The sequence below is a fragment of the Arvicanthis niloticus genome, chromosome 28 (assembly GCF_011762505.2).
Source record: "Arvicanthis niloticus isolate mArvNil1 chromosome 28, mArvNil1.pat.X, whole genome shotgun sequence".
Classification (NCBI taxonomy): Eukaryota; Metazoa; Chordata; class Mammalia; order Rodentia; family Muridae; genus Arvicanthis; species Arvicanthis niloticus.
Window position 1 is genome coordinate 5,917,873 of NC_133436.1, and position 144,179 is coordinate 6,062,051.

Consider the following 144,179-nt stretch of genomic DNA (forward strand, 5'->3'; position numbering starts at 1 on the left):
TACAATTAGGTAATTGATTATCTAGGAAGGGGTGTGGATCAAATCTGACTTTTAACGCATAACAATAAGCAGAGAAAGGGAATGTTACAGCATCAATGGCTTGCTTATTGGTATTTAAATTCCTATTTAAATTGAAAACTGTGTTCTCCTAGGATGCTGTTCAGCAAAGAATAGAGACTTCCTTTGACTAAAATAAGAAAGGAAGGAAGTATTACAGCAGAGAGCATTTCCCTTGCTGTGCACCGCAGAGGATTTTCTTAGCAGCAATATGGAGAAGGGATTTTTTAAAGCATGCTATCTTGGTCTCCTCTCCTGTTGCTGTGATAAAGCACCTTAAGGGAGAATGGGCTTCTGGGTCATAGCCCATCAATGCAGCCAAGTCAAGATGCTGGGAACCTGAAGCAGCTAATTACACTACATTCATAACCGAGAGTAGAGAACAAGATATTAATGCTCGTGTTCAGTTCACTCTCTCCTTTTTATTTAGGTCACAGAATAGTGCCACACACATTCAGGTCGGGTCTTCCTACCTCTCTTAACCCCTATGTCCCCCATGGGTTTGCATATTGGGATGCTTGGTCACCAGGGAGTGCAACTGTTCAAGAAGATTAGAAGGAAGGGGAGGTATGACCTTATGTGGGTAGGTGTGACCTTGTTAGAGCAAATGTGTCATTAGATGTGGGCCTTGAGGGTTTCAAGGGTTCATACCAGGCTCAGTCTGTGTCTGTGTCTGTGTCTGTGTCTGTGTCTGTGTCTGTGTCTGTCTGTCTGTCTGTCTCTCTCTCTCTCTCTGCTCACAGATCAGAATGTAACTCTTAGCTACAACTTCCAGGACCATGCTCCCTGCCATGATGGTAATGGACTAAGCCTCTAAAACTGTAAGCAAGCCCCCAATTAAATGTCTTATAGGAGTTGCTTTGATCATGGTGTCTCTACAGCAATAGAACAATGACTAAGACACTAACCTAATATTGGGATTGACTTAACAGGTAATTCTGCACAGTGTCAAGTTAGCATAACTAACTATCTCAACTGCACCCCTTGTTAACTTGACACTCAAACACACCAATTTTAGATAATAAATCCCTTGTCTTTACAGGTACATGACTATGCTATAATACAAAATAAAACCAGTCCTACTTTAAAGGTCCCCATGTTCACAAATAGTTCCAGGGTTTCAAAAGACCAAGGTCTCTCAACTGTGAGCTTTTATAAAATAAAAAACAAACAAAAAATTATTTACACACTTCTACCATATAATGGCACAGAGTAAATACTCTTATTCCAAAAAGAAAGAATGATCTCACTAAACCAAAACCAACATGGAGGATACAAAATCCTTCAGCTCCATGTCTGACATCTTGGGCTCATGCTGAAATTGGCAGGGCTCCAACAGCTTGGTAAGCTCCACTCTTCAAACTCTTCTACCATACAGTGTACTCAGCTTCTCTTCTAAGCTGACATTGCTCATGTCTGTGGCCCTCCTTGGGGGTAGACCCTGGTCCTGGCATCTTTAATACTCTTGAGGTTTCCATGGGTAGAGTGAAAAAATTATAAAGACCATTTTATGAAATATGTAAACTTTTTCTTTGCCCTTAGACCTGGGCAGAAAAAGTGCAGGTTCCAGAACATGGAACTGAAAATAAGATTTCAGGCCTTCACTGCCCTGGAACACATTCCGGGTGGCGGACATTATCCCTGAATCAGAGGACACTTACTGGATTACTAAATTCCTCAAGCCTCAGGCAGTAGGCCCCACCTGTAGGTGGGAAAAGCCCAAGGCAGGAAGACACATTCCTGACCACAGAGAAAGATGCAAGCCATCTAGGTGGGGCTATAGCCGGAAGAAGTGAAAAATAGTTTACCTGAAATAGTTGGTAATGATCGTTTAGGGTAAGTTCCTCTGAAATGTTCCACTGTTCTGGGTTACTCCCCCTCCCCCTTGGTCTTTCCAGTGTTACAACCTGTTGGTGTTCAAACTTTGTAAAGCAACCAATCATGTGTAACCACGTGAAAATACAACCAATCATGTGTAAATGCACAAAAATTCCTCCCTTTCCCTATAAAAGAAACCCCTCAGCTTGCTGGCCTTTTGTCAAAATTCTGTTCCTGCGTGGACAAGCAGTTTTGATCTTGGCTAGTCAACTCCCCAATAAACCTCGGCCGATTGCATCCAGGTATGGTTTCTTGTGATTCTTGGGTGGCCGTGATTTCTTGAAACTTGAGGAAGGGTCTCCCGAGTCTGGGGGGTCTTCACATGCAGCTGAGGTTTTAACTTCACAGATTTACACAATGACTCTCAAGACCCCTCCACAGTGTCCAGCCCCATCTGTTCTCTATGACCCCTAAAATTTTAACTTTAATACCTTTAAAACAGTATCATGAGAACAATGCTACCAAGTCCTGCTATCAGCTTAAGATGTGGCCCAGCCCCTTGAACCACTTCTAAACTTGTTTCTAGGAACTGACCTCAAGAAACCACTTTCATGAAGCAGGGTGCCTTGGATTCTCCTTTGTGGTGCTAATTCATTAATAGTCACAGTCGCTTTGTTGTCTATGCTCTACTTGATTAAAACTTTCAGCATGACCCCCCCCCCCATCATCCCTTCATCACACAAATCGGTCTGATATCTCTTAGTTCATCTTCATCCAAGTTCTCAAGGTAGAGGCAGAATGAAGCCAGAATCTTGCCCAAAATACCACATAGGTGATCTGTAGCCCATTTCCTAACAGAGTTCTTAGTCCTCTCTGAAACCTCATGGCCCACTCCTGTACTGTCCTCTTTTGCATTAACATTGCTGTCTTTCAAACCCCTACTGGAATGGCTTGCTAAGCTCTGCTTCCAGCATTAAATAGATTGTCTAGGCTGAAGCGCCAACTCTTCCACATGCCTCCCATGAAAGAATTCCAAAGGACTAAATGACGTACAGTCAGGTTTTTTACATTGATGGTCCTGCTTCTTGGTACCAATTTAAATCTTAATTTCATTTCCTGTTTCTATGATAAAATACCCTGACCAAAAAAACCTTGAGGGAGAGAGAGTTTCTGGATTAAAATCCATCACTGCAGTCAACTTGAGGTGGGAGGAACTTGGGGCAGTTAGTCATATTACATTCACAGTTGAGAGCAAAAAGCAATGAATTAAAGCATTCTAGCACTCAGCTTACTCTGCCCTTATTCAGTCCGTCCCCAAACCCAAATTCAGGGTAGGTTTTCCCACCTCAATGAACCTAATCAATAAAATTCTTTATAGGCGTGCCAATGCCCAACCTAATTTTGACATGGAGAATGCCTTTATAGGTGATTCTACATTGTGTTAAGTCAACAGTCAAACTAAACCACTCACAAACCATGCATGGTGTAAGGAGCAGGTCCTTAACAGAGCTGACTCCATATTGTAATAGGAAAGAAAACAGGTCTGGACAAGTCCAGAAAACAAGTTTGGACATGTTTTAAAGTATGATAATAACCAAAAGTCCACCTGCAATGAAGTCATAGCCCACAGATAACCAGACACATCTGGTTATCTGCCGTGTACGTCAGAAGTAACCTCAATTCAAGCATAAAAAGGAGCCCGTGGCCGGAGCACTTCATCACACTGGTAGCTATGGTTACCTAGCGTGATCCTCCATCCAGGCCTCCTCTGCAGCAGAGAGACCAAGCACTCTGCAGCATGGATCATCAAAGCAGCAGCCGAGAGACTGAGCACTCTGTACCCGATCATCAAGGAGACAGCTGAGAGACCGAAGCCTCCAACTGAAGACCCCCAAACTCAGGAGACCTTTACTCAAGTCTCAGGGAGTCACGGCCACCCACAAACTCAAAAGACACTGTACCTGGATATAATCAGCAGAGGTTTATTAGAGAAGAGAGCTGGCAGCCAATGGTCAAATTGCTCACCCATGCAGGAGTTGAGTTTGACCCCGCCAGTCAGTCTGAGAAGGGTTTTTAAAAGGGGGAAACCACAAACCTGGAGAGTGAGGAGGGGGGTGAAAGGTTGCTAAGGAAATATAACAATAAAAATAGCGGAGAATTCCAGAGGAATGCAACCTAAGTGAATCAAGGTTATGTGGAAAGCACTCTGCACACCCACTCTTCACAAAAATGTGGTCCTGCCATGTCACTTGTTCAACTATTTCTCAGTTGTTGCCCTGTCGCTCTGCCCAACTATTTCTCAGTTGTTGCCCTGTCACTTTGCCCTGTCATCGTGGCTATTAGCTTCCCAGCCCCACCTAGATGACTTGCATCTTTTTTGTGGTCAGGAATGTGTCTTCCTGCTTTGGGCCTTCCCCTCCCACAGGTGGGTTTTCTTCCCTGAGGCTTGAGGGATGTTGCTCTTCCCTGAATGTATCCTGGGGCAGTGAAGGCCTGAAATCTTACATTCAGTTCTGCTTTCTGGAACCTGCATTCTTTTGCTCAGGTCTAGGGATAAAGAAAAAGCCTGGTTCATTTGGGATTGACGGTTTGATCAGGCCATACTTGCTTTCCGCCTCCATGTTCTTCTATTTGCAGATGCTGAACTCACCTAAGCAGGCACTAGACCTCCCCTCAACTGCGAGCTACATCTCTCATCTAAAATTCAACACATGACTCAGAAAGTCCATCCCCAGCTCTTTATAAAAGTCAGGAGCCAAGAACCTAGGATAGTACCACAGTGTTAATTATAAGCAGAAAAAGAAGCTGGGAGAAACAGCAGATAGTTGAATCAGTTACTCCTCCAGACCCACTGACTCCAGAAGCCACAGAAGAGTCCTGCTTAACATCCATGTCATGGGGGCTCTTCTGAACCTTGTCACAGAAAAATTCTCAGCATCACCACCACACTCTTCTTTCTCCTCACTCTGTCTGCTCTCAGGCATTGTGCGTAGTACAATCTCTCAAGACTTTATGCCCTATTGTATGTTCTACAACAAAGCATCATTATTCGCAATTTACGAAGAGCAAAGAAGCTTCAAGACAGAAGTGATCACTCCTTCCCATCACCAGTGAGGCAAGGGTGGACTCTGGGGAAAGACTGTTGTTCCTCCTTGCCTCTGTTTAAATCCTAACTCAATCACAATAACATGCTTCTTCAATCATATACGCTATTTTATCTCTGGCTCTTTCTCTGTCCATATCACTTGCCTGTCTGATCTCAAATGAGCTTATTCCTACTGATGATCCGCTAATTTCTGTGCCTTGTTCTTGTCTACACCTCTGTAGCACAAACACTGTTGCTTTTGAGTGCTGGAGTCTTCTGCTGCCCAGCTCTCCAAATCAATCACCAAGTTTGTCCAAGCTTTCCTTTGTACTTCTGTTTTTTTTTGCATTTACACCCAGATTTCCTTCCCAAACCCCAGTTCTTATTACCCATGCCAATCACTTCCACCGGGAGTAACCTGACAGGTTTTCTCAAGTGTTGGATCATTCCCTCCATCTTTGCTAGAAGTTCCAATGGTGATGAGATGGCTTTTCTGTCTCTGCCTCCTGACTAACTGCCATCACCACAAAGCTGTCATTCAAGGGCTTGCATGTAGGAGTACATCCTTTCTTCACATTCCTTAACTCCAAGCCCAGACAAGAAATCACTACAGATGATGCAAGCTGGGAACCATACTGCATAAAGTCCTTCCCTGGTTGGTTGTATGAGACCACTCATCCCAGCTCGACACATGAAGACCACAGATGGATGAAGACCACCATCCAAAACTTCTTCGAAAATGTAGGCTGGGTGAGCTATTTGTTCATTCACAGTGTCTTCTAACATAATAGAACTAATACTCACACCCTGGGAACTTAGAAGGGCGCATGTTTGAGCAGAGTGAGCCTTGATTCTGCGAGCCCTTGAGTATAAGCCTGAAGTCTTAAGTTAAATATAAAGATTCAAGGCAAATTCACAAAACTATGACATAAGCCTCTCATGGAGAAACACGAATGATGAGCTTCACTGTCTGCATTGATCATTTGACCATATCCCCTCTTCTCCAAACCCCCTGTTCTAGTTTCCCCCAAGACTAATAAACCAGTACACAAAGGATACTTCTTAGTCATACATTGTCTAGAAATGGCTGATGACCATAGACAGACAATAAGACCCTGAAGTTCAGGGAGAAGGCTGCTTGGTTTTCTACAGTTCCTTCCAAATCCTGCTGTTATAGCCAACGGATGATTTAAAAATAAATGGCAGACCTTCACATTTTTCATATAAATTTTATCGCATTATTTTGCATTTAAAAATCTCTCAGTGTCCTTCCCAGGGTGGAATCCTTAGCTGCACTGAGTTTGGATTTGACTCTTGTTAGGGATATGTGCATTTTAATTGGGATTAATACTTCCAGTAGTCATCCATTTACAGGACTGTGCTTATGATTCAATCTAATCACTTATAAACAGATTGAAGAATGTCCAAATTTCTTAAAATGGCCAAGAAACCTCTCTGATAATGGCTTTTAAAAATCTTATGAGTGCATATTTGTATGTAGATGTAGGGTATATATGAGTGCAAGGCAGGCAGAGGCCAGAGGAGGGCATCAGATCCCTGGAGCAGGAGTTAAGGATGGGTATGAGCTTCCTTCTGTGAGTCCTGGGATCCGAACTCAGGACTTTGGTGAGAGCATTACCCACTCTTAAGTGTTGGACCTTCTCAGATATATACACTGAATCCAAAGAGATTTCACACAGGGTTCAATTCCCTGGTAAGAACTGCCACTCTCTCATTTTTTTTTTCCCTCCACATCACAGAAGCCCACATCAGTTACTTCCTTTGAAGATCGCGGGGTTTTTGTAAATGCGTTATTGCATCAAGACTTACAAGAAGCACAAAGTACTTTTGGAATCTGAGCCAAAGAAAAACAGTGAGATGAACAAGAACGACAGCAGCGCACATGCCAAAGTGGCCAGGGGCACGCCCACAAGGCCTCCACTGTAGTCAGAGAACTATAGGCAACTCGGGAAAGCTGGGAGCAGGAGAGGTGGTCCTCTTCAGGGAAGAGCACACCAATTGTTTGTCCAGTGCCAGACTGTCCGCACTGAAAACATATAGAAGACATACACACTAGTAACATCCAGACCAAGCAGGTTATATTTAGGAATATATGTATAGACAGACATATATACATGCAGTAACAATTAATAAAAAGAGAGGCCCTGGACTTGAGGGAGAGGGGATAGAGGTAAGCTTAGAGAAATGAAAAGGAAGGGAAACCTTGTAATGATATGATAACTTATATGATAATCTCAGAGGACGGTTCCCCTTGGTCCATTCCTCTGCATTGACCAAACCATCCTGTTTGATGAGCTGTGAAAGACAATGTTTAGATTCTGTAGACACTTGGGATCAAACATAGTGTCTTCCTTTAACTAGAACAGGACCTTTTAGAATGCAGTAGAGTGAATCTTGGGCTCACACAATTATATTTAACTGATGGAGAGGATGCCACAGACGATAAGATCAAACACTGGCACTGTGTTCTTGTTTCCCCGTGGATAGGACCAGTCTCCTTCATCTGGTAATCACTTTGAGGGGACTAGGGAGATAGATATCTCCAAGGACAGCAGTTTGTGCCTTCCAGTGAGGAGGGTCACTCACACGTGCAGGCCAAGAACAAGACCTCAATTTTTGGAACTTGGCTCTTGGTTGGACCAGAAAACTACAAAGGATACTTCAGTCTCAAACTTTCTCTAAGACTCAGTCGCTTCAGCTCTCCGACTCCTGACAGCTTAAATAAAATCCGTTTAATATCTGAAGTCTACAGAAACTTTTCTTCTTCTTACTTTGAAAAATGAAAGGCTTTTCTCCGAGAGGAGAAATACCTAAAATGACCCAAATGTTCGCAAAGGAGAGTAGCCGTCCGCACGCCCCTCTGCCATGTCTGGGGCCACACTGATCCTCCGCCTTTCTTCTCTCTTCCAGATCCTTGTATGCTTTGAAGAACTAAGGGCTTTGCAGAGGGTTTGATTGATTCAAGGCACCAAATGGAGGGTACTCTCCCGATATAACCATCTGCTAAGCCGGCAGATTCCCCCAGGCAGCTGCTCGTAGCAAATGCGACATAACACCTCCAGGCAAATTGTGTGACCTAAATGGCAGCAGACTAGCTGTTCTTGAACCATTCTGTACCATGAAGGTTTTAATCTTGGAAGCCAAAAAAAATATAGCTCCTGGATCGCTTCAATATAAGACCATTTTCCTATTTGTCAAATACAAGGGGTGGCCATCCTTTGATAAAAACCCACTCTTTCCTTCTGGAAAGAGTATGCCATGCCCACAGTGCACTATTGCTTTCCTTTACCCCTTGCTGCTGCTCAATACGATCTATCCGAACAGGTATATAACAGAATTTCTTTGACCCGCTATACACACATCTCCACTTATATGATATAAAAAGAAAACGCTCTGTATTTTTTGCACCCTTCCCGTGTTTGTCTTTAAATATTTTAAAAATCCATTCTTAGAACAATCTAGCGATGAGCAATACCGAGCCTCTGTGAGGGAAAAGATATTTTATGGAGCCAGTCATCTGGCTAGCGTGCTAATGAATGCCTTCTGCAGGCTTCCTCAGACAGAGTGCTGGTTCAGACAGCAGATGCACACAAACACAGCTCAAAGGTCAGAAAATGGCAAGAAAAGCCCCTGAATATACACACGCAGATTGCTTATTGCTAAATGTCTCCTTCCCACTCCACACCCCACCCCACCCCCGTCCTCCTCAGCCAGGTGGAGCAAAAATCTAATGCAAGCAGTTCCAATTGAGAAGCTTGCCAGCCAGGATGTTTTAAAATGTTGCTGAACGATTAAACACAAATCCTTAAATGGAGAGAGCTGGTTTTTTATTAAATATCCCAGAGCAGCGCTGTCTTCCCACACTTGTGCCCATGTCTGGCTGCTGGCTGATAAACGTGGTGGCTTTAAGATATGACTTATTAGCATGTCTGTATATTCCTACCTCACGCAGTCACCAAGGGGCGATTGCTATCTCTTAATTGAATTCTGTGCTGGCAACTGTGTCTTTGTGTGCTTGCCATTACAATTTCAAGGACGGTAACTTCATTTCCTATTTACAATAATAATGATAAAAATATAAAGTATATTTATGAACTCTAGTGTGTTGGTGTGTGTGTGCGTGTACATGCATGCGTGAGTGTGTGTGTGTGTGTGTGTGTGTGTGTGTGTGTGTAGGGTCACTTGAAGCCACTATATATTACAGAAAGACACAATTTAATAAGCTATATAGAAACACACAACTCCAACCACTTGCCAATTTTCTGGCTGTAGCTGGCGAACCTACAGTATAGAAGCAGACATTTTTCTTTTTTTACTTATTATACAATAATATAATCCAATATGATGGACAGAATTCTCAATGCTAAGAATCTGCTAGTTTATAGGCCTGTCTTTCCCCTTAGCTTATGAGAGTCAGCCACAGCAACCCAGTCAGTCCTCTACAGATTTCAGAGTCCTAGTGTCTAAATCAGGCTTCATTTGTACTGAAGATCCAAGGAGGAAGAAGCCTGGCTCAGGTCAGCATGACACCTGGCAACTATGTTGAGCACAGTGAGGCTTGGGACTGGGGATGCCACCCAGCCAGGGTTTTATCTACCTCAGTGACCATCAGATTCCTGTGTCCTCTTCTAGCAAAGCAATAATATCTAAGATTCAAACTATCCCATAAAGAAAAGCTAAGTAAAACACATAGGGCCACGTCAGGTGACTGTTTGGTAGGAAACACATCATACAGTAAATAATCCAGATACTCCCCAGATGTTTGATACAGCCAATAACTCTGCCAGTGCCCGGAAGACGGGTTTCCTGGTCATTGAAGACAGTGGGCTACCTGCTCAAACACTGCAGAGGTGTGGGGGTGGGGAGGGGTCTTGGCACCAGAACCCCCATACTCTGACATATGTATAAGGAGGCTCTACTTCTGGGTAGACCCTTTCCCTTCAGAACCCCTAATGGCAGAGGTCAGGTATGTTGTAGCTCTTGTTGCAAAATATGCCATGAGTATATCCCTGAGCTTCTACTGCTTTGGGATTTGTGAATTAAAACTGAAACACAGGTCTGGTAGGATGGCTCAGTGGGTAAAGGTGCTTGCTGCCAAGCCTGAGGAACTGAGTTCTATCCCGGGGATCTCCACAGTTGAAGAAAAATATAATTCTCTCAAGAGATCCTCCTGTCCACCATATGTGTGCCCTACCGTGCATTCATGCACACACATACACAGACAAATGTAATAAAACCTGCTCTGAAAAGAGGATGCTGAAGGATTAAAAAAAAAATCATAAGGATAATTAGTGGAACTCATGAACATATTGCTTAAGGAGTCTAATTTGTCTGTGATGGGTCCCGGCTTGCATTAGCTGCTGCTTCTGTGCCTGGCTCAACACTGGTCCCATGGCTCTCTGTTCTGCAGAGGGGAAGAGCTCTGGGAGTCTGTGCAGAGCTGAGACTACAATAAGCCATGTGCTCCTCCTCCAGTAAAGTGCTTAAGAGAGAATCCTTTGCAGAATCTCTGACTTCCTCGGGACACAAAGCAACTGAAAATCCCAGCCCACTGTGGTAGATAATACTTTAAGGTATTATGGGAAATGCAACCTGTTTTTTTCTCAAGTCAATACAAATAGAAGTTACAGTCCATTTCGTAATACATTGGCTTTTTCAAACTAGAGAAATGAGGAAGATGTCCCTTCTGACAAAAAAAAATAAAAAGAGAGTTTATAGGCAAGTCCACTGAGTGCTGGGGTGGGGTGGTAAGGAAGACGGGCCTATGAAAATAACATTAGAAATGGAAAGTGGGTTTGCCTGGAATTGAAAGAAAACAGATTACATCTGAAGTGCTGAGAGAATGACAGAGTTTATGGAAAGACATCTCCAATGACTTGTTTGTCCTGGAATTTAAAAACTGAACAAGCGAGCAACAGGGGTCAGACATTCTCAGCCTGTGAAGCTATAAGTGGAATGACACGGGGCTGCAGAGAGCTTGGGTGTGTTGGGGTGTGCCAGTGAGGTGGTTTGTCTGAGGTGTTGAGACAGACAAAGAGAATGAGCCACCTTGGAAACAGAGTGAGCCACGTGATGCACAGGAGAGTAACAGGGAAACTCAGAAACTTAATCTAGGCCCTTGTGGTTACTATGAAGCCACCCACCCAAACCTGACTAACGGGTTATTTTTCTGCTGGTGAAATGGACGATTCAAGCCAGATTAGATTAGATTAAATGCAGCGTTATTGGGAAGCTGCTCTCAGGTAAATTCTCTGGCCCCAGAGACGGAGGTCAGGGAAATCACCATGGGGGTGGGGAGGAAGAAAAAGAGAAAAAGGGTGCATGCACAAGTAGAGGAAAGGGAGGAGTGGGGGGGTTGGGGATGGAGAGAGAGAGAGAGAGAGAGAGAGAGAGAGAGAGAGAGAGAGAGAATTGACTTACAGACAATTCGTCTAGGCTCCACCCAACAGCTACCTAGCAACATCTTACATCATCATCTGCTGTGAAGTTTTTGCACTGAAACTTTCAAAAACATACTCCAGCTTTTGGTAGCTGTGAAATTTTAACCAACTAGGCAAGATAGAAGGTAAATGCTTAGTCTTTTTCCCCTTTCCCCCTGTTCCCTCCTCCTTCTTCCTTTTCTCTTTGCGTATGTGTGTGTGTGATGCCTGTAAACAATGTGCTCACCTATACAGACACGTGTTGAGGTCAGATGATGATATCAAGACATCTTCCTTGATTGCTTCTCCATCATATGTTTTGAGACAGGGTCTCTCAACTGAACCTGGAGTTTGCCTGTTCCTCTAGACTGCCTGGCCAATGAGCTGCTGAAACCTGCCTGTCTCTGTCCCTCAGTTCTGGGGTTACAGGCATGGGCTGCCACATTGGCTTTTAACATAGTTTCTGAAAATCCAAACTAACTTTTTTGCATGTGGAATCATCTCCCTACCTCTCCCCCACGTGCTCTTTTAAAATTTATTAAAATTGGGATTATAGAAGCAGTTCAACAGGGCTGTCCAAATGAAATGACCAATCTTCCACATAGGACTGCACGCCTCTCTTCCATGTCTAGTTGGTTTTGGGGGACAGAAATGAGAAAATTATAGTGAGGGGAAGATCAAGTGAGGGTTCTGTTCTTTGATCAGAAGTCAGACTTTATCCAACAAAGAAAGAAACACAGTCGTTTCCTCTCTGTTCCTTGCCAGTTGCTGCTGTGGGAAAACCCTTCAAACAACACAGAGCGGAGATCAGAAAGCTCTCAACCAACAAGGCTCTGTCACTGTGAGGATGGTGGCTGTCACTGTAAATGAGAAGAGGAAACATTGTTGTTCACTGATACAGCCTCCACCTCCATCCTTTTCCTGATTTGACACAAGTAACTATAATTCTGTACAGAAGTCAGCAGATAGCTTTTTCCATCTGCTCGAACCACCTTAACATGGCATCCCTGAAGACCAAAAGAGAGTTAACATTAGAATGAACCTGGACCTTCTTTATCAGTTCTCAGCTTCACTTAATTCAAAAGCTTGACTACCTTGCAGGTTGACATCTACTATAGATCTTAGATAGTACTTTTAATGTTGAGGAGTAAAGAACAAGGCAGCATCCCCTGGATAGCCCACACCACTCCAGAGACTAAGGAAGAAGGCGCCTTTATCATGTTCAAAACAGTAAACCCATAAAGTGCTACAGGACCCAGGGAAGGCAGGGTCTGGCCAACATGATCTTACAGTGATAGCCATGTAAACCATCAGACAAACAAAATCCCTGTATTTTAAAACCATAAATAAATGATCTATATATACAAACAGTCATAGATATGCACATGTGCAACTATACACACATACACATATATCCATATATACTATGTATTTTCCATTTTCTCTTTATTAATTCACAGCCACATATCTCCCGTTTACTCCTCCCAGATCCACCCGTATCTCCCTCCTCCCCAACTTTGTGTCCTCTTTTGTTTTTTTCTTTTTTTAAGTTAGTAACCCAGTTTGTGCTGTCCATTTACTTCCGGATGAAGGGCCATTCACTGGAGTATGGACAACCTACCTGTGCCATAGCCTCAAATAAAACTGACATTCATTCCCTGAGATACCATCAGCTAGCTAACTGTCATGGTTCCTCAGTTACAGACTGGGGCTCATGAACTCCCATGCTGGCATGTATCCATGCACCTAGTATGTGTGTCATGTGCATATATGCACATACCTATGCACCTGTGCAAAGTTGTTCCTCTGTGTGTTTAAAAGTCTGAACTCCAAGTGGAACCTACAGAGACTATAAAATTACCTCCTATTGTGTCGACAGATTCCTTTGTAGGCCACCTGAGAAATGAACACCATTGACAAATGACAGCCCCTCACCTTCTTCACTTAGAAAGACAAGCAGCCACAGTCTTTAACAATTGTTACCCTTTGCTCTATCCCTTTAAATAACAAAGCTATAGCATCTTCTCCGTTAAACAGAAAAGGCTAAGTTACCAAAAGTATAAATGTAGCAAAGATGTTACTATTGTTATAGTCGTAGTAACACAGAGCAGCTGCAGGAGCCACCGCTTCCATCCTGAGCAGAACCTTCACAGTGAGCTCTCCTAGAGCCCTGGTTTTGAACCTGTAGGTAGCAACCCCTTTGAGATCAAATGATCTTCTCACAGGGATCACATAGCAGATATCCAGGATATCAGATAGTTACATTATGATTCATAACAGTAGCAAAATTATAATTATGAAGTATCAACAAAAATAATTTTATGGTCCGGGGGTCGCCACAACATGAGGAGCTGTATTAATGGGTTACAGCCTTTGGAAGGTGGGAAAAAAAACTGCCTTAGCAGAAGCCCCAGGCTAGGAATTGGCTTCTCTCCACCAATCTGTGACTGTGGAAGACACTCGTGTGCTGGCTAGGCACACATGTTTGGTTCTGGGTCTGTAACCCCCTAGCAAAGCTCACTTTCTCCTTCATTGAATTTCTGCCCCCCAACCCCCCCCCATGGATTGTTTCCTTCCCTGCAGAGTAATTGTATACCTGCTAGTGGTACTGGCAACACTATATTAAAAGTCAGATTTATGTCAACACCCACAGATCAACTATCAGATGTTGCTATTAACATTGACATCAAAATCATTAAGAAGTTTCCATCATGTAAATTAATTATGAGAATTGTATTGGCATGAATACATAATGACATTATTCATGCAAATAATTAAAAATATGCCTCCTGAAAACAAATTACAATAATGGAATAAAATGTCATTATTACAGCTCTCCCATGATCCATTAGACTTGGCTAGAGCCACGCAGGGCTTCCAGATTATCATCATCCTAGAGACGGAATGGGAAATGCTGTGTACTCCCATATGGAGACTGGGGACATGCAGGTGGTGGGCAGGGCACAGGGATACCCAGTCGTGTTCTTTGTACCTCTTCCTTCTTGTATCAGCATCAACACAGTCACTGTTGAAGGGAAGAGAGTTATTTTATTATTGCCAGTCTGAAGTCTCAAGGGACCTCTCATATTAAAAGTCTGCAGAAAAGGAATAATTAACCCTCATCCTCACAGGGGATCCCCAAGCATCCTATGCAAAAAGTAATTACCACCCATCAGTGTGCAAACAGGGTTTGATGGGGTCTCACAGATGTCTGCAAACTTTCCCTGAGGAAAAAAAAAAGTAAAGATGGCGTTTAGGTTCCTCTGGTCGGGGCAGAGGTCACATTTAACCCTGTCACACAAAACTGGGTAACAATGTGGACCTCAGAACACTTAGCTCAGTGCTAGTGGAGGGCTCTGTGACAGGGCGGATGAGGCACAGGACAGGAAACGGGCAGCTAGCAGGTCAGTTGAATCCTCTGCACCTCTTAAAGCTGAATCCTCTCAAAGAGGCTCTGCTGCGGAACTGTGGGGTACCAAGTTCACTCTGAACGCAGAGGAAGCTCAGGAGTGTGGTGCGTAGCGGGACTGAGGACTGGGGACTGGGGGTGGAAAATGGATTCGTCACCTGCATCAAAGTCGCGATGGCCAACGGGGCAGAGTGGGGATGAGTGAGCCCGTGGTAAGAAGCCTGCTTTTCTAGTACAGTAGAAAACTGCTGGTGGTGCTTGCTCAGCGGGGCTTCCAAGCCTCATCTCAGCCACCTCGTTAGTACAGCCTGTGCTCAGTCTGATCTGGCTCCTACCTTCGGCCTGCGTTCAGACTATATCTCATAGAAGTTCATTAATCCATGGTATGTTGTAAACATTGTTCTCAAAGAAGCCGAAAATTTTTTGAAAAGCATCTCACACGTATTTCAGTTTAGAAATATTTTGTTTAAAAAGAAACAGCCCTGTCTCATTCATATATATATATATATATATATATATATATATATATAACAATTCAAATAAATACCTGCCATTAACTCAGTGTTGAATCCTTGCCTATCACGCACTAGATCCCAGTTTCATCATTAACACTGAAAAGTAATTGAGTGCCAGCAATCAATGCTACCCATTGAAAAATGCTTTGCACATTTTAGCCTTCAAATTCCTCATCTCCAGGTCCACAACTGTTATGTAAACCAACCAGCCTGTCTATAGTTGAAGGAACTATTGGGTATGTTCTTGAGCGGATTCATCTCCTGAGACTGCCCATGGCTATATTTCCCAAACGTAAAGAAATAAAAGATCAGTCAGACACACTGATAAATGTTCTGAATCCAAGCATTCTGGGAACTGAAGGCAGGAAGATGACACATTTAAAGCCAGACTACTACTCTACAGAGCGAATTTGAGACCAGCCTGAGCTACGGGTAAGAATCTGTCCAAAAAAGAAACAACAACAACAACAATGAAAAAGAAAGATCAAATTGTTTTCACAACTAAAAACTTATTCACAACTTATTTCACCACAGTGGCACAAATGTTTCAGTAAGGAAATTCTGGAACACTGGCAAAACTAGAATGACTCGCTTACTTTACAAAGACTGTTTTCCCCAAGAACTGATCTCCAGTCAAAAAATATCAAAACTCCCATGAAAAGAACGGATAGCCCTTCTAAAATGTGAAGATTCCTTTCTACATATGGATTTAAGCAAACCAGTTGTCGGGTTATAGAGAAACTCCCTGAACAAAACAGGTATGTGTGTTTGTCCCCTCTTCGTGTGCAGTATTCTAGTCAGAGAAATAAATAAATTAAAAAAAAAAAAACCTAAAGGACTTAGCATTGTGTCCTGCCCTAGTGGAAACCATGGGGATAGTAACCCTGATTGCTAAGGGTGAAGGTCAGATTTTCCTGAAAAAGGAAAGGAAAGGAAAGGAAAGGAAAGGAAAGGAAAGGAAAGGAAAGGAAAGGAAAGGAAAGGAAAGGAAAGAAAAGAAAAGAAAGGAAAAGAAAGGAAAAGAAAATGTCCTCCATCTGCTTCCAGCCTTGTCTCCCGTCTGTCTGCCAGTCCCAGAGCTGGTGATAACTGTGGAAAAGAGGCTGCGTTACAACTCCCTGGGCTGTAGAGGATAGAGACAGGAACCCTGGAGCTCACCACACAGGAAGATGGATAAAAAATCAGAGGAGATGGCTCAGCTGTGAGCTGGATCTGCTGGGCTTTGGGTAGAAGGTATCAAGGAGGCCATTCTACCTAAGGCTTGGACCAGGGATAGAGTGAAACCAGACACTGATCTGGCTCCTGTTTTGACTTTCATGGATATAAAAACGAGGTGGGCTTGGGCTTTCTAACGATCACAGGAAGACCCAAAACCCAGTAGCTAAAGTGGAGTTGGCCTGGAATTTGAGTGACTTTCCTCTAATTAGCTGAGCCATTGAATGTCAAAGTCTCACACAGCAGACCTTCATTGACAGCACTGAGTATGGAACTGAGCATGGCGCTCAAACAGAGCCACAACAGCTAAGTCTCCGTCTGTGTGACCAAGCTGTACAGGCCAGTTAACTAATAACCGTTAATTCATCCTTGGTCATTTTCCTAAAAGTTGGATGGCTTCTGCCCTGGGTCCCTGGGTCCCTGCTAATTGGCATGTGGCCTCCAATGGGATGTGGTGTCCCGACAGAAGAAGCCTACCAGACTTCACAGTTCTGATCTCTCAACTCTGCCTCTTATAAACATATCCGCTCTTCCCAAACCTAGGAATACATGTTCGCACTGGCCCCCCCGACTGAGTACACTTCAAGATATCCTCTCCTCCCTCCACGAATATAGCAAATACTGGATGGAGTAAAAGCAGATGCTTTCCTCAGGGTGCCAAATCCCTCTGATAAAAATAATTTTAGAGATAAGAGATAGCCAGGTTCCTACCAGCAGAATTAGTAAGTATTGCATCGGCTCTGACTTGCTTCTGGGTTCTTTCTGCTTGGTAGACATTTTCAAAGGAGGTGAGTAAAACTGGCACAGTTTCCCTTGCAAACTAAGAAAAGCATGATGGTGATAGCAGACCCTCTGTTATTGTCCCAGCCCCACCCTTCCTCAGTACAGTAGATCTTTCCAGATTATTCTTAGCCCTTTCATCCAGGCAGATGCAGACCCGGAATTTGGTTATTTCATCATGAACCTGCTATGAACATCTCTGACCTCTGTCAATCTCTAGTGTTTACCTAAAACCTTCTATAGACCACCAAAGTCCCTTCATTCTTCTGATGAGACAATATGACTATTTGTGACATACCCATCATGGAACAACCTTATGATGCTTCTTAGTGTCTACTGTAAGCACGTCCTCAACCTATGGGTTGCAATCCCTTTGGGAGTTGAATGATGCCTTTCACAAGGGTCACCTAAGACCATCAGAATACACGGATATTTACATTATGGTTCATAACAGTAGCAAAATTACAGTTATGAAGTAGCCACAAAAAATAACTTTATGCTTGGGAGTCAGCACAACATGAGGAACTGTATTAATGGGTGTCAGCATTAGGAGGGTTGAGAACTATTGCCCTAAGATGTCCACACACACCATTATTACCAAAAAAGAAGATCACTAGTTGTCAAAATATTTCACATGAGGAAATATCTCAAGGTATGAGATATTAGCCAGAGTGTCACATTATAAAACAGAAAGGACACGAGTTATATGGAGGACTCAAATGGCGAAGTCGGGAGCAACTGGATTTGCATCACCAGAATTTGTGCTTTACTAAGTGTGACTGGAATCTGAGAGTAGAGAAAGGTATCACCAAATTGTTTCCTCTAACCTGGCACTACGGCTGTAGCTCGCCTACAAGAATAGTCACACAGTAGTTGGGAAGTTGTCCTTGGCCAGTCTAGTATAGAACACTAGACTGGTAATCTCTGGAGAGCCACTGGCCCCTGTGATGCCTGTGATGGGAGTCAATAGTATACATGCACAGATATTCATATGTGAACACAATTGTGTGTGTGTGTGTGTGTGTGTGTGTGCACATGTGTGCATGTTTAAATCCAAAGAAGGACTGGTGGAGCCCAGGTTCATTTCTCTGAGAGAAAACAGTGGGGTCATGGATTAGAATGTTTATCTGCAGTAAAACCTACTGTCCTGTACAAAATACCCAGTCTTTGAAGGGAGTGTAGTTAGAGTTAATTCAACGATGGCTATAAGGCCTGAGCTGGTTATCACAGCACTATGGCATGTGATGATCATCTTGCCTGTTGTGCGGCCACTGTTCTCCGTACTACCTCTTGATTTCTACACTGATGGGGGAAGCCCCATCCCACATCTGATGGGTGCAGCCTCCCTCGAAGACACCATTTGTCCCTAACTGGTCTCATTACTTCTTGTCTCATGTTTGGCTTTTCTACTTGACCGGCGTGGCCCGATTTTCTCCAGATACATTTGGTGCCAAAGCTTTGCCCAACTTATTTTCCAGATCCCAAGAGCTTCCCTTTGCCTTCGTCCTCAAATTCTAGAAATCCTCCATGAAGACCCTCTAAATCCTCCTCTTCCACAAAGACCCTCTTGATGGATAATGCTCATTGTTGAATTGACTGAATTTAGAGTCACCTAGGAGATACACTGTCTGTAAGGTCATTTTCAGAGCCATTTAACTAAGTGGGGAAGCCCACCCAGTAGCTATAACTCATTGAAGTTGTGTTGATGATGTTGTGCAAAAAACCCAAAGGCCAATCCACTCTAGTTAAGCCCCTCCCAGGCAATGGCTACATGTCTCAATGACAAAACAGCTAGTGTGTTCGAATATTAAAGCTTGAATTGTCTTTACTGTCCTTGTGAATGGCTGACTTAGGTATTGTGATCTCTGCTCCTTGCATAGATTGCAGGTGATCAGGAATTAAGAAGTTCATTTCAAATCATTGGTGTTTCATGAGGGTTAGGGTTCTGGACTCAGTGGAAAGGAGAAAATGGGAAGGGGAAGCTCTCCTTCCTTTGCATCCTGACCACAGATGTAATGTGACCAGCTACAACAGCCTCATCTGTGATGTGTGGTAACCTCTCAGTCCAAGAGCCAAAATGAATGTTCCTTCAATTGACTTTGTCAGGTATTTATGTCACAGAGGAAGTAAATATTAATAATATATATCTTCAATACAGCCTGGATCACAGCTTGGAACTTGAATATGCCCAAAGGCCCATGTGTGAGAGGCTGGATGCCAAAGGTGATGCTGTTGGGAGGTGATGGGACCTGGGTCGCCTTTTAACCTCTTTGGGGGGAATGGCACCTCAAACCCTGTCCCCAACACACACACACACACACACACACACACACACACACACACACACACCTCATGTTTCCACCGTGTGCTTACCACAGGCCTAAAAATAAGTAGGCTACGCAACTATAGGCTTGAAACTTCCAGAACTCTGACCCAACATAAACGATCCCTTCTTATAATTTGCTTCTCAGTAACTTTGTCACAGAGACAGGAAGTGACTAACATACCTCCCGATCTGTGGTGGAAAGACAGCATGTCCACTTCACACAGTCCCCTTGGGCTGTGTCAAGGTAACAGGAACCAAGCCAAGTTCTCGATGGTGGGAGTCAATCTCAATAATGGTTGCTCCAGCTCACCTGCTAATCAATACAACTCAGGGCCACATTTCCTATTTATTCTCTTTTCTATTTCCTGGAGTCCTCCTGCTCAAATGTGTGACTCAGTTGGCTTCTGCCTGGCATTGTTCCCAGGCTCCTCTGCAACTCCGTTTGCTTCTTCCCAGAATGTTGTGTTCCCCCAAGGAGCAGGATCCTGACTGAGTCTCTTACCTTCTCATACACAAACCGGAGTGGGTGCTCCAAGAATATCTATTAAGTTGTTTAGAGGGAGAAAAAGAGTTGGAATAAATAAATAATTTTAGAGACACAGATCTTGCACATTTTACAGGAAAAAACACTACCAGGTAAATAAGGCATGTCCCTCGTTGTTGACGGAGAAGGTGCATAGGCAACACAAGAAGAGAGCGGTGTTATTTATTTTCATGTAGCATCTTTTATTCAAAGCATCGGCCGGCGTTTGCTGAGAGAGTTAGCTGCACCAAGGGCATATGGCTCAATGAGGTGCTGGAGTCACATTTTATAATGGAGGTGAGGCTCTCCTGAGATGTCTTCTTACCAGGCTGAGACCCAGCAAATGAACGGTAGGTAAGAAAGCAGCCATGCGAGAAATTCACAGTATAAAACAAGCTGCAAGGTTTGGCCAGACAACATGATCAGTGCAACAACAAGGAGAACTCCTGTAACTCTGTCCCAGCATGAAGCCACGGCTACAGGAAGATCTAGGTTGTGCCTGAGTGAGATCTAGCTCAGCCAGCCAGGGCTCCCCATATGAACGCCTCATCTCTGGAATACCAGGGGATGTAAACCACTTTAAGCAGTGTTGCTATTGTTCTGTAAGAAATCAAGGGGGAGTTTATTCTGGGGGTAACAACTACACATCACCCACAGAAGATAACTTGAGACCTTTTCTGGCCTTACGGAAGGCTGAGCTGGGGACTCTACTCTCATTTCCCACTGCTGGAATCAGTCATTAGGAAATAGTTTTCTAGTCATCCATGTCCCCTTTTTCCTGGAAATCCTAGTCAGCTAAGCCACCAGAAGCGAGGAGGTTGGAGAACCAAGGGACCTTTTCTGAATATTTGTTTGCAGCAGGGTGAGATTTATGCATGAGATGCAAATGATTATGTGTTATTTACACATCTGAGGAAAAACAAATCTTGAATGTAAATGTTTAGAGGGCATATTATTTTTAAATACAAATGTTGCAAAAATTATTAGAGCATTTAGAACTCCCAGCCTGTTCAAAAGATTTCTAAGTCTTTAAAAAGGAATTATATCAAAATTATAGAAACTACGACAAATAAACAAAAAGGGTTTTTTCTTTTTCTTTTATTCTTTCTTTTTTCTTTTTTGGTTTGGTTTTAAACCTTAAAAGTCTAGCAGGTTATATATTTATATATCCTTCAGAAAAAAAATAGTTAAATTTTAGTTTATCATAGAACTGGTCCATTTATAAAAAAAAAACCCTTTGATATTAATTAAGCATCAAATTTGAGACATTCATCTCCTTATTTACCAAGCCCCTCACTATTTCCATAGGAGTCTAGGTGAGTGGAACCTCTTGTTATTTAGACAGCATGATCCCAGAGTGTATTTTCAAGTATTGTTTCTACAGTCTGTTACTAGATAGCTTGATCTGAATTTTTTAAAAAAGAAAGAAACATCATGAAAAACAGGACAATCTACTACTTTCATTTGCTCGATCATTCTTCCATCCACCAATCTCAGAAATTATGCTAAAGACCCAACTGTCAGGGGGTGGAGTACATCCAGGGACCACCCACAAACAGTAAAACAAGTTTCTCATGAACTGTACATCTGCCTCTGTTCCCAGTGTTTGCATAGACTGTCTCATTTCTCTCTCAAAAGAATCATAGTTGTGGTTGTTTTCAGGTGAGGAAACCCAGGCTTCAGAAGTTAGGAAAATTTCCCAGCCTGCACAGCTGGACCGTGGTAGAGCCTAGGGTTGGTTCAAACATGACTCCATGTGAATATCTTCAGTTAACATCTAAAGGCAAAACATCTAATTCCAAAATGCTGCCTTGGTGCCAGGGAAAGAACTCAGCCTACTAGATTTCAGGAAAGTCCTCATGATGAAAGAGTGGCCAGACACTATGGCTCGTATGTTGTGCATTAGGGTTAACATCCCTAATCTGAAAATATGGAGTCCACGATGCCCCCAAATCTGACACTTTTTGAACATCATACTGCAGTTGGAAACACTCCACCACAACTTTGTGTAACAGGTCACTTCCCAAGCTCAGACTTTTCAGAACACCACAGGATTTCACGGTTGGGTTTCAGCCCTGCCGTCAAGATTCATGGTTTAATTTGTTCTGCTCTAACCATTGAGAGCACCGATGCCTTTTGTGTGCTCATCTTCCATCGTCTTCTGTAATGGAGCATCTGCTCACGTTTTGGCTCAGTATTAAATTGGGTGGTTTTCTCATCATTGAATGTGGAGTATTCTTAATATATTCTAGGTATGAATCTTTTATCGGATGTAAGCTGTGTTCAGCTTGTCTCCTTTCTCTCCTAACAGTATCTTCTGAAGATAAAGTATTGGGCTTGTGTCATTTGTTTCCATCGCTCATGAATTTCTACCCGTTGTTGCTTCATGTTGCGTATTTTGAAAATGACTATTACTTATATATTGATCTTGGTCTTATTGCTTGTTTGAATGAGAGGATGAAGCCAGTCCCCATTACCTATCTGGAAGCCACATTCCGAACTACACTTTAGAAGGCGTAATACTGACATTACTAAAATGCACATTTGGTATATGTATTGCTGAATTTTCATAAAATTTTACTATTATAATTTTTTGCCTCTCAAAACGTACTTAAAGAACAATATCATTGTGTAGGAATCAGAAAAAAAAGGTAGAGTTGAAAATGGCTTTTATCGATGGGCAGTGGTGGCGCACACCTTTGACCCCAGCACTTGGGAGGCAGAGGCAGGCGGATTTCTGAGTTTGAGGCCAGCCTGGTCTACAGAGTGAGTTCCAGGACAGCCAGGGCTACACAGAGAAACCCTGTCTCGAAAAACCAAAATAAATAAATAAATAAATAAATAAATAAATAGTTTTTATCATGTTACACCAAAAACAAACAAACAAGCCATGTAGAATAAATAATCTTTCTGAGCAGAGGCCTTCTGTCTGGAAAGAATGGGAACACTCGGCTCGCTGAAACTGACAGGTTAAAGACTCAAGGATCCCATACAAGCCTGGGCTCTACTCAGCTGCTAGCTTCTAGTTGGCTCATGCTTCCATGACTGTTTTTTTCTTCTTACTTTCATCATTCAACAGACATGGAATAAAAAAGATGCTGTGGGGTGAAAGGTCTGGATGCTTACAAGATACGAAAGCTTGAAACATGCGAAGGCTTGGGCAGATTTTCATCTCTCGTTAGCATTGTGTGCTGAAAATCTTAGACGTCTTGTTCTGTGTGTACTCTCTTATTAAAAGGACGAATGTGAGAGACTACTAGATCAACCTTTGCTTCATTTTTGCTTCTTTTTCTAAAGAGCTGGCCATATCCCCTGGCCACTCTGCACAAACACCGCACACCCTGGGCACAGGCAAGTGCATCTGAACTTCAGTCTGCACACCAGCTCTTGTCTTGTCAAAGCAACATCATCATCTGTGCCCAACTCTCTCCTCCAACAGCACCATAGGCTCTCTGTGTTAACCCACTCAACTTCTTGACTGCAGTTCTGTCTTTACCGGCTGTGTGTGTTTGTGTGTGTGTGTGCACGCATGCACGAGTGCACATGTAAACAGTATACACAAAGGATGAATACTGGTGTCAGGTTGTAGCTTTGGTGAGTTAGCACCACCATGGTAAATTACCAGGGAGCTCACACCAGGGAGCTCAAAACAACAGGAAGTATCCTCCCCTGTACACAAAGCCTGATACCTAGAGACCTGAGCAAGACCACTTCCTTCTGGGACTTCTGACAGAGGATCCACTTCCTTGTTTGGCCTGTAAGTTCTGGGCAAGGCCAGTTACCCTTGGTGCCCTTTGCTTTCAAAGCCTCCCTCCACCTGCTGCTTTTATCTTTGTATTTATAGATACTTCCCTTTCTCTATGAGGATGCTAGGAGTCGGATTCAGGGCCCACCTTGACTCTAGGACGATCTCACCTTGAGATTCTTGACTCCTCACAATCCTTAACATTCTTTAGCTCCTCAGAGATCTTATTTTCAAATGAGTTCCCATTCTTAGGTCCCTATGGTTAAGACTTCAATCTACCTATCAGGGGCACATACTACAACCCGCTATAGTTGCTTCTATAAGAAGTCATGTATTATGTGTTTCTAAGCTTCAGCCTTGAAGGTACATAATGAGATCACGTCACTGGGTAATGATCACTCCAAGGCTTTTGTACATTGTCAAGTGTGCCATAGCTTCACCCATTTGAACACTGACTGGCCCTTGCATTGAGTTTGATGTTGGTAGGTATGGATGATACTGTGGCCTCAGTCCCATACATATAGTCTGACAGTCTGGATTTTTGAAGACACATTGCTTTGTTTGGGAGACAGGAGCATGCTGCATGCTAACGTAAGTGAGGCTGGGAGATGGCTCATGGGTAATCGTGTTTGCTGCAGTCATGAAGACCTGAATTCATATCTTCCAATACCAATGTAAAAGCTGAGCATGTAACTCCAGAACATGTAACTCCAGAACATGTAACTCTAGAGTCAGAGAGAGTTGGAAACAAGAGAATTGCTGGGACTTGTTGACCAGCATTGCTAGCCCTCCAAAACGGTAAGCTCCAGGGCCAGGGAGAGACCTTTTTTTCTATGTCCTCTGCATGTGGACACATATGCTACACACACACACACACACACACACACACACACACACACACACACATATATATACCATGCAAATGTATATTCACACAAACGTGTTATCTGAAATTTCTAAATATTTTTTAAAGAAAAAAAAATCATACCCCTTGTCACTGAAAGCCTGTGGCCGTGCAGACTTCCTTCACCCCAGATGGCTTTTCTGATTTCCAGGGTGTTGGGTCTAACAAGAGTTGCACATCACCAGCCTGTGGTGAAGCGCCAACAGCTTTGCAATGTCTTATGGACAGTGAAGGTTTTGCTGATCTGTGTCATGGGTGTTCTTTGTACGGCTTCTCTCTCCGGTGGTCTACATGTCATTCACTTGTAAATGGCCCTTGCCTGTTTGTAAAACTAAGCCCCTATCCTTCCTTTGAACTTAACCTCTGAGTTCCCTGGCATGATGTGGTTTCTCTCAGTTGTTCATCTGTCAGTTGACTGCATTTGCTGTCGGCTTTACAAAAGGTATCTTGTTTTTTTTACGTAGCCAAGCAGGCTTGTTGCTTCTTTTGTGGCTTCTGAATTCACGGTCATGCTTGCAAAAGCCCCATCCATACGATTTCTACTGTAACTTCTCTATTGTCCTGTTACACCCCCTATTTTTATACCATCAACTCATTTAGTAATGTACACATTATACAGGACAGAGACCAACCTGATTTTACCCTAGAGCAGCAGTCAGGGTTCTGGAGCCTCTTCTGGAATAGCATATCATTTCCCACTGAGTTTACACTCTGTTTTGTCAAGTTCCCACAATATGCTGGGCTCTACTGTCAGATTTAAACATGTTTCGGGTGACCTAGGCTCTCTGTATCCCAGAGCCATACCAGTTTGGTTTCCATGGCTTTAGAGTATGCTTCTGTGCTTTGTCTGGCTAGCACCTCTCAGCACATTCCTTTTATAAAGAGTCTCAAAATCATTCTTTTAAGATGGGGAATAATTTTCTTCATTGACTTTCAAAATTATGCTTGTGAATTTGAGGGGGCAGCTGAAACTTTAATGTCATTTAACTTTATATTAAAAACATTTTTTTCTGTTATTTCATTTCCTTAAGTTTTTGTTATCTATCAACGACAACCCAGTTTGTTTTGTGATTAACTGAATTTATAGATACTTTATGTTAATTGCCTCTACTGCTTAATGGAATGATTGTTTTACTTATTTTAATTCCTAGCTAGTTACTACTCGCTACAGAAAAGATATTGATTGGGACATGTGTCACAGTTAATTGCTTTACCAAATTCACTAACTAATTACAATAACTTTTAAAATTGGACTATTTTGAATTTTATAGATATATACTCACATCACCAGCAAAAAAAAAAAAAAAGAATAATTTTGTCTCTTCTTTACCAGCCTTTTAATTACTATTTTCTTTTCTTATCTTCTGAAATATCAGATAATTGTGACAGTAATTACCTTTGTCTTGTTCATAATTTTAGTGGGGATGAATTTAGCCTTTTACCACTTACAATAATGTCTTCTGGGTTTGCTGGTTTGTGATGAATTGTCTCTTACAAATTTAAATTATTTCTTCCTAATTCTGGTTTGCTTAGATGTGTTATTTTAAAGACCTCCTAAATTTTATCAAACATCCTTTTAAAATGTGTGAACATGGCATATTTCCCTCTTATAAATAGGTTGGTATAGTGAATTTTGTGGACTTGTTTCTAAAATTCGCTGCTTAAAAACTATATGTGACTTGAAGTACATGCATGGAGTGGTATATTAGTTGTTGCTTTTTAGCTCAGAATTTCTGCATTTATTAGTGTAGCCAGGATGGTTCCTGGCTTCGCTTTCTGGCACCCGGCATCATCTTTCACGGGAGAACTTCTGAGCTGCTTACCTCTGTTGCAGCCTCTCCTGAGGTCCTAATTCCCTCCCACCAGTGGGCAGTTAGTTGGTGGATGTGCCAGTGGCTGCCCTTTACCCTCCAATTCCAAGTCTACCATGAAGCCCAGCCGCTGTGGGCATCCACAGCTCTGTGTGGGCACACAGACAAGGCCGCTTTGTGCTCAGATGATGTCATGGTTATGAACGTGACAAGAAAACAAGTACCTAAGAACCCTGCCACTGCAATGTACTCCAGAGAAAGAGAACAGACCCAGATTCATCATCGGGGCCAAGGCCACTGCACAAAATGTGACTTTGAGGGTTCTGGGAAGAGCTGGGAACCAAGACAATGACACTGTGGGGTGAACACTTGTTTTGTAAAGGAAAAGGAACCCAACCCCAGTCCTCAACAGCAGACACCATGGGAACATGGTGGGAATTGTTCCTTCTCTCCACATCTACAGACCCACTGCCCACCTGCTTGGAAGCAAGCCAAAATACACAGAATACCCAAGATGGGAACTTGGACTCACCTGCCTTCTCAGCCTCCACTCTGGTCAGCATTGGCCCCTGGCAAGACTACTTAGAAAGCATTGAAGTGCAGTGTAAGCATGCAAGACTGCTTAGAAAGCATTGCGAGCATGCAAGACTGACCTTTGAGAATGTACTTTCAACCCTGATCTCTAGAACCTAAAGGCAAACACTGCCCACCTTCCCAGCCAATGGGTTTCTGGATTGTGAGAACTCAGGAAGTTTGCACACGGAGCTATCCTTGGTAAAAATCCCCAGAGCAAACTGAAGACAACCTTGTGACAGAGCAAGAGAATGAGGTCTAGGTAAGGCCCACACACCTCTGGCATGTCTGTAGTTGAGGTGAGTATATTGCCAGCTGCTTTATCCCTAGCAGGACCATGTGAACATTCACAATCTTCTGGACTTCAGCCCATTCCTAAAGCACCCAGAACACAGGCCTCTGTGTAGCATCTTCTGAACCCTGAGAAACCATATAAGAAGCCCAAACTCCATGAAACCAGTGACTGGTCTCAAATCAGAATCACAGAAATGGGCAGAGAACACTGGGACAAATCCGGTGCATGGACGGTGTCTAAAGTCAAGCCTGTAGCAAACAGACAGGGCACTGGGGAGGTGTCCTGTGTGTTAGAACTCTGTGTTCACTGAATTCCAAATCATCTGACACAAATGGACAGTGAACAACACCGCCATCCTACACAAGTACACAGATTCTTGCTGCTTGAACACATCACATACTAAGCTATTTTGCTTTAGTAGATAGTATCTATTTTTTTTTATCACTATATCAATGCATGCTTAGGAGAATACAAATTAAATAATTTTTGGAAAATAGTTTAAAATTCCCCATGATCCTACAGCTCTTACTACTGCCATGACTGCTCTGTGGGCACCTCTGGTTGGTGTTTCTCAGCCCACATAAACTCAGCTGTTTGTTCAGGAACTACACAGCACACACACACACACACATGCACATACACAACACGAACACACACAAATACACACATATATACACATGTGTACACACACATGCACACACATATACACATGCATACACATGCATACACACAGACCACAGACACACACATGCGCATACACACATAACACACAGACACACATATCCACACGTTCACACACGTACATACACACATGCACCCACACACACTCACACACAGAGACATGCACACACATACACACATGCATGCCTGTGTGCACTTGTGCATGCACACACACACACACACACACACACACACACATACACCACATTTTCTTCTTACTCCTTCAATCATAGTCCCAAGCCAATTTTTACATCAAATTTTTTTTCTGTGTGATCATATTTGACCATCATTTATGGCATTATAACTCACTTTACAGCTCTGCTACTCCAACCTTAGGTTTAGTTTTTCATTACACAAACACACACTGATTTTTTTTTTTGCAAATACATTTTGGGGATTTGTTTGTTCTCAGTAGTTATTGGTAATTAGCTAACTATTGGAGAACAAAACAGACCCCACATGCAGATAATGTTGAAAAGGAGAACCCATGATTCCACTGTGTGAAGATGGGCCCAGAACCACTAGATTATCTACAAGGGTTACTTTTCCAGAGGTGTGGTGGATGGCGCTGTGATTCCATGTCCTCAGTTTGTTTCTTCCCCCCTCCCTGTGGCCACACAGCACAGAGTTCATCCATCCTTAGGACAAGGATAAAGCACAAGACATAAAGTACTAGGTTGCTTCATTTCCAGGAAAACGGATGAAACTGGCCACCATCATGTTAAGTGAAACCAGGCAGACACAGAAAGATAAACAGCACACCTTCCCCCTCATATGTCCAGATTTAAAGTAAAAACCATGGGAGTATACAGGGAACCATCTGAGAAGAAAAGACCTCTCAGAAGGAGGGAAGGGAAGGAAGATAAGGCGTTGGCCATGGAGAAATAACTGAGACAAATTGTATCTGTGAGGAGTGGTGCGTCTCAGTGACTCCCATTGTTCACAGAGTCCATAGCACTGATGTTAACATGGAAGGCTGCCACTTAAGCACACAGTGTGGCGCCCCACGGTAGACATGATGGATGACATGGATGCCAAGGACACAGAAGCGCCGAGTCAAGGATAGCCACGTCCCAGGATAGCGACATACATCTCATCAAATGCTATAGAAGCCAATGCCACTTAAGGGAAGAATTGATTGCTTCCGGAATTTTCCGTATAGCTGCTATAAAAACCATGGAAAGGAAAACTTCAGTTATTGGGGCCATTTTTATCTTTTCAGAGATTTCCAGAGCTTTCGACTGCCTGTGTTTAAATAGACATATAAGCTATTGTTTTATAAGACAATGAGTTCATAAGCTATAATGTTCACTTTTCTGGTCATTATTTTGGTAATATTTGCCCCTGTTAGTAGACACAGACATAAGTAAGAAATCCTCGTGTTGTTAATTTTAACAATTACCACGTAGTGATAACCATTTGCTTATAAAGTTGACTCAGGCAGAGGAGGTTGAGACATGGCTGTCTCTTGTTTGAAGAGCATCTGTGTGAGCACTTAGCCAAATGTCTGGCTGAATTAAGTGTCAATCTACCATGTCTTGGGCTTCCTTTTGTGGGGACACTTTATTTCTGCTTCTATCCCGTTGCTCATTATTGATCTATATAGGGATTCATATTTTCTTGATTTTACTCTGATAGCTCTTATGTTTTTAGAAATGTACCCATCTTCCACTAGGCTTCCAATTCACTGAACTGTAAGCTTTCCAACTATCCCCCAGCCCTCTTCTGGATTTCAGCAGCGGCTTCCGCCACACCAGTGTTTTCATCTCTAATTGTATTAAACTGGGTCTTTTTTCTCTTTTGGTTAGTTTGGCTGAGCGTCTGTCAGTCTTGATTATTCTCCCAGAGAAGCTCCTCTTTGTTCCGCCAGGCCTTTGTACTGAGCTTTTAGCTTCCGTTTCATTAACTTCAGCTTTGATCGTTATTATTTATTTCCCTTCCCTCCATCTGAGATTGGCCAGATCATCAGAGTAAGCAAAGCAACCCATCGCCCGCAAACAAGCCTGCCATTTTCTCTGCTATGTGGAATGTGGAGAAGGACCTGAAAGTACAGGAAGACCCAGAGTGTGGAAGGGGAGAGGGAGAAAGAAGGAGAAGAGGAAAATTAAAGCGTTAATAGAAGGGTGACTGTAATCAATATATATCATATGCATGTATGAGAATACCTTAATAAAATCCATTACTTTGTTCATTAATATGTGCTAATAAAATAAATAATCTTGTTGGATATACCTACGTTTTCATTTATAATGTTCCTTGGTTATAATAATGCTATTTAAAATGAAACAACTTGTAACAGTGGATTTTTAAAAAAAGAATATAGACAGGACACAGGGCATGCACTTATCCTAAACATACAAGTCAAGGAGCTGACAACGAGGTACATGCCTGCTAATGACTCCCAAGACCAAAAACTACAGTGCTGGTGTGAAGCTTAATGGTAGAGTTGCCTGCCTGCTTGGTGTGGACCAGGCCCTCCATCACACAGCAACAGACCTAAAGAAACAGAGTTCCGCCCACTTAAAGACCCTCTGGTCTGCTCTTCCTTCGCCATCAGCTGTCACTTTTCAGGGACTACACTGCATTTCTGTTCACATGGCGGGGGTTCACTGTGACTGCTTCTGACTCTCTGAACTCGCCCAGTGATCTGCATTATAGAATATGGATTCCTCTACTTGGTTTATCTTGCCAGATTTTATGATCCTGAAATCAATTCGCTGTGGCTTGTAGCTACAATTTGCTCACTTTTATTGCAGTATGGATTCTAATGCCCAGACAAGTCTATTTAGATATCAATGATTATTTATTTCTTCATAAGTTTGAAGGACAGGAATTGACATGCCAAGGGCCAGACTACAAAGCAGGGAAGGGGATTTCCAGCTGTTCTACAAAAAAGGACACGCTCACTCTTCTCTTAATCTGCATCAATGTGTCTAAACCTCCTGAGTGGCCTCCAGCCAGTGTGGACTTCACCAATTAATCTGTGCTGATCTGAGAAACTATAAAGCATATTGTTTTCTATGCCATTCAAAGATATACTTTGATAAGAATCTGTTTAAATGCATCAGACATAAGAGGATTACTTATCATGAATACTTTCTTTGAATTCTAAATCTACAACAAACAATTACACAATTTCTCATCAGCTCACCATAGCTGATAATGTCGGCACTGTAAAATTCACCTCCTGATATTACATGGTGTGAAGAACATTAAGATCTGTTTATAAATGCACATGCCATAATGATACTTAACCCTCCTTTCAGACATTTGAGTTAGGACTTGTTGCTATGTATTGTTAAATGACAAGGACATCGGGGCACAAGAAGAAGACACGGTAAATTGCTGGAGACTACCTGTGGAGTTCAGAACCTAAAGTTGTCCTAGGCTCTGGCTCTGGCTCTGGCTCTGGCTCTGGCTTTGCTCCCAGCATCCATGATATCCATGCTTTCAAAAACTGCCAGTACTGGGTATCATAATTTCCTCTTTTTCAGAATAAAGGTTGATTAGGGCCTACCGGTTGTTTTTTCTATGATCTTGGACATTACCATTGTCCAGCAGATGAAAATTCACTAATAAAAAATATGGAGAATCCCAGAAGTTGGTCACTGCCAACTTGAGCAGGTTTCTTGAGTCTGTTCCTTGCCAAACTCCCTATAGATAAATTTCTATAGATAAATTCAAGAAACCTCTTTAAGTTTATTTCAAAGGCTTCATACTATAAACCTATGATGGTGTAATGAACAGAAATTCTAATCTATGTTGAGATGAAATTTTTTACATAAGACAATCTCCTTTAACTTAGTGGTGGAAATCATCCTTTGCTTTCTTCAAATATGTGTCTGCTTTCCCCTTGTTCACTGTAAATCTCTCTTAGTCATGTCCAGATAAAGCAGGAGGATTCATTCACTGCCCAGATATCTGAAAAAAAAAATCACTTCTTGATAGTATTTTTAAAAGAATTACTAAGTAACTAGTTAATTCCTCAGTAGAGTTCAGGCTCTGGCAATTGATAGAAGGATAAAAAAATCAGAGATTGATTCTTTTATTGGATTTACTGAAAATCCCAGATACATTACAAGAAGTCTGCACATGCCCCCAGTGTGCGTCAGCTGTTGACTCTCTGTTAAAAACAGCAAACTCAGCCAGCCTCTTTCAACAGTCTCCACCTAAATTGCTGTTTTAAAAAGCTGGAGCCTTTCCTGCTAAAGCCAATAGCTGTCACATGATTAATGTGCTTGTGTCTTATTAACTGCTCCATTACAGAAGCTGTCCAATTCACAGCCACCCTTTCTGCAGGGACCTTTCTGTAAAAACCTAGTTGAGATCATGCTGTTCTGACTGCGGGCTAGTGCACCTAACACCAAAACATCATAAAGAGCGAAGAATTACTGCTTCCAGTAATCCAGGCCATAAATCAAGCCTCTCAGGGACGTGGTGGGGTGAGGGGAGGAATCACAAGCCATTTTTTGTATTCACATTCAAAAGCCAGTCTGTAACAGCCTATCCAGAAAGTGTCAAGTGTGTGTTTGTATGTGTGTGTGTGTGTGTGTGTGTGTGTGTGTGTGTGTATGTATGTGTATGTGTGTGTATGGTATGCGTGCGTATGTGTGTATGTACATGTGTATTTGTGTGGGTATGTGTGTCTAAGTGTGTATTGTGTGTATGTGTGTGTCTGTGTATGTGTGCATGTGTACATATGTTTATTGTGTGTATGTGTATATGTGTGTATGTATGCATGTGTGTATTGTGCATGTATATGTATGTGTGTGTATGTGTGTATATGGTGTGTGTGTATGTGTGTGTCTGTGTGTGTATGTGTTCATGTGTACATATGTGTATTGTGTGTATGTGTATATGTGTGTATGTATACAAGTGTATGTATGTATATGTGTGTGCATGTGTGTATGTGTATATTTTGCATGTATATGTATGTGTATATGTGTGCATGTGTATGTATATATGTATGTATGTATGTGTGTATGTGTGTGATGGTGTGTATGTGTACATGTGTACATATGTGTATAGTATGTGTGTATGTATGCATGTGTACGTATGTGTGTATTGTGCATGTATATGTATGTGTATATATGTATATGAGTGTATGTGTATGTATGTGTGTATGTGTGTATATATGTGTATATGTGTATATTTGCATATGTGTATATGTGTGTATATGTGTGTATATATGAGTATATGTGTGTATATATGTGTATGTGTGTATATATGTGTATATGTGTGTATATATGTGTGTGTATATGTGTATATATGTGTGTGCATATGTGTATTATGTGTGTCTGTGTGTATATGTGTGTATATATGTGTATATGTGTGTATATATGTGTATATGTGTATATATATGTGTGTGTATATGTGTATATATGTGTGTGCATATGTGTATTATGTGTGTCTGTGTATATATGTGTGTATATATGTGTATATATGTGTATATGTGTATATATATGTGTGTGTGTATGTGTATATATGTGTGTGCATATGTGTATTATGTGTGTCTGTGTATATATGTGTGTATATATGTGTATATGTGTGTATATATGTGTATATGTGTATATATATGTGTGTGTATATGTGTATATATGTGTGTGCATATGTGTATTATGTGTGTCTGTGTATATATGTGTGTATATATGTGTATATATGTGTGTATATATATGTGTATTATGTGTGTCTGTGTATATATGTAATGTGTATGCATTGTGTATGTGTGTATGCATATGTGTATGTGTTTGTATATGTGTATATGCATGTGTGTGTGCATTGTGTGTGTGTGTGTGTGTGTGTGTGTGTGTGTGTGTGTGGTCAGTATGAGTGGCAGAGTTGGGGAGGACAAAAGACATCTCGGTCAAGTCTTTCAGAATGCTGTGATCTTATCAGGCCCTTCCTTGCTCTAACAGTATTTTAAGACTGTTAAAAACTGTCACCTTATCTGTGTGGTGGCATCACCCACGAGTGAGCTTATCTGAACCTAGCTGCCTGAGGAGAATGCAGTGTGTCACGACCTTGACTTCTTAGCACCTGACCTTAATATCTAATCAGCCGCACATGGCAGTGAAGTCACCCAGAGATGTCACATACACCCCTCTGGCGACTGGAGATTCAAAAGATGTTTATTTCATTCACCCTTCAGAGATATTTCCAGGCAACAGAGCTGGGCAGCCTCACCCTTCCCATCTACGCCCCATGCCCTTCAAGCGTTACCATGGAGTTTGAAGTCTTGGATACCCTTTCAATTGAAAATAATTTGTACCCCCTTTCAGTTGAAAATAATTTGTACCCCCTTGGGTCAGTGATAAAAATGATCTATGTTTGTCCTGCGACTCTGGGAGAGAGCCTTCAACTTGGACATGGAAAAACATTAACTCCTGGCAAGTGCAGTGTTTAAAACACAAAACATTCCCCTTCAGAAATGTCGAATACAAAGTCTCTAATACAGAGTAGATGTGCATAGCCATATATTATACAAATACTTCCACATATACACAACACACACACAACACAATCCTCACATAAATTCTGAACACTCACTCTTACCAAGCTTCTAAAGGAAGGCCTAAACATTTATTCTCCAAATCAAAGTGAGCCTTTAAATATGTGAGCTAATACAAAGAAATGTCAGTTATGAAAGTGTTATTATATCAAAGATGACAGAGAAGGATCTGGGATTTCTCCTTCAGCACTGACTTTGGACTCAAATTTACTCCTTTGACCATGGGACAGAAGTCACTGCTGGCTGGGCAGCTAGTCTCAACCTCAAGTCTAGTTGTTTTCATTCTGGTTTTTACATGGTCACCAGGCATGAGTATCCCAACATCCTGATCCTCCTGGGGCAGGAGAGAGGCCTGGCTGGTCTCCCCCCTGTGTTAATGTGCTCAGGTACCTGGTCTGTTGCAGCCAAACAGACCATGCAGGTTAATAATTCCCAAGAGCACCTGTTTCTGGTCTTTTTTAACCGTGTTGTTCCTCCATACAGGGCATGGGGACAGAAGAGCCCCACCCACCCTTGATCTTGTAGTCATTTGAGATCTAGGCGAGGGTCCTATGAGGCCTCATTTGCCTCCCCTTGCATGTTACTTTCACATACCACAGGGTTCTTCCTAGTGCCCCCAAGTATGTGTCTGTAGAAACAGCTCATCTCTGTGTGCGGTCTCAGTGTGTGGCTGGGGTTGTGATCTCCGCACAGGAGAGTATCTGACCTTGTTCTCTGATGTGATGGGAATCAGCAGGGACAGAAACAGGGACCTGTGGCCCATCACTGCCCAGTGCCCAAGGTGCACCTTAGCAGATGCCTGCACAGATTCTGTCCACTCCACTATGAAAGTCTCTCAGCAAGCTTCCAATGGCCCTGAGTCCAGGGTCCCTTCATGGGTCACACACAAATGAGTCTACACAAATGACCTACCAAAACAGACCTGCATAGCCATTTATTTATTCTTACTCTGAACTGACAAAAGTAATTGTATAGCTATGACAGTACACCGAGGCACACACAGAACGGTATGGTTTGAGCAAGCTAACAAGCATACCCGCTACTTATTTTTATGTAGTAAAACATTAGAAACTGGCTTTCTTTGCTAATTTAAAATGTGTACTGCAGTTTGATTAATTATCAGTACAGTGTTGTACAGTTGATCTCAAAAAGCTTTTGCGTATCTGAACCTCAGCCTCTGGGTGATTTCAACCCAACTGCCAGAACCTCAGGAGACATCTACACTGAAGAGTACTGGACCTTCTGACCACTGGCATGCCCCTCCTCCTTGAATTAATTTTTTTTAAAGAATTTATTTATTTATTTTATGTAAGTACACTGTAGCTGTCTTCAGACACCCATATGAGGGCATCAGATCTCATTATGGATGGTTGTGAGCCACCATGTGGTTGCCGGGATTTGAACTCATGACCTCTGGAAGAACAGTCAGTGCTCTTAACCACTGAGCCATCTCACCAGCCCCTCCTCCTTGAATTAATTAATTAGCTCTCCTGCCAAGGGCCCTGGGTCTTTATTCCCTGGATGTTGCCCTGCTGTGTGTTTGCACACCTGTATGTTTCCTCAACTGTGTGTTTGCACACCTGTGTGTTTCTGCACTGGTGTTCTGTACTTAGCAGCACTGTCTTTCTTCCGGTGTTCTCTCACCTTTCCTGCTCCTCTCATGGTCAGATCTGTGCTACCAAGCGCTAGTGCCGGCTAGAGACGGGTCATCACATACAGATGTTTCTCTTTGTTGCCAGGGTGTCTATCCAAAGTCTTCAGATGTAAGGAGGGAAGGGGGCTCTGTAACCTGGCCAGCACTTCCAGCTGCTTGGCACTCTTGCTCCAGGACAATGCATCACTCTGTCATTTGCTGAGCCCAGCTGCAGCTCTGGGCTAAATGAAGCTAAATAATGCCCTAGAGAGACAGCAGCCTCCTTCCCCCTACCCACCCCCAACTCTGTACAATGCCTCCTATCTAAGCAGTAAGAACTGCAAGCCCCCTACCTGTAGACCCCAGAAACAAGGGACATCAAAGTGAATCAGATATGTCCTTAAAGGGAAAACCTCTCAGAAAAGACACATACGCTCAAGAACACAAATGTCAGATTCCAGAAAGAGAGCCTTGTGTGTCAGTGGGAAAAGTCTGAGCTGCTCACAGCTAACTCAGACCGCAGAGAGAGCACCTCCACATGCTCAGGTGATGATGCAAGCATGCAGATATTAGCAGCAGACCCCACGGTTGTGGGGACTATACTTGCAGTGGTGTGTAAACTGCTCAGGGGAGCACAGTGTCCTGCTGTGACTTTATATTAATCTCTGCCCTCTGGATGGCCGTGGGGTGTCACATGCGCTATAATTAGATTTTAGAAATGTGTGCATGAAGGAAGTGGTGTAATTAAGGTAATCTATCAGACACCAAACCACATCCTTCAGAAAGGAACCCAAACATACACCCTGGCCGATTCCTCACGCTGTCCTTGAAGGGCAGAGACGACAGAGACTATTTTCCACATTGAAATCAACCCCCTGAAGTTGTGAGCCTAGGGAGCATGTCTTGGGAAAAAGACAGCAGGACCTTAGCCTCTGACTTTGCATTTACACTTTGGTCACAAATGGAGAGCTGTGTGATGCTTGGATACGGGGTGTTTAAAAGGTGAGAACAAGTGCCCCGGAGTTCCGGAAGCAGATTCGGGCCAGGCAAGTGAGCATCGAGCAAAGCTCTTCACAGTTTTTAGCACAGTCCACTGAAGAACTAGCTTTTCACCTCAAGACCCTGGTTTTCACCATCTATTTCTAAGAGAAAGAGGAAGAGCCTTGAAGAAGCCAACAGGAAGTACAGCCTGCTGCCCAAGGCAAACCCCATCCCACCCCACCCCATCCCAACCCACCCCAGGCCTGAGTTCTACTTCCTAAAGACAGCTATCTGGCTTCCACAGTGAAGACACAACCCTGGGTCCCAACTCCAGATGTCTCTCCTGTTAGCTATGGACCTGCAGTCAGTGCATGCTTCCTCCCCCTCCAAAGTTACCAGAGCCTCTTTACCACATCTCTGGGCTGGACGCCTCTCCCATCAACTGTGGGCTTGGCTATGGATCACTTTGGCCACTAGGGCTCTAACCACCAGCTCAGCTGAGATTTAAGACCTACACCCCGCAAGGCTACCACTCCTGCAGTTCTATAGGCTTCTTGTCATCCTGGGTACCCCCAGGATGTAGAATGAGGCTGGAGTCCCCATCACCTATCCAAGCTCTGCATGCCTATCTGAGGTCATCCAAGCAGACTGCAAAACCTAAATCAGCTCAGCCTTATGGGAGGTAGGTTAACTGTAGCTGTTTTCAGCCATTCCACCCTCATTAGTAGGGTTGTTAAAAGCAATTGATAACACACACATTTCCTAAGCCTCTGCTTCTCCAGTCCCCAAACTGAAACAATGAAAGTGTTTCCCTGGGAGGGTGGTTGTTAGTATAAAGGAAGGCCATCTCTTGCCATGCTGGGCAGGGTAGACCCTTGGATGCAGTCTACAGTATGCACTGTGATTGACAGAGGGCTTGCTTAATACACACGAGGTCCTGGGTTTAATCCACAGCCCTACGTAAACCAGGCAAGGTGGCAGGAACATGTCTGTCATTCCAGAACTCAGGCACAGAGGCAAGAGGAACAGAATCTCAGACGTATGGGGTCATTTCCTGCTTCCTGGTGAGTTCAAGACAATCTTGATCTACCTGAGATCCTGCCCTTAAAAAAACAAAAAATAGCCAGGCAGTGGTGGCGCACACCTATAATCCCATCATTTAGGAGGCAGAGGCAGGCGGATTTCTGAGTTCAAGGCCAGCCTGGTCTACAGAATGAGTTCCAGGACAGTCAGGGCTACACAGAGAAACCCTGTCTCGAAAAACAAAACAAAACAAAACAAAACAAAACAAAACAAAACAAGAAAACAAACAAAACAAAACAACAACAAAAAAAAACAAACCAATAAATAAATAAATAAATAAATAAATAAATAAATAAAGAGGATGGCTTGATAACACAAAAGTAAGCAACACTTCAAAGTTTCTGAGTTTTGAATACAACTGTTCGACACATAAGAAATATAAGCTTCGATATTTAAGATTTATTCAGACCAATTACAAACAACGACAAAGAACTAAATGTCAACCTTCCATCCTCTAAGTCCACTGAGACCAGAGTGATGGAGGGCTGTTGGGGTGAACACAGGATCCATTTCCTATACCCCAGCACTGGACATGGGCTGTGAGGAAGGGAGAGGGGTACTCAGGTACCCAGGCCTCTTATGTATCTCTAAAGACAGAGCAGGAGGTGGTCAGCAGCCCCTCCCCGTGATTTTCAGACAAGATGTGCTATAGGCAGAACCAACTGGAATACCTGGAGGATGGTTTATGAGCAGCCCTGATGGGAAGCTAGAAGGACATCTATTGTGATCTACATTGGAAGTCACGGATGAGGCAGCAGTTGCTGCCTGAGGATGGTGAGGCTCTAGGACCACTGTCTCCATCAGCCACAAGTCTTCTCTGCTCCATTCCACTGGTGAGGCCTGAACCATAGAGCACTGTCTAGGGAATAGAAAGCAAGAGAAAGAGAGACAAAAACTCAATGGCCACTGCCCCACTTGTAGCTGAGGTATGCATATGAGCTGAGGTGAAGGCTGCCTTCCTGAAGCCTAAATCAGAATGCTTCCTGTTCCTCCAAGCTAGTCAGCAGAGTACCACAGTCCCAGTGGAGAGAAAAAGGGTTGTAAACCAAGGTAGTCTGATAAGCAAAGTCATGGTAGGAGAGGGGGAGACACATGTGAGAGGCAGAGAGAATGCAGTCTACAGTATGCACTGTGATTGACAGAGGGCTTGCTTAATACACTCGAGGTCCTGGGTTTAATCCACAGCCCTACATTAAAATAAAATAAAATAAAATAAAATAAAATAGGCATCAGCAGAGAATTTAGGAATCAAGAGTATGGCCGGGCTTGGCCGCACTGGAGTCTCAGGCCAATGTGGATTTTCTTTTTGGCATTGCACAAAGCTGAGGAATCTTATTATTATAAAGGCTGCCAGTGAGGTCTCTTATTGTGCAGATAAGTGGGCTTCAAGCATGCTCTTCAGGCTGTGAGGTTGAAGCTCTTGCATGTGGGCCTGTAACTCCAGTCAGAATAACACTGGTTTTCATTTGGGGAGGTGCTTATAAAACCTAGGGAAAGTACAGTTCGCTGAAGGAGAGAGAGAGGAGCTGAGTGTAGGCCAGTGATGGGACACAGAAATGTGAGGAAGAGGTCCCGGGGGAGACCACATGTTGGGGGAAGGGCGCTCTCCCAATAATTAAGAGGAGAAGCCCAATTAGGGACAACCTAGAAGCAGTAGTTTACTAGAGAAGTATCAATGAGCCATTGAAAGAGCTTCAGGAGGACCCTCTGGAACAGTGGTTCTCATCCTGTGGGTCTCAGCCCCTCCAGGGACTGAGTAACCCTTTCACAGGGGTCACCCAAGACCACCAGAAAACACAGATGTTTACCCTACAATCCATAACAGTAGCAAAATTACAGTTATAAAGTAGAAACGAAAATAATTTTATGGTTGGGGGTCACCACAGCACGAGGAAACTGTGTTAAGGGATCACAGCGTTAGGATGGTTGAGAACCGTTGCTCTAGAAGGTTCCACATGGTTTTCCAGGAAAAGTCTCGTAAATGTGCCAAGGTGAGTGAGACTTGACACCTTCCTGGTTAGAGTAAAAAGAACTGAGCATGCTGGAGACAAAATAAATTTGCCTTTTGCAGGGACTCTTAGTTTAGAGTTCAGGGCAGGCTTTCTGGTCCACATGAGACAAAGTCAGATAGCCAGAAGAAAAAGTTGGGGTGCTCAGTGAGGCTGTACGCTTTAGCAGTGGGGTTCTCACGTTGTTGCCACAGTAACGTTTGTATGAGCTCAATACCTGGAAGAGGCGAGGAGGAAGGCATTCTAGCCAGCCAGAATTCTGTTAAATAGCACGGAAAGCACGGGCAGCCCCAACTGCTAACTGCAACTCTGTTCAATATATGTCATGTTAAAAAAAATAAATAAATTACAGAACGCTTTGTTTTCAGAATGGAGTGTGCTTCCAATGAGGAAGAAACAATTATCTAACGTTTGTGGATTTGCTCTCCTCCGTATTTGTGTATCACAGGGTCTTAAAGGGACTTCATGCAGAAAGCAAGCACATTGGCTAGGGAGACTGAAAAATCAGGACAGACTTCAGAGGAAGCTGGTCTGGAAGTTCTGCTGGCATACTCTGATCTTCTCCTGTCCTGTGGTTTGCAGGAGGACCTCGCTGGAACTGTCTTTTTGGATCCAGGGTCAGCAGAGAGGTGTTGCGCATGCGCCTCAGTGACCTATGGCGGTGAGGAGGAAGACGACCAGCTTGAGGAGTTAGTTGTATCTTCGGAGTGAAGCCTTACATTTCCTAAAGGCCACAATCTTTATGGAGAATGAAGGAGTAAAGGAAGCTACCCCGTGGGCTTTGTGTGACCCTAATAATGCTGGTCACCCATACCATGCTTCACAGAATTAAACAATAGAGAATGACAGCTGTGTGGTTCCCGTAAGAACAAAGCTGAGGACACACTCACTGAACCGTGCCCCCTGAGGGACAATCTCGGACACTCTCTTCTAAAAGCTCCTAGAGAACAGGTCAATACTTGCTTTCTGAACTAAAATCTGGGTCATACGTGAAGCATTTTCATTGATACAAGAAGTAGGAACCCACAATAGAGAAATGGCAAGAATGAATTAGTAACGCAAGGGAGGCTAGTGACTAAAATATAGTTTGAACAGCGAAAGCTGTATGGATATTGCAAACAGAAACCGAAGTCATAACACCTTCCTGTGAAATTTCACGTGTTTTCTAGTGAATCTCCCCGTTATTTTTAACCACACAAAGTGATTGTGTGCCTATCCGCAGCCCCTGAAGAAGACATTTTAAGTAGGACGCCATCATAATTGTGAACACAGCAGTGCCTTCTTGGTTTTCTGGGAGGAGCTGGGCCTCACAGCCGGGTGAGGGTGTCCTTCCTCCTCTACACAGAACAGGGACTTGATTCTCTGTGAGCTCAAAATATGAGCAATTCTTAAGCCGTGCTTACCAAAACTGCACCTTGTCAAAGAATGTACTTGAGCAGTAAGGAGACATGATCTTCATAAAACCTGGATGGCTCCAGATCTGATGTAAAGCACCGAGAAAGCAAAGAACACGAAAAAACAAACAAACAAACAAAAAAACCACACCAAACAAACAAAAACCCCAAAACTCCAACGAGTAGTTTAAAAAAAAAAAAAAACTGGATAAAAGGTAAAAGTCTACAGATAAACGAATTGAGAGAAAAGTGTTGTTGAAAATGTTTCACTTGGCCAACCCTGAGAAGCTCTAATACATTAAAAAGTTACATTCCATTATACTGGATCCACCACTGCTAACATTTACCTGTGAGGAAACCCTTTTATGCAGGGACTACTATCAATGGAAAGAATATTTTCCTAGGAATCATTAATTAGCCAAACAAAGGATGACTGATTTAAACAGGCCTATGCTTTTCTTTCTCAGAAAGCTTTCAAAAGGAAGGGATGTGTTTCTGAAACAATAATCCAGATTATATTGGTTCGTGCCATCCGCAGAAGCCAGCCACGCACTTTTTACAGCACTGGTTGTACTTGCTGCCTGCTGGATTCCAGTCTTCCGGAGGGGCCTTTGGCTCCAGTGGGAAGTCAAGCCCCCAACGCTTCCAGCAGGGGGCTCTGTCTCCCAGCACAGACTCTGAAGCACTAGAAGACAGTTCAAGGTTACGATGACTCCACAAATAACAAGTCAGAGACATCATCTGGCCACTAGGACCGTGCAGCATAAATGTGTGATCATGGCTCAGGAATATTGCTGTGAAGAAAGTCTGTGCTAAAATCTTATAATTAGGTCTTATCGTGAGTGCAATTTTATATCTAACCAAAGGGGTGGGGGTGGTAGTACACAAGGAACCAAAGAGTATTTTTTTTTTTATGAGCTAACCATCAAATGACAGGGTTCACATTAAAAATACTGAAAGATTTGATGGTTTCCCTAAACGGTTGACAACTCACAAAAGCCAACTTTCCATTAAAGAAAATAGTGAGGAAAAGAGAAGAAAGTAAAGTTGGAGGTAAGTGGAAATGAATTAGTTTCCTGAGATGACAGACTGAATTTTGCAAAAGCAAGTTCTACAATTGGGGGGATGGTGTTTGGAGGAAGCTGTATTCTGGTGGACCTACAAGCTAGATGAATTTTTCTTAAACACTTCATCCTCCACTCTGTCTCCCCTGCAAGGGACCAAATCAAAACGTTCTTTAAATACTTAATGATTTGAATTGTAATTAAATAAAAAATATTTGGTTCAAAGCTTAAGCGGTACCACTCTGAGCAAGAATGGTTAGAAAGAGAGTAAGTAGCCATGCCAGACCAAAGCTGCAGAACACAAAGTTGACACAGACTGCTTCTTGTTCTTTGCTTTATTTCAGGGGATGATGGCTTCCGGAAGGGACTGGCATTCCCACTGGGAGAGAGACTGCAGCCTCCCCCCAGCCCCCCACAGGTGCAAGTGGTTAATGAATGATGGCGTTTGCAAGAGAGTGGAACAACTTACTCCCATCCCAGCCCTAAAAGGCTTTATGCGTAATGCACAAAACTCAGGCGCACGATGCACGTCATGAGGGAGGCTGTCAGGCCTGTGCCGTTCCTTTATTGAAACACCATAACTCTGTCTATAAATAAAACAAATAGTCTACGCTCAAATTTCCACATGATCCTGTGTGGAAGATTCAAAGAATGTGAATTACTTTGTCCCCCATTAAATAATCAACATTATGAGAAGATGCCGCTCTCTCTTGGGTTGTATTAATTTTTCATATTCCTGGGGAATGTTGCTGGCAGAATGAGCCCCGGGTGCTTGCCGTGACCTGCCAGTAGAGGTCAAGGGTGGAGAGAACACTGTGAAATGTAAGTACTCAGTCTCCTAGGAGGGTAACATTCACTGGGGCTCATTCTCGGCCCCTCCCCTTCGCTGGGAATGTGATTTCAACAGAGGCCAGCAGAGGAACATCCACTCCTCCCGGCATACCTCGCCCAAGCAAGGCCACATGGGAGCTATTTCTAGCAGCTAATTATGAGGCACTGGGATAACAACCCTGGATAAAGGGAAGAGAGAGCTCATTTGAAGAGCATGCTTGCCACTTGCCAGCCCCTAGCTGGCCAAACCCAGCTTTGGGGGGTGGGGGAGGGGGGAGTGTGCAGTGGAAGGAGAGAGACTGACCAACGGGACTGGACCGAGCAGGAGTCTTTGAAGTTTACAGCACAGTGGTAGTAACTGTGAGCTCAAAGCAAGCAACTGTTCCGCAGTCAGTCCAGCCCAGACGTTTCAAGTAGAAAGTGCCCTAAGTACCAGCCCAAGAGAGAAACACACTGACAAAAATTTGAGGGCACACTTCACGTGATTACATGTAGGATCCATCATTCTTAGATCCAAGGCAGCGCAGTCACCCATCATGAGGCTTCAGGGTGCTGAGCTTGTGGGCAAATGATTCTTGGAATCAGGTCTATATACAGCTTGGAGAGGCCCAGAGGCAGGCAGATCTAAGCGACTAGATAGGTTTACACACTCCAGGTTCAGGGCACTTTGTTAAAAGCACAGAATAACGTGACCAAGGATCTTACATTCAGCCATGCTCAAACTCTGTCTCTCAGCATGAATTAGGATTTGTTTAAACATGTGGCTAAAGGCATTTGGGGGTTGTTAACCTCCTCCTCCTCCTTGAGCAAAGTAATTGTGCATTTAAATTTTAAGACTCTTACAAATAACCTATCTATGGTGACCCCATGCAGATCCCTTCAGGCATTTCCAGGCTCCTGGGAGCACTCTGCAGGGGTGTAGGGTTGACCATGAATTTTAGCTGTTTAACATAATTGAACTGGGGTACTCAGTGACACTTTGAACCCCTCCCCCATTTCCTCTCTTTCATGGGACTTGGAGCCTTGTTGGTGACTTAATGCCACCTCACAGCCCTAGACTCCTTTAGTTATTGTGGCTTCATCATTTCTGACTCAGAACCTTCACAGTGAACACCTGGGACACACAGCAAAAGAAGTCTCTGGATCAAGAAAGGAAGGGCAGAAGGGACAGGAAGAGGCCCCAGGGCCTTCTTTATAACCCAGACCAATTCTGTTTCCAAAAGTGATACTCAGAAGCCCCAAGCCTCAGGAGCAGACATTACCGCTCTTATTGCCATGCAGAAACGGAATTTCTTCTCAGGGCCCCGAGTCACAAGTCTCCGTGTGGCCATGGGAACTTCAAAGCATTTAAATTTCTTATGGATTTTACATGATTAAGTGTGTGCAGCCTACTGAATATTGCATATGAGAGTAAAGAAAAACACACTTCTGAGAAAGGCATCCATACTGGCTTTGGGGTACAATATTGAGAAATTGGTTAGGGCAGTAAATTCTTAAGTTTATAATCAGGGTTATGGTCACCACTGACATGAAAAAAATGCACAGCACTCTTTCTCCAAATTATGAGCATTTTAGTTAAGTTAACCTGAAAGACTGTAAATTATTTATTGTAAATATTACTGTGCCAGTTTTGTCTTTCAGACAAAAGGGTGAAGGGAAATAATCCAGTTACTTTTATCTTTGTTCCTCTGGGGCTGTCCTCTACTCTTTTTTTGTTTGTTTGTTTGTTTGTTTGTTTTTGTTTTTGTTTTTCGAGACAGGGTTTCTCTGTGTAGCTCTGGCTGTCCTGGAACTCACTCTGTAGACCAGGCTGGCCTCGAACTCAGAAATCCGCCTGCCTCTGCCTCCCAAGTGCTGGGATTAAAGGTGTGCGTCACCACCGCCCAGCTGTCCTCTACTCTTAAATACACTGTGTGCAAAGAGGGAAGGGATGTAGGATTGCAAAGGTCCCGAGCATGCCCAAACCACGCATCCCACTTTCAATCTGAGTACACTGTAAATATAGGATCAACAATTTTGTGAATCTCAACAATTTTAGAACAAAATATAAACACGACAAAGGCTTAGAAGAGGTTCCAATTATCTATGTGCCCCAAGGAAAAAAAAAGTGGCCACAAAAAGAAGACTAAAATAAACTTTAAAAACAAACAAACAAAAAAAAAAACAAAAACAAAAAACAGTTAACAGTTAACTGGCTAAGTGCCATAGAATTAGTGAAGTTAGTAAAATATCAAAAGTATTGTCTGAAGGGAAAAAAACCAAAACATATAAATTGGACTTGGGAAAGAAAAAAGTTAAAACTAGATAATTAGAAGTAGTTGGAAACCCTTCCTACGGTGCTTTCCTCTTACTTTAGCCACAACACAGATCAGTAGTAAAGCTGCCCTGTCCCAGGCAAGGACCTGTCTGTCATTAATGAAACAGGGGCCAAAGGATCGAATCGAATTACACCCACTTCACTCTAGAACATTCCAATAGCCTGAGAAAATCTTAAGGGAAACTACAAGTACTGGAAGACACGTGATTGGCGTGTTGCTTCACTTCCAAGTGACCAGCTTTGGGAAGAACACACACTACGAGGGACACAAGGGACGAGCTCTGGAAACAGACTCTTCAGGCTTTCAGCATCTAAATGCAGACTCGGCCGTGAGGAGTGCACCTGCTTGACTCTTTTCCTGCCTCTGGCTACTCACACAGCAAACACTGCATTTTCCAGATTCCGTACGTGACAACTCTCTACAAACAGACCTGTCTGGTTATGTGTTTAGAATGAATGTGGGAGCTAGTGGCTGCTGATCCCCCTCTGGGGACCATTCCTGAATGCCTGATGGTTTTATGCAAATGCACTTTGTTCAACACAATTCCAAAGGGTGGGGATGAAAGAGGTCCCACAGTAATAACTAGTGACTGGTGGTATTCTGCGGGTGTCCTTTGGCTTTGTAAATCAGCCATCAATCTAGAAAACTTCAACACATAACAAGCAACCCTGGGTTTGTAGAGTATCACCGTTCTGAGGCTGGGGGGGGGGGTTACTTAATCGAAACCCTTGATCAGAGTAGACTGGACTCAGCAACATCAAAGTGGATTGGTATCACTTTGGAAACTGGGGTTAACATGCCTGGCCTTAGAATAATACCCAACAACTGTTCTCTCAGTCTAGGGCTGGGGACCTCAGAGTCTGCTTTACGCTGTAGCAAGAGAATATATGGGTTGTTTGATTGTTTCTAAGATCTATTTATTTATTTTATATGAGTGTTTTTCCCAAGGGTATGTCTGTGTACCATGTTTGTACAGTGGTTTTAGATCTCCTAGAAATGTAGCTACAGATGGCTATGAGCTGCCATGTGGGTGCTGAGATTTAAACTCGGGTCCTCGGGAAGAGCAGCCAGTGCTCTTAGCCACTGAGCCATCTCTCCAGCCCAGAGCACGCAGTTTGGTAGCGTGTGGCTCAGCTTGGGACTTGATCTCCTAAAGTCAAATGGAACCCATATGGCGTCACAATTGTTGACATGCCAATGAGTCAGGGGTACCACTGTCCCCTAACTGCCCAGACGACATCACTGCTTTCTTCCAGGTCTTCACCTCCATCAACCACACATATGTGTCTGATCTACATCCTGACCGTGCTATTCCTATCGAAAATCCTTGGAAGATTCCAGCATTTCAGCTACAGGGGGAAATAGAACTAACCTTAAGGAAGCTTTACCAGCCTGTCCTCAGCTAAAAAACCAGGCTCCAACCTCATGCCTCCCTGTGCTGAACTTACTCCAAAGTCCAAGAACTTCTGCTCACGCCATGTCACAAACCCAGTGTCACCTCATAAAGTTGTGGACCGCCAGGCACTTCTTCCCCTCTGCTGTAAGTCCCCACCTTTCCTACCTTCTAAACATCACCACCCTGTCCCCTGGTATTAGGTGCAATTAATCTCACCTGTCTATCCTTCTCGAAGCCTTTTAATCCTATGGAGAGGCCATATGTAGAAGAGCTCCCATTACACAGAGTACAGCACGGTAACCTCATGGTCACTACATGTCCACTGGCAGGTAGACTGTGCTCTTTGATAGGGACAATTGCTTACTTTTCCCTGTGCTCAGTAGATCATGCACAGAAAGTACTTACTGGCACTTATTAGAGGAACAGAACGATGCTCACAGGCTCGCCGGTGTAATTAAGGCCAACGGTGCTCCCCTTCACAGCGTGAAGAGCAGACCTTTGTGTCATTCTGGGAGTCTGCAGCCCGCTCCGTGGAACGGTAGACCCAGATACACTACACGTCCCTTCAAAATGCCCGAGGGTGCAAGCTTCCCTTCTGCACATTGGGTAATGCATCAAAACAAGGAGTGCATCAGAGAATATCGTAGGAAATGTACAGCTTGTCGCTGTTATTATGTTCATTTTGTGCACCGGACAAAAGAACACATAAAAGCACCACTCATTTAGCAGCTGTCCTAGGTGGCTGCTCTAGCGCTGTGATCAAACATGGACCCAAACCAACTTAGAGGAAAAGGATTACTTGCCTTACAGTCCATCCCCAAACGAAGTCACAGCAAGAAGTCAAGCAGAAGTAGGGGCAAGAACCAAAGGAAGAGCTGCTGACTGGCTTGCTCCTCATGGTCAGCTCAGCTTGCTTTCTTATACAACCCAAGCTTGCCGCTGGGTTTGGAGGTCTTGACTGACCACCTGTCAGTCATTAAGAAAATGCCCCACAGACATATCTACAGGCCAGTCTAATGGAGGCAATTTCTGAAGGTTCCCTCTTTTCAGATGACTACTGCTTGTGTCAGGTTGGCCAAAACCTAACCAGCTCATAAGCCTTTCTTGGAAAATTAACAGTAGAGCCCCAGCTAGGAGCCAAAGCGTATGCAACTCTCACATAAATTTTAGTCCCACGATTCATCTGCCTGTGAGCTCTGCAAACTCAACTCCATGACAGAGAGTAGGGATGGAAGAGGGACTTCCATCCTGGCTGCTGGTGTAGAGTACGGTCCGAGCCATCTGTTTTCCACCAGAGGCAAGGGAGTAACAGCAACAGGTCATCTCACAGATTGGAAGCAAGTTTATGGCAGCTCGGTCATGTATGCTCTTGGGTCATGAAGCACGGCAAAGCCAAGAGCCGTAGCACTAAAGTCACCAAGGGCTGACCTCTGTGAAACTGCCTAGCCCAAACATGTATGGATCTTTCCTGAGATCTAGATTCCTTAGGAATTATACTTCCCAGAGTAAAGAAAATAAAACCTGCCAAATTATGCAGTGGACAGGACAGTCCTCGGGATATTTCCATGCATCTGAGAGAAGTTTCCCAAACTACATTTGGGTTTTTGGCATGCCCAGGAAAACAATGTGCATGCTGTCAGTGGATACATGAAAATCCTAAGCTGTGTTCAAAAGACTTTATAAACACTTGGTGTGCCAAATATTCTGTAGGGCATCAGAGGAGTGCTCTCATTGTGACTGTATTTCAGCCATCAACTGGGTCAGATAGATGATGGGTGGTTGGCACCGGTGATTTTGTTTAGAAGAGTGGAAATGTTTGGCAGATTTTTGAATACATGAATAATTGAATGGGGGAGGGGGCTGGTGAAACTGGGTCAGAACATTGCAGTCAGTGTGAACTCAGTTCTCTTTTAAGCTTAATAGCTTAATACAACACAGAGAGGCGGTACTAGTCAAACATACCTGCCTGTGTGTGAACATACTCACATGTACATATATCTCTTGTGTTAAGGTCTTTCTCAGATAATATGTAAATAACTGGGCCTAGTGCTTTGCCTATAATTCTAGTACTAGAGGAGCTGAGAAAGTGTAATTGAAGGATTGCTGTGAATTCTAGGGCAGCCTGAGCTATGTAGCAAGACTTGATTCAAAATATTAAAACAAATCGATCAATCAAACAAACAAACAAACAGATAAACATAGAAAACAGAAAGAAAGGGAGGGAGATGAGAAAGAGAAGGGAGAGAAAGGAAAATAGAGAAAGAAGGAGAGAGGAAGAAAGATAGGAAGAAAAGAAGGAAGAAAGGAAAGGGGAAGGAGACTTCAGGTTATTTGTATGCTCTGAACCTGGCTCCTGATTAATTTTGTGAATAGAGATGTTTTCCTCCTAGGGATGTTGGATATTAAAATCAATAATCACAGGACGGGGTTGGTAAGGCATCTACCTTCCAAGCATGAAGGCCTGTGTTTGATCCCCCACACCTACACAGAAACCAGGTACAGTGGTGGATACTTAATCCAGTGTTTGGGAAGACAGAGAGAGGTGGGTTTCTGGATTCCATGGATGACAGTCAGCCAGCCTATTTGACAAGCCAGCCTATTTGACAAGCTGCAGGCAAACGAGAGACCCTGTTTCAAAATTAAGGTAGATTGCACCTGAGGAATGATACAGAGGTTTCCTCTGCCCTTCACAAACACTACATGCTGACAACTGTAAACATTCATGAGCACATACATACACCAATAAGTTCATGAAAACCTCCATCTTGCAGAAAAGTTTTCCCTAGAGATAGACAATAAAATAACGCAGAACATACCTCTCAGTAGTCTAACAATGGCACACAGCATGCCACTGTGAACGACCCACCTCATGTGACCCACCTTCTGAACACGGTCCCACTTTCTGAGTGGGATGGGGACTCCCCATCTGTGGTAGAACCAGATCCTTCCAGTTACATGCACAGTCTGGCTCTGCAGGCTGTCCAACCTGACAACCTCCCCAAAGGCCCTCAGTCCTCTACCTGCCTTAGGGCTCTCAGCAATAGGTGTCCCGGCCATGCTAAATCCCAACAGGGTAGGTCACAAAGTTGCCCTCATTGGTCCCGCATGGGTAGGAGGAGACAATTCAGAGAGTTCTACTAAGTCTGCTCATCCTTAACAACCTGTTTGAAAATATAGAAAGTGGCCCAGCCAGGCTGGGACTATGGCGTTCACCCAAATTAGTATCTATCGTATGCCAGCCTATGTGTTGTCTCTCACAGTAACTATAGAGAGTGAACCATATAGACATATCAAGGAGAGAGGCCAGCTGCTACTTGCTTGTCATCTCGGGGTCTTGGTGCTTTGCTGCACCATTGGCTCGTAGTCAGAAGGAGGGACTGTTAACAATGGAGAGGGCAGGGGCAGACAGACTCCAGAACTTACTTCTCAACCTGCCAACTTGTATGAAGTCCTGTTTTCTGAGACCATGGTGGTTGTTCTTGGTTAGTAATTCATGTAATTTGACACAGTTGAAAGTCCCACATATAACCTACAAAAGGAGTGTGTGTGGAGTGTGGTGTGTGTGTGTGTGTGTGTGTGTGTGTGTGTGTGTGTGTGTTTGGGGGAGAGACAGAGAGAGAGAGGGGAGAGAGAGACACAGAGACAGAGACAGACAGAAAGACAGAGAGACAGACAGAAAGACAGAGAGAGACACAGAGACAGAGACAGACAGACAGACAGACAGACAGAGAGAGAAAGAGAGACAGAGAGAGAGAGAATGAATGAAAGAATGAATGAACGAATGAATGAATATCATGACTGGAAATAATCCTGAATGGGGATTCTGAGCCTGTGAACCTACACTAACATCAGGGTGATCCCAGAGCTCCCAGGAGAGTGAAGGACATTCATTCAGCAAACCAGGGCCCTCATGACTGTGTCTGTTGAGGAAAACAGTGGTGACTTTAGAAGATTTGATTTGGAAGGGGAAAAGAGAGAGAGAGAGAGAGAGAGAGAGAGAGAGAGAGAGAGAGAGAGAGAGAGAGCTGTTCCCACCCCCACCCCCACCCCCACCCCTGAAACTTCATCTCTCATAGCCTTTTGTTGTTTTAAAATTATATTCATTAACAAATCCCCTGGGAAAGCTCCTGTCGCCCAGCAGCGGCTTGAAGTCTCACTGTGGAATGCGTAGCCCTGATCCAAGATTTTGCACAATTCCAAGATCTCAAAAAGTTGAGAAATAAAGGAGTTCATGCAGCACAGTGTGGGCTTTGCAGGGACACAGCTCCAATGCAGCAGGCATCTACCATGAAAGAACCTAGTTCTTCTCAGCCCCGCCACGCCCACTAGCTACACAAGCCAGCCTCCAAGAAAGTGTGGATCCCATTCTTAACATCCTACCAGAACCCTGAGAGAGCCTTCTCTAAAGGCCTTTGTCGTTTTCTTCACTTTCCATACGTTTATAATCCCTGTGTATCAAACACGATGACAACTTGAAGAAAATCATAAATGTATTTATAAAACAATCCGTACATCCTTGCGGCTGAGCCTGTGCAAGGTGGATTTGTCTCCTTAGAGGTGACTGGGGGTCAAATTCTCATCCCCAGCTCACAGGGGGATGAATCAAAATGCAACCTCCAAGAGCCTAGCACTCCCATGGCTGTCTAGAAGCAAACTGCTGCTTTCTCTTGTCTCCTTTGCTTCTTCCTATACACTGCTGTCCCTCTGGCTGCAACCGGCAGAGAAGGATCCGACTCAGACTTCCACAGCTCAGCCTTGCTCACAGCCCTTTCAAGAGACTGCAGGGTCAGCTTGACTTCAGCACAGAGACGGGGACTCTAAAGTGTTGCTGCTCCAGTGTGAGTTGCTACAGGGCCTTGTGTGTCTATCAGTCTAAAGACTTATATTTGAAGGTTGATCTGTTTTAACTGATTGTCTGGGCAAAGATAAGTTTCCCTAGGCAAAGTCGGTGATGGCCACGGAAAAGATTGCTCCAACAATGAACAAATTTCTTCTAGGCTTTCCCATTTCCCCATTGTGTTTTCAAGCACTAGGTAAAGTCACCATTGGTGGCTAGCTGGGAGTTAAGCCATGTCTGTGTTATTGTATTAGTGCTGTGGTGGATGCTAATTGAGAGTGCCAAGTTTGGAGCTAACAACGCCCTGGGTTTAACCCACAATGGCCAGAATCCCCACACACATACATGAACCCCAGAGACATCATATAGAGGAAAGATCTTGGCTCAGTATCAAAGGCTGGGATTTTTGCCAGCCACGAAGGAATAATAGCACAGAAATCTGAGACCACATTTTTTGCACTTAACAAAGAAATAAAACTGACAAGCTCGTGACAAGCAATATGAGACATCTTGTCCCACAAGAATGGCTTTCCTTCATCTGTGTTTCCCAGTTTCCTATTGATCTTCCTGGCAGGACGCACCATGCCCATGAACACGTAACAAACATTCACTCATGGTGACAATATCTATCTGCCCGAGACAATACCCTGCCTGTCTGATGTCACTGGCATCATGCCACCCAAGTCACAAACACAAGCAGCAGGTGGGTACTTGGAACATCAAAAAGAGTGTGTGGGGCCTCAAGAAAGGCACCCTGTAAGGCCCGCCCCTCCTGCACCACAGCATAAGGAAGACATCTCAGGGGCTTTTCCAGACAAATCAGAGTTTCACTCAGCTAGGGCATTTAATTAGACTTTCAAAAGATAAATTATTTAAACAGGGTATTTCACACCGCAAAATTGCAGGCAAACCTGCAAGTCCTTTTAACTAAAAACATATTACTGGGTAGGGAACAAAAACTATTTTTGATTTTTAAAAATTACCCAATAACATAACAGTCCTGACAAGGATGGATCTTGTTTTTGATGGGTAATCCTGTTTGAGACTTGCAGGAACTCAGTTCAGAACACATACACACACACACACACACCCATGCCCCAATTATGCGTGTGAGCTAGACTCCGTTAGCACAAAAGCTTCCCTGTCTTTTCCAGGTAAATATAAAACATCCTGTTAGTGCTTTTAAACTCTTTGACCACACAACAAAAGCCCTAAGACCTCTCTCTCCAGCAGTGTTCTAATGAAATCTAACTGGGAAATGATAAGGAGATAGAAATCCATGGCCCCGAGACGTTGCCTTCTAATTGCCAATTTTACCCCTTGCACTGAGACATTAATCCTTGAAGAATAGAAAGCCAGCTTGCCAATAACCCAGCAGAGGAGGGCATGGGAGTGAAAGGGAGGAAGCCCACACAACCCTGGGTGGGAGAAACTGCCCTTGGCCCCTGTTGAGTCTGGCCACGGACATCCTGCCAGTCCGGGTGGCTCCTCCTTGCCTCTGGAAGCCAGCCCAGGCCAGTATTGGTATTCAAATTAGGCTGCCAATCTCTGTGGGCACCTCTCTCTGTAGACTGTCCATCCGTCCACGACTTGAAAAACAAACAAACAAACAAACAAAAAACCCCCTAAAAAACAAAACAAAACAAAAATCCAAAAAACAAAAAACAGATCTCTGATCCAGGGAGATCCAGCCAGACTTCAGACTGCCTAGAATCCATGGGTTTGTTCACAGGATGCCTTGAGGTTGGGGAGAGGGTGTTTTCTCTTCCCCAGCCTTTCGTTTTATTAAAACAAGAATAGCAAGAAGACAATGAATCTCCAGCAGAGACTTTAAAAAGAAGAGGAAGGGGGCTGTGCAGAGTCAAGCTAGTCATTCACGGCTGAGCACTGGTTTCTATGGGAACAAGGCTGGCTTTGTGCGGGAACTTCCCGCTCAGCTCCCCCGCCCGCCCTCAGTGGGACCAGTTCCAGCATCCCAGCATTGTGTTTGTGTGGTCAACTTTTCTTCTGTCTCTTCACTCCTCCTGCCCCAGCAACAACTCCCATCACCACAGACACAAGAAGAAAAGAGAACTCACAGCCTCTAGGCCGAATTAAGTCACCATACAAAGGTATCCAGGCAACCAGGAGCCAGCGGACTGCCGGACTGGACTGCCCGGGAGAGCTGGGCCCATCATCCCATCTCTTGCCTCATTTCTTATTCTGTCCCGAGCCACCCAGAACTTCAATTCCCTGACTCTTTTCATGCAATACCCACATCACACTCAGCTTTTAAATTAAGCTTCCAAGCGCATAAAAATGCGACGGATACACAGGATTCTGTTATTTAGAAGTGACAGTGAATGGCAAATGGTCAGTATCAACTTAAACTTTAAAGTTTCAGTCTTTGAAATGCTCGTGCACACATTCACCATGCATGAACACATGGGGGAAGGAAGGAGAGAGGCTTCCGGAAGTTTTTTGGCTTTGAAGAGGCAGGGAGGAGCTCAGTGTTCAAAGATTGTGTGGGTCAGGAAGGACAGGAAGTTCAACTTCTCTGTTTCACAAGGTGCCTTTAATTCGGCACTTTTTACTTTACTAATTTATTTTGATTTTTAAATTTTAAAAAGGAAATATTTATGAACATCCTACTCAGAAGCTGCCGTGGTAAATATCTCAGCACATTAATCCGCATCACTTAACTACCTCTCTGGACTTCATGAGAGAAAAATGTGTATTTCTGAATAGTGTTTATAAATCACAACTAAACTATTTAGGGCTACAGATATCACAAGTTTCAACACCATTTTTACCAAGTCCCGTGATGTTCATGGCATCTTTGAAATACTTTATAATTTCATATTTACTTAAGAGAACTGCAGTTCACTTTTCTTTTGCAAGATTAAAAAAATGTCTATTTTATTTCAATTCAAACTTGTTTAAAAGGAAAGAAAGTTTAACCCATTTATGTGTCACCAGATTGCAACCTTAGTTTTAAAGAGCATCATGGGATATATGCCATGAAACTCCGGAGTTATTAAAGATTGAGAGCCATTTCCACAATTGGCGAGTCAGAAAAAATGGCTTGCTCATACAAGTCGGAAACTATCTTTCAGTCTGTCTTTTCTTCATTTATTCATGAGTATCAAGCCGATGTAGAGTGAATCAGATGACACTTACTGGATTACATTCCTCAAGCCTCAGGGAATAGACCCCACCTGTGGGTGGAAAAGCCCAAGGCAGGAAGACACATTCCTGTCCACAGAGAAAGATGCAAGCCATCTAGGTGGGGCTATAGCCGGAAGAAGTGAAAAAATAGTTTACCTGAAATAGTTGATAATGATCATTTAGGGTAGGTTCCTCTGAAATGTTCCACTGTTCTGGGTTACTCCCCCCACCTTGGTCTTTCCAGTGTTACAACCTGTTGGTGTTCAAACTTTGTAAAGCAACCAATCATGTGTAACCACGTGAAAATACAACCAATCGTGTGTAACCGCGTGAAAATTCCTCCCTTTCCCTATAAAAGAAACCCCTCAGCTTGCTGGCCTTTTGTCAAAATTCTGTTCCTGCGTAGACGAGCTGTTTCAACCGTTGACTAGCCAACTCCCCAATAAACCTCGGCTGATTGCATCCAGGTATGGTTTCTTGTGATCTTTGGGTGGTCATGATTTCCTGAGACTTGAGGAAGGGTCTCCTGAGTCTGGGGGTCTTCACCACATCATCCCAGAGTTGAGAGACACGGCCAGTCTGTATACGTCATTTCCATTTCAGCACCTTGTTGATTTTTGTCTTCTTCCACAGAATTTGCTGGCGTCATTTAGCCCAGTGGGCTTCCCTTCCTAACACTGAGACCCTTTAATACATTTCCTCATGCTATGGCTGCCCCCAACCATAACATAAAGGCATATTTGTTGCTATTCTATAACTGTAAGTTTGCTGCTGTTATGCATTACAACGTAGATATCTGTGTTTCCAGGATGGTGTCAGGCGATTGTTGAGGGGTCACGACCCACAGGTTGAGAACCACTGGCTTAGACCTTAAGTTCTCAAAAACAGAATGAAAATTCTGTGCATGTTGTCATCTTCTCTCCCCTCCTCCCCCCTCCACTTGCCTCCCCTCCCCTTGTCCCTTTGTTCTACACCAACTTCCTCATGCTTTGCTGTGTTGTTACAGCCTTAAGTCTTCACGGTGGATGTTGTGAATCCTAATTCTGACTAGAATGGCAATGATTGGTAGAAGGTGACAGTCACTTCCCCATACAGGGCACAGACATAGAAGATAAGGGAGAGCTGCTAGTTATGGCAGCTATCCAGTTAGGGCTAGAGGAAAGGAAAGAGGAAAGATTCTCACACTTCCACATGTGACAAGAGTCTGGGGACCTCTCTTCAGAAGCCCAGGCTAAGCGCTTCCTTCTCTGCCTGGAGAAGCAGTTCCTTCCAGAAGTTTCTTAAATCTTAAGTCTCCTCCTCATGACTATGATAGAGACACTCCCTGAAGCAGCCTGGAGCTCCTGAGAGTGGGTCCAGTTTCGTCTCAGAAGAACCTGAGAACAGAGGAATCCAGTGTCAAGGGCACAGCCTCCAGAACCACTTAGATGGCAAGCCTGTAGGTAGGCACACCTATCTGAATTGTCTGGATTCGGTCAGCCTCTAGCCATGCCTGTGAGGAATTCTTCTGGGTAGACTAGCTGAAGTGGGGGGACCCACCCTCAATTGGGCAGCACCAGTCTTTGGGCTTGGATCCTGAACTGCATACAAAGCACTGGTGTTCATCTTTCTCTAGCTCGTGACTGTGACATCATGAATCCAGCTGCCTCGTGTCCCCGCTTCTGTGATTTCCCTAGCCCTAATATTCTGTGCCCTTGAACTGTGAGCTCAGATAAACTCTTCCTCCCGTGAGTTGCTTCTGTCAGGAACACAGAATGCACAGCATCAGAGAAAGTCTATGAGTCTGTAAAGAGTTTGGCTCCATGTTCGCAGGATTCACAACTGTGACAGAACCCCTTCTAAGACAACTTGAGAGTAGGCCTTTCCTTTGGCTCCTCAGTTCATGTCCTCAGTTTGTGCCCTGTTGCTTCTGGGCCTCCACAGGGTGAGACAGAAGAATATCAGGGAGGGAGGGAGGGAGGGAGGGAGGGAGGGAGGGAGGGAGGGAGGGAGGGAGGGAGGGTCTGACTCAGGAAAGCTGCTCTCTTCATGGTTGCCCGGAAGCAGAGAGAAAGGTGTCAGGGGACCATGGATAAGCTATATCCTTCAAAAGCATGCCTTCATGTTTCACTTCCTCTAACCAGGCTCTTTCTGCCCATTCATCTGTAAACTCATCAGTAAATTAACCCACTAATGACTTCAGGACCCTCGGGACCAAGTCACCTCTCAACAGTGCCACCAACTGGGGACTAAGCCTTTAATACCAGAGCTCTCCAGAGAGATACTTCTTATCACATTGACAAAGACCCAGTTTCAATATTTTCCCCTTTCAGTGCAACACATAGTCAGCCTTCCACTGAAGACCCCCCAAACTCGGGAGACCCTTCCTCAAGTCTCAGGAAATCACGATCACCCAAAAATCACAAGAAACCATACCTGGATGCAATTAGCAGAGGTTTATTGGGGAGAGTTGGCTAGTCAACGGTCAAAACTGCTCGTCCATGCAGGAACAGAATTTTGACAAAAGGCCAGCAAGCTGAGGGGCTTTTTTTTTTTTTTTTTTTTTAGCACGGAGTGGGGAAAGGAAGGAATTTTTGAGCGGTTACACATGATTGGTTGCATTTTTGCACAATTACACATGATTGGTTGCATTTTCGCACAGTTACACATGATTGGTTGTTTTACAAGTTTTGAACATCAGCAGGCTGTAACACTGGGAAAACTTCAAGGGGGCAGGGTAACCAAGAACAGTGGAAAGTTAGCTAGTTCTTGGAACCACCCAGATGACTTGCATCTTTCTCTGTGGTCAGGAATGTGTCTTCTTGCTTTGGGCCTTCCCCACCCTAAGGCTTGAGGAATGTTGCTCTTCCCTGAATGTATCCGGGGCAGTGGCAGTAAAGGCCTGAAATCTTACATCCACTTCTGAGTTCTGGAACCTGCACACTTTCTGCTCAGGTCTAAGGGCAAAGAAAAAGCCTGCATATATTTCACAAAATGGTCTTTATAATTTTTCCCTCTACACCACCACAGCACGTACCATGGCTCACCTCTGAGCACAGCTTTGCACAATAAAAGGCCTGATAGCTGTGTCCTAGATTGTCGTCTGTTGCTATGGTTAAATAAATAAATAAATAAATAGCCTAGTGCTGGTGGCACACACCTTTAATCCCAGCACTCGGGAGTGTCAGGCAAGCGGATCTCTGTGAGCTCGAGGCCAGCCTGGTGTACAGACAGAGTGAGTTCCAGGACAGCCAGGGCTATTACATAAAGAAACCCTGTCTCTAAATAAATAAATAAATAAATAAATGACTGACTGAAAGCTACTTGAGGAGCATTGAGGAGGAAAAGGTCTGTTTCATCTCACGAGTTATTGTCTATCATCACAGAAGGCAAGGCAGGAAGGAGCTCAAGCAGGAACCTGGAGGCAGGAACTGAAACAGAGACCATTTAGAGGAAAGCTGTATCCTGGCCTCTTCTAGCCAGAGAGGGAAACTCCCGCCAGCTCCTGTCATCCATGCCTTAGTCCCTCCTGACAGCAGCAGCTGTACTAGAACCTCTCAACTGGAAGTTCTCCTAGGCTCGACACCATCTCTGATCTGCTGTGAGAATCTATGGTTATGGGTCTTGTCAGAGAAGCCATCCATTTCCGACCTCCATGCTAAGTACTCAGTAATGGCACCTCTGGGTCTTCAGCTAGATAATGAAGACAACATATTTTCAGAGCAATTACAGATCAGAAGGTGAGTTGTAAAAAAAAAAAAAAAAAATCAAAACAGTGTTGACAGCTATAGCTTCAGATCTCAAAGACTGGCTTTTTCTAGTAGCATATGGGACTGTCCAGGGAGAAACAGGTATCTCCTGCAGAAAACCTGGCAGTTGCCACCTTATGTCAGATGTGTCACAAATATGATTTGCACAAAATGTTCCATTGGTGAAAATCAGACATTTTTATTGGCTCCTGCAAATCTATGTTACTGACAGAATATGCTCAGCGCACACACGCACACACACACACAAAGGGTTTTAAACAGGTGGCAAATAATAATCATGGCGGGGTGTCTGCCAACCATAGCAGGTTAGTTCATTAGATGAGGAGAGTGGACCCATGCATGATGTACTGAGATCTGGCCTCTCAGACCTCTGTATTCTGTCTGTTTTTGTCAGTTAGTTTGCATGCTTAATCAATCTCTTGATTATTTACTGTTTGTTTGGTTGTTTGTAATCTGCAGAGTAGGCTGTAACTCTACAAATCCTAGGTGGCTTCTGAATGCCATGGGGACATTCTTGAAAATGCCTTTATCTCGATCCCCCCACTCCAGATCCACCGCATCAGAGTACCTGGAAGAAGAGTCCAGTGGCAAGGGCACTCATAAACCAATTGTGCAGGTGAGTGATCCTGCAAGGCTCTGAGCTGAGGTTTTGTCTGGGTCAAGTCCAAGTTTAAATCCCATCCTGCCATATACCTAGGTAAGGTGCCACACCAAAGAAACCTCCAAGAACCAACGTTCCCTTCACACAGTGAGGATTCTAACACTGATCAGGACTGACTTGAAGACTACCTGCCATGAACATAACTGTACCAGGGCCTAGTACAGTCTTTGGCAGCCATTGCAAAATGTCTGCCAATCTATCCAAGGGGCTTTGTTACAGCCTTCATTGTTGGTTGCTTGCAAATCTATTTTTATGACTGACCTCAGAGTCTTTCCCCTGGGCTCACTGTTTCTATCCCTCTGTCTTACCCCACCCCCAGTCAATATGGTGGCTGTCTTTCTTCACACTTGACACAATCTATATGATTGAAGCCTATGAAGGTTGAGCACTGTGAGGAGCGGGTGCGCTTGAGCACCGCTTCTTGTCGGTTTGCTCACTGCGCGCTTTTCCCTAACTGAGCCACAACCGCAGAACTACTGTGCAGACTCACTGCCACGCAGGCTCGGGCTGTTTGAGGTGCACCAATGAGGCATGCCCACATGGCAGGTGCTGATTGGGACAGGCAGGGGTATAAAAAGGACGGCCGTTAAGGGGCTGGAACAGAAGGCATCTAGAGATAGGAGAGGACAGAAGGGCATCCAGAGAGAGGAGAGGACAAAAGGGCATCCAGAGAGAGGAGAGGACAGAAGGCCATCCAGAGAGAGGAGAGGACAGAAGGCCATCCAGAGAGAGGAGAGGACAGAAGGCCATCCAGAGAGAGGAGAGGACAGAAGGCCATCCAGAGAGAGGAGAGGACAGAAGGCCATCCAGAGAGAGGAGAGGACAGAAGGCCATCCAGAGAGAGGAGAGGACAGAAGGCCATCCAGAGAGAGGAGAGGACAGAAGGCCATCCAGAGAGAGGAGAGGACAGAAAGGCATCCAGAGAGAGAGAGAGAGAGAGAGAGAAGAGAGGGGTTTTGAGAAAGAGAATAGTTAAGGATCCTGAATAAACTGCGTTGAGAAGAACTCCGAGTTTCGTCATTCCTGTCTGCTGGTCGGATAGAAAAGCGACAGAACACTAGTGTCTCATTTCCTCGGCTGCCGTCTCCTCTATGTCTCCCATTCTCTCTCAGGTCCCTAAATCCAACACCTGCCTGCCACCACCACAGTTTGCCATGTTTTCAGACAGTTGGTGTCTTGGTGTCTCTTCTGATGACCTTATTTGTATAGGTTATTTTTTCATTGCTGATTTCGCCCCACCCCCACTGAAGTAGAAGCTGTGCCAACTGTGTGTGCTCGTGTCTAAGTCTCTGTCCTCAGTCCTGAAGAGTCGAGTGGGTGCTTAAGGAGCGTTGGCTGACTAAACAAACATGTGTACGAGGCAAATACTACTCATAGGTTCATAGAGTCAGTTTTTAGACTCATCACTAAAAAATCTACCAAGTCAAAAACCTAGAGTACAAACTCCAGGCACAGGAAATCCCTCCATAAATATCAAGAGAGATTCAGCCTGCCCAGCACTCAGCCAATCCTGTCTGCTGACAGGGACTCTGCATATGAGGGAACTACACAGACATCAGAGGATGCAGAGAACGTGGTCCTGCGTTTCCATCTTCCGCTTCAGCCTCTTTGTGACTTTGTCTTCTCTCTAAACATCATGGTATTAGAAACAGGCCTCATGCTAGAGAGTCCACAGAAGTCCCAGCAGCCCCTGCCACACTGGGGTTGCTTTAAAGGAGCTAGAACCTCGCGGAAGCAGTAGCTCTAGTTCTGAGTGGAGAAGAGAAATCAGGAACCCTGTGAGATAGACCTAAGCTTGGTGTGTTTAGTATTTGCAAAGAAGGAAAATGCTCTCTCTCTCTCTCTCTCTCTCTCTCTCTCTCCCCCCTCTCTCTCTCTGTGTGTGTGTGTGTCTGTCTGTCTGTCTGTCTCTGTCTATTTCTCTCTGTGTATGTCTCTGTCTTGTCTGTCTTTCTCTGTGTCTGTCTGCGTCTGTCTGTGTCTGTTTCTCTGTACATGTCTGTCAATGTCTCTCTGTCTGTCTCTCTCTCTGTGCCCCAGTCTGTCTCTCTGTCTCTCTGTGTGTGTCTCTCTCTGTATATTTCTCTCTGTGTATGTCTCTGTCTGTCTCTGACTTTGTCTCTCTGTCTCTCTCTCTGACTATCTATGTTTGTTTCTCTGTACCTGTCAGTGTCTCTATCCATCTCTCTGTGTGTGTCCTCTGTCTCCCCACCCCCTCTCTCTTTCTCCTCAGCTATATTTATATGCTTTAAGTAACTCTGACAAGCAACTAAAGCCCTTCAATATTACACTCCAATGTCATAATCACACTTCCAGGGGCTTGGCATACTGGGGTCACAGGAAGCCACAGCTTTGATGGTGGCTTGGTCTCTATTCAAGTGAACTGTCTTCAGCCCAGAAGCCCCATTCTTTACCATGCATGAGCTGTGTGCAACTTTATACCTTGCTGGGCTTTGGTGGTGGTGGCTGGTCAGTGGGCTGTACTTTGTTTTTAATGTTTCCTTTCTAAATTGACCTTTTGTCTGGTTAATTCTTGAGTTGCTTTTCTTTTCCTTAGGACACACCATCAAACAGTCAGTCATTTGGTTTTCTTCCTTCCTTCCTTCTTTCTTTCTTTCTTTTTTTGGAAAGAGTTCCTGTCTTTTCAACATACTGTTTACTTATCTTTTTTCTTTTATACTTTCTTTTTATGTTTTCCCTGGCTTATTATAAAACTTTCTTTCTCCTTTTGTCTTTGTTGGTGTCTTGTTTGGATGCATTTCAGGGGCTTCAAAAGAATAAATTTGAATGTTGCCTAGAATTCAGTATTAAATTATACCCAGAGTGGTTGAACTGTGAGCTTTTCAGTGTGAAGAATTTCCAAAATGGGCTTATACACATTACATGTTTAAAAAAAAATGAATGAACTGTATACGTAGTTCTGCTTCAAACAATAGAGACGAAATAGAAGGAGCTTCCGTTCCCCCACGAGAGAAGGCTCCTTTTCAAGGTTTAGTAGATCATTGTCTAAAGAAGAAATGCCAAAGAGAGTTGGGTAAGTTGGGTATGGACCTTAAATGTATACAACTGGTCATAGATATGTTCCTGTCCTTAATATACATGGCTGATCCTAACATACATGGCTGTCCCTAGGGTATATGGTTGAACCTAAAGGTTATCTCTGGCCTAACACATATAGCCAAACCTAGTGTATGTAGCCACCCCTAAGGCAAAGATAGGACATTAGGGCTTTGCTTCTGGTCTTAACGCTTACTGCTTTGTCTAATTGTATGAATGAGTTTATAAAAAAAAAAAAAAAAAATGAAGCCAACTGCTGCTGTGTAAACCACGGTATAGAGGAGAGGCTCATAAAAATCTCTAACTCTTCACCTCCTGGGTGCCAGTGCAGAAGACTATGAACTTTCCTGGAAGACAGACAAGCAAACGTTTAAAAATAACTCCCAAAGGAGGATTAAGAATAAGCAGTCACTAGATAGACTGTCCCCAGCTACGAGCAAGCAGACTCACTGTACCCCACAGAGCCAGCCTCTGCCTTTGGACCAGCCAAGTTCTCATGTCCTGTTAAACGTGTGTCGGAGAGCTCTTCCTTCCCATCAAGGCACCTGCCATGAGTGCCGAGTGACCCAACAAGGTGCCAAATGCCAACTGGGAACACTGCAAAGCCACGGCTCCTACCAGCCAGCAGTGACCTGCTGAGCCCAGAAAGAACAGCTTTGAGTATGAAACAGAGAGATTCCAAAAGGATGCTTCTGTCCTGGGCAAGAGAACTCACCCAGGTCCATTCAGACAGTTCCCAATTGAGCCCCTGCCACATCCCTGTAATTTTGTGTCATAGACAAGGCACACACTGAATCCGTCGTTTACCTGGAACAGCTTAATCAGTGCTATCTTAGGATGGGCTCCCAGCCTCTCCAATCAATAATAAAATACTGGACAATAAGATCCTCTCTCAAAAATAGAATAAAATAAAATAAAAATAGTTTAATTGCATTTTCTGAGATACCCAAGCCATTTAGGCTACAAAGAAAACTCATGAAATAGGTTTAAACTATGGCTTGAACTTGCAAATCAGCTAGGCTCGTGTGGTAATCTCTCAGATCAAAAAGAGGAACAATTTTAAACATGAGATGAAACGTCGTTTCTTGGAAAAGCATTATCTATTTATCTATTTATCTATCTATTTATTTATTTAATGTGCATTGATGTTTTGCCTGTATGCATGTCTGTGTGAGGGTGTCAGATCTCCTAGAACTGGAGCTACAGGCAGTTCTGAGTTGCCAGGTGGTTGCTGGGAGTTAAACCCAGGTCCTCTGAAAAGGGCAGCCAGTGCTCTCAACCACTGAGCTACCTCTTCAGCCCCTGAGAAAGGATTTTTAACTTTCAATATTTTGTTTGTGTTGTAGGAAAAACTGACTACTAATAGGCTCAATTTAAATAAAGCAAATTGTGCATCTAGCGCAGCTCAATTCGGATAGGGAGAGTTGAGCGCTGCCCTCTGTTTCCGGTCCCAGGATGGACGGCTCAAACTCATTATTTCATCATACAGCATATGAGGACAGCACATGCCAGGATGACTGTACACTGAAAAAGACAGAGGCTCAGAGACACTGATGATTTGCTCATAGCCACACAGCTATACAGTGGAGTAGCTAGGGCTTGCCTGGGGCCTCCCAGAGGCCATGTTATCTAAACTCTCAATCACTCAGAGATCACCCCAAGACCTCACAGAACCCTCAGAGTGAGGATACGACCATCTTTAAATAAACAGCTAACGCCATTCAATCAAATTCATAGAAAGTACTATGAAATCAGAAATGAGGGTGGATTAATTATTTTTAAGTTCTCTAGGTATTGTGATCCTAACCACTTGATCATAGAATTATTGCCTGTCCCCGTTCATTCAGTCCTAGTTGTTTTGTGAGCAGTAGACTGTCCTTGCTGGATCCTGGAGGCGGAATAGTCAAGGTCAAGAGTCTATGGGGCCTGGTTCCTCATGGAAGGCTGTCCCTGAGCTCCAGCCTCACAGAGAGGGAGAGGCTGGGCAGCTCAGCTCAGCTTGATAAAGCAACTTTCCCCTCACAGCTCATCACCTCCCAAAGTCTCTACCCACCACCCACCTCCCACCTCTACACCATCATCTTGGAGGTGTGGATTTTAACATATTCAGTTTTTGAGGGGATGTCTGCATTCAGCTGCGCCGTGATTCTATTTGTAGCAGCCTTTTCTGGTTTGGAAAGGGACAGAAATGCATCTTATTCAACCGTTTGGCTGAGGCCACCTGAAAGACATTTGCAGGTGGCCAGAACTTCCTGCGATCCAGGCCTCCAAGGGCCCATTGGAGGGTTTTAATGGCCACATAAATGCATATCACTCATGCCTGTGAGGGAAAGACTATAGTGGAGCTTCCTAGGACCTTCTCTTCAATTGCATAGGATTGCTTAGCTACCACACCCAGAGAGAGCTCAATCCATCAGACAAAATACAACACAGACACAAAGTTTGTTTTGAAATAGTATCGCACCCCTTCCTCACAAACTACTGCTAACATTAGGTTGTGTTTCTTTGATACCTGACAGGCGCCACTCTTCCAGAAAGGCCAGTTGTCTGGCAATAAAGAGCGATGGGGTATGGGACAATTATGTAACAGCTGCAGAGATATAACCTGGATGATTTAGTATCTTCTACCACCCTAGGATACAATAAAAGTGAGGTTTAAATATGTATCAATAAAGCTGAAAGATGGAGAGACACAGAGAAGATAGACTTCAGTGTCTTTTCTTGGCATAATGGTGGTCATGTGTCTTAAGGAAGACAAAGGATCTAAGGGGCGGGGGTAGGACAAGGAAGAAGAAAACAGGGAGGGAGGAGAAAAGGGAAAGAAGGATGAGAAGGAGGTAGATAGGAAGGGAGGGAAATGGGAAAAGGAGGGTGAGAGGAAGAGGAGAAAAGAAAACGCTTCATGGTAGGCAGGATTTGAAAACAGAGTGGCAAGAGCCAACAAGACCAAGTCTCTGTGTCCCCAGTTCACACTGGGAACTCAGGTGTCCTGCTTCCCAGCTCGGGGCCATAGCCTCAACCCTGCCTGTCTCCTGCTCTAACCTGTCTCCCTCCGGTCCGTCCTTGCACATGGACTGGGCTACCTCTGTGCTCCCGCTCATTTGTCTTAGTTTACACCTCAGGTAACTAATACAGTCTCTTCATTTTTTTTTCTCCAAATGAGGGATCATTTCTGCCCCACTTTGATTCCATTTGTCCCTCTTTTCTCTCATTTTCTCTGTGGTAATCAGGCTTGCTTTGCTCAGGCGCACCTCTTTTCTCTAAACACCTTTCTGGCTTTCTTTTCTCTCAGATGTCTTGTGATCAAGGCTTGTGGTCAAAATGCAGTGGCTAAGTGCAGGGTGATGTTTTCACCAGGGCTCGTACCCGATAATGACGGCAGCACGTCACAGAAGTCACAGCAGTAAATGAAGGCAAGACAGGCTCACTATCTCCTGTGGATGCCACCTGGGGAGGAAGAAGGGAAGAAAGGCAGAGACAAAGAATGTACTCTGATGACCTAATGTGACATGACTGCCGCCTCTCTAATCTACGCTTTTCCCCACTTCCTAAGAACAGATAGGTAAATTTCAAACTTCAGTAGGATAGTGTACTTGTTGGAAGGCATCTCTCCAACTGACCTTTGGCTTACTTGGGAATCTCCAGGTATAGGACCTGTCACCTAAGTCAGATCGAAATCAAGAAGCACAGAAAACTCTGGGGAGAGTTACGTGCAGCCTCACTAAGAACTTCAGAGGCCTCTGAAGGTGTTGGGAGTCCCACGGGCCAGATCAGCTTGGATGAACGTCACTGTTGCTCTGAACATGGGGCAACATTATATCAGTAGCTGTTCCCACTGAAGCCTGGTGGATAAGATACTATGTTTCCAAGAATTAGGCGGGGCTGAGCTTTTCTGACCAAAAGAGGAAAACTAAAGAGAAAACCACATCCTGTTCCTTAAAAATCTGGCAGTAGGGAGAGGTCCTTCCCTGATGTGGATGGATTTGAATAAAAGATTCTAGAAAAGATTTCCAGATGTTGTCTGGAACAGACTCAGATGCACTAAGCTTGCACTGGGCAGATATGGGGGGGGGGGGAGGGGCATCTACCATTGTTGTTACTCATGTCCACTCTTCCCCAGAGCCCCAGCCCTCCCTACTCAGCTCTGCAGGCCTCTTCTTCCTCCCTCTGGCTGTTGCTTGTGTCTTTCATTTAAGAAACTCACCCAGAACTGAGTTTCCTCTTTGTCCTTTCTCCATTTCCCTCCCTTTGAGAGTAGCACACATTATCATGGCCACTTAAAACCAGGGGTAAAAAGAATGGAAAAATTAAAGATTCCATACCAAATCAACAGCACAAGTTAAATACAGGGATCGGGAAGCCGATTAGTCACCATGCAACTCGCATGCTCTCCGTAAGGTTACTAATAATGTGTGTGGTTAAAAAAAAATGACAAATAGAACTAACTTGACTTATTAGCTGCCATGGGGGTTGTTCAGTACTGTATACATTTATTACATTATAAAATATCTTTACACACATACACATACCATCACCCATCAGTGACAGATTTTAAGCTACTGTAAGGCAAAGATAAAAATGTCTTAGGCTGCTCGCTTTTAAGATGCTGCGCCATTATCCCTGGGCTTTCTGGATGCCCATAGATGCTCAGGAAATACCTCCTCTGCATGTGGCTAATGAAATTTAACCCTGCTTGTCATCCTCTGTCTAAGCTGAGACTCACATAAAGAAAATTGGTGGTGGTCAGTTGAAAGAACAGTGTTAGGAAAGGGATAATATTCTTGTCACCCATGTCCAACGGGTAATTTGGGGGGTGGAGGAATTCTAGGACAGCAGAATATTATCGATGAATTAAGAGGGCCATACCAGTAAAATGACCAGGCAGCTTGTGCTTCAAAATGGAAGACTTGTAAAGAAAATCAGAGCCCTGATTATTACTAATACACCTCTTACAGAAATACATAGTCCACCAGAGGTAGGGGGGTCTCAGCCCAGCAGAGGGGCTGTGTCAGAATGGACTTGGGAGATCAATGATATGAAGACAACTCCATTTCCTGAAATAAAAGTCAATACTTTTGAAATTTAAATTTTATTTATAGTGAGAAATACAAAGGTAAGGATACTTTTATTAATAATGAAAAATACCACTGCAACTCCCCAAAAGTTGCTATATTATTCTGGGAGATTCGTGGTGCACACTAATGCATTAAGAGAAAATCCTCTACAAGTAAACTCTGCTTCAGTTAGCATTTCTGAATCTTTGTGCAGCCACTTGCATTTATTCATTGGTTGTTGGGGGTGACATGCTCTCTGCCATTCACTGTCAACTTGCAGATGGAAACAGTTATCTACTTACATATTCTAATTTTAGGAGCAGGAAGAGACCTGGTATGGGTGCTGGGAGCCAAACTCTGGTCCTTAGCAAGATTACTACATGCTCTAAGATACAGAACTACATCTCCAGCACCAGGACAAAGACTCTTAATTAAGCAAACAGGCTAGCCCTAAGCTTGTACCACGTATAAAGGAAGCAAGGAAGTCAAGATACAGCATCTCAGCATCTCACTGAACCTCCTTTCTAATTCATTCTTGTCCTAGGACTGCCAGGGAATGTACCACAATCAGAGCAACACCTAAATCACTATTTCACAAAGCTTCCAGTAAGGCTGTGGGATCACCAAGGACTTGGTGTGTCCCCATAAGACACTTCCTAAACCCTTCATCCTTATAAAACCAAGGCTTGCATGAGATCTAAAGTCCTCGTACTGATCAGTTAGAAAAAGACAGATCATCAGACTGGAAACTAAACAAGAAACTTCTCAAAGGAGGTTCTTTAAACAGCACATGAACATACACAATGCACATGAGATTTAGTTTCTCAAGAAATACACTAAAAACATAAGATATCACTGTATAGCTATCATAAGATATAAAATTAAAAATACTATACCAAAGATTGGTAGAGGTGTGGAGCAATTTAACCCTTAAGTAACTAACATGGATACTTATTCCACTTTGAAAACCTGTCAGGCAGTACCTGGTTAGCCCATCACCCAGATATGACACTTCATGCATGAATATAACTGTGCACTTCTGTGCATCCAGAGATCTATACAGGAATCTTCGAGCAGCTATTACTTGTGACAAATCAAAACTAGACTGCAACCCAAATATCTGTTAAGACAAAACTATGTGCCTAAGATTATGGCATTTCACAGAGTGAAATACTTCACAGCAGTGCACAGGAGACACAAGAGTATTCAGTGATATGAGTGAGTCTCCGAAACCATGAGAAAGACAACGGAGGAAACCACGAAGTCCTGTATGATTCTGCTTCTGTGAAGTTCATGAACACAGAAAGAAATCCACACTTTCAGAAGCAAGGACAGTCATCACCACAAGGCAGCGACAACTGCCAAGAGCCATACAGGCTAACACTCTGTGCTTCCAGGAAGGTTTGACTTATAGGTATGAGCTGTGATAAAACAGACTCACTACAAGAGCTCACTGCTGTCTTCTTTGAAATTTGTGTACCTTCCTGCGTGTCATGAATGAAGAAAGTTTTTAGACTATGCATCTAAGAATGGTAGTGCATACCTACAATCCCAGCACCCAAGAGAATGAGATAGTAGGATTTATTTTTTTGTTTGTTTTTTATTATGTATTTGGTTTTGGGGTTGGTTATTTTTGTTTTGTTTTGGTTGGTTGGTAGTTTTTTAGGGTTTTTTGTTTGTTTGTTTTATTTAGAATACCAATACTCCTCAAACTATTCCACAAAATAGAAACAGAAGAAACATTGCCAAACTCATTCTATAAGGCCACAGTCACCCAGATACCTAAACCATACAAAGACTCAACAAAGAAATAGAAATTCAGACCAGTATCCCTTATGAACATTGTTGCAAAAATATTCAATTAAATACTCAAACACTGAATCCAAAAACACATCAAAAGCATCATTTACCATGATCAAGTAGGCTTCATCTCAGGGTTGCAGGAGTGGTTCAATATACAAAAATTTATCAACATAATCCACCATATAAAGAAACTGAAAGAAAGAGAAAAAAACACACAATCATTTCACTAGATGCCAAAAATGCATCTGACAAAAATCCAACACCCCTTCATAATAAAAGTCTTGGAGAAAGCAGGGATACAAGGTGCATACCTGAATATAATAAAGGCAATAGCCAACATCAAATTAAATAGAGAGAAACTTAAAGCATTTGCATTAAAATTGGGGACAAGGCAAGGGTATCCACTCTCTATCTCTTCAATATGGTACTTGAAGTTCTAGTTAGAGCAGTAAGACAACTACAGGAGATCAAGGGGATATAAATTGGAAAGGAAGAAGTCAAAGTGAAACTATTCACAGAAGATATGATCATGTACATAAGTGATAAGATGTGATCATGTACATAAGTGATAAGATATGATCATGTACATAAGTGATCCCAAACATTCTACCTGAGAACTGGTACAGCTGTTAAACACCCTCAGCAACGTGTCTGGATACAAAATTAACCCAGAGTAATCAGTATCCCTCCTCTACACAAGTGATGAAATGGGCTGAGAAAAAAGTTAGGGAGAAAAATACCTTCACAATAGCCACGAATAATATAAAATACCTTGATATAACTCTAACCAAGCAAGTGAAAAACCTGCATGACAAGAACTTCAAGTCTCTGAAGAAAGAAACTGAGGAAGCTATCAGAAGATGGAACGATCTCCAATGCTCATGAATCAGTAGGCTTAACATAGTGAAAATGGCCATTTTACCAAAAGCAGTCTACAGATTCAGTATAATCCCCATGCAAATTCTAACACAACTCTTTACTGATCTTGAAAGGACAAATTTACCTGAATGAATACATAGGCTGTAATTAGCAAACAAAATTTTGAAGCAGTTATCACAAATATATTCCAAGATTCAAAGAAGCACATTAACAGTGAGTAATCGCAAAGGTTTACGAGGACGTGTTTTAAAAGGATAAATCCCTAGAGCAGTAGAGTAGTGGCTCAATGGTTAGCAACAAGAACGGCTTACTCCAGAGGACCTGAGTTCAGTTCTCAGCACCCACACAGGGCAGCTCACACCTGCCCGTAACTCCAACTCTAGAGCTGATATCCTCTTTTGGCCTTTACATGCACCTGCACAAATGCACACACGGACACACCGATATACACATAATTAACTTTTCAAAAAGAAAATTTCTAGAATTAAAGAATATAATGAAATTTTATAGTTAGTTTGATGAGAAATTGAGTGGATTTAGTTACTTGAAGACAAACAGAATCATTTGTTCTGAAAGACTTAAAGAAGAGACACTAAGCAAACATAAATAGAGCTCAGACAATTGTGTGTGTGTGTCTTTCTCACACACACACACACACTCAAGCACATACATGCACACACTATACCATATAAACACAAACACGGCACCACACACATACTACACCACATAAACACATGCACACACACACACTACACCACACATACTATACCACACATACACACACATGCACTCACACACACTCATACTCACATGGGATATGGGATATATAACTGAAGCCTCAGAAAGAAAAAAAAAAAAAACAGAACACAAACAGAAGAAATTAGTTGAAGAATTGATGCTTGAAAAACCACCAAATTTGTTAAGTTGTTTGACTACAGGACACACTGAGACTGAATAAAGCATTTTAACTAATGCAAACAGTCAGTCAGAGTTGAGGCCTCTCCACTAAGCACCCCAAACACTTGAGATGCAAAGAGGTTTAGGACCTACAAGCACAACAGTCAGTTTGCCTGAAACTCAATGTTTATATCTTAACCAAAATATTTTCTAATGCTTTTCGATTACTGGTGGCGACCATGATTTGAAAGTAGAACAGGCAGTTCAAACCTGTGCCGTTTTCTTGAGATACCATCTGCCATGAGGATTGCTCACCTGGATCTACAGTCCTGACTTTGCAAGGCCAGTATACCTCACTGTTATCCTGTAAAGAGTCTCCCTTCCTTTCTGTATTGTGGGATGTTGTCACCATTATCAGCTCCCTCATCTTGGCTGTGGGCTATTATATTTCTCTGTTTTTCTTTTGCCTGGGGTATAACTACTTATTTCTTAATAAAACTGTATAGCAATCTTTTCTCCATGACTATTTAAGATTCAACAAAGACAAGAGAACAAAACACACGAAGAATACTCTCAGGATCTCAATAACTAAATTGGGCAAGATAACTATTCTCTTTAAATCTTCAACACCATTTTTTCCCCTAATATGTGGATTTATGATTTGTCAGGACAATGTCTGCCATGCCTTCTGTCATAATGTGAAAAAGAAAAGTTAATATATACTGAAATAAAATCCTCTCAACTACAAGACAAGAATTAGAAACACTTGCACACAAAATGAAAAATAAGTTCGCGTGAGTTCCAACAATCCAATAAATATATTAGCTAACATTATTCAACTGAATTGAGTAAACATTTATCAAGAGTCTACCGTGTACCCACGCTATATCAAGTTAGGAACTCTAAGTGGTTCACTGTGTAGTATACCCTTCAAAATAATATGATTTCATCTATGTGTCTTTTTACATGTCATATAAGCCCAGCAATAAAAATACTGACATAATTTAAAATAATATTGGGAAAAGGCCGCAGACTACATAGTAATAGTTTTACAAAGTTGAGATACGATCTTTTCTGCCTCAACCAGCTGTAAGTTGTGTTTTTTTATGGATGGCTTCTCCGACGTCCGGGAGAAGCAGAGAACTGGCCCCGGCAATAAACCTTTACCTTTATCTATCAGGTTTTCTTAGGTTTTGTATTTTTCTTAACTTTCCCATAGTGTCCATACATGCCAGAGTTGGGAGCCCGTGATCCCTGTCTTTAAACAGCTAACAGTCTCTTAAGAAGAAAATAAGGCAGAGGTACCACAGTCATTGTTACAGAATAAAAATTAGGTGCAACAGTTAAATAAATGCTCAGTTTAGAGTCCAGCCTGCTTCAGTGGGAACCTGCTTAATCAATCAAGAAAAGCTTTGGAAAGAGTAGATGTATAGTCTTCCAAAAACCATCCATGTGCAAGATGCAAGGGAACACCGGCTGCCCCTGCGAGTGCACCAGCCTCTCTTTCAGGTTCCAGGGCTCCCTGGACAAATGACCACTGTTGATGCTGTGTTGTTAAGAAGAGACATCAAAGCATTCCAATGACTTCTGCCCCAGAAACTAACCTTGTGGTTCCCTTCCTGCCCATAGCTTTATTTTGAAAAGTAAACTCATGCATGTGTTCAAACTGCACTAAGTTGGGGATGATAGACAGGTCTGGGGTTTGTGGAAAAGGGAGTAAACACTACGATGTTAGTAACTAAAGGGAAGTGGGGGGCGAGGACTGAAAGCAGGAATCAGAATGTTTACTACCTTGGACCTGCCTGTGAAGGGCCAGATCTGAAGTTTGTTCTGACGAAGGTAGAACTCTGTGTGGAACAAGCTTAAGGAGCTGAAGCAGGGGGATGTGTTCAGATGTGGTAGAGCAGCGACAGGCTACAATGGTTTGTGTGAAAGAAACAGAGGAGCAACATCTTATGCAGGAAAGCATATGGAGAAGCATGAACCAGTTCGTTTACAGCATCACCCAGGCCCTGGATACCTCAACCACAGAGGTAGCACAGACACAGCTGCTAAATATCCATACTGCAGGGTCAAAGGCTTTTGAGGTAAGATCTCTACCACCCAGATGTTTATAGATATTGTTAAGCAATGGTAAAGCATCACACACAGAAGAGAATAGAATCTGGTGAAAGAGTTGAAGTTATTCAAGGAAGAGCTGAGTGGAACCTCTGGCAATGGACTGGTAGGGTGTGGGTCCTGTTCCAGCTCCAGCCGTCTCATGCCCTCTGTATTTAAAGGTTGGTGCTAACAGCACCAAGATGTTTAGATGGAATGTTTTTCTCACGGAAATGTTTTTTCACACTGTGTCGTGACTACATAAAAGCAGTCAGTGTGTGGCAGCTGTTTCCATAGTTGTTTGTGTCTTCGTGTTAATCCACACTTCATCCCTGGGTGTCAATTCTTTCATCTGGAAAGCTAGAAGATTGGACAAAAATCAGTAAAAATTCCCCTTCATACACATACACAACACTGATCCTAAAAATGTACCGGTGGCAAATCCCCCTTGAAGCTAGTCAGCTCAGCAGGGCTGACACAGGCTCTGCTTCAGGGCATGGTGTTACTACTTTTGGCTGCTGAGGACATCCTCTGTGCGGGCAGTATGTCAGAAAAGATGTGGGAGACACACTGGAATGGTGGCTACTGGTTACCTAAGAAACACTTTAAGCTGTAAGCAGTCAACTTAGAATCTACCCCCAGCAGACAGTGAACAGAGAGTCACTGCAGGTTTTCAGCAAAGTAGCAACATTGTCAGCTTGCCTCCCAGGAGTTCCCTCAGTGGGGTTTATCGGGATGACTGTTAGAGACAGTGATTCTAAAGACTCCTTAAAGGGCTGCTGGTTCTCAACCTTCCTAATGCTGGGACCCTTTAATACAGATCCTCATGTGTGGTGACCCCCAACCATAAAGTTTATTTTTCTTGCTACTTTATAACTATATTTTTGCTACTCTTATAAATCGCAACGTAAATATTTGTGTTTTCTGATGGTCTTCAGGGGTCGCGACCTATGGGTTGAGAACCACTGCCTTAGACAATCACAGCTCTTCAGACTACCAGAGTAAACTCTGGCATGGTTGAGAGGATACTACAGACATGAAGCCCAGCACTGTCAGAGTACCTGAGCGAGGGCTGGCAAGCAGGCTCCTGTCTACCTCCTTGTCCACTGGCCAATGTACCCTGCCCTCCATCTCTCAGTGTGTGGAGCCTTGATCTGCATATCTGAGCAAGACTCAGTACATTTAAATTCTCCTGATGGATAACAAATAACAATAGGTATTTCTTCACCCGGGTTCTTTTCTTGTCTTAAAAATAAACCGTGATCGACTAGTCACAGCTGCGCTTGCACAAAGATACAGCAGTCTCTGACTTCAAAAGCAAACAGCTGAGAAGGAAGAAAACAAACAAAATTGCAAGATCTGAGATTTCATCTGGCGTGAGAATAATTTTCTAAAAGCATTTCTTACCCTAAGCTGTTTCCTGTCTCTTTTGAAAACTTCCCCAGCCAGCCAGCACCTCTTGCTCGAAGGGCCCAGGGAGCCTTGAGGAGGAGGAGGGGCAGCCTCAGGAAGCTGCTGCATCCTCCAGAAAGCAAACAGCAATGCACTCTAATATTGGTCTAAGAAAAACAGTCAGGGGGAAAATGGCATAACTTATGGGAAAGTTGAGGCTTTAGCTACTTGAAGGTCACGGGCTTTATGGGGAAGGTCATCGGGTGTTACTTTTCAAAGGACAGGAGAGGAGACTCTCCTCTCTGCCATCTCTGGCTATAAAGCAATCAAACACTGAAAACAGTCAGTAAGTTCTTGGGACAGCTTTCTGAAGGGAATGTAAGCTTCACATTATCTGATATTTGGGTTGTGTGGGCTCAAACAGAGTGTTCGGAGGTCGTAATCCAGGCACGGAACCGGAGGTGCAGATCTAATTGGTGCCAAGCTTTTCTGTCCATCAGGCAGCCTGGGAGGCAGAGGAAAGACGATCACAGCTTGGACTTCTTAAACTCCCAACAAGAACGAGAGCCTCAGTCTGGTCATCAGGTGGGAGTCAGCTGGGAATAAGTGGTCAAAATAAGGACCAGGATTGCATCCTGGCGCATGACCTCACAGGGCTACTGCAGATGGTGGGGAAAGAAGTCTTCAAAGAGCACCCTACTGGCAGCAGTCCTTGCCGCTTCTAGGGCTTCCTTCTGACAGGGAGCCCAACCTCTGGGGGCTCCAACAGGACTTTATATGGACTCTTGCCTGATGCCAACAAAATGACTTCTCTCAATAACAGCTCTCAGTTCTCTAGTATGGACCCACCTACTCCCATAACAACACACCCATACACACACACACACACACACACACACGCACACGCACACACATGTACACATATCACATGTACACACCACACATATATGCACACACACCACACACAAGCACAGGCATGCACATACATGCATACACACGCATATGTACATGTACACACATGAACACATGTGCACATGCATACACACGCATGCACATGTACGCATGAGTGCATGCACACACACACCACACACATATGCACACACATAGGCACATACATGCACATGTACGCACACCACACATACACACACACACACGCATGCACTCACACATGCACACATATCACATGCACACACATCATATACACACACCACACATATATGCACACACCACACACACACACACAGGCATGCACATACACACATGCACACACACGCATATGTACATGAACACACATGCACATACATGCACATACACACACACACACATACACACACACACACACACTTACTTCTGAACCAGGAAAGCTCTGGATGGATAGCATCTGTGTGGATGGCTCCTTCGTTGCTGTCCTTTTGTTATATAGTTTCTCTGAAGCCTCAAGTGTGGGAAGGGACCTGCTGTATACTAAGCCCAGCTACTCCCCCATATCTAAGGCACCATAAAGGTGTGGGCTACATGGCATCAGAAAGACCCCAAAGACAGAGTTCTCCTTACCAAGAGAGTGCTTCACTCCATCTGGGACAGCTGAGGCCTGAAGAAAACTTCATGCCCCTCCCCCAACCCCCATGGAAGCACACTTGACCCTTCTTGAAGGCAGCTCAAAAAAATAAGAAATTCCTTTGGAATGTCTGCAGCCTTTGACACAGAAATTCTACCTTTTCAAGTGGTGGGATTCTAGTTATAGTCTGCAGCCAGCTTTCACAAACTCCCGAGAGCCACCCACAGGTGGCCTCTGCCCGGGTCCATGGTCATAGCTTTCCCACAGGTGTCCACACTTGCCCCGGTAGAAGACAAACCCCAGAGAAGCAGCACAACCCCTTCCCAGCCCCGGAGCTCTATGTCCAAACTCCTCAGTGTGCTCATTGCACAACATTAGAGGTTAAGAGAAAAGGATTGCCTTTAAAACAAGAGCAACCTAGGTCAATGGTTCTTGACCTTCCTAATGCTGTGAAAATACAGCACCTCATGTTGTGGTGACCTCCAACCATAAAATTATTTTTGTTGCTATTTCATACCTGTAATTTTGCTACAGTTATGAATCGCAATATGGTCTTAGGTGACGCACTATCCAGTGGTCTTAGGCGACCCCTGCGAACGGGCCCTTTGACCCCAAGGAGATCACAACCCACAGGTTAAAAACCAGTGATCTAAATGTTTAAGAGGAAAGAGTAATTAAACGAATCGTTGTCTATGTTGTGAAATACTATACGGCCTTCAAGATCACACTAGGAATATAATCATAAAAACATTTTTAGAAAAAGTAAAACCGGATTACCAAACAGTGTCCAGATATATCACATGGTTATTACACAAGGGCGAGTCTGCCAGGGAAGAGATGAGCCGGGACTTTCAAAGGGGAAAATGGGAAGTTGTCTCAGTATTTGCTAGTTCTTTTGTAGCCTACATCACTTCTATAACAAGAAAACCTTACAGATTTGTCACAAAAGGACATGCTCACCTGTGCCCCTCGAAAACATAAGCTCTTAACGATACTTCCTCTATGGTGGCAGTGTGCTGGACTTGGCAGAGGACGGACTGGTAGGAAGGTACAGATACACAAAAGCCAACCTCCCAGCTTCCAGAAGGCTCTAACAGAAGTTACATACAATCCAGGGAACATTCAACAAACAAGAGGAATGTCTGCGTTAGTTACTTATAGCTCTGACGTAAGCAATGTAAACAGAGAGGGCTTATTGCAAGCCCAGTGTGAGGGGTCAGTCCTTCATGGTAGAGAAGTGTGGTGTCAGGAGTTTAAACTCCCCATCTGCAGGACTGCTGAACACCCTGAAGAGATCACGGAGACACCCAGCAATAGGGGTTTCCAGTCCTCTGAGGTTGTTCAGTTCCCTCAGGCAAGGCTATAGTGCAGCCAGATTGGAGAAAGCCTCACATACTCTGATGCTGTGTCACTGAGAGGAGGTGGGTCTGCCATTGAGTTCACTACACTCATTTTCCACAGAGACCAGAAGCCTCAGGAGACCTGGGATTACCAACACCCCACAGTGTGTTCTGAATTATCCTGAGACCATCTTTTGGCTACGAGAGGGATTTCCAACCCCTCTTCCATCACCACTAGCCTCTTTCAAAAGGGACTACTCAAAGCATCCGTAAGTGCTTCAAAGGGGCCTCTCTCCACAGCCAACATATGATGCCATTACCAAACTCAAAAGGCCCTGGGAAGAGGAGAAGCCACATATTTGAAGGGGAATTTCTCATGAGGTGAAATCTTCAGGCATGTGGTACAGCCTTCTGATGTGGACTCTTCAAAGGAGGCAAGCCTTCAGTCTCCCCCAGAGCAGGGTGAAATAAGATGCCAGGAATACAGAGAAAGAGAGAGGAAAACGTCCTTTGTGACAGAGAAGCTGATGAATTACCGGATATAATGGGCCCCATTCTTTGCCCTTAGATCAGGAAAATAAAAATCCTGGCGCTATTAATGGAACAGTGGCCAAGAGAAGCGACGTGGAGATGCACTGGAGGGGGGTTTCCACCCGGAATGTATCCCCTCTAAAAGCTCTGAAGATGAATTTCCCTGCGTGAAGGTGGGGTTGGAGGTTAAAGAGATAGCAACTGCATAGTTAGACTGAAAAGCTTCCCATTAACTCCACTCATAAATTTTAACACTTTGAATGAGGACAGATTAAGGTTACTCACAAAAACATAAGGATAGCCACCATTATTTCCAGCACACGCTTCTTATCGAAAGCAAAAAGGACCTGGTCTGTTCTGCAAGGCTGCCATGCTCCTGCATTCCAAGGCTGGTTCTGGCGGAAAACCCTGAGCAGCATGACAGCTTACTCTCACAATTCAGTGTCATTAGTGCCAGACTCATGAAGCCGTTCTTATTTTTTTTTCTCCGATGCTCACTCATGGAAACACATGTATAGTTTTAATCTGCCTCCCGTCCCACCTCACTGGCCAGGGAATACATCTGTAGGAAGCACTGCCCCAAATTAGAATATTTTATGCAAATTGCTTTGAGCCATATTCATCACGGGATAGATTACAAAGACTGAAGAAGGCAGAAAACACACAGTTTTAGTAATGCCAGAGAAAGTAGGAAGTTTGGTTTCATATTCTTTGCTGGGTCACATTCTCTCTACTAAATGCTGACATCAATAGCCAGGCTTTTCTAGCTCAGGGACTCACCCACCTGTACCAATCAGCAATACAGTTACTCATCTTTAGCAACCTCTGTCAATGAGAAGCCCTGTGCTCTAAAGTCTCACTCAGCACCTGGATCCCATAGTTGGGGCAACCAGACACTGTTACGGCAGTGTGAACTTACACATGTCAAGAGTTGGCTTGGCTGCTAAATCCTGTGCAGCTAGACAGAATTGAGTCTGCCCCTGCCTCTTGTCATCTGCTGGTTTGTCTGATCTTGAACAAGTCAGTTTTGCTGACTTCAGTTTGCCTATCTATAAAATGGGAGTAAAGGCCACCCCGCTCCCAGGGGGCAGAGGCTTGGTGTTTTCCATTTACTGTTGTGTATCTTATGAGCAAAAGGCAGGAACTGGAAGAGAGAAGATATGAACTAAGTAGAAGAAAGTTGAATCCCTGAGACAGTCTTCCCAGGTAGTGATTTGTTACTGTAAGTACATGCAGAATCTAATTTATAATTAAAGGAGGACAGTGTTTTATACGATGGATATCATAGTTTTCTGGAAAAAGCTACTTTAACATGTGGGGTGAGAGGAATGCAGTAAAATATACCCAGTGGAATTGTTACCCGTTGACATAGGACCCAGCCCTAGGATTAGAGGAGACAGATGTCCCACATGGATTACCACAATCCCAGCCAACATCCACTGCTTTGGTTACCCACACTCAACAGTAGCTCTGTTGGAGACTGAAAAGTGGAGGGTTGGGGGACAGGGGAATTGGAGAGTATGAGGTTTAGCTCTCTTCTTCAGAGATGAGAACCCAACCACATTGGTCCCTGAACTCTGAGCCAGCTCTTAGTGCTTGCTCAGGGGTTTCTGGGTCCTTCAAGAACCTTATTTCATTCAGTGTGACTCATACTCGGGTGGCAGTAGGGCCGACTGGAAGCCACAGAAAATTAAGATGTCCAAGTAGGAAAGAAGATGAGACATTGTGAATCTAAACCCATTGGTTTCCATATGCAAGGAGTCTATGGGATGGTTCAGATTCCTTCCGCGCTCCCCGATGCTCTTATCCCATCACAGTCAGCCTCTAGAAGTCAGCCATTGATGCTAGATCGCTAGACCTTACCTTGTACACACTCTGCTGGAAGGGACCAATGTGGCGAATACTGTTTACAAAACATAGGAGTGGAGAGAGTCGCATATTAAAGTGGGCAAAGAAAATGAAAGACGCTGGGGAGGGAGGAAGTTCCCTCAGCTGTGAAGCACGTGAGAAATATCGGGGCCTTTCCTAAGACCATTGCACTTGAGCGGAGAAGAGATCGATGCAGAGAGACCGAAGAAGCAGAATCAATGCCACTGTGTTATTTCCTCTGGCGGTTATCGTTTGTTATCACAAATTAGGTGGCTTAAAATAACAGCGATCTATTCCCCCGTGGGTCTGGAGGCTAGGAGCCAGCAGGCAAGGTGCTGGCAACCACACAGCCTGAGGGCTCCAGGGAAATCTGTCTGTGCCTCACCCAGCTTCCGCGGTTGCTGGCATTCCTTGGTTTGCAGCAGTATCTCTCTTACCTCTGCCTCTGCGATCAAATGGCGTTCTCCTCATGTCGCACACAACGGCACCATCACCACCTGCATGAAAGCCCTGTTAGCATGAGCTTTGAATGTTCAGGAAGCAAACAGTAAATTAATTAGGAGGAGGGGGTACGGGAGTGGGAGTTGGTAAGCTGTGGTCTCAAGATGTTCAGTGTTCGGCTTCCGTCTGAAGAACCTCAACACCCATTATTTAAAGTCTGAAGAAGCACAATTGTACATTATGTAGAAGGTGGAGGGAACCATCAAAAGGATGACAGAGCACACTGCAAGTGGAGGTTGAGGGAGGGAGGAAGGAAGGAGCAAGGATACTTTGTTTTAACAAATTAGGACAGCAAGATGGCAGAGTGGGTAAAAGTACCTGCCACAAAAGCCTGAAAGTTGTCCTCTGACCTCATGAGGTACAAATGCACGCACACATACACACATACACATACATATACACATGTACACATCAAACACATACATATACATACACACATAAACACACACGTGTACACATCAAACACATACGTATACACATATACACTCACAGACACGACACACATATACACATCACACATGTACACACACATGCACACACAGGCATACATATGCACATACAGACATACGTATCACATGTGCCCATCCCCCAGGCCTGAGCAGGCCTGCGAGCCTTTTTACCACAATAGACCAAATGACAGTAGGGCCTAAGATACACTGCATTACCAGCCTTGGTGCCTTGGAGCCTGCTACCTGAGCTAAGAAGAATGGACTGCCTGCTGAGCTAGCCTTGACACCTTCCAGACTGCTATCTCCTTGCTCAGCCCCTGGGTTGAACTGAGAAGAGACTCTGGGGGGTGGGGCTTCCCTTTTATATGTGAAAGCAAATTATTAAACTTCGGGCCTTGATCAGAATAGTTTATCTTGGCCCCACGTTTCTCTCGCCCTCCATTCCCGTTAATTCCCAGGCTTCCTCTCAGGAGAACCCGGTTACCCGTAGTTGCAGGCAACTACAATCACACACAGACACATATAACAAATATGCATACACACATGCATGCACACACATGTATATACACATATGCATTCACATATACACACATGCATATATACCCATACATATATACACATCCCATACATATAGATACACACAACATATATACATACATGTATATATCACAATACACACGTATGCAAATATACATATATACACACATTCATACACATACATATGCATACATAGACACAAAGACACACACACCACACACATACACATACAGACACATAGACATTAATTAATATACATATACTCATGCTTACACATATATATCCATATACACACACAAAGTATATACAATAATATTAACAATAGATATACATTTTTAAATGTTTTAATGATGTTTGGATTTTTAAGCCCTACCTATGTGGTATTTAGTAAAATTTTAAATTGCAGAAATTTCTGTTTTCAAAGCTACAAAGGTTGACAAGAGGACTTCTATCTCATGTGGACAAATCCTCCAGGCCAACCTCAGGGTTCATTTGCCTGCTAGCTTAGTATCAAGATAGGTGGCACTTAAAGATAGATGTTCCCAAGACATGACACAGCTGGTCTGTCAGCATCCTTGCATAAGGCCTGCCTATCTCCTCTTCCGAGGAAACTGACCCATGGCTCAGTCTAACATGAATCCCATATGCCAGGACAGAGGGTGTGCAGCAAGTCATCAGGGGAGGGAGAATCTCTCCTTCAGCTGCCTGAGCAGAGCCCAGTTGGCTGGACCTACATGAGGCTTATCCCAGCTTTGAAAGAGTCTTGACCTCAATAAATCATAACCGACAACAAATAGAGACTCAGGAGAAATGAAGGAAACATTTGCCAGTTACCAAAAGGGATGCATTTCCATAAAGCATAAAGGACCCTGCTTTCATTTTGTTTTCTTATTAACTCATTCTTTTACAGTCTCCTACATGTATACAGTAGTGACCATGTATTTACGGTCACACACTTGTATCTACCTCGTTTTATCCTCCACCCCCCCGACCCCCCTGTGAGTTTTCCCCTTCCTCTTAATGAGTTCCCGTCTGGTCTGTGGTGGTTTGGATGAGAATGACTCCCAAAGACTCATAGATTTGAATGATTGGTCACCAGGGAGAGGCATTATTTCAAAGAATTAGAATGTGTGGCCTTGTTGCAGGAAGCATGTCACTGGGGGAGGGGCTTTGAATTTTCAAGTGCTCAGGCCAAGCCCAGTGTCACTCTCTTCCTGTTGATTACAGATCTAGATGTACAACCTTCAGCTCCTTCTCCGGCATCTTGTTTGCTCTATGCTACCATGCTCCCTGCCATGGCGACATTGGGCTGAACCTCTGAACCTGTAAGCCAGCCCCTACTAAATATTTTCTTTGTTAAGTTGCCATGGTCACAGTGTCTCTTCACGGCAATAGAACACTGACTAAGACACCACCACTCTGCCCTCTCCTACACCCCTGCCCCATGAATTCCCCCCTTCCTCTTACCAGATCCCATCATACTTTGTGTGTCTTTTTGCTTTGTGACTCACAGAATTTAACCAGGGCTGCTCACATGGACATAGATCTCGGGCCATCTACTGGAGCACGAGAAACTCAGCAGCAAGTACATCACTGTAGACAATGAATTACTCTCGGCTGCAACCCTTGACTGCCATTAGCTTCTTTGGGTGGGGCTTGAGGAGAGTGAACTCATAGCAGCTCTGGTTGCCTGCATAGGGCTTGTGAAAGGCTGACCCAGTAAATCATTCGGTCATTGCGTGCCATGCCCAGAAGGCCGCCTTTCAAAGTCCTTTCCCCATCGTATATCTCTTTCGTTCTTTCCTCCTACTTTTTTGGCAAAATGTTCCCCGAGCCTTGGTGAAGATGACATAGGTGACCAGTTTAAAGCTGAAAACCCAATCGTCCCTTGTTCTCAACACGTAGCCAGCCACAGCCTTTACATGAAGCACCGTTCACTGTAAAAAAGAAGCTTCTTTGGTCAGGAAAGATAGCCCCGGGGACATAAATGTAAATATTTAGGAGGCAATTTCATAAGTGTATATATTTAGAGAAACAAGAGTCGTAACTCTGGGCTTAGCATTTGTGAGCTCCCCAGCCTTGAGCCTTCGACCAGGTTCCTGGTAACATGGATATATGATCTCTTTCCTGTGGAACAGGCTTCAGAGTCAATAAAACTCTTGCACCAGTAAGCATCTCTTGCTTGGCTAGCTGGTATTAGAACATGCAGTGTCCAAAACTGTGAAAGGCCCATTTTGAGTAGTAGAGACTGTTGGTTATTAACCACTTGTATTGGCAGCCATGTGTTTCGGATGTGCTTTGTGACAAACCTCTTAGGTACCACAATTCATGTCTCAGAGAGGGGCTTGAGAATGCACACACTAGCAAGCCTCCCCCCAAACCTCCAGTTTAGGGACTCAAACATTTGCAACATTCTAACACCGCTCAGGAAACTGTATGCGCACACCAGGTTGGCAGTCACATTTTGGGTACATGATGAAACCAGGCTTAAAGTGATTACTGAGTCAACCAAACATTGCAGCACATTAGAAATGGTTAATATCAACTTTCCTTGTTGCTTTATCTCAACTCCTGCATTCAGCTGTTGTATCGCTTTTCTCATTAAAACTAAAAATCTCATGCGTTCAGATACCAAGAAGGAACTTTTGAAATTAAAATTGTGGTATTATCTCTAAGTAAAACATACTGGTCTAAAAAGCATCTTATAATATTTTTTTCTGGGACTGGATGAGGTCTGTGAAGACCCTGGCAAGTGGCAAGAGCATGGTATCTTGGAGAGACTGGGAGATTAAAACTTACTGGGTCTAAATTAGAATTCTGGTTCCATGGCTTGAATAAAAGTGACCATTTGCAGCATTACCTATCTGACAGAATCATCCTGAGACCAAAGTTTAGCATACTCCTAAGGTTCCCAGGATAGCCTTCAAACACAATCTCTCCCAATGATGCTAACTTCCTCCCATACAACTTGAAATGCACTTGTAGTTGGTCCTTTTGACATAGCTGGTCTTCTCTTAGACTGAGTACCAGCTCCACTTCTGCAATGCCCTACACTTACTGATCCAAACCACTTATTGACCCAAATTGTAACATTAAACCTTCTATTCTGTGAGTTCACTTTCTGTCTACCCTTGCAGGTGTGTCTAACTTTTTGACAATGGGACAAGATGCTGTCATCTATAAGTATACACTTTAGAACCATGCATTTGAGTTAGAAACATAATCACCAAAATCTCCCTTAATTTACTTTAAGTAAATTTATGATTTTTGCCTTGACCATATTCCCAGCTATCCTGTAGCTACATATAGCCGGTAGGCTGTGGGCCATAAGTAAAGATATTTTTGAATCTGTATCTACTCTTCCTTGGTAATCTTTGTTTTGGTTTTGGTTTGGGTGTTTGTTTGCTTGTTTGTTTGTTTGTTTTCTAAGATAGAGTAACCTTGTAATGACTGCCTCATCTCTTTGACTACCAGATCATTTGATAATCTGTGATCATCAGAGCTCAGGGCTTCCTATGTGGCACACCCAATATTGACCGTTACCCCTTTCAAAGGGAAGGTCATCTATTGGAACCATGTCTTGAACTTGCCAAGGAAAATTTAATATCCAATAATTTCCTTCCTCTTAATAATTGGGGTTATGAAACATATATCTGAATGTGATTTAATTTTTATACCATAGATGAATTTTATATAAATCATTTATCTCATTTTGTGTTCAGAAACTATACTATTTTCATATGTAAATTCATTCATATTAGAGTCTTAAAGGGGCATAAAATTAGATAATGACTGCTTGGCATATAATGAATCTCTTTAATTGAAATGAATAAAATTATGTAAAATGGGAACTATTTCAGAAAAATCTGGGACGTATGGTCATAATAAATTGTAGTTTCCTTCCTTTGGGCACTAATAAGTAGTTATTGTAACAGTCCCACGTTAATTAGCAAAACTTACTGGGAGCAAAATTACGATTCTAATCATGTACACAGAAAGCTCCTCTGTTGGGCAGCAAACAGGAGACAGCAACAGGAAACATGTAGGGTCAATGGTGTGAGTGTTGGAAGAGATTAGTACAGTGTATACCACTCAGGGCTCAAGAGATCTGGAAAGATTTCTACAACAATGGCTGCTCGGTGACGCTACCCATGTCCGACCTGTGGAATAAGGCAACGGCAACCATGTTCTTCTTCAAGCGGTTTATTCAGCTATCCCTGTACAGGGAGCTTCTTCTCTCTCTCCTCTCTCTCCTCCCCAGCCCCCGCAGCCCCTTATAAGCATTGCCTTAATCCTATCAGCAGCTGCCACAAAGTCACTGGAGATTGGCCATTCTCAATGATGCGAGGTGGGGTGATCGGGTAACCACACCTCTTAGCGCATACAACTCCATATATGGAGTTATCTTTTCTCTCAAGCAATGCCTATGCCAAGCGCCACCCTGTAATGGCGAGAGCAGAGCTGCTTCCCACAGCTTGGAGCTATGGCTAATTAAGGCAGGATGAAGTACAAATGACCAAATCTGTAAGTCCAGAAAGACCCTAAACTGGTAAAAAAAAAAAAAATAGATGCTGAAACAAACCAAAAAAAAAAAAAAAAAAAAAAAAAAAAAAGGCTCTTGTACAGAAATGCTTAGAGGATTCATTAAGGTCAACCAGCCTGGAAAGGAACTTCTAAACTTCCATCACTGACAAACTTCAGAACTACCTGGCTTTATCTTTGACCAAATGTCCGACTCCACAACTTTCTTAAGAAGCTGTGAGCTCATTATGTTGCCCTAACTCTCCTTGCATACCTGGACTCATGGGACCCACCTGCCTCAGCCACCCAAGCTCTGGGACGACAGACAAACATGTGCACCACCACACCCGACCATCTTTCCTCTCAGCGAGCAAATGCTAAGTGCAGATTTAAGGGTAAGCTTATGCTCGCCATCCATTTACTCCTTGGATCCCATGTGCTAACCACCCATGTCCAATGTGGAGAGTTCCATAAGTCAGAAATGGCATCCTTCTGCTTCACTCTCAGCTGCCCTGGGAAATGAGTGTCAACCAATTCTCTGAGGTAGGGGAAGGTGCTTATTTGCCAGACTCTACCGCTTAAATGCATCCAATCTCAGCCTCAAACTATGGACAGTTTACCTACTGACTCTTAAAATTAGCACACTCCAGCAGCATGACTGACTCTTAAGATGACTGCCATGTTTCATAGTTGAAGAAAGAGAGGCTTGTCCCACATCACACACTTGGTAACCGTGGAGCTTAGGTTTGAACACTGATCTGCCCAACTGCACAGTCTATCTACTCAACAAATATTTTAATTGGAAGATGCTAAGAAAATAGTTTATTCAACAAAGAAAAGCAATACCCACCCTTACAGTGCTTCTTAGCTAATGTACATAGGGTCATTCCCCCCCCCCCCAGACACTCCAAGGGATTTGTAATGGGGTGAGCAAAAGGCAGGGAAACTTGCAATACCCAAAACTATGCATTCCGCCCCATCAGGCAAACTCGCTCCCGTGATTCCTTCCCTTGGTGATCTCTGGCGGCTCCTTTCAGAGATGTTTCTTGAGCATCTTGAGCACACAGTTCACAGATCAGGATGGAGATTCCCTGAGATGATGACCCACTACATCCTAATAGAAAGTCACAGCCTGTGGTTATTCCTCACCAATTAGATGATGCTCCAGAACCTGTGGTCTCCACAGAGCCCACTGGGAACCCTCAGCCCAGGCAGAACATAGCCTGACCCCTGGAGCACCCCTGTTGGAGCTCAGGCTAAGAACTACCGTGTCCATCCATGGATACCTAACATCTAACTAACACAGAGATGTTCTTGCTGCTTGGACCCTCTCAGCACTGATTTCAGGAACACACCCCCAGGCCTGTCTGTCTGCCTGAACCTATTCTTCTCAGGCTGCTCTTCAGTCTCTGTGGAAGTTTTCATCCAATGACCTTGTTGGGTGAGCTAGACAGAGTTCTCTAAGGAAAGAGAGCTAGTAAAATGAGTACATACACATGGATGGGATTATTAGAGTGGCTTACAGACTGTGGTCTGAATTGTCCAACAATGGCTGTCTCCCAAAGGGAAGGCCAAGCAGCTAGTAATGTTCTACCCGTGAAAGCAGATGTCTGAGAGGTTCCAATCTGGTGCTGAAGACCTAGGTAAGTCCTAGAGACCAGTCAGCTCTCAGTCTACATTGGAATCCTGAAGAAGTAGCATCTAGCTGCAGGGAAAGAATGTCTCAGGATGAGGGGAAACAGAAGCTTCCTTCTGCCATGCTCTTTTATGTGAGCTGTCACCCTAAATCTAGGCCACACTTTCAAATGATCTAATCAAGGAAATCCTTCACAAGTGTGCCAAGCTACTTGGATTTTATAGCTAATTCCAGATGTAATCAAGTTGACAACCAGGATTAGCCATCGCACCGGGTCATCCTGTCCCATCACCTCGTAGAAACCAGATCTGGCAGATCAAGGGACCCATAAAGCTGGCCTTTTGAATATGGACAGCCAAAGAACATGAAGGAGGTGACATGACTGGCCACTTGCTCATTTCCTCGTGTATGGAACAGGAGCTTTAAATATAGATACCATAGGAAGTTTATAAAAGAATCATATGAAATGCTTATCTTTATTAAAATAAAATCTTACTTATATTTTATCATACAATCTGCTAAGAGATAAGCTCTGCTATCCCCAAGTGTCTGGGAAGGAATTAGTCCTGAACAAGACATGAAGTGCTTTTCTCTGTGAGAGGTAACCTTTTACACACATGCTGCGTGATCCCAACTGTCCACTACAATCATGGAGCCATCAGAGCAGTGAGGGAACCCACTTGGCAGGCCTTCTGCCAGGCCACACTGAGACAGAACTCATGGAGCTGGCTGAAGTACAACCCCTGCTCCATAGAGTGTGCAGTCTAGGGAGGGGTCTGCCTGGGAAACCACCTTTAAAGAGAGTTGTGGGCAGGTACTCCATGCTTCAAGAACCTAGGCATAGAGACAAGCTAGTTCCAGGACACTCCACCTGCTCCATGCCCTGTACTATACCTGGATGCCTGCAGGGCTTGTCAAGCTACACTGACTGATGCCCAACTCAAATCTGCTAGACCTTGAGTAGTGGGGAGGGGACATTTGTGTATATGTAATGTCCACCTACGATTCTACACAGACAGAACTCTAACAGACAGAGCTCATGGGGCTGGCTGAGATACAGCCTCTCTGCTCCATGGACCTTGCAGTCTAGGGAGGGGTCTGCCTGGGAAGGCCCCATTTAAAGAGAGTTGTGGAAAGGTAACCTATGACCCACATTCATCTGATTTTTTCCTAGCAGAAAATTAGATAATAAATTTATTAAGCTCATTCACTGTACATTTTCCCCCTCTGTGTTTGCAGATTAAGTTGATGTTGATTCAACAGTAACTCAAGCCATATTTATTCATCCCTCACCCCAACTGTTAATTTTAGAATAACTTTCAAACTTCAAAAAAAAAAGTAATAACCTTAGAACCATTTAATCTCCTCCAGTGGTACCATTCCTCAGGCCCACAGCTTATACCTAATAGACTTTCTCCTGAGCTCCAAAACATTAAAAAAAAAATCATATAATGAATCCCTCCTTTCATAGTGCCACATAGAACCTGTAGAAAATAGTACTGGTCAAAATATCACCCAATATTACTAGAAACCATAAGGGCTCCCTGCAGAATTTCATCATAACAATGGTCTTAACAATAAAACTTCATCCCCGGATCATACAGCGCCCGTCATTCGGATAGCGTTGACTCCGAATGTCAGCCGCAATGGTGGCATCTGGTGACTTCTGTATGTTGATATATCTCTACTCATTTAGACAGTGACAGCTCTGCTGGTGACACAGAGCAGGGTGATGCTGCTGCAGGTCCAATCTGAGTGTACGGCATCCTCTGGCCTCAGGCCAGCTCTCCTTCTCCGTTCACTAATGAGGCAACTTGGAGCTGAGGTTAATTGACTTAGCTCACACATTCAGAACAGGGAATGGCCAGCGTGACCACGTCTGCAGCCTCTCTCGGCTCCATGCCCTTCCACCGCTCCACAGTGACCTGCTGGATAACACAGACCCGTATTTAATGGCAAAAATACGGTGATCTCCTGATGCCTGCTAAGAACTTAAGATCGGAAACGAATCACTTTTGTTCAGAAACAAATTACACGAGAGACACGGAACCTGTGTAGATAATTATGCACGTAATCACACACGTGCAGCAGCCTCGCAGTAAACAGAAATTGAAGGTGCTTTTTGCCCACAGCCTATTCCTACCTTTCAGATCTGAAGAATCAGGGAAAGGTGCTTCTCTGTGAGCCTCACCTGCAGAGAGGTAAAACTGGGTTGCAGAAATAGAGAAAAGTCCAAGATTAAGAAGGGAAGAAAACCCCAAGTTGGGGGGTGGGGTGGGGAGGGGGCGGGGCTTCCAGAGACTGAGCCACCAAGCAAAGAAGATACACGGGATGGACCTAGGTCTCCCAGCACATGTGTAGCAGATTGCTACAGTTCAGCCTTCACATTGGCCCTGAACAAATGGGGCAGGAGCTATTCCAAAAGCTGTTGCCTGTTTGTAGAATTTGTTCTTCTACCTGGGCTGCCTTGTCTAACCTCAGTGGGAGAGGATGCACCTAGCTCCACAGAGACTTCATGTGCCAGAGTCGGGGGATACCCCTGGAGGCTCCATCTGCTCAGAGGTGAAGGGGAAGGAAGATACGGGAAGGATTGTGGGAGGGGAGCAGCAAGCAAGATGTAAAATGAATAAGTAATAATAATAATAATACTAATAATAAGAAGAAAGAAAGAATGAGAAAAAAGAGAAGGAAAGAGGAAGGAGAGGGAGAGGGAGGGAGAGGCTTGAGGGGAGACTAGATCTGCAAAATTTTGTTTAAACCTTACTAAAGATAATAAAATATCATGAGGAAAGCATTTAAGGAACTGAAAGGTTAACAAAAGCTTCAGGAAACTTCACTCCCTACAGCAACACTTTCTGCAAGTAACTGGATTTTCTTACATAAATGCCATTAAACATTTGACCTATTTCACTAGCTGACCTTCTGCCAGATGTGCACACAGCTGTGCATAGCTCATCACGACCATGCCCTGAGGCTCTGGCCATATAATCATGGGCATTCTGAAGCCCTTGATGGATGAGCCACTACATATGTCTTTACTATGGAGCACAAAAATTCACTGAAGGTTTGTGGATGGTTTGTAACAAACGCCATCACCCCAAACCGTGAACACTGTCAAATCTGCCCTTCCTTATGTTTGCTTCAGATTTCTCTTTAGACAAGAAAGTAGTTCAGGGGGCTGGGAGAGACAGCTCAGCAGTTAGGAACACACACTGTCGTTACAGAGGGTCATGTTCAATTCCCTATATGTACGCTAGGCAGCTCCCAAGTGCCCATCACTATAGGGGGGGGGTCTGAAGCCTCTGAGGACAATTGTACTCACACAGCTACACATAGCGAAAAACCGATAAAAACCAAATCTTTTAAAAACATTTTAGGTAAAAGCCAACCCTGCCTTTCACTTCTACCTCTCTAGAGGTGAGGCCTATTCTGATGCTGAGGTTGGTTTTGCATTCCCTTCTATATTTCAATGGCAGAACGACCCAGGAACGCTGTACATTCACAAAACATAAAACGTGCCGGACACAGAATTACAATGACATGTTCAAATACAACTTGCTTTTTAAAAAAAAACAAAAAACCAAACCAAAACAAAAACTTCCTGTCCTGGTATTATTTGTTTGACACTTCTTCAGGTTGGTGTGTGCGGCTGGAATAAATTTAACGTCCCATACTGGAGATCTGAGAACAACTCCCTCATTGACAAGGGGGTCACCTGTCCTGTACCTCTAATCTCTCAGCTCTTCAGGGTTTATCTGCTCCTTGGTGGCAGAAGTGAAGCCCATCATTTGAGAGCAGCCAGGCTGAATCCCCCTTGATGCTACCCTGCTGCCCATCGGCTTCAGCTCTGTGGTCTGTTGAGGGCTACGGGGTGCACTTCATATGTAATCTCGGTGTGACTCCATGGGACCCTGTACAGCCCCGAGCTCAGCAGGAGAGTTTTACATACACTCGCACCTCTGTCCAGCCTCCATCCTATGTGTTTCCATGTAAATTCCTTCTGCAAGTTTTGTTGTTGCCAACTCTGAAAAGTCAAGGAGTTGACTCTTTCTCTAATCTTCCAGTTTGGCCAGTGGGAATCAGCCATGGTGGGGACCTTTCCACCAAGGAGATGGGCAAACAACGGAAATTAGGACCTCTGTTTCTGGAAATTCACTAGAATGTCGCTTTATAAACCCAAAGACATCCTTATTGTTTACACTTAAATGCTTAATTAATTCAAGAAGACTTACAGTTTGCTTCAGGTTTTTCCTCACTGTTTCCTACAATGCATGCCCACTATTGACTAATTCAATTTTTTTTGACTCACAAAAGTGTTGTTTTGAGAGACGCTTTCCTTAGCACAGAACTCTTTGTATGGAGTTATCTGTTTCCTCTCAGTACCGCAATGTTGCCAGGCTGATGTCTTCAGTGTGCTTTCTCCTGGCAAGGAGACTGCCTTCAATCCTGTCAGCATCCCCTGTGCAAGGCTTGTCTCCCCTTCTGACTGGTGTCAAGATTTGCTCCTTGCTATTCATTTTAAATGCTTTTATGATACCGGTAGTTTTCTAACTTTTGCTGTGCCCCTCCCCGCAATGCTACATTGTTGCCTGTTGGCTATGGCTCTGTGGTCTGTTGTGTGTCTGTCCATTGCTGTGAAGAGACACCATGACTAAAGTGACTCTTATAAAGGGAAGCAGTTAATGGGGGCTGGCTTACATTTGCAGGTTTAGAAGATTACCATCATGGTAGGAAGCAGAGCGGTATACATGCATCCATGGTGATGGAGTAGAGCTGAGAGGTCTACATCGGATTTGCAGGCAGCAGGAAGAGAGTAATGTCAGGCCTGGCTTGAGCTTCTAAAACCTGAAAGCCCACCCTCCAGTGACACAGTGACACGCTTCTTCTAATAAGGCCACACTCACGCCAGCAAGGCCACACCTAATAGTTGCACTTCCTGGCGATCAGGCATTCGAATATATGAGCCTATGGGGGCCCAGTCTTATTTAAAGCACCACATGTTGTATTTGGGATTTTGTTTTTCTTTTATTAAATCTGCAAATTTATAGTCTTTTATAAATTTGAAAATTCTTCATTCTCCCAGATTTGGGCTGTTTTCCTCTCATTTGGGAATACAATGAAGTTCATCATCTGTTGAGTGAGACCCCTCCAGACGCCCCTCAGCTTTACAACTCACACTCATGTGCTTGCTTTATGTTTCCTCTTACGGCATCTCCCCAGCCGTATCTTCACATCCACTAATCTTTTCTTCTTCAGTGTCTATTCTGCTGCTAATCCCACCCACTGTTTTTCATACTTATATTTGTTATATATTTATTACATGTTTTCATATCACCCCCCCCCCACTGTACTTTTTGTATGTATGTACCTTTTGGACGTATGTCACAAAATTACATGATTATGTCGCCTTCCCTCTAAGGTCTGCTAATTGGTTGGCCTCTCTGTGCGGCTTGCATTTCCTTCCTTATTTACTGTTTGGGACATTTTCAGTTCGTGCTGGAAGGCTGAATTGTACTTTGGATGTGTCATGTAATTTTTGTCTTTCAGTAAATAATGGACTTTGGTTTGTACTAAGCTGTGATTGTCTGGCTGTTCTTAGACTCCTTTGGGCCCTGTGTTTAAGCTTTGTTAGTCAGGAACTGGAAGCCGTTTATCTAACCCTTCAGAGCATTATATTCAATGCCCCAAGGTCTCAGAGGTTTCCCAGTTTGCCTGGCACAAACCCCAGGTGAGTTCTAAAAGTGTGCCCCTCCCCTCCTTTCATGTGGTCATTCGCTCTGCTTAGGGTTCCTGAAACCTAAGTGCCGATCAGTACCTGAAGAAGAGAGGAGAGAGGACCCTCGATGAATCTCTAGAGATCTTCCCAAAGAGATCCATCGAGGGCCCTCTCTCTTCTGTTTTGTTTTGTTTTAAGAGAAAAAAAAAAAAAACGTGAATGTCTCTTATGCTGTCTTGGACACATGTGGAAGTATCAATATAATTTTGGATCCTGTGACTTATTACTAAGTGGTCTTTTAGGTCTATACCTGGTCTTGTGATGTACCATGCATCCCCTTTGCACTTGAAATATAATGATGTTTATGGGCCAGTGCACAGTATTTTTAAATGTTCAAGCCTCATGTCTGATGTCTGGCCCCAGACAGCAGTTGCTGAGGGGACCCGTGAAGGTCCAGGAAAGCACAGGCCCCTGTAAGAGCCATGTGGCTAACGGTGCCAGCTCAGCTCCACTTCTGTTTGCCACAGAAGATGAATTACTCATGTGAAAAATTATAAAATAAAATAGCTATACAAACATCCATAGTTTGCACAGTGTGTAGAGAGCTACAGCCTAGGATTTAAGATGCCAAAAATATTTGCTTACTCATAAAAATTGACAGATGGAGAATGTCCATCCATATTTTTGTAATACCATTAAAAACAAATTGTTCAAAGTAATGCATGTGAAATAGTTTATTTACTAACAAAATGTGTATTTGTGCTCAAAACTATTTTATTATCTCAATATTTTCCATTTTTTAGTCATTAAATGCCAACCATGGACTTGGAGAGAGAGAGGTCATCACAGTTTAATCTTACACACATCAAGTTTGGCCCCTTGTCACTACTAATTCCAGCGAGCAACTTCTCCTGGAGAAATCATCTAGCTTTCTGGTTTACCAGGGTAGAGATTTCATCTCAGAGAGTATGAGAAAGTCAATTATAAACTTATTTAACCTCCAGGAACCTTGCCAAAAATCCCAATTTAATCGTGGTAAAGCATAGGATTAAGTCTATTGTCACTGGATTTTTTTCTGCTCTCAAACCACAAAACTAAGTGAGGCGGTGCCCCCTGCAACCAGCCCCTCCTCTCTCTGCTCTCTCCCAGGTTAACTGGGCTAAGGAAAGTCTGGGCCTGGGACACCGCCTTTAAGATGTGTTTTTAATTGGTTCCCTCTACCCAGAGACCGCTAAGGGAACAGATGTGGAAATTCTGAAACCTGTTTGTCTACTTTGCTCCCCAGCTCAGTTCAAATATTGTCAGCTACCTGAAAGATGAGGCTATTTTTCTTAATTATTAATGTCTTAAGGGTTTCTTTTTGATCACAGGTACACCTTTGTGTAGTACACACACATTAAAGTGTCAGGTTCATTACTAAAAACAGCAGCAGCCCTTTCCCTTGCCTCTAGCTCTTGGGAAAGTCTTCATAATCACGTCCACTGAGTCTTCACGTTTACCTCTCCATCTATAAACTTCATCCTAGTACTGCTGTATCTCTGCTGCATGTTTGTGGTTTTTTGGTTTTTTCTTTTAGTTTTAGTCAATGTAAGTGACTTAATAGGTAGTTCTCCCCCAGACTTCTGTTGCTCCACCGGCATGCACAGCCTCAGGGAATCTGTCCGTCTCTGTTTTCTCAGACCGGTACTCCAAGAAAGCCATGAAACACATAAGCAGTCTCTAGAGCCTATACGGCTCAGTGTTCCTGCTCAACACCTTTCCACAAGTCTCTACCACACGGTTCTGTTTCCTAATGTCAGTTAGATGTGTGTACCTATGTTAATGCTACTCACGCGGGACTTTAAAAGGTTGGGTTTTATTTCCCATACGTCTTTTTGTTTCATTTAAATAGGTATTTGTTGATATTGTCGCTTGCTTCCTCTTTTTAGTTTTTAATCTATGTGTCCTCGAGTAGGCCTATGTACGTGAGTGCAGTGCCCATAAAGGCCGGAAGAGGGCGTCAGATTCCCTGGAGCTAGAGTCGGAGCAGTTACAGTTAGCGTGTGGCTGTTAGGAACCCCGACAGAGGCAAGTGCACTTTAACCACTATGCCATCTCTCCACCTCATGCAGCGTATTTTTCCACATACCTGCTAATATCTCAATCTCAGACTTTCTAATCTTCTTAGAATCTTAGAATTAGGAAAAAGCTCTTCCTAATTCTTATGGACAAGGCCGGTAATTATCAACCCCACCCTTCCTGCTGTGGTCTACCCTCACTCTTTCCCTCTGTCCCTGTGACATCACTCATCCCTTCTTTCCTACTTCATATTCAGGTAGGATCCCTTCACCCCAAGTATGGTTTGGATTTCTCCCCCAACTTAATGGAACACATCCTTCAGTTGCTCTTAACAACAGTCACATAAAAGTTAAACCTTTCGAGAAACCGCATGCATAAAAATGTCTTTTTTTTTTTCCCCCTTCTACACTCTGTTAAGGTTTGGGCTGTTGTTATGTATTGCTAAATACTGACCCTGGTTGCCCTCATGGCAACCAGGAAATCCTCATGTACACCAACTGATGCTATATAACCTTGCCCCCAAAGTTATCCTCAATTGATCAATAAAGATGCCTACAACCTATTGTTGGGCAGAAGAGAGAGTGGCAGAGTTTCAGTTCCGGAGCTTAGGGTCTGAGGCAGGAGATGATGAGAGAACAGAGAAGGTGGAGAGAGGAGAGGACACCATGGGGTAAATGGTCATGAGAACTGGCAATAAAGGCTAGGCAGTTGAAGTAAGAGCGGACCAGGCAGAACATGGCAGATCATATCCTGGAGTTATTGATAGGGTAGTGGCTATCTATAACTGATAGTAGTAGTAGCTGAGAGGAAAAATATCTGCCCAACTCTAGTGCTTTAAAAGCTTATTTTAAATATACAAGTTTCGAATCTTTTATCTGGGAACTAAATGATCAAAGGCAGTGTAGAAACCCCCAACTGAGATTAAATATTTAATACAACAACACTCATATTTTATTAAGAATGGAATCTACTGTGATATCTGTCCATCAATCTCTGATGTAGCTGTTGAAAAATCCAAGGTCCTTATGAGTCCTAGTCACATGGATGCTACCAGTGTTTATCCGAGAAGCTTCAAAAGCCATGGAGTCTCCTGTTTCACTTCCTGAAAACCAGCACTGTTTTCTGCTTTCCCCAACAGTGTCTGTGTCGTGACTATGATTTCTACAGGTAACATTTTGTTGGGCATATACAATCATCTCATCCCTATGAAGATACTAATACAGGTTATTTGACATAGAGATTTTAAAAATATCCCCCGCCTCCTTGGAACTTGAAGTTCCTTATACTGGCTTTGTGTATGCGTTTACCTCAGTCTCCAGGTCTCATACAATAAATCACCTAAGATACAGTGGTATTGGCTGTTTGTCTGTGAGACTTGGGTACTGTGAGGAGCCCAGTCTCCTCTGCAGGAGGAGCCTGCAGCCTCCATATTCTCTCTATTCATTCTGATTTATTCTCTCATTATCAGGAGCTTCTGAACTCTTCTGTGACTGACACTCCAGAGTCAGGGGTTTTGCAGGAAATCTCCTTTCTCTCTGATCTCCCATCACAGTGGAGAGCAAATCTGGGAGCACTGTCTCTGTCGTCGCAGGCTTTCTGATTATTCTCTGGCCTCACCTCCATCCTCAGAGGCCCATGGCTTCTTAAATATCTCTGAATCTGACGACTGCCATCCCTATCCTCTGCTGTTTCAAGGATGGTGTCTGTGTTCTCTTGCCACTCATCCGTTTTCCCCCAGCTTCCAAATTTCATTCTTTGATATCCCCTTTCTCCATTTGACCCTGAGTATTATCCATACATGTTTTAGTGGGGATTCGGGACTGATCAGAAGCCAATGCATTTATTCAACCTAACCTCTTTACCTTAAAATCCATACATCATAACCGCTATATTTACTTTTCTTTGTATCTTTGCATGCTGAATATGACTTTATAACTCCTGCCCTCAAAAAGCAGGGCCTATTCCCCTTCTTTTAAATCAAGGCTGAGATCATGGTTGTTTTGGCCAGTTAAAATGTAACGGAATTGACCGCATACTAGTTCTAAATCTAGGTTTGAGATGTCTTTTATGGTCCCAATATTCTCTGGGAACTTTGTCTGGCCAGCATGAACTAGCTGCTGTAGCTCAGGCCACTCACCCCGAACTGATCCTAGATTACTTGCTAGTGTGAACTCTACCACAACTACAAAACCCTCATGAGTCCAACACACATTTAGAACCTAGCTGGCTGACCGGCTGCTGTTTAAGCGGCTAAGGGCTAAGGTGGGTTATTATGCAGCAAAGGCTAACTGTTGCTGTCATGAAAGAACATGACTTCAAAGATTCAAACGGTTTAACTGTTGAAAGGAATCAGGAAATATCCTCACCGATTCAGAAATGGAAAGAACCACCAAAACAGCTGAAGCCTGCTGCTGACTTTGCCCTGGAGCAACGCTTGCATAAATAATACAAGAACTTCACATTGTTCTTTCTACAAAACAACACTCCCTGAACGATAGCAAATCAATTTCATAGACAGTACTCATGCAGCAGTAGACAATTTACCCTGACACGGAAGACTCGATGGTGACTGCTCCCAATTACACCAGACACAGAAGAGCCTGTCTGTGGGAACAATCAGCCCACAGCGAGCCACCATTCCAGAAGGGGGCAGCCTGGGCTCCATGCACTGACAAACACTACCAAGCAAAACAAGGATGCCTCCTGACTTGAGTTTCTGTTGGTAACATGCCAATACTGAAACAAATGAACTTACTGCAAAGGGTTCAGTGTTAAAGATGTTTATTAGACTTTTTCCATGGCTGAGTAAAAAGAAGTAAAAGATTGAAGGAATAATGAAGGAGAAACAAAACAAACCTGATAAGCATACTCAGTAACATGGCAGTAATAGACATGGCAGGAATAACACATACAAATCTCTCACACACTCTCCTTGTGAAGCTTCCTCCCAAGCTAAGGGGCTGCTATGCAAGTGAGAGAAATCTCAACCTTAGCCATGATTTAATAAAAAATAGTTAAAGACAAAAATTGCCCCCTTCCACCCCTCTCCCAGATCCCAGTGGCTGGAGCAGGCACCCAGCTGGTCTGCTCCTGTGTGGAAACCACATCAGGAGACATCCTAGAGAGGCCACTGACCTCAGAGCAGGGGACACTATATCCTGAGACATCCTAAAGGAGCGACTACACTCAGAACAGCAAACACCTACCTAGCTGGTCTACTACCGTGGAGACAACATATCCTGAGATATCCTAGAGGAGCCACTGTACACAGAACAGCTGTCGCGCAGGATCACAGAGACATCTGGACCCTGAGGAGTTCTGACACAACCAAGATAACTGGAATGGCTGGCTCCAGTCAGAACCAGTGAGTGCAGGTAGCACTAGAGCTAACCAAATGGCGAAAGGCAAGTGTAAGAACATAAACAACAGAAACCAAAGTTACTTGGCATCACCAGAGCCCAGTTCTCCCACCACAGCAAGTCCTGAACACCACATCACACCAGAAAAGCAGGATTCAGAATTAAAATCACTTCTCATGATGATGATAGGGGACTTTAAAAAAGGACATAAACAACACTCTCAAAGAATTTGAGGAGAACACAGGTAAACAGGTAGAAGCCCTTAAAGAATTGCAAGAAAACACAACCAAACAGGTGAAGGAATTATACAAAACTGTCCAGGATCTAAAACTGGAAGTAGAAACAATAAAGAAATCTCAAAGGGAGACCACCCTGGAGATAGAAAACCTAGGAAAAAGATCAGGAGTCATAGACACAAGTATCACCAACAGAATACAAGAGATAGAAGAGAGAATCTCATGCACAGAAGATACCATAGAAAACATTGACACAACGGTCAAAGAAAATGTGAAATGCAAAAAGCTCCTAACCCAAAACACCAGGAAATCCAGGACACGATGAGAAGAACAAACCTAAGGATAATAGGTATAGATGAAGGTGAAGACTCCCAACTTAAAGGACCAATAAATATCTTCAACAAAATTATAGAGGAAAACTTCCCTAACCTAAAGAAAAAGATGTCCTTAAATATACAAGAAGCCTACAGAACCCCAAATGGACTAGACCAAAAAAGAAATAACTCCCATCACATAATAATCAAAACATCAAATATACAAAACAAAGAAAAGATACCAAAAGCAGTAAGGGAAAAAGGCAAAGTAACATATAAAGGCAGACCTATAAGAATTACACAAGGCTTCTCACCAGAGACTATAAAAACCAGAGGATCCTGGACTGATATTATACAGACACTAAGAGATCACAAATGCCAGCCCAGACTACTATACCCAGCAAAACTCTCAATCACTATTGATGGAGAAACCAAGGTATTCCATGACAAAACCAAATTTACACAATATCTTCCCACAAATCCAGCACTTCAAAGGATAATGGATAGAAAACTCCAACACAAGGAGGGAAACTACAACCTAGAAAAAGCAAGAAAGTAGTCTTCCAACAACCCCAAAAGAAGATAGTTACACAAACATAATTCCACCTCTAATAACAAAAATAACAGGAAGCAACAATCATTTTTTGTTAATATCTCTTAATATCAATGGACTCAATTCTCCAATAAAAAGACATAGACTATCAGACTGGATACATAAACAGGACCCAGCATTTTGCTGCATACAGGAAACGCATCTCTGCGACAAAGACAGACACTACTTCAGAGTAAAAGGATGGAAAACAATCTTCCAAGCAAATGGTCCCAAGAAACAAGCAATTCTAATATCAAATAAAATTGATTTTCAAACAAAAGTAATCAAGAAAGATAAGGAAGGACACTACATACTGATCAAAGGAAAAATGTACCAAGAAGAACTCTCAGTTCTAAACATCTATGCCCCAAATGCAAGGGCACCCACATACATAAAAGAAACTTTACTAAAGCTTAAAGTATACACTGCACCTCACACAATAATAGTGGGGGATTTCAACAGCCCACTCTCAGCTATGGACAGATCATGGAAACAGAAACTAAACCGAGACACAATGAAACTAACAGAAGTTATGAACCAAATGGTTTTAACTGATATCTATAGAACATTTCATCCTAAAACAAAAGAATATACCTTTTTCTCAGCACCTCATGGTACCCTCTCCAAAATAAACCATATAATTGGTCACAAAACAGGCCTCAACAGATACAAAAAGACTGAAATAATCCCTTGTACCCTATCAGACCATCATGGACTAAGGCTGGTCTTTAATAATGACAAAAACAACGAAAAGCCCACATACACATGGAAACTGAACAACACTCTACTCAATGAAGAAGGAAAGAAAGAAAGAAAGAAAGAAAGAAAGAAAGAAAGAAAGAAGTAAAGTAAAGAAAGAAAGAAATTAAACACTTTTTAGAAATTAATGAAAATGAGGACACATCATACCAAAACATGTGGGACTCCATGAAAGCACTACTAAGAAGAAAACTCATAGCTTTAAGTGCTTACATTAAAAAAAAAAAAAAAAACTGGAAAGAGCATACACTAACAACTTGACAGCACACCTGAAAGTGTAAGAACAAAAAGAAGCAAAAATACCCAAGAGGAGTAGACTGCAGGAAATAATCAAACTCAGAACTGAAATCAACCAAGTAGAAACAGAAAGAACTATACAAAATATCAACAAAACCAGGAGCTGATTCTTTGAGAAAATCAACAAGATAGATAAACCCTTAGCTAGACTAATCAAAGAGCACAGAGACAGTATCCAAATTAATAAAATCAGAACTGAAAAGGGAGACATAACAACAGGAATTGAGGAAATTTAAAAAAACATCATCAGATCCTACTATAAAGGCCTATACTGAACAAAATTGGATAATCTGGATGAAATGGACAATTTTCTAGACAGATACCAGGTACCAAAGTTAAATCAGGAGCAGATAAACCATCTAAACAGTCCCATAACCCCTAAAGAAATAGAAGCAGTCATTAAAAGTCTCCCCACCAAAAAAAGTCCAGGACCGGACGGTTTCAGTGAAGAATTCTATCAGACCTTCAAGGAAGACCTAATACCAATTCTCTTCAAACTATTCCACAGAATAGAAACAGAAGGAACACTACCTAATTCATTGTATGAAGCTGCAATTACGCTCATACCTAAACTTAACAAAGACCCAACAAAGAAAGAGAACTACAGACCAATCTCATTTATGAATATTGATGCAAAAATACTCAATAAAATTCTTGCAAACCAAATACAAGAACACATCAAAACAATCATCCATCATGATCAAGTAGGCTTTATCCCAGGAATGCAGGGATGGTTCAAATTTGGAAATTCATCAATGTAATCCATACATAAATAAACTCAAAGAAAAAAAAAACCACATGATCATCTCACTAGATGCAGAGAAAACATTTGACAAAATTCAACATCTCTTCATGTTAAAAGTCTAGGAAACATCAGGAATTCAAGGCCCATACCTAAACATAGTAAAAGCAATATACAGCAAGCCAGTAGCCAACATCAAACTAAATGGAGAGAAACTTGAAGCAATCCCACTAAGATCAGGGACTAGACAAGGCTGCCCACTCTCACCCTACCTATTCAATATAGTACTGGAAGTCCTAGCCAGAGCAATTAGACAACAAAAGGAAGTCAAAGGGATACAAATAGGAAAAGAAGAAGTAGGAAAAGAAGAAGTCAAAATTTCACTATTTGCAAATAATATGATAATATACTTAAGTAACCCTAAAACTTCCACCAGAGAACTCCTAAACCTGATAAACAACTTCAGCAAAGTGGCTGGATATAAAATCAACTCAAACAAATCAGTAGCCTTCCTCTACTCAAAAGATAAACAGGCTGAAAAAGAAATTAGGGAAATGACACCCTTCACAATAGTCACAAATAATATAAAATATCTTGGAGTGAATCTGACCAAGCAAGTGAAAGATCTGTATGACAAGAACTTCAAGTCTCTGAAGAAAGAAATTGAAGAAGATCTCAGAAGATGGAAAGATCTCCCATGCTCCTGGATTGACAGGATTAACTTAATAAAAATGGCCATCTTGCCAAAAGCAATCTATAGGTTCAATGCAATCCCCATCAAAATTCCAAATCAATTCTTCATAGAGATAGAAAGAGCAATTTGCAAATTCATTTGGAATAACAAAAAACCCAGGATAGTGAGAACCATTCTCAACAATAAAAGAAAGTTTGTGGAAATCACCATCCATGACCTCAAACTGTACTACAGAGCAGTAGTGATAAAAACTGCATGGTATTGGTACAGAGACAGGCAGGAAGATCAATGGAATAGAATTGAAGATCCAGAAATGAGCCCACATATCTATGGTCACTTGATCTTAGACAAAGGATCTAAAACCATTCAGAGGAAAAAGGATAGCATTTTCAACAAATGGTGCTGGCTCAACTGGAGGTCAGCATGTAGAAGAATGCAAATCAATCCATTCTCATCTCCTTGTACAAAGCTCAAGTCCAAGTGGATAAAGGACCTTCACATAAAACCAGATACACTGAAACTAATAGAAGAGAAGGTGGGGAAGAACCTTGAATACCTAGGCACAGGGAAAAGTTCCTGAACAGAACACCAATGGCCTATGCTCTACGATCAAGAATTGACAAATGGGACCTCATAATATTGCAAAGCTTCTGTAAGGCAAAAGACACTGTCAATAAGACAAAACAGTAACCAACAGATTGGGAAAATATCATTACCAATCCTAGATCCCATAGAGGGATAATATCCAATATATACAAAGAACTCAAAAAATTAGACGCCAAACAACAAAATAACCCTATTAAAAATGGGGTACAGAGCTAAACAAAGAATTCTCAACTGAGGAAATTCTAATGGCTGAGAAGCACCTTAAGAAATGCTCAACATCCTTAGTCATCAGGGAAATGCAAATCAAAACAACCCTGAGATACCACCTTACACCAGTCAGAATGGCTAAGATAAAAAAATTAAGTGATGGTAGATGCTGGCGAGGATGTGGAGAAAGAGGAACACTCCTCCATTGTTGGTGGGAATGCAAGCTGGTACAACCATTCTGGAAATTAGTCTGGCAGTTCCTCAGAAAATTGGACATAGCATTACCTGAGGACCCAGCTATACCACTCCTGGGCATATACCCAGAAGATGCTCCAACATATAACAAGGACATATGCTCCACTATATTCATAGCAGCCTTATTTATAATAGCCAGAAGCTGGAAAGAACCAAGATGTCCTTCAACAGAGGAATGGATGCAAAAAATGTGGTACATTTACACAGTGGAGTACTACTTAGCTATTAAAAATAATGAATTCTAGAAATTCTTAAGTAAATGGATGGAACTAGAAAATATCATCCTGAGTAAGGTAACCCAATCTCAAAAGAACACACATGGTATTTACTCACTGATAAGCGGATATTAGCCCAAAAGCTTGAAATAGCCAAGATTCAGCCAACAGACCACATGAAGCTCATGAAGAAGGAAGACCAAGTATGGATGCCTCGGTCCTACTTGGAAGTAGTGACAGAATGCTCAAAGAAGCAAATATGGAGACAAAGTGTGGGACAGAAACTCAAAGGGGGGCTGTCTGGAGACCATTCTTCTTTGGTATCAGTCCCATGTGCAGTCACCAAAGACAGACGCTGATATGGATGTCAGGAAGTGCATACTGACAGGACCTGATGCAGCTGCCTCCTCAAAGGTCTGCCAGAGTCTGACATATCCAGAGGCAGATGCTCACAGCTACCCATTGATCTGATCATTGAAGTGACCAATGGAGAAGTTAGAGGACTGAAGGAGCTGAAAGGGTTGGTGGCCCCAAGAGGAGAGCAATAGTGCCAACCAACCAGAGCTCCCCAGGGTCTAAATCACCAGCCTGGGAGCACAAAGGGAGGCACCCATGACTCCAGCTGTATACTTAGGGGAGGATGGCCTTCTCAGGCATAGGTGGGAGAGGAGATCCTTGGTCCCATGAAGGCTGAACACAGATTGGGGAGGAATTTGAGGGTGGGGAGGTGGGAGTGGGGGGGTAGGTGGGCACACACCCTTGTGGAGGCAGGAGGAGGGGGGATGGGATAGGGGGTTCCTGGATGGTGGAGGGAATGGGGTGAGGGGATAAAATCTGAAATGTAAACATAATATCCAAAAAAAAAAAAAAAAAAAAAAAAAAAAAAAAAAAAAGACAAAAGTTGGTTTTATGGCTTTACAAAACCCTGCTGTCCCCTGCCATCCCTATCCCATCACCACTCACTGCAACCCAGGTCAACTCCACTGTGTTCTTCGATACCACCACCGATCACGACCTTTGGACCATGTCTCCTTCAAGCTGTTTGCAGACAAACTTCCCAAGACAGCAGAGAACTTTCATGCTCTGAGCACTGGGGAGAATGGATTTGGATAGGAGGGCTTCTCCACTCACAAAAGTATTTCAGGAATCATACACCAGGGTGGTGATTTCACACACCATTACAACACCGGCAGCAGGTCCATCTAAGTGGAGAAATTTAAGGGTGAGAACTTTATCCTGAAGCATACAGATTCCAACATATTGTCCATGACAAATGCTGGACCAAGCACAAATGGCTTCCAGTTTATCTGCACTGCCAAGGCTGAGTGACTGGATGGCAAGCATGTGGTCTCTGGAAAGGTGAGAGACGGGGTGAGCATTGTGGAAGCCATGAAGCATTTTGAATCCAGGAATGGCAAGACCAGCAAGATCACCATTTCTGACTGTGGACAACTTTAATTCTTTAGACTTGTAGGCATCTTACCCACCAGATCATCCCTTCTGTAGCTTGGGAGAGCATCTCCACCCCATCTGCTCACAGTACCCGGTAATCTCTGCTCTCAGTGAAGTTCTTTGGGTTCCATATTTTCCTCAGTCCCCTCCAAGTCTAGCTGGATTGCAGAGTTGAGTGTATGATTAGGAATAGAAACTAAATAAGAAAAAATTGTTGAAATGAAATTATTTTATGTGTAAGTATGTGTGTCTGTGTGTGAGGGTATGCACACATGAGTGCAGGTGCCTATGGAGGCCAGAAGAGGGCATTAGATCTCTTGAAGCTGGGGTTACAGATGGTTATGAGCCATCTGGATGTGTGGGTGTGTGCCCTGGGAGCCCAACAAGGCTCCTCTGTAAGAGCAGTGGTAGTCTTAACTGCTGAACCATCCATCTTGCCAGCATCCCAGCCCTGGTTTAGAATGAATTCATCTTTCTGGGTAAGGCTGAGACTAGGAATCACTGTAAACTTATTTATTTATATGTCTGGGTGAGATATCAGGTCTAACAAGAAGAAAAATTTTGGGGAAGTTGGAAATATGAGCAGGGCCTTGTGATGGGCTGGACCTAGACAAGATAAGTGTACAGAAAGCAAACTGAGCAAGTAGATGTGCGTAAGTTCATTTCTCTCTGATTCTGACTGATGTCATATGGCCAACTACTCCAGGATGCTGCTCCCATGACTTTCCTGCACTTTCCCTTAAAGTCGCTTCTGTCAGAGTATTATATACCAGCAATAGAAATCTAACTAGGACAATGGTCTTGGGGCTTCACAGGTGACAGACCATCCAAGCTGAAGTGTGGACAAGGACACTGAGAAGTCACCGGGGTGTCGGTCTAGCAAGGGGTGGTGCCGGGACACTGTCAAATGCACATTATGCAACCGATCAGGGCTGTGACATCACAGGGTTTCAGTGGGGTTGAAAGTATATCTGTCTGTGTTCAGAGCTGAGTTGACCTGACAAGAAAGGCTGGGGAAGCAATTGGGAATAAATCATACCAGTAATCATACACAGCGTCCAGGAATTTTAACTTCATGTTGGTAATAGCAAAGGAAGTTGTTTATCTGGGTTCTATTATCTGTCCACAAGTTCCATGAAAACTTAGAAATTGTCTTGTTTGCGGTTACATCCCTTGGTCTTAGAACTTCCTTATGACACTTCCTGGGTATTTAATTGACCTTGGCTGAGTGAAGGAACACTGTGTACTGTGTACTGGGAATTTCCTTCCATGCATGTATTTCATAAATGCAAGCTGCTACATAGGGCTGCGGTGAGCAGATACAAGGAGACTAGTATGGGGCCAGTCAGATGTAAAGAGATGGTGAGGAGACCCACGAAAGTACAGGAGATTGTAACACACATCGTCAGTGTCTGTCCCACAATACAAGGTTGTTTGATAAAGCCTCAAGGAAGTGTTTTGTACTTACCTAAAATTATACACACATCGTGGTGTGTGTGTGTGTGTGTGTGTGTGTATGAAAGGAAGTTAAGCCCTGGGGAAAACCATGTTCCCACAAGAAACAAAGACTAACAAAAGTTCAACTAAGTTGGACCCTTGACTGAGCCACCAACCAAAGACGGCAGAACGTAGGTCTCTTGCATATACACGTAGCAGATGTGCATGTTAGTATTCACTTAGGTCCCCCAACAATTGAACCAGGAGTTACTCTGACTCTTTTGCCTGCTTGTGAATCCTGTTCCTCTAACTGGGCAGCCTTGTCTGGCCTCAATGGGACAGGATATGCCTAGTTCTGCAGTGACTTGATGTGCCTATGTAAATTGGTAATGAGGGTGGGGGGATGGGAAGTGGGCTTTCCCTTCTCAGAGGAGAAGGGGGATGGGGGAAGGGACTGTGTGAAGAGGGGACTAGGGAGGAGGTGGGGGCTGTGATCAAGATGTAAAGTGAATAAATGAATTAATTAATGAAAAAAAAATCTATAACCGGACACAATGCAGAGATCAACAGATCATAAGGAGCCTAGCCCTGATGACCCCAACAAAGCTATGGCTCAAGGAAGATCATGAGAAAGGGACAGTCAGAAGGCTTTAAGAGCTGGATACCAAGAAGTCTGTAGTGAATGTCTCTCCTAGAAATGGCTGCAGAAACAAGACTGGAAGAGTGGCAATATCAACAGGCATTCTGATTGGAAGGGGAAATATTTCACAGGATCTTACCCTAACCAACAAACTACAGACAACTAATGACCATTGTGAGGAGAGTTAGCCTCTCCCAGGGATGAGCCTCCTGAATGGTGGTCTAAAGTAGGATGGTTGGCCTTGCCACCAAGTACACAGCACCGCCAAAAAAAAAAAAAAAAGACTCAGCAGGTTGTATTTATACATTTGTGCATACAGATACATACACATATATGCATTAACAACAGTAAAAAATACCATAAATTTGAGAGTTTGGAATGAGGTGTCTTGGCTAAGGTTGGAATGATAGTACCTGAAGGCGGAAAGTGAGGTAAGAAGGAAACATAACTCCATTTTAACTAAAAAAATACTTAAAAGGCTAAAGAGAATGAAACCAAAGAATCAGTCAGTACAGATATGAAAAACCCAGTATCAAATCATCCTAAAGAGAACACTGTGCAACTTCATCATACTCTACCGCCTAAAGAAAAAAAAATCTCAAAACTATGTCACAGAATGAAATCGTATAAGCTTATGTCCAGGGGACAATATAATTAAGTTTAAAAATTGGCGTAAAAAAGATGCCAAGAAAATCCTACAACTTTGATTAATTTATAAAAACATAGAAATGACCTGCATAAGAATACACATTTTAAAAATTATATGGATAACTGTATATATTTTTTAAATCTGTACTTTCACTTAGCTCTAATAAAGCTATACCGCTTTTTTGTTACACTTTGGTGTGAAACTTGATTTTTATTATTTATAGAAGAAACCAAGGATCTAGAAACACAGCCTAGACCCCTATTATCACTACCAGCCGGGCTGTGAGTTCAAGGTCATGTTTAACTACATAGTAAGTTTAGATTCAGCAAGAGTGTGCTATGTGAGACCAGTCTTTTAGAAGTTTTTGTTGTTGAAATACAAGAGACAGAAAGAGAGTTGGGGCAGAGAGAAGAAAACAAGAGGAGAGAGAAGGTGGGGTTGATTAGGGTCCCTGGGAAGGAAGTGAGACCCAGTCCTAGAATAGAACCTGATCTGTTGTTTGGGGCAACGGCTTCAACCTGGCCCCACAGTAGCAAGAAGCAAGTTGTCTCTCTTTGCTCTGTGATGCTTTCTGAGAGTAAAGTTGGGGAGGAGGAGCTGAGAATAATAGAAGGAAGGGCCAATGGGGGCCCAAAACACTTAGGGAAAGGTGTGCCCCTGTCCTGTAGACATGGGCCCAACTTGGTTCAGCTGCACATTTCACTAAAGCATCAACATTCCAGATGCTTCTGTGTGACCTTACCACATGTTCCATTAAGCTTTCCAGACCCCCGTCTTTGTGCCCCTGAACCACTTGCTTGCCTTCATCTTAGAACAGAGCATCTGGCTCCAGCTGAGTAGGAGGGACTGTGTAGACTCCTGCCATGAAGCCAGGCAGATCTCAGTCCAAGTCTAACTCTAGTGAGGTGAGATGCTGCCTGTGGGAGACCTATGTGCTCCAAGATTTCCCAGTGTGCAGAAGTAGGACATAAGATGTTCCTCACTCAGCACTTGTGAAGCGTGGACTTAGTATCAGGCCTGAAAGAATGGTCCGGAGTTACAGAGAGCCCTCCAATTCACAGCTGTTCACCCCCTCATCCTGTCACCTCACTGGCTCCAGTGCCGTCCTCACCCAAATCCAGCTTTTACAGTCAGTTTCACAGTACTGAGGCACCTTTAAAACAATTCAGAATAATAGAGTTGGGTTGAATGAAAAATTTTAGAATGTTTTAATGTATAAAATTTAACACTGGCTTCCTCTTAGAACACTTTCAGATTCAGTGACAATCACCACTTTTGGAACGTCAGTATATGTCGAAACAGAATGTTTGTCAATATGAATTTTTCTTTTGGCAAATCTGAGATGGAAAAACATTGATTTTGAAGTAGACGGACGCTTTTGGTCGCTTGCTCGGGTTTTTAACACTGATTTTGGATTTACAAAAGAGTGCAGGAAATCTAAAATGAGCAAGGCCTCTTGTGAACACAGCCGCAATAAAAGGAAAATATAAAGTAGTTAAAGGTCAAAATATATGCTTTTTTAGACATTTCGTGGCGTGATGAGATGTATTTTTAAACCCAAGTGTGTGCTCCTCGTCGTGAAGCAGTTATGTACTTAAATGTGTTCAGTAGTCATGAATGCTGGCAAGCTGCTAGCATCAGGAATCATCCAAGCTCCCCGGATGATATCTCTGCTGACAGAGGTTGGAATCTACCCGAAACCAAAACATCTTCATTGTCAATCTCACCATCACCAACAAAAATATCTAAATATACCCAAACACTCCATTTTTATAAATGCTTGTGGTGTTATCATAGGGAAAAACATAAAGTATAAAACCATATATCCAATAAGGGATACATACACACACACACACACAAACATACATGCAAATGTGCACACATGCACACATGCACACATGCAAACTGATGAATTCTACATTCATTCACGCACACAAGATAAGTTCACCTTAGTTCTAAACCGTGCTATATCTAAAATGGGGGACTTAAAGAAACTGTTACCTTTTGCTTTCCATGTTTGGGACTGCATACATTTACAATTAAAAGACATAGTTTTTATAATTTCAAGTGAGTAAAGCTTAATTGACAAATAAATCTACATAAATAATGTCAAACTAACTTACAGTGGTTTATTAGGAAGATGACGCAGAGAGAAAGGAGCCCCCGATGAGTTACTTTATAGCTGTAGACACTGTTTCCCTTCAGTTAGGATTCCAAGACCATCTACTTCTGTCAAATTTAGTCCACAGTTTATGCAATTATGAAATGCTGCTGAAAACCTACAAACCTACAGCATTTAATCCCTACATGGAATCTGTGGGCTTGGAGTGGGGAAGCTCATTTTCCTACGAGGGAAGGAAAGCCTAGGGAGATTAAAGATTCCCACCAAAGCCCCATCAACAAAAGGATGGACTTAGATTTGCAGAGAATCTCAACCATCAGATTCCTCAGCCCACGGACTCTTCCTCAAGAACCTTGCCTTTAGCAGGAGAAAGCTGTTACTCATTAGCAGATTTTTATGAAGTACTCAGAGTTCAAAGAAAAAAAAAAAATCACCAGTGATGAACGTTCCAACTGGGAGCTCAAATGCTGATTAATCACTCACTCAACACATTATCAAAAATTGTTACTTTATGCCAACAAGCACTTTATGTACCTAAACCTTGCCAGAAGCAATCACAGGAGACAGCGGGGTGCAGAAGGTGGAGAGAATCATAATACCTCCATCTCTGAAACGCTACTGGAGAGCCAGAGTAAATTAACCCTTCCATGGAGTGACTATGAATTTCAATGGGTTAGATTTAGGCCTCTCTGAGGGCAGGAACTCTCTGCTTTGTCTTAGCTGCCTATTCTCCAAATGATAGACAACACGGCCTCTTCAGCCTTCAGTAGCATGTGCTGTTGATGGTACAATCTGAATGGATTAATGTTCTGTGTTTCAGTTAGAGATTTTATTACTGTGATGAAACAGCAGTGACCAGAAAGCAAACTGGGGAGGAAATAAAGGGTTTTCTGGCTTACACATATTACGGTTTATTGAAAGAAGTCAGGACAGAAACCCAAACAAGTCAGGAAGCTAAAGGCAGGAGCTGATGCAGAGGCCATGGAGGGATGCTGCCCACTGGCTTGCTCAGCCTACTTTCTTGTAGAACTCAGGACGACCTGCCCAAGGGTAGCCTCACCTACAATGGGCTGGGCCCTTCCCTATTAATCACTAATTAAGTGACTTTCATATAGGTTGATCTAGGGAAACATTTTGTAAATTGAGGTCCCCTCCTCTCAAAGGACTTTAGCTTGTGTCAAGTTGACATAGATTATCCAGTGCACTCTTTGCTTGACAGTGACAGTCACCTGATCCGAAGTCATCTAAACAAACACATGAAAGTGGAAAGCCCAGAAAACAGTTTGAGGTATAAACTTAAACCCCTCAGCAGGATAAATCTCCTTATCTGTCTGCTCTGCCTCTGTTTCTTCTTCAAGAACCTTTTCTACATGGTTAATTTAAAAAGTTTCTACAATAGTAGTTTTCAACATGTGGGTTGTAACCCCTTTGGAGATTGAATGATCCTTTCACAGGGATCACCTAAGACCAGTAAACATACACACACACACACACACAGAGAGAGAGAGAGAGAGAGAGAGAGAGAGAGAGAGAGAGAGATTATAGTTTATAACAGAAGCATAATTACAGTTATGAAATGGCAAAGAAAATAATTTTATGACTGGGGGTCACCACATCATGGGGTGACAGCATTATGAAAGCTGAGAACTACTGTTCTAGAGTGTCTGACATCCTCCAAAGTTCAAGAACAGAACACAAGACAGATCTGTTATGGTTTAGATATGAAATGTGTCTCCCTGAGATGTTCTTGGGCTGAAGGCCTGCTCCCTGTGTGGTGAGTTCAATCATTGAATAATCAGCAAAGCTAATCAATGTGTTAATTCAGAGGTGGAAGTATATACTGCTGGCATCTTTGGGAGACAGAAGAAACACTCAGAGATCAGAACCCAAGGAGAGGAAGCAAGTCATTAGAGGCAAGTTCTGGGAGATGTATCTTGTGTGGTTACTGGGCAGTGAGTTGCTTCTACATAAAAGCCAAGCAAGCTGTGGTCTGCAGAATGATGGAGACCAACCCTGAAGGGAAGCATCAGGTATGTGGCTCAGCCTAAGCATGTGAGTGCTTCCCTCAGAGTCTTGAGTATGGGAGGAAATTCTATCCAGAAAACAGCAAGAACACTGTTTTCTTTGGAGCTCCAAACATAAATAAGTCCAGTAGTTACAAGGCTTGGGACTTGGAGCATGACTCAGTACATAAGGTGCTTGCCAAGCAAGCATAATGGCCTGAGGTCACATCCCCAGAACCTATGTAAAAGCTAGTCAAAGCTATGGAGCCAGGAAGACAGGCGCTTCCTGGGGACTCATTGGTCAGTCTATTTAAAATGCTAAGCTCTAGGTTCAGTGAGAGACCTTGTCTCAAAATAAGGTGGAACAGGACAGAGGAAGATACCAATACCAATATCAAATCTACAGATGTGCACTCATGGGCAAGCAAACCTGTGCATATATTTGCACTCAAAATCGTAACACATGGAGGAGGGGTGTGGTCATGGCTGAAAAGACCACAGACTATCAGCTCCTCAATGTTCATTCTCTGACAATAATAGGCATCAATTTTTCTTCTCTTGTCACTGTCTTCTAAAACGTTTAAAGAGATCATAACCTTCAAATGACAAGGTATTTTATCTGAAGGATTAATTTCTTGACACTATTTTTAAGGGTCTATTTTGGTATGTGTATGTGTATATCTGCATGCATGTGTAATGGTGCCCACTGAAGTCCTCTGTAAGAGCAGCTTGCATCTTCACACTACTTCTTTCAGAATTTACAGGAAAGATAGCTACTTCCTCCTGCACAATGCTACTGGGTGACTGTGTCTGACAATGTATATTTTGTTTTATTGCTAGCGGTTTTTATATTATCTTTTGATTTAATTATTCCCACCATTTAATGCAAACACATAATGTGTTTATTTCAAACAATAGACAAAGAAAAGCAAAGGGGCCTTTCAGCACTAAGCACACAGCCATATGTATCTGTACACTGAACACCAACTTTAGACCTTCAAGCACCATTTACACCAGTAATAGCGTCAAAGGAAAAGGCCAACACTCAAACACCATTGCCAGGATTATCCCTCCATGGGATGACGCACATAACCCTAACCAAGCAGAGATTATGCAAAGAAATTGCATGTTTATTCTAACATGTTTATTCTAATATGGAGATGATTTCCTCCATGTGGCCTTAGCAGCCCCACCACTTCAAACGAACACTTACTCAGCAATGAGAACGAAAGGTTCTGGCTACGCTTTCTTTCTTTGTCCTTCTGAAAGACTTTTCTCTGGGCTGGGGGATGGTCCCATGGATAAAGTGTCCACTGCAAAAGCATAGGAGCTTTGTTTGGATCCCAGAATGCACATAAAAAGCTAAATGTGAAGATGGTACATGCTATAACCCCAGAAAACAGCAAGAGAACGAACTGAGGTGGGAGGGTGGAAAAGAGACAACTTCATCCCTGAAACTCATTGGCCAGACAGTCTAGCCAAATGAATGAGTGTCAGGTTCACTGAGAGACCCTGTCTCAAAATCTAAAGGTGGGAAGCAATCAAAGCAAGGCATACATGCAAACTTATGTACTCATGTCCACTTGCACACAAGCATATGCTTATACTAGCAAGTACAAGGATCATAACTCACACACACAAAGAAAACATTCTTCCCATCTCTCCAGTCCCATAAATCAAGCCCCTCATAACTGTTAAGTAAGGTCCCCTTTTAACTGTGAGGCCCTTCCCCTCAATGTAATATTCACCCAACACTCTGGTGACTTGTCACCAGCTCACTGCTGCCCCAGATCCTGTCTGATCTCTATCCCAGCCACCTGCATCTCCAACTCATGCAGGAAGCTTTATCTTTGAAGAAAGCAAGCCTGAGTACTTGTGTGTGTGTGTGTGTGTGTGTGTGTGTGTGTGTGTGTGTGTGTGTGTGTGTGTACATTCACGAATGTGCAAGCTCTCTGTAAGGGTGTGTGTGTATGTCTTGTTCCTTGGGAGCTATCCATCTTGATTTTTGAGATAGGGTCTTTTCAGGAACAAGAAACTCTGCAATTATTCGAAACTGTCTCCCAGTGACCCCAGGGATCCAGCTGTTTCTGCCTTCCCAGGGCTGGGATTCCAAGGAGGCACCACCACACCCAGATTTTTTCTTTTGTTTTGGGAATCACACTTAGGCCCATCTACCTACTGATTTATTTTCTTTCCAAATAAACTCCATTGTGATCCCTTGTGAAATTTTGGAAATTGCATTTTAGATTTTCCACTGAAGTGGCCCACAACTCTTTCATCTGGCCTTGGCATTTATAAATGGAATTCCAGGGTATATATCTCTGGTATGGACAAGGAGTTGAATAAAGCAATATAACTGTCAAGTGTTCCTGCCTGAGCGATCTGTCACGGGACTCTGGGGCCTGTATATTAATATCAATACAAGCTTCAGGTATTAATATCTCAAGGGTGTCTGGAAGGTTCTTGCCTCAGACCGCCCTCCAAGCCTGCCAGGAGCCCTGCCTATTTATATTGTGTTTGACCCGAGTCCAAACTGCTGGTGAGGATCTTGTCCACACAGACACCATGGGCTAACACAGGTTTCTAGATTCTTTCCAGGCTCCCACTGCAAAAATAGGTCACGGTGAATCCTGCTTTAGACACAGTTTATCCTACTGTTATGTCTCTCCCATGAGGACCCCATTGGCCCACCCCACAGCCTTCACGCTGGAAACCTCTTCTGTCTTCTTCCCTTCGTATAGTGGTTAGTTTTAAATTAAGCTTGACTGGACTAAGAAATATCCACATAGTAAGTAATACATCATCTCTAGGTGTGTCATAGGGCATTTCTGAAAGAGACAGCACTTGCATCATGGAGCTGGTGAGAATACTCCTCAAGGCAGATGTGTCCCCTCAGGTCCACTGAGGGTCCAGATAGAACAGAAAGGCAGAGGGTGAATCCCCTTCTCAAGCTGACAGCCATCCTCTCAGTCCCTTGGCACTGGGGCTTCTGGTTCCCAAACTTAGGACTCAAGTATTTACACCACAGCATCCTGTGCTTATATCCCCAGTTCTCAGATTTCCGTCTCTATTTAATGTTGACACCTTTGTAAACCCTCATTCTGCAGCTTGTAGATGGCAGGTTAGGGGACTTCCGGCTTCCATAATCACTTGACCCATAATGATAAATCTCCTAGAGAGTGATGCATCTCTCTCCATCCTATCAGTAAAATCATAGCTGCAGATGATTGAACAGATGTGCACTCTGGTACTTTCTTTCTGGAGCAAGATTCTTAAACTACTTTTATCCAGAAATGTTTACCTAACTTTGAGGATATACATCTATAAAACAGATACATAAATAAGATGGCTACTGATAATAAATCATCAAGGCATTTGTTTTAAAACAATTCTACATATTATTTTACTGTTACTAGATGGATCTAATTTGCATATTCATGGGATGGATCTGCTTGTTGATTTTTATATAAATTATTAAATATGATCTGAATATTGGATCTGCAGGATGTATAGCTCCTTCAAGGTTTTCAGAGTTGACTGATGTCTGGATTTTATATTTGTTAATATTGAGAGGATGGTTTCTTATAAACACATAAAACGAGGTGATACAAGCATGTTCAACAATATTTCAGAAACTGTTAGAGATCCTACCCTAATCACAAGCCAAAACTTAATGAAAAAAAAAAAAAAAGCTTTATGAAACTCAAGTTGTCAACTCAAACAATATCTTTGAAAAATCAAACATTCTATATAGTACAGTCCCAAGACATAGCAGAGACATACGTGCTAAGCAGGTGACCATAGGGAACCATGAAAAGTGCATATTCTGAAATTAAGCAATTATGATTCTACCAGAGCAGAGCATGTGCAGAAAGGCACCACAACCCATAGCTTACAACAGTCCTGAAGCTGAGCCAAGGAGCCTCAGGCAGTGCTTGTGGATGCTGGGTAGTGTGGAGGCATGCATAGTATGAACTGAGCATGCTATGCCATAAGCCACTCTACCAGAAACCCTTCAGATTCATCATTTAATTTTGGACTATTTCGTTGTTGTTGCATGCTCAGAAACCTTTTGCTACTGTCAAATCTACACATGGGGTCTAGAAGCTGTGGGGGGGGGGAGCTCAGGCCTCCACATGCAGCCCAAACTTTTGACTGGCACCACCTTGTAGAACACTGCTGCTTTATAGATCAGAACATGTTTTGTTGACGCTGATTTTTTGCTGTTGATAATCTTATGTTTTGTTTTGCTTGAAATAGCATCCTGCTCTGTAACCTAACATGACTTCAACCCATTATAGCAATCTCCCTGCCTCGCTACCATGCCTAGCTCACCACATATCTTTAGCGTTTCATCTTTTGTCCTTGTCCTCTGTGGCCAAAACTTAAGCTTCTGTTATGGGTTAGATATGAAGTGGTCTTCAAAAGCTCATGTGTTAGAGGCTGGGTTCTCAATACAGCAGTGTTCAGAGGTGGGGCTGTGGGGCAGTGATGGGTTCCCGGAGGCTTTGACCTCACAACCAGTCAATCCAATGATGGATTCATAACTTAAGGCTTTGAGTGGAAGCATCACAGTTCTGAGAGCTCCAGAAAGCAATCTCCAGAAACATTCATCAGAGTCACCTTCCAGTTCATTAAGCAACACTATGCATGCCAAGGTATCTGGCATACCAAGAACCAACAGTGGCCTTCGGAATGCTCTTACATGAGCTTCACAAGATCACAGTAGCTTTTGCTTAGATAGTTACCTTATTATTTCAATACAATTAACTACCATCTCTTGAGCAACAGACATTGCTATTAGCCCACTATTTGAACTAACACATTTAACGTTCACATCACTCCATATAATAATTAAATTATTGGTTCCACTTTATAGGGTAGGTCATTTTGTCATGAAGAAGTATGAGTAACATCTACAAATTTACAGAGGGTACAACCAGAACTCATATCCTTATCCTAGTATGAGGTAATTGGCTATTGCTCAGCTACTCACACATGATATCTAGACAACCAAGAGAGCTGAACCTAGAAGCTAAAGGGCTGTGGAGGTGAGGCTACCACAGAATGCAGGTTGGGTGCTAATGCCCCACTTCCTGTTTCCTGAGAAGTTCCTTGTCAGGCATCCTCCCCCGAGAACTGGGTTCTGTCTGTCCTTCCGTCTAATGGATACCAGCTTTCAGTGAGTTTTGGTTGATGGCAGACATTCACAAGTAGAGTTCTCACAAGTCCCCAGGTTCAGATGACAAACAGGAAAGTGGACACAGGTGGGTTCATGAGTGACAGGTGCAGTGTAGAGTGGTTCACTATTGTTGTAGGAAGATAGGGAAATGCAGATATGTGTCATACTTTGATGATTTCAACTCTAGGACTCTGTTCGTTCTGGGAGGTATGAGGTTGGCCTTGGTTATGAGGAGCATCAGATGTCCCAAGATGGAACAGTATAGTCAGGACATAGGAAACTGTCTTGGGGAGGGGTATCTTCCTCCTTGACTCCCATGGAGCTAGTGCTAAAGTCTGGGAAGCATCCTACTTCTGTGACACAGAAGAAAAACCATTCATTTATCCAAGACACCAGAGGGGAGGACATCTGAAGAAAAGAAAAGTGGAATTTCCCATGATATGCAAATCAAGTCCAAATGCCAGGCTCCCTGTTCTGACATCCCTCAGCACATAGCAAGTACAATACATCACTGGATGATCAAGATATGTCAGATCAAGCTCACTGGAACCTAAAGACTAAAATAGAATTGAGAACCATAGTCCTGTGGTAAAGATTAAAAGCAGAGGAGCAAACCTCATCTGGAAGTCTGACTGATTAATGGGTGCTAGGAATTGCAGCTCAGCTTTAGGAGACTTGGTAGTTAACAAATGTCAACGTTTATTGGTGGGAACAAAGTTATGGGGAAAGGACATAAGATAGAATCGGCAAGAAGAATTTAGTGTGAAGCAGGAACTTACACAGCGCCAATAAATCAAAGGCGTATGCTGAGAGGAAACCCCACAAGAAGTTCAAGCAGGCCTATTAATAGGAAATGAAGGACCAGAAGGCAGAATAATTGAGTTATCCCAGAGAGGAAATCACATGTAAAGATGAATCTCCGGCACTGTCCTGACTGATAGAGTAAAAGACGTGAGGAGAAAGCTGTTAGGAGGGCAGAGAACACAGAAGAGTGGAGATTGTTCTAGCAAGCTACATCTCAATGATACCACTCCTCCGGCCAATCTTTGACACACTAGGTAATCGGACTTATTTTGTGTGGTTTCCTGTTGTTTAACTCTGGATCTTGTGTAGCCCAAGTTGGTCTCAAATTCTCGCTGTAGCAGAGGATGACCTTGAACTCCTGATCCTTCTGCCTTCAAGTCCCCCAGTGCTGACATTGCAGCCATGTGCTAAGACATGCGATTTGTACAGTACCAATAATTAACAGGGCTTTCAAAATGCTAGGCAATCGCTCTATTAACGGATGTGTCACAAGCCCCCAGATTTCTATTAACAGTGCATAAATCAGCTAAGCAGGCCATAGGTTGGACACAGAATAACATCCTACCACTGACTCCTTAAAGGAGCAAGTGTGTGTACATGAAGGTAGAGAGCAGACTGATTTACATGGAATGTAGCTTAGTTAGGGTTTTATTACTGTGAAGAGACACCGTGACCAAGGCAACTCTTATAAGACAAACATTTATTGGTGGCTGGCTTACAGCTCCAGAGGTTCAGCCCATTTTTGTCATGGCAGGAAGCATGGCTGGCAGTATGGTGCTGGGGACTGAGCTGAGAGTTCTACATAATTGATCCATGGGCAGCAAGGAGAGCCTGAGTGTCACACTGGGTAGAACTTGAGCATAGCGGACCTCAAAGCTGTGCTCTTACAGTGACATACTTCCTCCAACAAGGCCACACCTACTACAAGGTCACACCTTCTAGTAGTGACACTCGTTAAGACTAAGTATTCAAACACATGAATCTTTGGGAGGCGCAGACCTATTTAAACCACCACAGGATGGTTTGTTCGATGAAACACTAAGATCCAAAGAAGAGCTAAACAGAAATAAAGAGGTGCCCATGTTACACTGGAATACAGTGTGGTGCCTAACAGAAGCTAAGTCATAGTAGGTGTGTGTCCTGGTTTGCTTTCTATTGCTACAATAAAACATTCTCACCAAATACAACTTGAAGAGAAAAGGGGTTGTCAGCTTAAAACTCACAGTCTGTCACTGGGGGAAGCTGGGGCAGAAACTCAATGTAGGAGCTTTTATATTTCAGTCATTATGAGTAATCTTGATTGTTCAACTTGACCACAACAAGTTGTATGTAAGTACAAAATTACCAAAAATAAAAAAACTATTAAGAAGCCGAGAATAGAAGTTAATTAATTAAAAGTCCTTGCTTAGTAATTTATTTTTAAAAAAAAATGGAAAATGGAGTTATGTTATTTTCCGGTAGCTGATGTTACAAAGTAGCATAGGTGAATTATCACCAGCAACACATAAATTCTGTAGTTTGGAAGCCAAGACCAGAGTGGACAGGATTGGATCCTCCAAAAGCCCACATAGGTCTGCTATGGGCTCCGAAGCTTCTAAGGTTTCCCTGCAAGCCTTTCCATCTTGGTGTGTAGCATCACCACATGTCTGCTTCCCTCTTCTGGGGAAGTCTGTCAGCAACCCTTCTTACACTGTCCTCTTGTCTCCAATCCTCCCATCTTCCTAAGAGCAGCAGCCATTCCAGATGATTCATTGGTGAGCTTGGGCACCAAGTCCTATATGCCACCATTTCATTATAACCTCATCACCTCTGTAAAGGCTAGGCAATGTCACGTTTGGAAGTAAGAAGGAGTGAGATTTTGACATATTACATGGGAGACAAAGTTCGCCTTAAAAGATGGGAAGAGTCTGTTGGAGACTACTTGACGTTAGTCATCTCCAAGAGCATTGCACACTCCCAGCCCCGTACAAGACCGTGCAGATTCAGGCGTGTGCATCCCAGTGCACACCTGGTCCTGCAGAACTAACATGTCTGGAAAATATCTTAGCACCTTACTTCTGTGTTTGTACAGTTTAACCCGCATGATCATTGACCCCCCAGCTGTCTTCCTTCAGCTGTGCCCCTCTGTCCAAGGCTCACATATAGCCAAGGGCTTTTACTTCTACAGCTGGAGTTCAGTCTTGAAGATTGCCACAGTGGCTGCCTCACATGAGTCCCATGTAGACTCCTGTCTCTGCCCCCATGGACTATTCTGGGTCATCTGTATTGCCACCTCTCTATCCCTAAGGCCTGTTGCTCTGCCCAGGTCCTTTAAAGAGACTCCAGGGTCCATACTGAGGACAGGAATCTCTGTGACAGCACCTGTAACACTTGCCTATCCATGCCAGTTTCTTCTGAGGAAGGGACCTGGGTGAAGGATGAGTCTATAACTCAGCCCCACTTCCTCTCTGGCCTTTCAGGGTCTCACAACCTCACTGCTGTCTTTACTTTGCCACACATCCCTCCACCCCTGAAGGTCAGTCCCAGATCCCTCTCCCAGCTGGAGAAAAAAAACCTGCTCAGATGTATGAAATTCCTTGTGTATCAATTTTCTATGCTTGAAGAATCTTGCTAAGGCACTAGAATAGAGTCAGGAGAAGCTGAGACTACACTGTATAACCAGCTGCCCTCCAGGAGCCCAGCAAAAAAAGAAAATCTGGAAAACTAGGCCCAGGAAAAAGAGCTGCTTTGCTGACTCTCTCCCAGCAAGCCCTCCTGGCTGGATAATATGTCTAACCTTGAAGAGACATAGTAAATGCATTGCAAATGTGTACTCTTTACTAGAATAAAATTTCACTGTGGTGTAAGAGCGCATTTAAACCTGGGATACGTGTGTGAACAAGTGGGATAGAGTATAGCCATTAATTCAAGGAAAACTCGTTAATCTGAACCTTTAAAGTTCTGGTTCACGGCACTTGGTTAATAAAATAATCACCTCTCGGTTTCAGCAGCAGACTTTCGTGTGGACTCTGATACCTGCATAGGTGCCGTCTAGTACTCTCCGATTCTCTTTACCACCCTTATCATTCCCCGGTAACCCTGATTCATGCACCAAACCTTGGGCCCTTTTATTTGGAACTGGACTAAGCTGAACTTGACCGTCACGGAGTTGACTCCTATTCCAAATGACCAATGTCTGACAGAGTCAAGCAGTGCACTTGTCTAATTCTTATATTGTTTCTTTGACTTTAATTTTCCAAAGATGGTTGAAAGGTCACCCGCTCCAAGGCTGTTTTGGTACTGGTGCATGCCCACCCACTCCCCCACCCCCACCCGGTGTGTTCTTATCGAGTAGAAACTTAAGCAGAGTCTCAGAAGGAATTGGGCAGAGTGAAAGGACCTTGGGGATAGGAAGTGGCAACACAGATGACTCAGAATGGTCCACAGGGAGCAGAGACAGGAATCCACAGTGGACGCGTGTGAGGTCGCCACTGCAGCAGATCTTCAAGACGGGATTCCAGCTGTATAAGTAAAAGCTGTGTGTGAGCCTTGGACAGGGGAGCCCTGAACAGCTGGAGGAAGACAGCTGGGGGTTCGCTGAGCAGATTGAGTGGAGGCACAGGCAGACATGGGGATTTTGGTTTAGGAGGTAACAAACGGGCTTCAGGTGCTTTGGTTCCTAGTAAGACTGCTTAGCACACCCAACAGAAGGCCACTGTGGATGGATGAGATCCAAGAGTTATACCAAACCAGAGAAGCACCTATACAGGGAAAGCAAGGTGGCCAGCCAGCTCACCACTCTCCAGGTCTATCACACGGTGAGATCTGCAGCAGCTGTCCCCTCAACTGGCCCTGGTCCTGAGAGCCTCCCAGTGGCCTCCTCATCTCCACCCTCTGCCTCAGGCTTCCCATTAAGTCCTCCGTTGGTCCTGGAGCACTGCTCTGTTTAGGCTCCTGTACAGTTAAATGAGGTTTCGACTCCCTGTTACCCTGGTCGTGTGCTGTGCAGAGCAGATACTGGGCCCAGCTCAGGGAGGAACAGGGCCATAAATCATAAGTGTCAGAATCTTTTCAAGTTAAATCCCTCAGCTCTCCGGCCCATCATTCACAGCAGGCTCTGGGAGCGTCGATTATGGAAATGCCTTCAGTCAAGATTAGAGTTTCATTTGCTTATTCATTCAGTTTCCGGACCCGCGCTGCAGTAACTACTTAGGAATCATCTTGCAAGACAACTCCTTAGGTGCAATTTTCTAATACAAGGGGACTTTGAGAAACAAATACGAGTGACACAGTTGTATATATTTTTGTAGGGGAATTTTCCCGAGAATGTATCAGTTGGCCAAAATTTTAATTAACACTGCTGACAAAATTGAAAAGTATCCTGGTTTCAAATAATATTCCTATGACTCAACTGGAAAGGTAGCGGAGACAGGAAGAGGACACAGTATTCTGTCCCCCTTGTTAATTGTCGCTTCCCTGGCTTTTAAATCCCTGGGTCCTAATCCTCGCAGCAACTGGCTGCTTCACAAACTCTCCTCGTAATGAACATTTTATTTAAGCCATTTTTAGAGATTAGAACGGAGTTCATTTCCTTCTGCTTTTCATTTATGCTGCCTTTAATCCCTTCATTCTCCAAACCTAATTGCTATTTTGCTGGGCCCCAAGCAGCTAACCTAAGCCTTCCTTAAGCATTCCTTAGTACTCTTCCTTTAGTTATTAACTACATTTTCTCTTTAGTCAGCTAAACAAAACTTCCAGGATATTTCTTGGGCAAATAGAACGTTTCAGAGTCTTTATTGCGGTCGATGTTGCAGCAGAACAAAGCTTATTGCGAATTGTTTCCTCTTCCAGGGACATGAGATGCACAACAGAATGATGGGTGCCGTCATTTGGAAGCATTTTTCTTGTCTTGAACAAAACATTAGCTTAACATTGTATTTGGTACAAAACCAAGGGCCATTCATTGTGTGCACCTTCCCTTACCCCCATCCTGACAGATGTGGATTTCGATCACAGGTTTGGGTATCACTGTGCCCCCTTTAGCCCTCAGCCTCATAGGGACACATAGTTACATAACACACATGCATGACTCCTGTTCTATTCCATGGACACACCTATTATGGTGGCTCCAGCTGTCAAGAAAACAGGCCTGGAGAATTGCCAAGGTGATGACCTGTCTGAGTGACAGTTTCATCCAAACAAAACCTTTAGAGGGCAATTTAATAATTTATCTATTTACACCCTTTGACAAAAATAGTTTAAATATGACAATGAGAATTTTTGTCTTAAAATATATATATATGTATATATATATATATATATCTGCTGGGAATGAATATAGGAACATGTATACACAAGAATATAGGGCTCTGTATCTGGCTCTTCAAAAAGAAAAAAAAAAAAACATGAATTTGGCCAAGTCGTAAAATGCTTGACTTTATGAATAATAGCCATAAGGGGGTGTATACCAAGGCCACACAGGAAGGCACGTGTGTTGTCAGGCAGGTAGATGGTTTCCCATGGTAACCTGGTGATTGAATTCTCTTTCACCCACCGTTGAGGAAGGTGTCAGTGGTCAGTATGCCTACTGTCATCTTATATCACACAGACATAGGGTGGGCACTTATGGGTGGAGGAATCTACACAAACTCCATCTCTAGTCCCTTTCAACAGCGTTCAAGCGGCATCCAACAAACATCCCTGAATCTTAAAAAAACAAAAACAACTTTTTTTTTTCATTTCAACTTCAGGCCTGAGTTTACCTTCTATTCCACATGAGCACACAAGAAACCTATCAGGTAGCTGAGAGGGCTACCTGACACAGGCACAGTGAGCATCTCCTGCCCTGTACTCACCACAGGAAGCCCTTGAGAAGTGAAGAGAGGAGAGGTCATCACTTGCCGATAAACACCTGAGCAGTTCACAGAACTGACGTGTCACTTTCCCATAGGTGACGATTTGAGCAACGAATAACTCCATACCCAAGTCAATTTGCAACCTAACTGAAGTTTACCTGTGGTAGTCCATTTTCTCATGCTATAACAAAATGTCCCAGGTGGGATAATTTGTGAAGAACAGATGCTAAGGCTAGGTGAGGCAGATCAGTCAAGTAACTCTTGTGCATGTGTGAGGACTCAAGTTCAATGCCTAGCAGCCCCGTAAGAAGCTGGACACTGTGTTCCATGACTGTACTTTTGGCATTCAGGAGTTGGACATAGAAGGACCCCTGGGGCTACCTGAACAGCCTTCTAGCAAAATATGTAAGTTCCAGGCTTAGTGAGAGACTCGGTCTCAGTAAAGTGGAGACTGACCCATGGATTCCACATATACACTGACATGCACATTTGCACCTGTACACAAAGGTAAATGAACACACAGAGGGGGGGGAGGGAAGGGGAGAAGGAGGAAGAGGGGGAAGAGAGGGGAGAAGGAGAGGGAGAGAGGGAGGGGGAGGGGAAGGGGGAGGGGAGGAGAAAGGAGAAGGAGAGAGGGAGAGGAAAAGAAACAGGGAGGAGAGAGGTAGAGGTTGACTCAGCTTGTGGTTCTGAAGGCTAGCACAGACCCAGCATCAACTAGCCTTGTGGTGAGATCCTTCACACGGCACTGTAGCATGGCAGAGAGCATCACTGGGTAAGTCACGACAGGACCATCTTGTTCCATGACAGCTCAGCCATCTCCCTCTCTGCTTACCCAGACACTAGGGCAATCACGGGAAGCCCCACCCTTATAGCCTCCCTCATAGCCCCCCAAAATCCTCTCCTCCAAGTATCATTAAACACAATTTGGGGGATCGCAACACATGAATTTTCCAGGAATATATTTAAGCCAAGTACTGTCAAATATCTCTGCCACAAGTTAGAAAGGACATTTCCAGCTCTCACATCCTACATGGCAATGCGATGTAGAATCAACTCTGAATTTATTATGTTCTGAACTGTTGTAAATAATCTTCCGAAGAAGAAAGCCTGCCTCGGCTGCCTCGTCAAGGTTTAAAGAGCCCCGAGAATGTGTTTGGCTCAATGGCAAAGGACTATAAAATGTCATCGCCGTCCTGTAGATAAACTACCACAGCGTAATCACAGTATAGTATGTTCAATGTCAGAAGTCATCAATAAAGCGACTGGTGTAAAAAAAAAAAAAAAACCCACCAATTCCCAAGACAGGATGTCACCTCAGTGTATTGTGACGGAGCTCCAAGGGTATATTATCTACAGCCCTGGCTACCAAGCATGTTCCTTCTGGAGCCACATCAGTCTCTGGCTGGAAACAGGAGGAGGATAGGGCCCCAGGGGAGCATCCAGAAAGCCCTTTCTGAGTACTCAACTCTGGTCCTAAGCCCATGGCAACTGAACTCAGGCGTGTGTCTTTTGTTATCCTCTGAGTGGAAAATGGGACTGTGGAGACTTACTGAGCCACGTGAGCAGACAACAGCCCCCAGATAAACACGAGGACGTTTAACAAGGAAAATGTCTTCAGTTCTTCAAGCAAGCTCTGGTTTCTATAAAGTATGGAAGTGACACCTCATAGTTGGGGCCTCTTCCCTTCAACCACATGGGAACATTATTTTGGTCCCATAAATGCAACTCTTTACGGGAGCTACAATCTCAGTGTTTTATTCCGAATGACAATAAAGACAAAAATACATGTTCTTCACAGACCGGAACCACAGCTGAGCAGAATGAGTCTGGTCCAGTCCAGCCCAGAGCTGAACCAAGCAAGCAAATCCCCCTGAAGAGTGCACTGTTTCCTGGAGGGGGTGATTCCTGCCTGTCAGGCCCCATTTAAAAATTCAATACACATGCCGCCTTGCAAATTCTTTTTTAAAATGTATTTGTATTCAACGTGGACAAGGAAATCAATGCTTAGCCGGAGCTCCATTCACACCTTGACATAGCTCATAACAGACAAGAAAGCAGTGAAATTTAAAATGTTGTTAGCTTACAAATGAGTTTTCTTGTTGTGCACGAAACGGAACTGACCAGATGGCACAGGTTCACTTTTACTGTGGTTTTATTTATATTCTTGCACTGTCTCTGATGTGTTTTCTTCTTCTCACATGACACATGAATATGTTACGTGGTTCATTTGTGACCCTACACTGTGGGTCTGATTTCCTGGACATTGAGCTGTTTTTGTTGTTGTTGTTGTTGTTGTTGTTGTTAATGACCAAATGGTCAAATGTTTTTGTTTGTTTGTTTTTTAATTATTATTTATCTGAGGGCATTTTTTTTTCAAGCCATTGAGGACTTCATCATTCCTCTTAGGTCCCAGGTTTATTTTTGCTGTATCCCAACAATTTGCCCAGACTCTGTCTCTGCCCAGTGACTGTCTCCCTCCATCTTTGAATACCACCTTTTGGGCTGAAGGGGCGTATTCTCTTCCCAGGCGGCAAAGACCTCCACAGCCCTGTAATCTGCATGGCTTCCCTTTCATCCCGTAAAGGCCATCTTTTCTCCATACTCCCTTTTTCTCCTCGACTGCCAACCCGGCAAGCAATGTTGTAGATTTCTGATCTATTTGTTTGGTCACTAGCTTCTGAGCACTTGGAGAACAAAATTATAGAGGCTGCCTGGAGGTTTGGGACAGGGGGATTCTCAGGATGATCGAAAAGGCAACTCAATTCCCAGTACCTTGTCTCCATGCAGTAGTGCCTCCCTTGAAGCTTCCTTTGTGGCATAATCCACATGGACTGAAAGGCCTTTGGAACAACAACCATTTTACCTCAGGTGCAAACTATGCCAAGTGTGAAGGCTTGTAAGACAGATTTAAAAAAAAAAAAAAAAAGAACAGGTTTGTCTTACACCCAAAGTCTTTTTACTCTAGAGTGTGCCCCCATCCCCTTCCTCTGGAGAAGTTCCCCAAAGTCATGCAGATCAAGGTGGCTCTCTCTCTCCACATTCCTTTTTCTAAGTCACACAAGCTTCTCACCCGGGCTGTGACCACTAGCCTCAGACCACAATGGGCCCAAAGGAGACCCAACCACAGGAAGACATGTGAATTCCCTGGCCAACCTTGTGCCCAGCTTGGCTCCCCTGGGTGCCTTTTCTTCTGCACGGAGCATCCCACAGCTTCAGGAAAGACCCAAGGGAGCAACGCCAAAGAAACAGTGAAGAAGTTTTCCATTTTCAGCCCCCACCATCTGCTGCTACCGCCCTTGCCTTGGCTAATTAACTTTTGACACTGTATGTCCTCAAGCCTCTCACCTACAGTCAGTCTTCCCTATCAAGGAGATCTGGGTGGGGCCGGTCTCGAGAGAGCCCAGGGGGCATACAAGAGTATGTGTCAGAATAGAAAATAATTCCCTGACATGCCTGATGAGCTCAGGACAGCCAGCAGCAGCCATGCTTCTGCTTGCCAAGGCAGCTGTGCAGAGGCTCTCCTCCTTCTCTGCCCTTCCTTCCTCCACCCTTCCTCCCACCCTTTCCTCCTTCCTTTTCCCATGACTTCCTCCTCTCTTCCTCCTTTTTGTGTCTTCTCGGCACCGTTCTCATTAACTTTCTCTTGTTCTAATATTCTCTCTTCCTGTCTCCCTGGTCTTTTACTTTTTAGCTGGAAACAAGCAGGAGATGATCCCTCACAATGGGGGGGGGGGGGACTTCAGAAGAAAGGATGCCTTTTCACCTGGCATCCTTCATCTGCTCACTGGAGAATTTGATGTGAGTTTATTGTACTTGATAAACACTCAGTGTTCCCCCCCCCCCCCCCCCCGGCACTGTGTTTCACAGATGCACCTCTTTGGACTTCTCTCTCAAACTGTGGAGTGCAAGAAATGCTTCCTGGAGTTGCCTTTGCTGGAGTTCTGTCACAGCAACAGGAAAGGTAACAAACACAGAAAGCAAACGGGCCCTTTTCTGTGCCAGGCAGAAAAGCAGAACATTTATATGCAAGTCCCAAAGCAGAAAAGGGCCCAGCCCCAAACTGCATCACAAAAAAACTTTCCCACAGGGCTATGTGAAACCATCTCCAGCCCCAGCCCGAGGAAGGTCACCAAACTTCACTCCATTTCCCCTGTTTTCTCAGCTGTAAACACAGACAGCTTGGGAGGGGACAGAACTGTGATAGGGTATGATGAAGAGATGTGGACTACCACAATGTCTTAGCAGCCGTGCCATGGAAGGGCAGGGCTCGTACCCAAGGAAATGACATGCATCTCACCCCGATGATTCAGTCCCTTTTGCAGAAGATGCATCAAATAGTCTTATGATATGCTATCAAGACTAGAGAACAAACAGATAAGGCTCATCCCTAAAGATGCAGTGGAAACATACACACACACACACTGCACACATACACACACTCACACATGCATACACATGCACACATACACACACACCCTGAATGCACACATACACACACTCACACATGCATACACATGCACACATACACACACACCCTGAATGCACACATACACACACTCACACATGCATACACATGCACACATACATGCACCCTGAATGCACACATACACACACTCACATATGCATACACACACATGCACACTCAAATGAATACACACATATACACACTCACACATGCACACACATAAATGCACACACAAATGCGTATGCATGCATATACACATACACACATGCACATTCACACAGGCACATGCATACACACATGTACAAACATACATTCATGTACACACAAACACATACATGCGCACACGTGCACGTGCACACACAAACACACACACACACATGCATACTAGTTTTCTTAGGGTTTTATTGCTGTAAACAGACACCATGACCAAGGCAACTCTTATAAGGACAACATTTAATTGGGGCTGGCTTACAGGTTCAGAGGTTCAATTCATTGTCATCAAGGTGGAAGTATGGCAGCATCCAGGCAGGCATGGTGCAGGAGGAGCTGAGAGTTCTACATCTTCATCTTAAGGCTACTTGTAGAATACTGACTTCCAGGCAGCTAGGGTGAGTGTGTTAAGCCCACACCTTCAGTGCCACGCCTACTCCAACAGGGCTAATAGTGCTCCTCCCTGGGTTGAGCATATATAAACCATCGCACCCTATACAGGTGCAACCTAGAGCCTTTGCATTAACTTTTTCCTTTACTATGACTGGCTCCTGTTCACATGAGAAAAGTCAGGAACTCCGCCACCTGGAGGATCTCAGCATCCCAATATCCCGGAAGTTCCATCAGCAACACAGTGGCACTGGAGCTCCTTCTTCAAAAGTCTGGCTTTTAAAGTAGACAACTGTTTGTAGTTAAACATATGAGGAAATAGCTCTAGGCTTGCCTTTTATGCACAAAGCCTGGGTTCAATCCCCATCACTGCATAAACTGAGCATGGGGGAACCTGACTATAATCCCATTATTCCAGAGTTAAGACACAAGGACCAGAAGTTTAAAGCTATCTTTGGATGCACAGAGAGTTCAAGGCCAGACTGGGATACAAGAGACCCTGCTCAAAAAAAAAAAAAAAAAAAAAAAAAAAAAATCAACAACAACAAAAACCACAAAACAACAACAACAAAAACAAATGGAAATTCTCCTCTTCAAACAAACAAACAAACAAAAGAAATACGACTTAACCCTTAAGGACAAGCTCACTTATTGGAGACTAGAAATAACAATAACAAGGAGGCCACAAGATCACAGCCCTGAGGAGACCAGCTTCACAGGGTAGGCTGTTCGGAAGAGATGAAGGTAGACAGTAATGGGTTACTAGCCCTTGTGTTTTTTTATATGGACTTTAAAGACTTTTTTCTCAGTCTGCCTTTGGCTGAGTCCTGCTGGTCATTTAAAAGACTTCCATTGCCCCCATGACAAAGTGAGATTCATAACAGGAGACAAACAGTACACGTCTCTGCTGGCGAATTACCCTCCTTTTGTTTTCAGTGCATCGTGTTGGAGGGTAACTGGCCCCTCACTGGGGATTGAGACTGCCTGATGCACACATAGCCCCATTGCCCAGTCCTCCAGTCCAAGTCTGTTCCCACCACTGTGTGCTACGGAGCAGCCCTTGCCGTATGTGAAGGACACATCATATCTGGGACTCAGGGACTGAACTCAGACATCCCTAACTTGGAACTTGGGGGTTTGTTTTCCACCAATGGGACCTTTGAAGGATAGGGGAGCTTGAATTCTGAGCTCCAAAGGCAGAGTCATGACAGGAAGACCATTGAGGCCTGCCGCCGCCAGGAGCTTATGGTGAGAAACAGTGAAAAGAAACTTAAGTAAACAAGAAAAAGCTGAATGGAAGCAGGGCTGAGAGAATCACATATATTGCCTTTCTCCACTGCCGCAGCCTCTGGCTGTCCCCAGATGTTTTCTGAAACATCTATAAGTGTCTTTACTCAATGTATGCAAAACCTAAAGCACTCATGGGGCACATTTCCATAGAGCCCCACAAGTACCTGTAATAAATTTGAACTCATGCCTCCCCAACTTGGCATCTGGGGATAACTGGATACAGAGGCGTCAACGTAAGCCATCACAGGAACCACAGAGAGGGATTTCCTTGAAACCAGACTCTGACCTCATTAAAACAAAGATATTGACAGCTGTATCAAGTATGGCCAAGGGTGAAAAATCCCTAAGCATATGTTCATATGCCGAGTTTTACTTGGACTTTATTCCCTGTGGAGTGAAGCTCCTATAATTTTACATAACATTAAGTAAATTCTGAGGCAGGGATGGTCAGATTATGGGCACTGATTGCTGACAAGCCTAGAACACATATTGACAATCTGTTAATGAACCAGGAATAACCCATTTACCAACTTTTAACAGCTCCCCACGAGCCAACTCTCCTCCTCAGTCCCAGGTCCAGACTCTTTATCCCACCTGTCCCTCCTGGTAACGGACCTAGATTTGCTATCATCTCAGCCAGACAGGGATGGGTCAGGTCAACACACTGTTGCTCATTTTGAGGGCCATGTTGGCCTCAGTCTCCTGTGAGAGAGTCAGTAAAAACCTGTGTTCAGTAATTGCGACAACGATGATCAAGGACAGTTTGAGGTGACCGATCAGGACAGTCCCTGACATGGGACTGTCAATGATCAGACAGGACAGGTGCCACGGGCTCACCCAGACTAGAGGTCACCTTGTATAAAGAGGAACAGCTCGAAAGAATACATTCTTTTAAAGGGTTACATCTTCTCTTGGATTGGTTTAAAACTCTCCCAGCTTCCTGGAGTTTCTTAGGTCTAGACTCTAATCCCTTTTTGGGACAGAGGATGACCTAAATAGCCAAATGTACAGACAGCTCTCAGCTCTGCAAGTAAATACAGCAAAATACAGAGTAATTAAAGCTGATCTCCCTTTAGTGCCTTGGGAAAAGCTTTCCGCTCATACCTCAAAACACAGACACATGTGTTGTTTTTCAGGGGTGCTAAAGTTGACTCGTCTAGTTTTAGCACCGAGCCAATGAAAAATCACATGCTGCGGGCAAGTCCACTGTTTGTTTTTAAGCAAAGAGATCCTTCTAGGCTCCTTGGCCAAACTTAAAAAGAGTTGGGCTGCATGTTTAATTACAGAGGGTGACTTCACTTTGTTAAAGCATCTTTGCTCATCAGCGAAGGAGTTGAGTCATGGGGCAGAGAGGCGTAGGGGAGGCCATGCACAGGATGCTGTGGGTAATGCTGGGATGCCTCCTGAGAGAGCCACTCCATTACATACAGACACACAGAGCCCCATGGCGTTCTCCCTGTGAGCCAGCCTGAACATGGCTCCAAAGGGTCCAGAGCTACTGAGAATACTGTGGGCTCTAAAGATAGAGCCCAGTAGCTGCTAGAAACACTCGGCTGCTCTGGCCCCTACATGTACAGCACCTTGGCAACTAAGAGTATGGGATTGCTCAGTGGGAAATGGAAATTGAATTTTAGCAAGAATTCAAGCCACAGATAGCGTTACAGACTGGGCTGGATACCAGGTTGTTAAGTCCCCCCAAAGTCAACTATCTTTATGGTCTCTTTTGAGAGTCACATCTTCCAGGAGAGTCCCAGTCTTGGACTGAGTCCTGTAATGTTTCTCCACCCCACTGAACCCTAGCCTGATCCCAACTTAAATGCCAGCCCAAGCTATGGAGAAGCGCCTCTCTGTTTCTAATATTGGATACTGAGTGGTTTTCTATTTTAAAGAGCCTTACTGCAGACATCAAAGAAACAAACCTTCCTTGTTTAAAATCTAGAAATAGACAATAGATAAGATCTGATTGTATTACAGCCTTTAAAAAGCAAAGACTGGGCAGGAGAGATGGTTCAGATAACAAAGTGCTTGCATAAAAGTACGAGGACCTGGGCTTGGTTCCTAGAACACATTTAAAATAAAGCTAGGCAGTGTGACACATGCCTGTAATCCCAGTGCTGAGAAGGTGGAGATAGACACCTGGCTATCACTGGCCTGACAACTCAGACTGCTGGTAAGGTCCAGGCCAGTGAGACCCTATCTCAAAGTATGCCTGAGGGATGATAACCAACCTTGTCCTCTGTCCCTCACCCTTGAGCACACACCCTCCCACCCAGTGAAACCCTCAAGGTCATCCTGAAGAATCTGTGCTCACGCAGGCTCCTGTTGTGATATTGTGAACAGTCAGCTGATCTCCTCCCACCAGCTCCTAGCCACACCCATCCAGTAACCAGAACCCCAAATGCAAACAGTGTCTTAGCCCCTGGCATTGTGAAACAAACCCTTAAACCGACCACAAACAGGAGCTCTCAGTCATGGGACCAATGGAGTGGTATCACTGGGGAACTCATGGAAAGCAGAACCATGCCAACAACAGTCACACGTGTGTGTGTGTGTGTGTGTGTGTGTGTGTGTGTGTGTGTGTGTGTGTGGTTATCACCAGAAGCTCCAAGCGGCAGAGGGAGCCTATGAGATTGCCTCACTTAGCACTACACTGGGCTTACTGAAAGCAGGGAGGAATTTATCTTGATCCAGAAGCAAAAATTTAAAAAGACAGCATAAAGCAGGCTTATTCTGACTTATGTCCCCGAAACCAAAGCGGTGTCACCTTTTGGTTCTAGCAGCAACTGCCAAACTTGATGTCTGTCCTGTGCTTTTTTTCTTGACAAAACACTCTTAATGTACATTATCTTCACTGCCTGGTGACCGCCGTACTAGCGGGAGCCAACAAGCAATTACAGGGACCTTGTGTTATCTGCTCTGGATTTCTGTCATTCACCCTTCAGTGCTGTTTCTCGGTTCTGGCTGGCATTCCACTTTGCATTTCTGCCAACACCTGATCCAGGCCTTATCGGTTCTTATCCAATGAGCCAGCGTTCCCTTGATAAGGGAACTCAGAAGAGAAACTAGGAATTCTTTGAGACGTATTTATTTACATCTCCTGCAGTTTAGACAGTTTAAATTCAAACATTTGTCCTGTCTTCCTCCCTGAAGTTTAACCTTGAGAAGAAATTATTTCAGCAAAGAAAAAAAAAAATCTATGTGTCTGTAGTTTTGAGGACTCCCTCCCCCATAGCCACCAAGTTAAGTTTACTGAACTTCCACCTCTGCCTGTGCATTTCATAGCAATGCCCCTGAGTACTTGCAAATTTTGGAAACCAGTGGGTAGCTTTGCCAAACAGAAAAAAAATAAACTTATCTGTAAGATCTGCCCCTCTCACTTTTGCGTCTGCTGATTTGGCCGCATTCACAGTTCAGCGTTTCCTAGAAGAAAGGACCAGAAAGCTTCTGTAGTCGCCGTAAATACTTATTCTCCAGCCACACAAGCCTGACGCAGAGCGTCATTCCCTCTACTGCATGGAGAAACATTATTCTTTCTATAAAAAGGGAGAGCTACATTTTTGACTCAAACTTTGCCACACTCTGAATGATATGTGTGCTTTTTATGTTTATTAAACTGCTATCCAGCGGAAAAAATCGGCCTAATATTTTGACATGAAGGTCATTTGAAAGTTTTACTGCTTGCAAGGCTGATCCATTTTGTTGACAAAAAGCTCTCTCAGGGATCCCTAAGGTACCCCCCCCCCCGCCTTCCTGACTCTCCCAAAGTCTGACATTTCTTTTCCCCCTTCCTCTTCACGTCTTCCCAACAGACAACCAGCCCATTAAGGTTGTCCCAATGAATAACTAATTACCATTTCATTAAGGTTGTCCCAATGAATGATGTTCCGGCTTTAGGAAAGGATTTGAGATAAAAGTCCAAATATCCATGGTACTGTAGCAGGGCTAGGTGGGAGGGGGAGAAAGAAATGGAGATGTTACCAACTCCACCAATACAGCGGCAGGAGCTGGGGTGCCCTGATAAGGCACAGCACGCACTACAAAAACTGCAAAGGGATCAGCTAAAATGATAACATGGGCTCTTGGGGTGCAGACCTCCAAAGGTGCCTTGTTTTGCTGACATGGAAACCGTAACAGAAGTGATACATGGTCCACCAGTGTGTGTCAGTGTGCCTGAGAAGGATGACAGGGAAGAAAGGAACTCCAGTCATAGGCACCCCACAAAGAACTCAAATGGAGCAAAAGCGGGAGGAGGTGAGGTCTCTGCAGAGGGATACCCCCCCACCAGAGGACAGAAACAACAGCAGCACAGTCCAGCCTTCATCTGTACAAAACACACACCATTATGCAGTCTCTATGTTGCTTATTTTACCATTTGAACATTTTTTATTGGATATTTTATTTACATTTGAGATGTAATCCCCTTTCCCCCCAACCCAGGAACCCCCTATTCCCTCCCACCTTCTTCTGCTTCTATGAGGATATGCCCCCACCCACCCTCCCACTCTTACCTCCCCACCCTCGATTTCCCCCACACTGGGGCATCCAGCCTTCACTGGACCAAGGACTTCCTCACCCACCTATGCCTGACACTGTCATCCTCCCCTACATATACAGCTGGAGCCATGGGCCCCTCCCTATGTGCTCCCAGGCTGGTGGTTTAGACCCTGGGAGCAATGGGCCCCTGTTTTCCTTCCACTTTAAGGACACAAATCATTGCTGGCCCGAGAACAAAGACGGCCTTTCACGCTCCGCTTGTCCCCGGCATAGCATTAGCAGTAAAGGAACAGCACAGACAGTAACCCTGAGGTAAATCAGATCTCACACCCCCTGAAAAACCAAATTACCAGAGAGCAGAGTGCAAATGGCACCCTCTAAAATGCCACCTGTACTTTAAAGGGCTTTGTTTTTATTTCTCCCCTGTTGCCAATATCGACCATGGGCTGTTGTTTTCTCATTTCAATAACAGCCCGGCACCTCAACTCTTCTACTTATAGAATCTCAAGAAAGAAACGCCAACCTAATAAATGAAATCACATGATAAGGTCTGGATTTTATTTATTTATTTATTCATTTAATGTCTCATAATTGCTCCGAAGTTGCTTTTCTTTCTATAGCCTCCCCAAATAGCATAGGATGAAGCCACATGTGCAGGGGCCCCTTCGGCTTCCAATGAGAGGCAATCACCCAGAGCTAGGAGCACAGAACTAATTAATTATCATATTTGGCTAGGAATTCTCTGTAGCTAAGGAGAACTGAGCTGCTGAACACTGCTCTGTCTATGGAGGATGGAAGCTTAGTACGATTTGTTAAGTCACATGTCTCTGAAACATCTCAACAAAACCTACATTATGCAAAAACCACACTTGATGTCTCCCTGTAAGGCCCATCTGGGCAACAAATATGAGCCAGTGTGAATCCCCAAAACATTTAGGCAGCCTAGGCAATTCTTATCTCTCTAATTTAGTTAGAGGTCGGGGAGGGGTGCGTGTGGAGGTCAGAGGACAATTGTCAGGAGCTGCTTCTCTCCTGAAAGCCCCCGGGATTGGACTCAAGTTGTCAGGCTCACTCAGCAAGCAACGTTTACTCGCTGAGCGGGTCCCTCCTCATGTCTCTGAAAGAGAATCGGGATTGACTCACAAAGGGAAATTGGGGCTAATGTCCAGGAGACTCACATTTGTTAACAGCCTTGTCATTCACCTGACACAGGCCAGGCAGAGAGTTTCTGTAGCATAGGCCAGCTCCTGATTCTTCCCATTCACTCTGCTTTTGTGACAGCCTATGCCATGTTAGAATTTATAGACAGGTGATAGAAGACTTTGATCTATCATATATGTATATATATATATATATATATATATATATATATATATATTCTCTTTTATCTATCATTTACTATCTACTGTCTATATCTATCAATCTACTATATATCTTTTATCTAACTTCTATCTACCATTTATCATCTATCTATCTATTATCTATCTATCAATCATCTATCTATCTATCTATCTATCTATCTATCTATCTATCTATCTATCTATCTACATAGGGCCTTATGCATCTCAGTCTGACCTTGAACTCTCCATGTAGCTAAGGATGACCATAAACTTCTGGTCCTCCTGCCTCTATCTTCCAAGTGTATAATCACAGCATGTCTGTTTTTGGTTTGTTTTTTTTTGTTTTTGTTTTTGTTTTTTTTTTTTTTTGTGGTGCTGAAATTTTTAACTAGAGTTTCATACTCAAATGACTGATATCCCCAGTCCAGGAGACATATTTGAAATGCAGAAAAGAGATATCTGAATGCTGAGTCTAGAAAAGGTGGCGTGTATATGATTAGGCCAGGACACAGTTCTATCACTGAGTTCACTCATGTAATATGAAAAGAATGCCTCTAATGTAGCCACTTGGTAAGCAGAGACTAAAGCACCTCAAAGAACCCTAGTGCAGGATGAATTTCTGGAATCCAAAATTTCAGAATGCCTCAAACTAGTGAACTCTTGGTGGAAGAAGTGAAAAAAAAAATTCATATCATGAAATCCTGCCTCATGCCCCAAATTATTAAAAATACAAAAATTACCTTTAGGCCATAGAGGTAAGATACTCATATATGTGATATAAAACAAAAGATATAAAACAAAAAATGAATTTTATGTTTAGACTTGGGTTCTATTCCCAAGATACTATATAATAAATATCCAAATATTTCCAAATTAAAAAAATGTTTAAAAATCTAAAATGTTCTGGCCTTAAGCATTTTGGATAAGGAATAATCATCCCGTTGTGGTTTCAATGTGAAGTGAGCTCCACAGGCTAGCCCATTTGGTCACCCATAGTTTGCAGTGTTGTAGAGCCTTTAGGAGGCTGAGTCTTGGTCAAGGGGTAGATCACCAAGGACAGACTTGAGGTTTGATACCCCAGCCTTACTTCGTCTCCAGCCTTCTGACTGTGGACATGGTATGGCCAGACACTTGGAGCCCCTGCCATCACGACTCTACAATGTAATGGACTGTAGCTCCTCAAATCAGGAGCCGAATGAATCCTTCCTCCTGTAAGATCTAGTTTGTCAGACAAGTAGGTAAGAAAGAAAATCAGATACCTTAACCACCCAGGACCTTGCTTAATGGGCGGAGCTGTTTAGTGGATAGGACTGGCCAGACAGGGAGCTCCAGGATCTGCTTTCTCAACACCAGGTTTATAAGTACACGATTTCATGCCTGTTTGGGGGGTTGGTTTTTGTTTGTTTGTTTGTTTGTTTGTTTGTGTTTTTTGTGGCTTCTGAGATCAAACTCAGGTCCTTATAACCTTGCTATCTTCAACTGAGCAATCTCCACCACCCAGTGATTCTATTTTTTAACAGTGTGGAACTCCACAGTTTTCCCACACTGGCTGTACCATTTCACATTCACCAAAAATGTGCAAAGGATCCAGTTTCTTAATATCCTCATCAAAGCTGTTGTTTTGGGGTTTTGGTGGTTTTTTGAGTCACCTTGTCAGAGAGTTGTGGGTGATCTCTCATTTGCTTTACTGCCCCACCTAATGTCAGACCAGCTATCCCCCAGATGCATCCTCATCATATGATGGATTCAATTACCAGACTCAGTGTATTTATTGGAGGACAAAGTGTTGAGTGTCTGTGGGGTGTTAGGTATCACGCTAAGTCAGGGGTTCTCAACCTTCCTGTGTGGTTTGTATATCCTTGGCCCAGGGAGTGGCACAATTAGAAGGTGTGGCCTCGTTGGAGTAGGTGTATCACTGTGAGTGACACAAACCATAGTCCTAGCTGCCTGGAAGTCAGTCTTCTCCTATCAGGCTCCAGATAAGATGTAGAACTCTCAGCTCTGCCTGTACCATGCCTGCCTGGACACTGCCATGCTCCTGCCTTGATGATAATGGACAGAACCTCTGAACCTGAAAGCCAACCCCAATAAATGTTGTCCTTATAAAAGTTGCCTTGGTCATGGTATCTGTTCACAGTGGTAAAACCCTAACTAAGACACTTCCTAATGCTGTAACCATTTAATAGAGTCCCTCATGTTGTGGTGACCCCCCCCCAACCATAAAATTATTTTTGTTGCTTCTTCATAACTGTAATTTTACTACTGTTATGTATAGTAATATAAATAGCTGATATGCAAGATATCTGATATGTGAACCCCCAACAGGGTCATGACCCACAGGTTGAGAACCACTGCACTAGGTGGTTAGGATTGCATGTTTTCCCTAAAAAAAAATGTCAGACTTGGAGAGAAAACTCGGAGGTCCCACCAAATCAGTTGGCTTCAGCTTTCTGAGAAGGGTCTAGCCAGGGTTTGGGGAGAAAAGAGAAGCTCTGAGTTTTATGGGAGCCAGCAGACACTGGGATGAGCACACAGTCCCAGTGAAAATACCTGGGCCTCTTCTGTCCCCTTCTGCTTGCTCCTCGGTAGACCTGGGTTGCCTCTGGCTTGGCTCTTTTTATTTTGGGAGTCAGTGAGGACTGGTATAGCGCCGGGTATTCTATTTGGCAGTTTCCCTCAGCCAACAAGAACAAGAAAACCACATCTGAGAGAGAAAGGAGCCACATGCCTTCCTAGCCACTCTGTCCCTGTCAGGCCCTGAGACAAGGTGGGGGGTGGGGCAGGGGGTGAGACAGGCTGTCTCTCTCATGTGACAGCAGCTGGAACAGTATCTCCCAGGGCCATCACACGTCCTACCTATCAGCCTTGCCTGGCAGCCAAGGAGATACATTTAGATAAAGCAGCCAGCAATCCCGATAACAAGCCCCTCAAATGTCAGGCGGCACAAAGGAGAGCATCGATTGCTAGCGCTGGCCTGCCTTTCTCTTTCTGCAGCTTCGCCGGCCTTTCTCCTCTCACACGGCAAAGCCACAGGCCAGCGGAATCCGCCTGTGAAAAAGGCCATTGTGCCTGGACACACATTGTGCTGCTGGCTAAATGGAATTTCTCCTTATTTCTCCAAGTCCTTGTCCTTCAGGCCTCCTGGCTAGGCCAGGTTAAATCAACTCCCTGGGGACCATCAGCTGACACCTGCATGAAGAAGATGCTGTGCAGGGAAAGGAGGCAGGGAGCAGGAGAGTCAAGCTGGACCACGGCCTGAGACGATCAGCGCTAGGAGACTGTCCTTCCTCCTATGAATAAAACCACTCGCCTACACGGAGCTTGGCAAGAGTCCCTTTCAAGAAATGTGAAAGGCTGCAGAGAGAAAGTGGGTGAAGCAGACCAACACAGACAACCTCAAACTCACGACCCATGACCCCTCAAGGGCCCATTCTACCAGTGGGCTTGGGAGGGCTCCCTCAGAATACCCCTTCATTCTATGCAGCAAGCTCTCTGACGATGCTATTTGGCATTTAATTGCAAATTTCTTTTTTTTTTCTTCCTTAAAAATATTCTTCATACAGCAGAGAGCTAATGAAGGATCTTTTCGGGTTTGATTTGTGGAAATAGCTACCTCCCTACTGATTGCTTGCTGGTCCACTGATGGTTTGTCTTGGCTATCGACCATGGCATGTTTTCTAGCGATGCTGGAGCCTCCGAGGAGGAAAAAGATAAATGATAATATGCATTATTATCGTCTCTTAATAGCTACTGGTAAATAATACAACATCATCTCTATGCCAGTTCAGTATGCCTAAAATAGTTACTCTGGAGTAAAAGCAGAATCGGGCATCAGGAAATCTGCCCCAGAAGATTTCTATATTAAGACATCTCTCTAGAAGGAAAAGTAGAATATGGAAAGAAATAAATCTGGACATAAAGGGTTTTAACATTTTAATAACAATGACTTACAGCAAAGGTATTAAATCTCCTCCCAAAAGACATACACCTCAAGTATCCAAATTCCAGTGTTTGAAAGGCTTCCTGACACAGTGAAGTTAAGGGCACAGAAGAGCAAAGTTTGGTAATCAGTTAGTTTTGATGTAGAGAAACTAACCTTGACGATTCCAAAACATTAATGTGAACACGAAGCACTCAAATTGGAAGAAGGGGACAAGAGAGTGGGTTAGAGCAATGGTAGAACTGGTCGTGGGTGGCTGGGCCTGCTGAGGCTGACCTCACAGATGGAAGGAATATCTGTGAGCGAAGAACAGAGACAGCTTCTAACGGTAGCTTCAGAAGGCATGGAAGCAGTCTGTCCCCTGGGGCCTGAAAAGGGGATTTCAAGTTCTTGCCAACACAACAGCTGAAGAACTAAAGGCACTTTATGGAATCGTGTTATGCTATTAACCAGAACCAGCCACCATTGTTCAGAGTTCTAAATTTCACAGACGAAATCAAGACCCTAGTGAGCATATCTCTAAGTTATTGAAAAGCCATGTCAACTGTCGCCACTATGCAATATTCAAGATTTTTCTAAATGAGGCTATGGGATTTCCCGGCATGCAGCACTCACAGTGAACACCTCTAACCCAATTTGATGTTTAGAATGACCTGAGAGCAGTCTCTTACTAATGATACCACACCACTACGTGTCACAGACATCAGAAGTGGCATCTATAATAGCAATGCCACCTACAGTATGAAGAACCACACTGTTACCCAGTGAGTCACCAGAGCTCAGAGAACTGCCGTGGATGGCGGGCCAGTGGAGGCTGTGGAAGGTTGAGCCCATACACTTTGTCCATTCAGAGGGGACCCAACCAGTTCTCCAAGAAGGTTAGTCTCAGGTCAGCAAAGACAGCTTAGCAGGTAAGCACTTGCCTTCAAACTGGACAACATGAGTTCCAATCCTGGAAGTCACGGGGTGGAAGGAGACACCTTACCCCTCAAAACTGTCGTCTGATCCTTACAAGCTTGCCTTGCACACACACACACACACACACACACACACACACAATTGATTGGTTGATTGATTAATTAATTAATTATTAAAAAGAATGGATACTCCTCAAGATTCTGCACAAGGAAAATAAATATCAAGTCCGCAGTGTCAGAATATCCTGACCCTTTAAAGACAACAAAGCATAAGATAATCTGTGATGGCAGAAACACCCAGTGGCCCAACAAAGATATGTTCTTTCTTCACATGATTCTAGACGTGGGTGCCTGACCTCACTTCCTCATTCCTCCTTCACAGGACTAGTCCACCATTTCTTTGGGGGGGGGGGTTGTCCACTAATTTCTTTATTTATTCACTTTACATCCTGATGGAAGCCCACCTTCTCCTCCACTTCCCCCACTTACATAGCCCCTCCCATCATTCCCTTTCTCCTCTGATAAGGGGGAGGCCCCTCTGGATATCACCCCACCCTGGCACATCAAGTCACTGCAGGACTAGGCATATCCTCTCCTCCTGAGGCCAGACAAGGCGGCCCAGTTAGGGGAATGAGATCCACAGTCAGGCAAAAGAGTCAGGGACAGCCCCCACTCCAGTTCTTGGGGGAGCCACATGAACACCAATCTGCAATGCACATCTGCTATGTATGTATAGAGGGGCTAGGTGCAGCCCTTGTATGCTCTCTGATTGTCTACTCTCTCTGATTGTCTACTATTTCTTAATAAAGGATGGTGTTCAAGAGCCACACACAGAAGAGAGTGAATCATAAAGAGAATATATTTGGATCCTCAGGTACCACATGGAAGACTGTTAGGAGCCGCCGTGAGTGTGACAACATTCGCCATTACAAGATGGCATGGGCATCCTGTGCTCCCACAAGTAAACAACTAACTGCACAGGTGCAAAAGGCAAAAGTGTGCCAAAGTCACTGCCCATCCCCGGGGCGTAATATGGGGTGATGAGTGAACAGCCAATCAGAAGTGAACACGCCACTCTAGGGTACATATAACAGTGCCTTTCCCAGGCTTTGGGTCTTTCCGCTTCTGTTGATACAAGAATAAAGCCTCGCTGTAGTAACCACCCGAATACTGCCTCACATGTCTCTTTCGAGGGGACTCGAAAAGGGGACTCAAAAAGGGGCGCAGAACAGAAGACCACCTGCTAAGCACACCGGCTGTGTTGTTAATTCAATGGCCTTGAACCAATGGAATTTCAGGATTTGGTTATTGTCAGTAGGGTTGGTGAATTTGCTTGGGGGTAAGGTGCCTGCTCCCAAATCTGACCTCCTGAGTTAGATCTGAGAAAAGCTGGAAGACCTATTTCCTGGTAAATTCCTCGCCTCACCCCAAAGTGAGGCTGACTCTTTCCACCTGGGAAGCAGTGCTTCTCTGCCTCAGTCATCCTCTGCTGGGAGCTCCAAAGAGGCACCCCAGCCTCCCCATCGGTGCCTCCCCATTCAGTCACTGTCACCACTGAGGTCCTCCCCTGATGCTCTCAAGACCCTTCTTGTCCACACCAGACACACAGGGCACTCAGGAAGCTCTCTCATAAAGAAACGCACCAGCTTCCCCAGATCATCCATCCCTGCTCCACACTCTCCAGCGACACTGTTTTTTTCCTTGGATCCTGTGTAACTACCATGACTCCATCATTACCCTGTGCCCTGGTTTGTTTTCTGTTGCTGTGATAAACAACATGACCAAAACTCACTAAGGGGAGAAAAGGGTTATTTGACTTACACTTCCGGGTCATGTTACCCTTCCGGGTCATGGCCCTTCATTGAGAGAAGTAAGGGTAGGTACTCAAGCAGAACCACAGTCTGAAAGCAGGGGAGTGCTGCTCACTCCGTGACTCTGTGAGCAGTATCCTGTGCATTGAGTTAATCACCTAGAAGTGAGAAATTTCCTACCCTGGAAATCAAAGACCAGAGCCATTAGACTGCTGCGGGTCTCCATGGTCCTGATGCATTCTCAAGCATGCTCTAAATTCTGTGTGTGTGTGGACAGTCTCTGTCACAGAGTCTCAGGGCCACTCTCTCTTACCAAGGGCCTCACTTCTCCCCTTTGTGGTAAACACTCACATATCACAATGTGCCATAAGTTTAGGAAAGGATTAAAATCTGCATCATGTATTTCAACGTTTATATTATTCTTTTAAAAACCTAAGTTCCCAAGGCTCAGCTAATAAAGCACTGACATGAGGACTTGAATTTGGACTTCACCAGAACCCACACAAGCCAGGATGTGTTCATGTGCATCAAAGTCTCCAGTGCTTGCTCTCACAATGAGTGGGAGGTGGAGATGGCACAACCCTCAGAGGGTCACTGGACAGCTAGTCTCAGGGCAACAGCAGCAAACAAGAGACATTGTCCCAGATGAAGAAGAAGTCAGAGGCCAACAACCTAGGATTTCTCCTCCATATGAGAACTGTGGCATATGCATGCCTATATTCATATGAACACACACAAACATACATGTGGGGTATCTTTATGCTAAGGAGATCTCACCATAAATTTTTTTTTAAAGTACAAATAACTAAAATACAACCTAGAAACAGAAAAAAAAAATAAGTCCTAGTTTCAAAGACTGTTACTTCTAAAGGCATACACCCACGTAGGAGTTCACTCAAGTTTCTCAATTGTCCTCACGGCAAAACACAAAACCAATTTCTTGGCATTACCATGAACCACCCTCCAAGGAAGACAACATTCCTGGAAGATCCACAACCTTAATAAACAAAAATGTTACAATTATTTTTGGTGAGTTGAAATGCTAAAATTTATATTTAAACATACATCCGACGCATAGTGCAACTGATAAATATTGAGATGGAAGCTTCATCTCAGGAAGTGACATTTTCTAACTTGACAAGGCCATCTGCCACCATGTTTCCAGGCCACTTTCCACATTTTTTTTTTTTTTTAATCA

General features: G+C 43.6%; 1 pseudogene; it reads left to right on the plus strand.

Moving 5' to 3' along the window:
• Positions 1-59,068: 59,068 nt before the first annotated feature.
• On the plus strand, positions 59,069-105,456 carry LOC143439925 (peptidyl-prolyl cis-trans isomerase A pseudogene; annotated as a pseudogene).
• Positions 105,457-144,179: the final 38,723 nt, after the last annotated feature.